The sequence below is a fragment of the Peromyscus eremicus genome, chromosome 2, assembly GCF_949786415.1.
Source record: "Peromyscus eremicus chromosome 2, PerEre_H2_v1, whole genome shotgun sequence".
Classification (NCBI taxonomy): domain Eukaryota; kingdom Metazoa; phylum Chordata; class Mammalia; order Rodentia; family Cricetidae; genus Peromyscus; species Peromyscus eremicus.
Genome location: NC_081417.1, coordinates 143,875,284 through 144,016,383, shown reverse-complemented (window position 1 = coordinate 144,016,383; position 141,100 = coordinate 143,875,284). Strand labels below are relative to the sequence as shown.

The window sequence follows — 141,100 nt, the reverse complement described above, 5'->3', positions numbered from 1 at the left end:
GTCTCTGTATTCTTAGACTTCCCTCTGCCACCAAGAGTATGTCTTTTAAAACTACATTTGATTATTTAGTCTGTTTGTGTAGTATGTGCCAGAGGACGTGGGTGGAGTCAGTTCTTTCTCCCTACCAGGTGAGTCTCTTGTAGCCCAGGATTTATTGAAACTGGGTCCATAACCTTGAGTCTCTGAACCTTCTGCCTCCATCTCCCAAGTATGGGGATGATAGATGGGTGCCACCATGTCTGGCTCATGTGATGCTGGGCATCTAACCCAGGGCTGTACTAGACAAAACTCTGCTCTCTGAGGTACCTCCTCACTCTGTTTCTTATTTATTTGTTTATTTTGTTTTGTTTTTCTCTGTGTAGTTTTGGTGCCTGTCCAGGAACTCATTCTGTAGATCAGGCTGGCCTCGAACTCACAGAGAACTGCCTGGCTCTGCCTCCTTAGTACTAGGATTAAAGGCGTGTGCCATCACCACCTGGCCATTTTTCTTATTTTTTAAAGACTTATTTATTTATGTATTTTACATATATAAGTGTTCTGTCTTTATGCACACCAAAAGAAGGAATCTGATCCCATTACAGATGGTTGTGAGTCACCATGTGGTTGCTGGAATTGAACTCAAGACCTCTGGAAGAGCAGTCAAGTGTTCTTAACTGCTGAGCCATCTCTCCAATCTTATTTATTTTTTGAGACAAGATTTCTCTGTGTAGCCCAGGCTGCCCTAGAACTCACCATTTAGCTCAGTCTGGCTTCAGACTACAGTCCATCTCAGCCTGCTGAATGCTGGGATTACAGATGTAAAATACCATGCCTGACTTCACCAAGGACATTTTATCTATCTATCTATCTATCTATCTATCTATCTATCTATCTATCTATCTATCTATCTACTTATCTATGTTCTTTGACTTTTTTTTTTTTTTTTTTTTTTTTTTTTGGTTTTTCAAGACAGGGTTTCTCTGTGTAGCTTTGCGCCTTTCCTGGAACTCACTTGGTAGTCCAGGCTAGCCTCGAACTCACAGAGATCCACCTGCCTCTGCCTCCCGAGTGCTGGGATTAAAGGCGTGCGCCACCACCGCCCGGCGTTCTTTGACATTTTTGTACATGGATATAATGACGTTTGTTTCCTTTCATACCACCATGACCACTTCTGGGGCAGCGATGAAATGACACCGTTTCACAGAGTCAATGTGAGGAACCAATGGCTGCTTTGGTCTCAGCAATCACTTTAATTCTCTCTCATCCTCCTTCCCGCTTGTGCTGAGACCCTTTGTCCCTAAAAGTCCTCCTCCTACTTTCTCAGGTCTTGTGTGTGTGAGCCACTGAGCTTAGTTAGAGTTGCTTACCTCAGCATGGATGAAAGGTTGTTTACTGGGGCCATACTACTAAAGAAAATGACATCTCTCCCCATTAGCCATTAACTATCAGAAGTACCTCAAAGTGTGGCCTCATGAGCTAATCCCTCATCCATGATGAAATGACCAAGAAAGCATTTTTTTAATTTTTATTTATTTAGGTTTTTTTTTTTTTTTTTTTTGGTATGAGTGTTCCATCTGCATGTATTCCATTATAGATGGTTGTGAGCCACCACGTGGTTGCAAACTCAGGACCTCTGGAAGAGCAGCCAATGCTCTTAACCACTGAGCCATCTCTCCAGCCCGAATTTTTCTTCTTCTTCTTTTTTTTTTTTTAGATAAAAAAAAAAAAAAAAATGTGTGGGGCTGGAGAGATGGCTCAGAGGTTTAGAGCACTGACTGCTCTTCCAGAGGTCCTGAGTTCAATTTCCAGCAACCACATGGTGGCTCACAACTATCTGTAATGAGATCTGGTGCCCTCTTCTGATATGCAGGCATGCATGCAGGCAGAACACTGTATACATAATAAATAAATAAATCTTTTAAAAAAATGTGTGTGTGTGTGTGTGTGTGTGTGCTCATGTGCACATAAGGATTTGTACAAATGTGAGTGTAGGCACCTGAGGAGTCCAGAAGAGGGCAATGGATCTCCTGGCCCAGAAGTGACAAGTGGTATTGAGGCGCTCCGTGTAGGTGCAGAAATACTACTACTGATTTTCTGCCTCAGCCTCCTAACTGATGGGGGTTACAGCTGTGAACCATTATGCCTGGTCCCCAGGAGCATTTCTTACTGGCAGTCTTCCTGATTTCTTATGGTCTAGCTCACATGGCCCCCTGTGGAGTAAATTCTCCTTGATGTCCACATACCACACCCCAGATGAAACCAGCCTTTCTCTCTAGACTCCAACGCACTTTGTACCTCTATAAAACATACGGGATGTTGCTGGCTGTGGATATTGTCCTTCGCAAATGATACAGGGTCTGGCATGCAGCAGGTACTCAGCAGTTGCTAATTGGGTTGGGTAGGGTCACCGTGCCGCTAACTTCACAGTTTTTTGATGATTTGAGACAGGGTCTTACTGTGTGTAGCTATGGCTAGCCTTGAACTCACTATATAGACCAGGCTGGTCTCAAATTTACAGAGATCTGCCTGCTTCTGCCTCCTGAATACTGGGATTAAAGGCGTGTGCCATGGGGCTATAGAGATGGCTCAGAGGTTAAGAGAATTGGCTGTCCTTCCAGAGGAATAGGGTTCAATTCCTAGTACTCATATGGCAGCTCACAACTGTCTGTAACTCCAGTTCCGGGGGATATGACACCATCACATCAATGTGCATAAAATAATAAAATCAAATAGCCAGGTGGTGGTGGTGCACACCTTTAATCCCAGCACTGGAGAGGCAGGCAGATCTCTGTGAATTCGAGGCCAGCCTGGTCTACAAAACAAGTCCCAGGACAGCCAGAGCTGTTACACAGCAAAACCCTATCTCAAAAAAAAAAAAAAAAAAAAAAAAAAAAGAAAAGAAAATTAATTAATTGATTTAATTAAATAAATTAAATAATTTTTTTAAAAAAGGCAAACGCCACTACACCCAGCACCATTTTTGTCCTGTATCTTGGTTTTGTTTGTTTATGTGTTTGTTTGACACAGCGTCTTACTCTGTACCTCTGGCTGGCCTGGAATTTCCTGTGTAGACCACGCTTACAGAGATCTGCTTGCCTATCTTCCTGAGTGCTGGGATTGAAGGTGTGTACCACCATACCCAGCTTTTTTTTTTAATTAATTAATTAATTAATTAATTAATTAATTTTGGGTGCATTGGTGTTTTGCCTGCATGTATGTCTGTGTGAGGGTTTCAGATCTTGAATTTACAGACAGTTGTGAGCTGCCACATGGTTGCTGGGAATTGAACTTGAGTCTTCTGAAAGAGAGAGCAGTCAGTGCTCTTAACTGCTGAGCCATCTTTTCAGCTCCCCATACCCAGCTTTTTTCTTTTTTTTTTTTTTTTCTTTTCTTTTTTTGAGACAGGATTTCTCTGTGTAGCCTTGGCTGTCCAGGAACTCGCTCTGTAGACCAGGGTGGCCTCGAACTCACAGAGTTACACCTGCCTCTGCCTCCCCAGTGCTGGGATAAAAGGCGTGTGCCACCGGGCGGTGGTGGCGCACGCCTTTAATCCCAGCACTCGGGAGGCAGAGCCAGCCTGGGCTACCAAGTGAGTTCCAGGAAAGGCGCAAAGCTACACAGAGAAACCCTGTCTCGAAAAACCAAAAAAAAAAAAAAGGCGTGTGCCACCACCGCCCAACTGCACCCAGTTTTTTTTTCCCCCCTGGGTTTTTGTTGTTGTGGATTTTTGTTCTGTTTTAAATTTTATTCACTATTATTATTGTGGGTATACATGATGTGTGTGCAGGGGCACGTAGAGATCAGAGTTGGTTCTCCACCCGCACCCCCATCCCCCAAAACAGGACTCTGTAGTCTTGGCTGTCCTGGAGCTCACTATATAGACCAGGCTGGCCTCAAATTCACAGAGATGTTCCTCTGTCTCCTAAGTGCTGGGATTAAAGGCTTGCGCCACCTGGCTGGTTCTCTCACCTTTATGTGGACTAGGGGGATTGAACTCAGGTGGCCAGGCTTGCACAGCAAACAACTTTACCCGATGAGCTCATGCCAGCCTTGTTTGTTCTGGTGACAGGGTCTTGCTGTATAACCCGGGTTGGCTTTGAACCCTTAGTAATCCTCCTACCTCAGCATCCCAAGCGCTGGGATCACAGGCGTGCACCACTTCACCCAAATCTGCCAGTGCCTTTCCTGAGTGCCTGGCAGAGGAGGGGATTCTGCGGGAACCTGGTGCCTGGTGCCCTCTAGATCTGATGCAGGTTCTGTTGTGTGGGAGTGGGAGTGGGTGGAGGAAACTCCTGGCTCCCGTCTCTGCCAAGCTCTCTCTTCCCTAAGAGGAAGGTTGGGCAGAGGAGGGGGAGTCCAGGTGCTGAGCACAGCAGGTGGAGCTGCAGCAGGAGTCGGGGCGTGGGTAGGAGCTGGCAGGCTGCAGCTCCACTAAGACCAGGGCTAGGCCTGCAGGACCGGGCCTCACAGCCGGTCCCCACCTGCAGTGCCCCACCTCGTCCTGGCACCCAGATTAAGTGACTTTTCAAGTTGTAAAACTGCATCTTGATTGCAAAGGGGTAGAATCCAAGCCCGGCCCTGTCTCTGCTGAGCAAGGAGAAGGGGGCGGGGTTTCTTTATTCCCCTTTGTGTTAGGCAATACTGTGCAGTCGCATGCACAGCAGAGAGGGTGAACAGAACTCATCCGTAAGGCCTGTGGGAGGTCACACTGTCCCCAACTTTTGCTTCCGCTGCAGTTCCCATCACTCCCTCTCCTTAAGTCCTGTCCCCCCCCCACCCCCTGCCTCATTTCTATCTCTCTTTCCTTCTTTCCTTCCTTCCTTCTCATTTTCAAGTCAGGGTTTCTCTGTGTAGCCTTGGTTGTCCTGGAACTCACTCTGTAGACCAGGCTGGTCTCGAACTCACAGAAATCTGCCTGAATCTGCCTCCCGAGTGCTGGGACTAAAGGCATGCACCACCATGCCCAACCCTTTAGACCCTTTTCTGATGACCCACTTCCCTCAGGATGAAATATCAACTCCTATACAGCCCTCAGAGCCCAGGGTGATCTGCTTCTTGCTTCTTCTGATTTATGTTTGTTTTGAGACAAGGGCTTCACTGCAACCCTGACTGGCCTGGAACTTGCTAGGTAGACCAGGTGGCCTAGAACTCAGCCTCTGCAATACTGTGATAAAGGTATATACCACCACATCCAGCTGCTTCATTTTTTTTTTAATGTAATTATCTTTGTTCTGTTTTTTTGTTTTGTTTTTTATCCAAGACAGGGTTTCAGCCGGTCGGTGTGGCACACGCCTTTAATCCCAGCACTCGGGAGGCAGAGCCAGGTGGATCTCTGTGAGTTTGAGGCCAGCCTGGTCTACAAAGTGAGTTCCAGGAAAGGCACAAAACTACACAGAGAAACCCTGTCTTGAAAAACCAAAAAAAAAAAAAAAAAAAAAAAAAAAGACAGGGTTTCTCTGTGTAGCCCTGGTTGTCCTGGATCTCACTCTGTAGACCAGGCTGGCCTCAGACTCACAGAGATCCACCTGCCTTTGCCTCCTGAGTGCTAGGATTAAGAGCAATGCCTGGCTGGTTTCTTGTTTTGACATAGGGTCTCTTGTAGGAAGACAAGGAATTCGGAGACATCCTGGGTTCCCAGTACTGGGATTTCAGGCATGTGATATCATAGCTGGCTCTTGTTTTTCTGAGACAGGACGATGCTATGTAGCCCAGGCTAGGCTCAAACTCATGATCCTTGGCCTCCAAGTATTGAGATTACAGCAGGCCTGTGCCTCTGTCAGACTGTGGTTAGTGCGTTCGAAACCTGCAAAAACCTTTGCCTAATCCAGGTCATGAAGGTTCTCCTAAATGTTTCCTTTTTCTTTCTCTCCTTCCCTCCTCTCTCCAGCTCTCCTTTACCTTTACCTAGGCCTTTGCACGTGCTAGGTACAGATCCTATCACCAAGGCCTTGGGGTTTTGAGATGGAATTTTGTAATCAAGCCCAGGTTGGCCTCAAACTTAGAATCCTGTCCTCACCTCCTGAGTGCTGGGACTGCAGGCATGCACCACCTTTCCCAACTCCATCTGTTGTCTTACAGCAGCCATGTCACGCTCACGCCCGTGATTCATGGTGACTTCCCATTGGTGCAGCTTGAGGGAGGGGCTGGAAATCACTCCTACCCTTCACACCTTTATTTCTTCCAAGTTGGGAGTGTACCTCCCCTTCTCTAACAAGCTTCCCTTGACCACTCCCACGCTGGATCAGGCCCCCTGACCCCACAGTCCACACACCTTTGCTTTAGAGTTCTTCTCCTAGCTGTAATTAGACATTTTTCAGTGTCTTATCTCCCCTACTACACCTCTGTAAGATCAATTCCTATGCTGGCTTTTTTTTCCCCCATGCTGACGGTGGAAGCCATATACCCAGGCCCTTATAAGTGTTTTTGAAAAAAAAAAAAAAAAAACTTTCAAAATGTTTTTTTTAATTTTTAAAATTTTTTTTCTCTGTGTGGCCCTGGCTATCCTGGAACTTACTCCATAGACCAGGCTGGCCTTGAATTCAGAGATCTGCCTGCCTCTGCCTCCTGAGTGCTGGGATTAAAGGTGTGCACCTGCTTGATTTTATTTTTATTATGTTTATTTATTTATTTGTGTTTTTTTTTGAGACAAGGTTTCTCTGTGTAATAGTCCTGGATGTTCTGGAACTCACTTTGTAGACCAGGCTGGCCTCGAACTCACGGAGATCACCTGTCTCTGCCTCCCAAGTGCTGGGATTAAAGGCATGCGCCACTGAGCCCTGCTTAATTTTATTTTTAACTTTTATTAAAAATTAAAAGGTATGTGCATTTGTATAAGTGTATGCCATGTGTGTGAGTGCCTGTGGAGGCCAGAAGAGGGTGTCAGATCTCCTGGAGCTGGAGCTACAGGCATTTGTGAGCCACCCAATATGGTGCTGGTAGCCAAATTTGGGTTCTCTGGAAGAGCAGAAAGTGCTCTCAGCCACCAAGCCAAGTCTCCAGGTCTCAGAAACACTTTTTAGGGAAAGATATGTACAGAAGAATGCACACATCCAATACACATCAACACAAATCTTGATGAATTGTCACCAAGATACCTTTCCTCATTTCCTTTGCCCAGAAACCCTTCCCTGTCCTTTCAGCTTTGACTGCTTTTTTTTGTTGTTTTTTTTGTTTTGTTTGTTTGTTTGTTTTTTGAGACAGGGTTTCTCTGTGTAGTTTTGGTGCCTGTCCTGGATCTCGCTCTGTAGACCAGGCTGGCCTCGAACTCACAGAGATCCTCCTGGCTCTGCCTCCCAAGTGCTGGGATTAAAAGCATGTGCCACCGCCACCCAGCTGTGTTGGTTTTTTAATTTGTTTTGTTTTGCTTTGAGACAGGGTCTCATATAGCCCAGGCTGACCTGGAAATGATTAGGTGGCTGAGAATGACCTTGAACTTCTGATCCTGCTGTCTCCACCTTCCAAGGGCTGGGACTGACAAGGTTTGCCACCAGGCTGGATTTATTCGATGCTGGGGATTGAACCCAGGGATTCCTGCATGCTAGACAAGCTCTCTACCAAAGAGCTACATTCCCAGCCCATATCCCAGTCCTTTTCGTTCTTGTATTCTCAATACCAGCACACAGCCAGGAATTAGTCAACTTCCACGGTTTGTTGAATGAATGAATGGGTTGGAGATACTGTTACTGCTTAGGGATCTTAATCAGTTACTTTTCTCTGCTGTTTAAAGAATTAAAAGATGGGAAATTCTGGGGCTGGAGAGATGGCTCAGGGGACCTGAGTTCAATTCCCAGCACCCACATGGCAGCTCATACCTGTCTGAAACTCCAGTTTCAGGGGACCCCGACACCCATGGCAAAAACACAAATGCACATAAAAATAAAATATATTTAAAAAAAAAAAAAGATGGGAAAATCTGCTAAACAGAGGGAAGACTACAGAAGCCAAGGTCTCTCTCCTCGGGGACTAGGCGTTTTAAGGGGGGTAGGGTGGGGGTTGGGGATGGAGTCTTCTTTTCCCCAATTGAGGGTTGGCCAGTTTGAAAAAACACAGGGAGGGTAATAGGTCTGAAAATTTGGGGTAACCATGTGCTGATCTGGCCTTGAACTTGACAGACTGGTCCACAGGCAGAGGGGCCCTACTGGTGGCCCTACTAGGCCTCTGTCTCAGGACAAGATGGTGAAGAAGGAGCCGGCCATCTTGGATATCCAGCATCTTCATTGCCTAGCTGTGCCCCTCACCCTGTCTGTCTGCCTCTCAGAGACTCAGTCTAACTTCTAGTCCCTCCATACTTAATTCATCAAAGAAGGCCACATGGAATTCAGTGTTCTTCAGTTGGAGTCCCAGCTTGGTGTGACCCCAAGGAGGTTTCCTCTGCTTTCTGGGTCTCAGTTTGTGGGAGAAGGGAGGCTGGACTAATGATCTCCTTAGGGCTTTTCCAGATGTGGCGTCTGGAGCAAGATTAACCCCTGGGGTTCGGGCCTTACACCACTGGGAGTTATTCTGGTTTCCTGCTTGAAAATGAGGCCCTGAGGGGTTTGGAAACTTGATCTATGTACAGGGTCAGAACCTGGGCCTGAGAGTCAGGAGACAGAGGATTGAGGCCCAGGTCGGCCTCTGGGTGATCCTGGCTCAGTCCCTTCCTTCCCCTTCCTGGGAACTTCACCTGGTACAGAAAGGGTGGTGGGAGGATGGCTGAGCTGGCTCCAGGCCTCTAAGCTCTAAGGTTTGGTTCCTGGGGAAGGGCAGCTTTCTGGCTCTGGGTTCAATTCTGCCAGGCCACTGGGAGCGGGGAGGGAGAGAAACACATGGTGTGATACCGCCCAGGGGAAGGGAACTCGCAGTCTGGCCAGGGACCCAGTGTTCAGCCAGGAACCAAATGGAAAATGGACCGACGGTCCAAGTGATTCTCGGTGTGGGGAGTTAAAGGGAGATGCACTGGGAAACTCCGAGTGGGAGTATAGAAGACCCCAGGGGTGGTTGTGGGGGAGACAGAAATGGCTTCCTGGGGGAGAAGATTTTTGAAATTGGCAGGGCAGTCAGTCCAGTTGTGCTTCCCAGAGATGGGAGGAGGCAGGAAGAAGGGAATTGGGTCCAGGTGACCACAGAGCAGCAGCTTGGCCTGGTATGGGAGAGGTGGGGCTCGCCTGTGGGAGCTTGGACTGCAGCCACAGCTGGGCCGGCCACAGCGGGAAAGGAGGAGGGCCTGGCCTCCACTCTGTGAAAGCGCCATCTTCTCAGGCCACAGACACAGTTACAGACTGGAGGGGCCTCTCTCTGGACAGCCCCAGGGCCCTGCCTGGCTGTCCCAGGACAAAGGTCAGAAGCAGGGTCCCCAGCCCTTCCCTAGCTCCTAACACAGGCGCCATCGAGACACCTTCAGTTTGGATGACAGACCCTTTCTGGCATTCCAAACCGGCCTCACAGAGCATGTCTGTGTCTCATTCCTCAGGCAGACCAGTGGCTGCTAGCCAGATTAGGGGCAAGTCTAACTACGATAATGGTAATGGGCACCAGAGCTGGAGTTAAAAGCTTGACTGCCAGCGTTTGACTACGTTACTTATAAACTGCGCAACCCCAGGCGAGTCTCTCAACCTTGCTGGGCCCCTGTTCCCTCATCTGAAGAGTGGGATGATAATGATATTACTTCCGGGGCACCGTGGGAGTCAGAACAGGAGCGAGGTGTGTGGTACTGCGATGTGAGACAGCTCAGTAAACAGACTTCAGAGTCACTCTAGTCTGAGCACAGGTTCCTTTATCTCCGAAACGGAGCTGGTGGTTCCTGCCTTCTGAGGCACTTGTTACTCAGAAGGACAAAGTGTTCCTTACCAGAGCACACTGGAGGCCCTTCTCCTCCGCCCCGCCTCCCTGCCCCTTGCTTTCCTCAGCACCCCCTCCTGGTGAACAGCTGCCTTTGGCTACCCCTCAGGCCCAGGAATCTACCCTGGCAGTGTGGTTTGGACTAGGGAAGGGCACGCCCACACCCTGTCAGCTGGCTCAGGGATTCCAGGATTCTTGGTATCCAGAGCTGTTTTAGAAGGGAGTGAGGATGGACTCTTTTTTTTTTTTTTTTTTTTTTTGGTTTTTTGAGACAGGGTTTCTCTGTGTAGCTTTGCACCTTTCCTGGAACTCACTTGGTAGCCCAGGCTGGCCTCGAACTCACAGAGATCGGCCTGGCTCTGCCCCCCCCCCCCCAGTGCTGGGATTAAAGGCATGCGCCACCACCACCCGGCGAGGATGGACTCTTGTTGGGCATGTGCTCCTGGCCTCTCTGAGTCTTCATTCTCGGGGGAAGAACCAGTGGAGGAGGGCTGGTGTGACCTCTTGAAGTATTGAGGACCCAGGTCCTTGATTGCCTGGATTAAAGGGTGGTACTGATTATGAATAAATCAGAAGCCAGGGTTACACAGAGAAACTCTGTCTCTAAAAACCAAAAACCAAACAAACAGAAAGCCAGGCAGTGGTGGCTCACACCTTTAATCTCAGCAGCACTTGGGAGGCAGAGACAGTAGGATCTCTGTGAGTTCGAGCCCAGCCTGGTCTACAGAGCTAGTTCTAAGACAGCCAAGGCTATACAAAGAAACCCTGTATTGGAAAACAAAAACAAAACAAAAGAATAAATCAGAGCTGAAGAGATGCTCAGATTGCTCTTCCAGAACACCCAGGTTCAATTCCCAGCACCCACATGATGGCTCACAAGCATCTGTAACTCCAGTTCCAGGGGATCCAGCTCTCTCTTCTGAACTTGTGGAATAAACCAGAATTTTTGTTTAAAAAGGTAAATGAGGAGGCTAGAAAGACGGCTCAGCAGTGAAGAACTTGGACTGCTCTTGTGGGGGACCCGAGTTCAGTTCTCAGCACCTGTGTCAAGAGGTCATAGCCTTCACGTAACTCCAGCTCCAGGGGATCTGATGCCCTCTCCTGGCCTTCATGGGTGCCTGCACTCACACATACACATACCCACACACAGACACACATAAACACACACAATTTTAAAAAAGGATATAAACTAGGCGGGGTGCCTCACACATTTAACCTTAGCACGCAGGAGCCAAAGGCAGGAGGTCTCTGTGAGTTCCGGGCCAAACTGGTCTACACAGTGGGAACCTCTCTCAAAATAAATAAATAAATAATACAATCAATACATTTTTTTAAAAAATGAGAAAGCTCAGCACTGCTCAAAGACACTCGGGAAATAGCAAGGATAACAATTATTTCCCTCTACAGCAGTCCCGGGGAGCAGATACTTCCCAGCTCATCCTGAAGATGAGGAACTGGAGACTCAGAGATCTGAAGGTTCTCACAGACGTGTATCTAAAGGCAGAGCTGAAGTTCAACACAAATGTGTCTGATTCCAGAAGAGCTGCCGGACAAGGGATAGAAATGCCAGTAGATCTTTGGGGGCCTGATTCAGGAGCCAGATCCTGGCCTAGACACTGGGTCAATCCCAGGATGATGACCAGGTCCACTCAGGGTGCGGAAGGCGAACCCCTCTCCCAACCCTCTGGTGGCATGCTACCTGTATACACTAACCTGTGGGTGCAGCCATGTCTGAGGCTCTTAGGAGCCCAAATGCATCAGCCTGGGACTGTGCCCTCCCAAGTGCTGCTAGTTTGATGAAAGGTGCTAGAAAACTTTGCCACAGGTCTTAGTGGCAGCAGCCAACCTGGGTTCAAGTCCCAGCTCTGCCACTAATAACCCTTAGGAACGAGCACAGGCACTCTGGCTTTTCTGAGCCTCAGTCTCACCTGAGCAGAGGTGACACTGAGGAGCTGGCAGGGTTTTATTTTACTTTTTAGTTTATGTGTATGGGTATTTATTCTGCATGTATGCCCACAGAGGGCAGAAAAGAGGGCATCAGATCAAACTGGGCTTTGAGACCATTGCTAGCTGCCATGTGAATGCTGGGAATGGAACCCAGGGCCTCTGAAAGGGCAGTCAGTGTTCTTAACTGCAGAGCCATTGAGTTAACTAAGATCATCACCATGGGACACATCTATAAAGTCTCCCACAAAGCAGCCGATGAGCATCAGCTATCCGTTATTCTGCTCACATAACCCCAGTTTGTTGTAGGAAGGCAGAGAGGAGAAACTCACAGAGACAGGTCAAGGAGGCTTCCTGGGGGAGAGGCATCCACGCTGGGCCTTTAGGGGTAAGTGGGGGAGAGCATTCCTGGAGACAAAGAAAATGACCTGTTTGGGTGTGGCTGGCTGCGGGGAGCAAGCAGAAAGTCCGCTGGAGGAGCCTTTGGGGTGCTTCAGGGGCCTTGTTGCTTGGACTGTGGGTGCGGAGCGGGACTCGGGCTGTTTTAGAGGGCCCATGCTAACTGTGGTGTGGAGCGTGAACCGGAAGGGAGAGGCTGGAGGTCATGCTTGGGAGGAGATCCTAGCATACTCCCGGTGGGAGCCCAGCCCCCCCACCTCTGGTTCAGCTCTGACCTCTCCTACTTCCTGCCTTCCCAAGTGTGTACTTGTTCCTCTGCCTGGAACATCTTCCCCCTCCCTTTGCCTGGCTCACTCCTGGCCCTTCAGGTCCCAGCTAAGCAGCTTGTCCTCTTGGAATGCTGCTAGACACCCTGTCTAGGTTAGGTTCTCCTCTGCACTTACAGACCCGTGGCCTTCCTGACTGGACTCTGGCCTCGGGCAGGGACCATGCACCTGCCCTTTGCTGTAGCCACAAGGTCTGCTGTGGCTCAGTGCCTGGCACCCAAGGCCCCCCGATCTGGTATCCAAGAGCCTGATGGGGACAGGTGTGATAGCGGGGAGTGCACGTGAGGAACGCTGCAGGGACAGCAGAAAGAGATGGGCTAGAGTGGACAGGAACGAGGGCTGAGGAGAAGCAAGCCAGCACAGGGGAGAAGAAAGAGCCATGATGACTCAGAGGTTTGGGTTGTCCCATCGTCCCCACCCCCACTCACTTGGATAAGCCCTGCCTTTAACCAAGATAGGAAGCATGAAAGAGGGGTTGGCAGCCGGGAGGGGAAAGAGGAGGCCAGAGGGGCGGGAGCCTGGGGCCTGGGGCCTGGCACATGCTCTCTAGAATGCTCCTGTCTGCCCACTGGTGGAACCATATCAGGACACGTCACTCTATAAAAATGTCTTCGGCATTATGGATATAGTCAGTTGGTGGCATGCTTCCCTAGCAAGCATGAAGCCCTGGGTTTGATCTCCAACACCTCGGTAAACTCAGTGTGGTGGTGTACACCTATAATTCCAACTCTCACGAGATGGAGGCAGGAGGATGAGAAGTTGAAGGTTAGCCTCAGCTACATATGCAGTTAAAGGCCAACATGGGGATACATAACACCAATGATTAATTAAGAGCTATCTTGTGCGGGGTGGTGGTGGTGCACGCCTTTAATCCCAGCACTCGGGAAGCAGAGCCAGGCGGATCTCTGTAAGTTCGAGGCCAGCCTGGGCTACAGAGTGAGTTCCAGGACAGGCTCCGTAGCTACACAGAGAAACCTTGTCTCGAAAAACCAAAAAAAAAAAAAAAAAAAAAAAAAAAAAAGAAAGAAAGAAAGAAAAAGAAAAAAAGAGAGCTATCTTGTGTTCACCAGAGAACTTGAGTTCAGTTCCCAGCACCCCCCCACATCAGGCAGTGCACAACTGAATGCAACATCAGTTCCAGGGACTCTGATACCTTTTTCTGGTCTCCTTGGGTACCCGCACAGGTGTGATACAGATACACACACACACACACACACACACACACACACACACACACACACGCTATGGGATGTTCTGTATAGCAAATGTGTTGCTCTGATTGGTTGGTAAATAAATCACTGATTGGCCAGTGGCCAGGCAGGAAGTATAGGCGGGACAAGGAGGAGAATAAAGCTGGGAAGTAGAAGGCTGAGTCAGAGAGACACTGCCAGCCGCCACCATGACAAGCTGCATGTGAAGATCCCGGTAAGCCACGAGCCATGTGGCAAGGTATAGATTTATGGAAATGTTCTTAAGCTGTAAGAACAGTTAGCAAGAAGCCTGCCACGGCCATACAGTTTGTAACCAATATAAGTCTCTGTGTTTACTTGGTTGGGTCTGAGTGGCTGTGGGACTGGCGGGTGTCAGAGATTTGTCCTGACTGTGGGCCAGGCAGGAAAACTCTAGCTACACACACACACACACACACACACACAGAGGCATGCGCACACACAAACAAAATAAAAATAAATCTCAAACAAACAAAAAACTTGCCAAGCCAGATATGGTGGCATGCACCTTTAATCCCAGCACTGAGGAGGCAGAGGCAGGTGGATCTCTGAGTTCAAGGCCAGCCTGGTCTATACTCTGTCTCAAAAAACAAAACAAAAAAAGGCCATGAGAGATGTGGTAGTACACACCTATAACTCATATCTGGGAGGCAGAGGCAAGGCAGATGTCTATAAGTTTGAGGCAAGCCTGGTCTACATAAGAAGTACTAGGCTAGCCAGGGATACATAGTGAGAAGATGTCTAAATAAATAAACAGGAGGGGCTGGAGAGAGGACTCAGAGGTTAAGAGTACTGGCTGCTCTTCCAGAGGTCCTGAGTTCAATTCCCAGCATCCACATGGTGACTCACAACCATCTGTAATGAGATCTGGCGCCCTCTTCTGGCCTGCAGGGATACACACAGACAGAACACTGTATACATAATAAATAAATAAATCAAAATAAATAAATAAGCAGGAGCACTTACTGCTCTCGGAAGAGACCCACTTCAATGCCTTCAGGCAGCTCACAACTTATTCAATCTCCTGCTACAAGGGCTCTGATGCCCTCGTCTGGCCTCTGTGGGCACCTCCATATGTGTGGTACACATAAACTCACAAAGCATACACATAAACATAGATAAATAATTTAAAAGGGGGATGTGGGGAGATGCCTCAGTTGATAAAATGCTTGCCACACCAAGGAGCAGCCAGAGTCTATAATCCCAGGGAACCGAAGACAGGAGGAGCCTTGGGGCTTGCTGGCTAGCCAGTCTAGCTGAACTGGTGAACTCCAGACTCAGTGAGAAACCCTGTATCCAAAAAGGTGCTATTAGCCGGGCGGTGGTGGCGCACGCCTTTAATCCCAGTACTCGGGAGGCAGAGCCAGGCGGATCTCTGTGAGTTCGAGGCCAGCCTGGGCTACCAAGTGAGTTCCAGGGAAGGCGCAAAGCTACACAGAGAAACCCTGTCTCGAAAAACCAAAAAACAAAACAAAAACAAAAACAAAAAACAAAAAAAAACAAAAAGGTGCTATTAGCTTCAGCAGCACACTGAACTTGGAATGATAAGGAGAAGATTAGCATGGCCCCCGGGCAAGGATGACACTAAAATTCTCTTGAAGCATTCCAAAAGGGGGAAAAAAATTATAAGGTGGAGAGTGATGGAGAAAGACACTTGAAGATTGAGTTCTGGCCTCCATGCCTGTGAATGTACACATGGGTACACATATGCATACACTCGAATACAAAACTGCCTCCTTAATATTGGCAGCCTGAACTTGGCTGACTCCCGTGAATTTGTTTTGTTTTAGGGAAAATCTCACTATATAACCCAGACTGGTCTTGAATTCATAACCCTTCTGCCCCAGCTGCTCAGGTACTGAGATTATAGGCCTGTGCCACCTTGCCAAAAAGCCCTTTTTTGGGGGGGGGGGGGTTGGTGGGAGGTTTTGAGACAGGGTTTCTCTGTAGCCCTGGGCTGTTCTGGAACTTACTCTATAGACCAGGCTGGCCTCGAACACATGGAGATCGGCCTGGTAAAAAGCTCTTGATTTGTATTTTGTTTATTTTTATGTGCATTGGTGTTTTGCCTGCGTGCATGTCTGTGTGAAGGTGATGGATCCTGGAGTTACAGACAGTTGTGAGTTGCCATGTCGGTGCTGGGAACTGAACCTGGGGTCCTCTGGTTAGTGAGTTAGTGCTCTTCACCACTGAGCCATCTCTCCAGCTCTGTATTTTTATTTAAAATGTATTCCCCTCACAAGGTTGGCAGGTTGCCTTCCTCCAGGAAAGCAGAGAACTTGCTTGCTGCATTGACCTTGTACATCTGGCAAGCTCTTTGACCCATAGTAGGATGCTCAGAAACCAGTTGTTGAAGACTTGTAGCTTAGTTAGAAGAGTGTTTGCCTACCAAGCACAAAGCCCTGAGTTCAGTCCCCAGCACCACATAAACTGGAGTGCTTGTGGACATCTTTAGTCTAGGGCCTTTAGTCTAAAGTGACTAGACCCTAGGCACTTGGGGGGTGGAGGCAAGGGGATCAGTTCAGCATCATCCCCAGCTACACATCCAGTTCAAGGACATTGTGGAATATTCGGGGACACATGAGACCCTGTTTTTTTTTTTTAAAGAAAGACGAGAGAGAGAGAGAGAGAGAGAGAGAGAGAGAGAGAGAGAGAGAGAGAGAGAGAGCACTCTGAACTCAGCCTCCAGGGTGTCAGGAGCCATGGAATGCTCTTAAGCAAGACAGTGTCAGGATTCAGCTCGTGTTTTAGAAACCTCACCCTGGTGGCTGTGTGTAAGATGGATTATGGATTGCGGAGGGAAGGCAGGCCACGAGAGGAGGGGGAACTGAGGAGCCATTGGGGGAGACAAAGACACAGCACCTGAGGCTGGGCCTGAATGCCCCCTGCCTGCGAGGCTCTGAACCCCCTCCTAGTCCTCCCCTCCACCCCCCAGGCCTGTTGTCTTGAGCAGCAGTGGGAAGGACAGGGCTGGCAAAACTGACACTCACTAATCACGGCCCTCACCCCAGAGCCGCACTGACTGTCTGGTCTCCATGGAGACACGGCAACCTCCGGCCACTTGTTAATGGCAACTCAACAAGGCTGCAGCAGTGGGGACGGGCCTGACCAGTGTGCCCAGCTCTGCACCATTCATCCCAGCTTGGGCCTCTGCAGAAGACCCCAGGGGTGCCGGAGTTGGGGCACAGGAAGGAGGTCTGGTGTCTGGGAGATGCTGCACCCCTCTGCTGCGGCCCCGCCTCCCTTGGCACTGCCAAGCAGCGAGGGCAGAGGCAGTCTCTGCCCTGGCTGACTCCTCCGCAGGGCTGCTGGGAAGCTGAGCTCATGCAGGTCACCCAGGCAAGGCCAAAGGGCTGGCGGGGGATGGTGAGGAGTCCGGAGGGGACCTGCCTGCATCCCACACACAGCAGAACGGAGGGGGATGAGCTTTTTCCTGCACCAACAACCCTCTGCTCCGCTAGCCTGAGGCAGGGGCCCAATTGGGAACCATCTGTCCAGAACCTCTTCCCAGAGCACTGTCGGCTACATCGGAAATGCCACCATTAGCAATTCGTTCCATCAGGAGGCAGCACGGCTTAGCACACAAAACACTGGCTTTGCGGTCAGGCCAGCCCAGCCTGGGTATAAAAGCCTGGCTCTGTCCCTACCATTGAGCATTGATTTCTCCATCTGTAGGATGGGGACGATAATTGTGCATGAGCATACGCGCACAGCCGGGAAATGCTGCGGATGTTTCCTGGAGACTGGGTCTCAATACCCGTGCCTTCCCCTTCACCAGCCATTCCTTTTGCCTCTTCCCTTTCTTCCCTTTCTTTCTTTTTTAAAAACTGTTTTTGAGGGGTTGGGGATTTAGCTCAGTGGTAGAGCACTTGCCTAGCAAGTGCAAGGCCCTGGGTTCGGTCCTCGGCTCTGGAAAACAAAAACAAAAACCTGTTTTTGAGACAGGGTGTGTTGCCCTGGCTGATCTTGAACTAGCTGAGAATGACCCTGAACTCCTCATTCTCTTCCTTCACTTCCCAAGTGCTGGGATCGCAGGCATGTGTTACTCCAGGCCTTCCTTTGCCACCACAGACCATCTGGGTCCTCTTCCACACTTACCAGGATGATCCCACAGATGCTCCACCCTCCCGTACTGTCCCACATTTGAGGTCCCCATAGACTGGGCTGGGTAGAGTGAGCATCGGGGACCAAAGTGGTGAAATAAACAAGCCAGGAGGAAGGGGAGAGATCTCTCGCCTCCCCCCCCCCCTTCCTTTTTCCTGCTAAGCACTCCATGGAGGTCTCTTTTCCCTCTCCTCTTCATGCTGTTGTCCATCTGTCTATCCCTCCCTCCCACAAAAAAAAGGACTGAACCCCTCCTTTATATGGGGGCCTCAGAGATGCAGATACCACCTTAGCCTCAGATGATGCAGGAGCCAGGCTCCCAGATACCAGGCATCCCACAGTTGGCTGGGGGCCTGGATACAGCCACCTCCCTACACGCTGTGGTTTTCCTTGTTCATTCCCTAGGTAATGCTACAAACTGCGAGGGTCTTGGGAACTCATCTAGTCCAATCCCTGGCAGCCATCAGGATGAAAAAACTGAGGCTCAGGGTGGCCCAGGACCCCACAGCAGCTCCATCTTGAAGCTGACAATGTGGGCCTGCTTAGGAGGTGGTTTTTGGCTCTCTGGACCCTGCTGACAGCTGTGTTCCCAGCCAGCGGGAGCTGGAATGCTGGTGGGAGGCCTGTCTGACCTTTGCACCCTGACTCTCCAGGGCAGAAGCAGGTGGCTCTGTTGGGGCCCAGGGTGAAGAGGTGGGGTAAGGGGATGGCTGTGACTGGACAGGGAGGGCATGGGATGGCGGGAAAAGATAAGAGACACAGTGTTGATTCTGATCCTATCTCAGCTCTTCGGAGCACTGGCTGGGTAAACCTTGGCTTTCTTCCTTTTTTCTTTAAAACTTTTTTTTTTTTTTAAGATTTATTTTATGTGTACAAATTTTCCCTACATGTATATCTATGAACCATGTGCATGCCTTGTGCCCGCAGAGGTTAGGAGAGAGCATGGCGTCCCTAGAGTTACAGATGATTCTGAGCTGCCCTATTAGTGCTAGGAACTGAATTCCCATCCTCTATAAGGACAGTAGGTACTCTCAATCTCTGAGTCATCTTCCCAGCATCCCCCTTTTTCCTTTTTTTTTTTTTTTTGGTTTTTCGAGACAGGGTTTCTCTGTGTAGATTTGCGCCTTTCCTGGATCTCGCTCTGTAGACCAGGCTGGCCTCGAACTCACAAAGATCCGCCTGCCTCTGCCTCCCGAGTGCTGGGATTAAAGGCGTGCGCCACCACCGCCCGGCCCCCTTTTCCTTTTTATTTGAGATAGAATGGGCCTTGAACTCATGGCAATCCTCCTGCCTCAGTCTCCAATGTCCTGGGATTACAGGCATGCCTGCTTGAACATGTTCTCTTCTTATTAATGAAATGGCATTACCAATGCAGAATGAAAAGGATTTGTCAATGGAGGCATCTGTACAAAGATAAGGAATTTTTATTTAGGGGCTGAAAGAGCTGGAGGCCACGGAGTGAGCCTGGATCTCCATCCTGTGAGTTGCCTTGGCAGAACTGGAGACATGATTTGTCCAGTCCAAACTGTGCGTTTGCTAAAGGAGGAAATGAGACCAGAGATGGGGAACAAGTTGCTCAAGGTCACACAGCCATTGTGGGACCCATGTGGGTCCAGAGCCCAAGCTGTGCACAAGGTCCCCTGCCCAGCTGCCTTGCTTGCTCATTCAGCCCCTTGGTTTTGTCTCCCCCAGCGAGTGGGCGCAGAATGGGCCCAGCTTCCTTCCTGCCGCCCTGCCCGCCGTCTGCCACGTTGGCAGCCGCCTGAAGCCTTCTCGCCCCTGCTGCTGCTGCTGCTGCTGCTGCTGCTGCTGCTGCTGCTGATGCAGCATCAGCCGAGACCAACCAGCCGAGAGTTTGCCCCGAGCAGCCAGGGCTGCCTGAGCCTGAGCTGGGGCAGGGCTGGCTGATTTTGCCAGATGGGAGGGAGCGAGGCAGCCAGTGGAGAGAGGGAACAAGAGCTGAGCCCTCTGCTCTCACCAGCCAGGGGAGGGAGGTTGAAGGCTGAGGTTGGGGGCTAGGAGGCTGGAGTATGTGACAGCTGGGGCTGTCCCCTCAGGAGCATGTACACACACACACACACACACACACACACACACACACACTCATGCCTGAAAAGGCATATTGAGGGTGAATTTATTTGCTTCAAGTGTGCAAGTTCTGCTGTGTGTACATTTATGCTGCTCAGAGACCCACTGTGTGTTTGAATAAGCACAAGGGAAAGCCGCGTGTGTCCTGAGTTTGAATTCAGGTTAAGTGCAAAGAAATGCTGTGTCTAGCAATGTGTGCCCCTCACAACCAGTATATAAGGAATCCAGGTGTACACAAAGGGGTCAGTGCATGTGCCTGACTTTATATATGCCATGTCAGGGTGTGGCAAGCCTGCCTGACACTTGTTACAGTTGACAAGAGAATAATGAGGTAATTATGAACAAGACATAGGGGGATGTCTGCACTAAGAGATGCTGTGTAGGGCTGTGGTTTGGTAATCTGTGTCTGGGAAAATACTGCGTAGCTGTGTGGGCTGGACCAAATGTCCAGGGGTAGGTAGGCATGCAGCATCTCTGTGGCTATTGATGGTGGCCTAGGGGAACATGATGTGACATATATATCTGGCTGTGTGTATGAGAGAGTAGGAGGCAGGACAGTAGTGATGGCAGCGGTGGGGGTGATGGTTGGTGGTGCTGTGCAGGGCGACGCTGCTCAGGATTTGCACTTGTTTCTCTGTACGGCGGGCCTGTGTGTGCCTGTGTGTGTGTCTCTCTATGTACTGTGTGATGGAAACCACGTGGGTCTGTGGTGAGCCGAGCTTGGAAAGGGAGGGAGTCCACGCCTGGGTTCATATTTGTCCTTGCACCCGAGGTCAGATTCGCTCCTACCTCGTGTGTGCACAGGTGGCCGCTGTGTCTGACCGTGGTGGTGTCTTTGTGTGTCTCAGGTTGCCTGAACGTGCAAAGGAGGAGGACATGGTGGGAGGATTGGAGTGTGTGCCTGTGCAGGCCCCTTTAACGTGGCAAGTCTAAGAAATGTCGGCCTTCTTGGCAGCAGATCTGGGCTTGGATCCACTGGGGGTGTCTGCAGAGAGGGGCTTAGAAGGGACGTGCTTGAGCGAGAGAGACAGGAAGGGAAGGGGGGGCAGCCCAGCTTGGGGTTTCCAGGAGGGAAAGCCAGACATTGGAACTTGTCAAGGCTGCTACCTCCTTCCCTCCCCCACCTCCTTGCTGCTGCCTCCCCTCCTGGCGCCTGAAGGCTGTTGGCAGACGGACAGACAGACAGACAGTGCACACATAGACTGGCTCCATGGCACAGAGCCCAAAGCCGAGCCCCTAAATACACAAGCCTGGATACGGAGGTCCAGAGAGAGCCGAGGAAGCGGCTGAATCTTGGAAGAGTACATGTGTTTATGTGTATTGGGGAACAGGGGGTGCTGTTGGCCTCTGGTGCTTTAACCTAAACCAGCAGGCCTGGAGGGGGGTGGCTGCTAGGGAAAGCCTCTGGGGAGGGGGCTTTTACAGCTTAAGCCAGGCTCCTCGCCCTGCCCCCTGCTTATACAACTGCTGCAGTGTCTCAGAACGCCAGCGCCTCAGGAATCACTCTCTGGCACTGTCTGTTTTACTGAAGCAGAAGAGGACTAGGGAAGGCCAGCAACTGATCCCAGGGTCATACAACAGGAGCAGCATCGGAACCCGGGGCGGCTTCTCGGAAAGGAGCCATGAAGCACGCGTGGTCCATGGGCCAGTCCGTCTTACTCTTCTCATGGTTCATTTAGTTCTTTCTCCCCCCCTCCCTGCCGCCCTCCCCCGGCCAGGTCTTCAGGTTATGACAATGACTTTGTTGTTATTGTTGTCTCAAGTGATGTGGAGGTGTCTATCTGCTATTAGTCCATCTGCTGATCACAGTGGCTGTTACACTTTCTAACAGAGAGTGTGGGCTCTGTACCAAGGTTACTAGAGGGTGGGGGTGGACTAGGGAGATGGATTCAAGAAGAGAGGGAGGAGGACAGAGGACAGAATAGAGGAGTAGGGGGCTGACCTGAGCAGCAGGCTCTCCCACTTCACCACCAGCCACCAGATCAAACTCTGTTTTGAGCATCCTGTTTGGGGGTGTCCCCTAAGTCCTCGGGACAGAAGGGTGGAATCTTAGGGCAGCATTCCAGGCATACACCTATGCTATATGCTGACCACACTTGCCACGAGAGAGGGGAGGGGCTGTGTGGGCATGTGCGGAGTAGGGGTGTGGCCTCTTGGAACCTGGTCATGGGTAGGTGTACGTGAGGTGGTGACTTTGAAAGGACTCTGCGTGCATGTGTGAGCATGTGACAAACAGGTTGGGATTGCAAAGGAGGGAGGAAGCCTTTGGGAATGTTCGTGACAGGCAAAGAATGGCTGTGTGTGTGTGTGTGTGTGTGTGTGTGTGGAGGGCTGTGAATCTTTGTTTCCGTGCTGAGCATTGTGTGTGTAGACGAGCAATTTGGAAAGCCATCTACAAGAGTGAGTGTGTGCCTGGGCCTACGTGTCTCCTGAACTGCATGAGTATATGTGAAGTGTGCAATTGTGTATGCGTAGGGTGGTGTACATGAGTCTGAGGTACACATGTGTTGCCTATGTGAGTCATTACATTTTTGTCAAGTATGTTATTTATTATTGTGTGTGTTGGGTGTGTGCCTGTGCACTGCGGACCATATGGAGGTCAGAGGATAACTTTGGGTATTGGTTCTCTCCTCCTTCCCTGGGATATGATGAGCTAGCTCAGGTATTCAGACGTTCCCAGAAGTGCTTTTACCCACTAGCCATTTTACCGGCTGCTCTATAATTCCTGACTATGGGTTATGAATGCAGTTCATACATATTTGTAGGGTACTGAATATGAAGGAGGTGTCCGCACACATGGCTCTATATATTTTGGAGGTCTGAGTCATATGTGGATACGTGGTTCTTTTCTTTTTGGAGTTCTGTGGATTCACTGTAGTGCCTTGGGCATGCTAAGCAAGCACTCTATCGATGAGCTATACCACAGCAGTTCTTTTTGTTGTTGTTTTAATGTAGGCAGGGCATGGTGGCGCACACCTTTAGTCCTAGCACTATGGGAGGCAGAGGTAGGAGGATCTCCGTGAGTATGAGGCCAGCCTGGGCTACATAGAGCAAGTTCTAGGACAACCAGGACTACATAGAGAGACCTTGTCTCAGAAACAACAACAACAAAAGTGTGTGTGTGTGTGTGTGTGTGTGTGTGTGTGTGTGTGTGCGCACTCTCGGACATCAGGGGAGGTAGTTCTCTCCTTTCACTGTGTGAGTTCTGGGGATTCAATTCAGTCACCAGACATGGTGGTCAGTCCCTTTACCTGCTGAGTCATCTCACTAGCTTCCCAGAATTCTTTGACTTCTTATTTTGAGACAGGTCTCACTAAATTGCCCAGGCTACTGGGGAACACATTCTGTAGCCTAGGCAGGCCTTCACCTTGCAGTCTTCCTGCCTCGGATTCCTGAGGAGCTGGGATTACAGCTCTGAACTGCCAGGTCAGACATATGTAGGGCTCTTTTTTTGTTTTTTTGTTTTTTTCCGAGACAGGGTTTCTCTGTGTAGTTTTGGTGCCTGTCCTGAAACTTGCCCTGTAGACCAGGCTGGCCTCGAACTCACAGATCCGCCTGGCTCTGCCTCCTGAGTGCTGGGATTAAAGGCGTGCGCCACCACTGCCTGACTTATTTTTTTTTTTTATTGTCAATCTCCCACTACCATCGACTCAGATTATGAGGACTGCAATTTTAAAGTTTCATTCAGTCTCTTGAGTGAGTAGGATAAATCGTATCCAGTTCATAGGAGGCACTGAGTATATACTTCTTGAATGGATGATGATTGAGCATGGGTTTGGCTAGGTATGAGAAATATATACCCACTGTGTGTCTGGGTGTGTAAAGTGACACTTTATTGTATGTGTCCAGACATGTGAGGTTTCTGTCATGTGTGACATGGTCACCAAATCTGTGCTCAGATGCACGTGTGTGCCTCAAAGTGGGACTGTATACCTGAGGCCGTGCCACGACGTGAGCATTGCTAGTGTTGGGGACATGGCTGTGTGTGCACAGTTCTGTGTGCATGTGCGTGGGGGCGGGAAGTCGCTGTCGGCTTCTCCCAGCCTTCAGCACTCACTCAGCTTCACCCCAGGTCGCCTGCTGCGAAATGTCAGTGGCAGAGGAGCTAAAAATATCCTCTCTCCTCCTTCTGCTCACTGCTTGGGCTGATGGGACTGTGGGGCCCCAGCCGGCCCCTTGGGCCCTGGGGGAGGAGGAACTGCTGGATGAGGGGTTGGGGCAGGGAAAGAAAGGAGGCCCTTTTCAAGGCAGTCCTCATCCTTCCCTCTTCGTTCTACGTTCCAAAGCCAGACCCCAAGTTCACCTCTTTCAGGAAGCCCTCCCGGGAGCATGTGTCTCCGTGTCTCCGTGTGTATGTGTGTGTGTGTGTGTGTGTGTGAGGTATTCCAAGCTATCCAGGAGGGAGATACAGTCCATCAGACTCCAGGCTTCTGGGGCAGGACCTTGCTTCCTCTGTCAGTCCTGGGACTTCAGAGATTAGAGTTGTGCCTCCTCATCCAGATAGGGGCCCCCAAGGGAATGATGACACTGTCTGCTCCCTCGGGCTGAGGATTAGGGGTGCAGCAGCCAACACATGAGTTCATCCAGCCCTGTTCCTGGGACTAGAACCTTCTGACTTTGAGGCAGATGTGCTGTTACAGAGAGCTTGTGGGCAAGGAGGAGTCTCAACTTTGTCCACACCACACCCTATGCTAGCACATGTTTGTGCCTTGAGTACTTGTGTGGGTGCAGGTGGGACATGTCAGGGCCTGTGGTCCTTTGGGGACCATGTCTTTTCATATGTAGGGCTCCTGGGTGTGTCTTCCTGTGTCACGGTGTCAGCCACTGTCTGTCTTGGGCACTGTGGGCAATCAGTAAACATTTGGTGGGCTGTGTTTCCGTGGGTGCTAGTGTGTGCGTGTGGATGACTCCGTATGCGGCCTTTTGTCTTTCATCACACAGACCTACAAACACTACGAGCTGTTGTGCATGTGGGAGTTGCTGGTGTTGGCGTGGGATGGCTTCTGTTTGCCTGTCTCTGGGCTTGAGTGTGTCTGCTGGATGGTCAGTGCCTTTGGTGTCAAGATATCTGCAGGCGTATCTGTGTCTGTGTCTCAATCACTTGATGACTGTGTTCCTGTATTTGTGTGTGTGTCATCATGCCTAAGGGGATTTCTGTGATGGGCTGTATTTCCCATGTCACTTTTTTTTTTGCATCTTGTTTTGTGACAGGAGCTCATGTAGTTCAGGCTGGCCTTGAATCCTCCATACAGCACAGGCTGACTATGCACTCCTGATTTTATAGCCTCCACCTCCAAAATGCCAGGATTTACAGGTATACACCACCTCTGGGCATGTGCTTGTATCACTTTGATTTGGAGAGGCTGTGACCAGGTGTCCCTGTGTATGCCGGCATTCTCTGTGGCACTGGCATGTGGTTTCCTTCTGCTTCTCTTTTCTAAAGATACATGTTTGTAAATGTGAGTGTGGGTCTGTTTTGCCTGCTTGTGTGTATGTGTACCGTGTGTGTGTGTGTGTGTGTGTGTGTGTGTGTGTTTGTGTGTGTGTATGTGTCATACGAAGGCATGCCAGAAGAGGGCGTCAGATCTCCCGGAACTGAAATTACAGGCCGTTGTGGGTTGCCACGTGGGTGCTGGGAACCAAACCTCCTGTGTCCACTGGAAGAGCATCAAGTGCTCTTCACCACCACGCCATACCTCAAGCCCCGGTTTGCTTTTCTTAATCTCTTCCTGTTCTGGGTCTAAGGCTTCAGGGTTGTGAGTGTGCCTGTACCTCTGCTCTTCCCAAAGCCTCCAGCCCTGAGATTCTTCTGCTCTTTCTCTGTGGGACTTGAGACCTGAGATGGGAGAGAAGCCAATAGGGCAGGCAGTCATGGAGCTCACAACAGGCAGGGCTGGGGTCAGGCTGCCACCAGGGCCTTGCTTCAGCTTTGCTCCAAGCCAGCGCTAAGCCAGAGCCTCGGTTACATGTAAACACCAGCTGTGTCAAGACAGCGCTGCTTCTTCTAGGTCAACAGACAGCTGTGGGGTTGCTAGGCAACCGCCTGGCTGCCCCCCCTACCCCACCGGGTTCCCCTCTCACTGCCTCTACCTGCAAAGTCTTGGCTGGCACCCCACCCCACAGGGCCTCCTGGTCACCCCCACGGCAGTTAAGAGTCAGAGCAGCTTGGGGATGGGACTCCAGCAGGAGGTGTGAATCCTTCCAGTGTGCTTTTGGGCCCAGACCTCGGCACTCTTCAGTTCCCACCTCGCCCTATTAGGAGATGGAAGACCTACCTAGCCGTGGTGGTAACCAACTACTCCCTACCCCAAAGTCACGTGCGACTTGGAGAGGAGCTAGAAGCAGGGGAAGGGTGCTCCTGTGTTGGCCGTTGACCAGGTCGCATGGGAAAACAGACCGCCGGGCCTGGGTCTCCCTTTCTTTCGCCCTGTCCTGTCTTCCCCCACGGTGGTCGCCTTATTGCCAAGGCTGACCCTCGCTTCCTGTTGCAAAGTCCGCTTGGTGCCTGCACCCGCCCAGGCAGGGAGCCCCGCAGGGCCAGGCCATCGCCCTTGGGCCTGGCTGGACCCACTGCCGGAGAGATGAGACGGTGGTGGCCCGGGACCAGGGACCCAGGATCCGTGTGGAGCGCGTGGGCCGAGGGCGCGCGCCCGAGCGGCGGCGGAAGCTGGAGGAAGGAGTGGGAGGAGAGAGCGGCCAGTGGGGGGCAGCTGTGGGGGCAGTGCCCGTGGCCGCCCATTAGTATGCGGCCGCGCTCGGCGCGCCATGGCAACCGCTCCCCCCACCGCAGCCCGGGGCGCAGCGCGCACCTCTCCTCCCACAGGTGGTGGTGGCGCGCTCGGGCGGGCACGCATGCACGCACGGGCACGCACGCTCGGGCCGCCTGGCGCCTGGGGGCGCGCCGAGGGCGCCAGGTGCGCTAGGGCCCTTGTCACCTCCTGTCACCTATGGGCGTGTCCCCAAGTACTCCAAAGTGAGCCCTGAGGGAGGAGTGTGTATCTGAGACTGTTCTGTCTGGGTCCCTGGTGGGTCCCTCCGTGTGCTTCTGTCTCTGATTGCCCTTGAGGGTTTATGCCTCGGTGTGCTTTTTCCCTCTTCTTCCCGGGTGTGTGATTTTGAGTGTGTCGAGTGAGCCTGTGTGCCTGCATCTTCTTTCTATATTTGTGTCTTTGTGCGTGTGTCTCAGTGCACATCTGTGGCTCTGGGGTTTTCTCTGTCTCTGGCTGAGGGCTTTTTATGAAGCATGTCTGTGTGAGTCGTTAATATCTGCATGTGACCCACTGTGTCTGGCATCCTTGTGTGCTTCTGGGAGGGACTGTTTAGTTTTGTACCTGTGTGTGTTCCTGTGAAAGTCCTCAGGAACCATCCTTGTACTTATAGGTCATTGTGTGTTCCTGTGAGCACGCAGAATGTGTATCCTGGAGTGTGCTTGTGTCCAGAGGCTGCTGGCTCTTGGCCCTCCTGGGCTTCGCTCCCTGCTGCCTGAGTGAGCCCACACCTGCTCTCTGAGTACTGGGCCCCTCCCCCCACCTGGCAAGGACAGGGAAGGACAGAGGCAGACATGGAGGCAGAGACTGAGACATGGAGGGGACACAGAGCCAAGTAGACTGGAGAGGTGGAGACCCAGAGTCACGTGATCAGCCTCCTAGCCCAGGACCCAGAAGAGAAACAGATGCCAAGATCCTGACATTACAGAAAGGGACACCCAGAGCCACACAGAGACCCAGAGCACCAAGTCCGGAACTACTGAAACAGAACAGAGATCAAGGATGTGGCTCCCCAGCCTCCCTCCCTTCCTCCCTCCCTCCCACTCTCCAGTTTCCAGGCCCGGCTACGCCTCCCCCACATACCAAAGCATAGCTCTCCTGGTTCCAGTGGAACCCAGACTCCTCACAGCTGTGTGTGTGTGTGTGTGTGTGTGTGTGTGTGTGTGTGTGAGAGAGAGAGAGAGAGAGAGATCTGTGGTGTTCTGGGTTGGTGCCTACCTTATGCATAGATCTTTTCTATCACCCCTCCCCACTACCCACATTTTTACAGGGTCTGGATTATGCACACCTTTACACACACACATACACCACATAGCCAGTCAGTCAAACCCAGGGGCGCACTATGAGAATGCCTCTCTTTATCACATCTGTTTGTGTGCTTTGTGACAGGGTCTTACTATGTAGCAGTGGTTGGCCTGGAGCTAGCTGTATAGACCAGGCTGGCCTCGAATCAGAGACAGATCCACCTGCCTCTGCACCACAACATCCTGTTCTTCACATCTGTACAAGGGGCAGAACACAGCCACAAGAGCAAATCTCTCATGTCCAAAGCTCTGCCAGCCAATCCTCATGGGGTTCCAAACCCCTGCCATTCACAGGAAGAGACAACACCAAATATAATGATTCCTGGGCCAGTGTCTGGGAACGCAAGAGTGAAGGATGCCCTGGACCGCTGCAGTGTACACACAGGAAAAACACCGTAGACACACATAGGAATACATGTGAAGTATGGGTGTGTGTGCACAGGTGGATGCTTGTGTAAATGCTCACTCAGTACAATAGCTAGACTAGAGACTATCAACTCTGGCTGCACACTGAGAATACTCGAGGAGCTTTAAAAAAAGAAAACCCATGCCCAGACCCCACCCCAAGTTTTGACCACCACCACCATTTTTTGTTATTTATTGAAAAACAAAAACCAGGATCTCACTCACAGTCCAGGGTGGTCTCGAACTTGGTATCATCTTGGCTCTGACCTCCTCAGTGCTAGTTTTTTTTTTTTTAAATGATTTATTTTCTTTATGTGCATTGGTGTTTTGCCTGCATGCATATCTGTGTGAGGGTGTCTGATCCCCTGGAACTGGAGTTACAGACAGCTGTGAGCTGCCACGTGGGTACTGGGAATTGAACCCAGGTCCTCTGCAAGAACAGTCAGTGCTCTTAACTGCTGAGCCTTCTCTCCAGCCCGCCTCAGTATTATGGACCAGCCCCTCCATCATGGAGCACAGGCATCAACATTTTGATGTTCTCTGGGTGGCTTCTCTCAGACGTGGTCAAGAACCACAGATCTGAGTGGGTAGATTGGAGAACTGTGATACAGGCTTGAGAGGTCCAATTAGAGCAGTTTGGGGGCCTCTTCTTTCATGCTGGAGATTGAACTCAGGGCCTTGCTTATGCTAGGCAAGCACTCTACTAATGAGTAAGACCCCAGCTGCCGGGTTTTCACTTTTAATGGTACAGTGAGTTGTAGACTCCTGAACCACTGGATTGCTCAGTTCTGGTGTCACCAGTTACTGGCTGGCCTTGGCAAATTCCGTATCTGCACTTGAGGGTTTCTTGTGTACGTGTGTCCTTACCAAGGTGTCAGAGGACAACTTGCAGGAGTCGGCTTTCCTTCTACCGTGTGGATCCTGGGGACCAAGCTTAGGCTGTCAGCCTTGGTGGTGGCAGAGGCCTTTACCCACTGAGCCATCTCCCTGGCCTGGGTTTCTTTTTTTCTTTTCCATGACCACATTACTTGGGCTGACCTCAAACTCCCTGTGCATCCAAGGACCATGCCACCACACCTTGTTTATGTGGTGTTGGCGACTGTACTAGGGTTTCACACATGCAAGGGAAACACTACGATAACCGAGATACATACCTAACCCTAACATTATTTTCAAACGGTAGTTATTGAACCCATGGCCTCGTGCATGCTCCAAGGCAAGCGCTCTCTGGCTGAGGTATATATACCCCACCCTGTACTTGAACTTCCTGTATGTAAGATGGGATACAGTTACAGTGAAACCTCAGGGCACTGTTGTGGAAACCGTGTGTATATGTGTAAAGTGCTCAAAAAAGCTGGCATGCACACACACACTCTAATTTTATCAGCTCATCAGCTGTATCTTGGCCTAAAACCTTCTACTATAGACTGGACTAACTTGTAGTTTTTTAAGTGCCCCTCCCCATGCTGTGGATCAAACCCTGGCCCGGGCATGCTAAGCACTGTGCTCTTCTATGTCCCTGTGCTGAACAGATTTGGTTTTTCATGAAGTCTGTACAAAAAAAAGCAAAGACTTAGGGTCAGTCTTCAGGCCGATCTACTTCTGCCATTTTCCATATGACCTTGGACAAGTCACTCCAGGGGCAAGTCACTGAGAACCTGTCTTGTCGCCTATAAATGACAGATCTTTTCTCAATTTCAGATTCCCTTGAAGAATGGACACCCTGGAGAAGTGTTAGCAATGGTAGCCAAGTCCAAACCACGTAGGCACCGTCTTTATTGTTTTATTTGGTGCTGGTTATTGAACGCAGGCCATCTTGTCAGGCACTCTACCCCTGAGCTATTATATTCCCAGCCCTCTTCTAACTTTGTGCATTCATGTGGGCACACATTTGCGAATGTGCCTCTAGAGGCCAGGCATCAACTTCAGGTGTCTCTCTGCAGGAGCTGTCTTGTTTTTGAGACAGGATCTCTCAGTGGCCTGGAACTCACCAAGTAGGCCTGATTGGCTGGTGAGCAAGCCCCAAGGTTGTCCCTGTCTCCATCTCCCTAGTGCTGGGATGACAAGCATGTACCACTATGCCCAGATTCCCCCCTCCCCAAATGTGTTCTGGAGATGAAACTTGGGTCTTCATGCTTATGTGGCAAGCATTTTAGACTGAGTTACTTCCCCAGCCCCTATCTGTTTATACCACGGTGTGTTTGTGGAAGCCAGAGGACAATTCATGGGAATAAGTTTCTCCTTTTACCACGTGGGTTCCAGGACTAGAACACAGGTAGTTAGGCTTGCCACCAAGCATCTCTTTACTGGTAAGTCATCCTGGCAGCACCCCACCACCTCCTTTTTTTTTTTTTTAAAGTCAGTATTGCTCAGCTGCCCATTTGGCTTTGAATTCACTTTATAGCCTAGGCCTTGAACCTCAGATCCTCCTGCCTCATCCTCCCAAGTAGCTGGGATTAAAGGCCTGCACCATCAGGCCCAGGTAGGAACCATGTAGTTTTGATGCATTCTGGAATCGGGTGTGATACCTTGGCTGTGGTGAAGCCCCAACCTCTGAAAATAGAACAAAACAGGATGACCTCCATCACTACCTCACTTACCTGGGCAGGGTCTCTTGTTGCCCTTCCCTCAGAGATTCTAGGGCTTGAAAAACTTTCCATCCCCAGAGCTAGTCTGGTCTCCGACACACACCTTGGAGCCCTCATCCCTCACTGCATAGCGGAGCCGCGGGGGCTGCTTATCTCCTCCTTCCTCACAGACACTGCTCTTTGTTGTACTGGTGATCAGGGCTTGTGTAAGCAAGGCAAGAGCTCTACCACTGAACTACACCCTCGGGACACCTTTCTCTCTTGTCCCCTCTCTTCTCTCACGGAGCACGAGGTTCTCAGCAAGCCCCTTCTCGGTGCCCTCCCTCCTCCAAGCCAAGGAGCCTCCTCTCTGCTCCGAACTCCTACTTCCTTGACGGGTCTCTCCACCCCAGTTCCTTCAGTTACAGCCTATGCCGCCTCTCACTGCCTTCCTCCCCTTGAGATCCATCCTGTGTGGAGCTGCAACCCCCCTCCACTGCATAATCCCCCCCAGCACCTCCCCCTCTGAGCCCTCAGCAACCCCCACCAGGCCTTACCCTCTAACTGAACCCTGGCTGCCAGAGATGCCAGTTCAGCCCAGCCTCCATCACCTGCCAGCTCCACCTGGCTAGACTCCCCTTTCTGCCCTCAGCAGCCACTAAACACATGCATTTTCTCTCTTCAGGCAGCAAACGGGCTTCTTTGGGGTTGGTCTAGCCCAGCAGTCCTGGGGTGATTTTGTTTTTTTGTTGGGGAGTGGGGAATTGAACCTAGGGCTCGGGCCTGCTATGCCAGCATTTTGTCACTGAACTACTCAAACCCGCCTGCTGCCCTGCCCCACAGCCCCAGGGTTTTTTGTGATTTTTGTGATGTCCAATCCCTTTCTGCCAATTTCCTCTCCACCCCAGAGTGACCTTGCCAGAACTCTTGCACTCTGCGCTCCCAAGCACATGGCCTGTCCACTGAAGTCAGGCCTACCTAGGTGGGGCTTCTGCCTCCTGCCATCCTCTCCCACCTCTGGCCTTTGTACATCTCTCTTGCTTTGGAAATCACTCATTTTTCTGTTATCACTCTAGGTGTGGCTTTTGAAAAGCTTTCTCCTTTGGAAAGTCCCTCCCTTGACCTGACCTCTCAGCAGGTCTTCCTGCTTCCTGCCCCCACTTCCAGCTCCACAGGGGACTGTCAGCTTGAGTGGTGGTGTCTCCCCACAGCAGGCAGGAAGGCTAGGCTAAGGTCTGCATCTTGAGGATGTGTGGAGGGGGCTGGGTAGCAGATGGCTTTTACATCCAGCAGAGGATGCAGTTTTCAGGGACTGTGACCTGTGAATCCTTCTGCCTCTTTCAGGCAGGGGTATCCGGAAGGCGGGGGCATGCTTGCCTCTCAGTGAGTTCTCCTGATGACCCCTGCTAGTGGCAGGAAAGCCAAGCCACATGGAACACGGCCTGGCATCACTCTGAGGGTCACTGAGGAAGAGGGACAGGGAAGTCACACTCAGCAGAGCTTCAAGGTCAAGTGGGTCACAGGAAAACATGCTCCTGAAAACCCTGAAGACCAGGCCAAAGTGGACATTGTGGAGTTAAGGAAATGGAGAGCCAGGCAGGCCATGGTCAGGGAGTAAGAAGTAATCTGGTTAGTTCTTCCGTTAACCAAAGCTGGGAGGAAACATATGGATAGCATTTAGAATTCAGGATGGAAGGAAACCTTAGGTTATACAAAAGCAGATAGGTACATCATAGTAAATGAGGGGGTGGGGGGGAGGTAGCGTAGATTCAGGACCTGGGGAGGAAGATACATCACAAGGGCTACTTCAGTTATGCAAGGAAGTCATGTACTCTAGTCCGAAGGTTTGTGTTTCAAAGACTGATATTGCTGGGTATGGTGGCACATGCCTGTAATCCCAGCATTCGGGAGGTGAAGGCAGGCAGATCTCTGAGTTCAAGGCCAGCCTGGTGTACACAGCAAGCTCCAGGACAGCTGGGGCTACATAGAGGCACTCTACCTCAATAAAATAAATTCAATATTAGCATCTTGGAAACACCATAGAAGCCAGAGACCTAGTGGCCAGGGAGACAGGACAAATGAATAGACTTGGGGTGCTGCCCTGGGACCTGGGGTGAAATGAGGGAATCTAGAGGAAGAGGATGGAGGCCAAGCTCCTAGTGAGTCTTTGGCAGCCACAGGATTTAGGATAGAAATAGGGGGAATGTTGAGTAATGGTTCTGCAGTTAAGAACACTTACTGCTCTTGCAGAGGACCTGGGTTTGAGTCCCAGCATCCAAAGGCAGGTAGGTTATAACTGTCTGTAACTCGAATTCGAGGACCCCATGCCCTTTTTTTGACCTTCAAAGGCACCAAGCACACATGCCGTGCACATACATACATGCAGCCAAAACATTCATACACATAAATAAAATAAATCCATCTTTAAAGCTCTAGAGAGTAGGGTGGAGGTGCTTAAGAGGTAGGAGAGGCACAGAGTCTGGGCGGGGGGGACACCCAGATATCAGGCAAATGGGGTAACTCAGAGGTAGGGAACACAGGAACACACTTGGTATTTCAACTCCTCTGGAGGACCAATGGCTGGAAACAAGGCCCAGCTGTGTCCCTGTCCAGTCCATCAACCCTCACATACTCTGTTTTTACAAGACACAAGTTTTTTTTTTTTTTGGTTTTTTTTTTTGCTTTTTTTCATTTCTTTTTAATACAAACTTGGATCTTTGGGTGTGTCCTGCCAACAGAAAACAACAACAACAACAGAAGATAAAACCCAAAAGAGTGAAAAAGAAAAAAAAAAGAAAAAAAAAAGCTCCCAAAAGAGGTTCTCCCTCCCCCCCCCACCATGCGAATTTGCACACCACGGGACCACAGCAGGTTTACAGAATGCAATATACAATCCACAATTTATAATAAAACAGTATATACAATAAATAGGATATTGTTCATTTTTGTCAAACAACCTGTAGATAAATTTCTCAGTGCACACTTGCAGGGGTTCTGGACACCTCGAAGCCCCGCTCGCAACCTCTTGCACACGCTCGCTCTCGCTCTCTCGCTCTCTCTCTTTTTTTTGTCTTTTTCTAAAACTGTGTTTTGTTTTTAAGTTTTGTACATTTTAAAAAGTATTTACAATTGCTGGTTTTGTGCAGAAAGGGCTCACCTTCGGCTTCTGCGTGGAGGAGATGGGCAGGGAGGGGTAGGAGGTGGGGTATGGGGCTGCAGGGGGTGCAAAGGGCAGGTGGGAGGCAGAGGGGCAGGCACTCCTGCCAGAGGACGATGTGGACGCTGGGAGGGGTCTTGGCATTGGTTTTCTGAAAGCTGCGAGGAGACACAAAAGAAGAGGCAGACGTTAGCAGCAGACAGACACTGGACTCCAAGACTGGGGGCTCAAAAGAGGCTTGGCTCAGTTCCCACCAAAATTCTGGAGAAGCTAACACTGTTCCTTCTCCAGGCAGGGCCCCCATGTGACTCTGGGACTCTGCCTTGTCTTCTTCAAGCTGTGTCCTAATTCGGGGGTACTTTTGTTCAGTCTCATGCAGTCTAGGTTAGCCTCAAACTCACTGTGTGCCAAGGCTAGCTTCAGTTCCCGATTCTCCTGCCTTAGCCTCCTGAGAACTGAAATTACAGGTGGCGTCTCCATTTGTAAACGCCCAAGATCATACCAAGAGTGAAAGATGGGCCGGAGTAGCAGGTGGATCTCTGTGAGTTCGAGGCCTATCTGGTCCACAATGAGTTCCAGGATAGCCTGAGCTACAGAGAAACCCTGCCTCAAAAAAACTCTAAACAAGAAAGAGAGAGAGAGAAAGAGAGAGAGAGAGAGAGAGAGAGAGAGAGAGAAGAGAAGAGAAGAGAAGAGAAGAGAAGAGAAGAGAAGAGAAGAGAAGAGAAGAGAAGAGAAGAGAAGAGAAGGAAAGGAAAGAAAGATCAATGAGCTGGAAGGGTGTCAGGGTCCCAAGCAGGATGTCCTGAGAGCCTAGGCTCTGGAGTTAAGAGACAGCTAAGCTCACATGCCAGTACCATCATTTAAAAATTCTGTGACTTTGGGTAGGAGCTGAAGCCTGTTTACTCATTGAAGGTTCTTTGTTAGTGTGTGTGTGTGTGTGTGTGTGTGTGTGTGAGAGAGAGAGAGAGAGGGGGGGGGGAGAGAGGGAGGGAGGGAGGGAGAGAGAGAGAGAGAGAGAGAGAGAGAGAGAGAGAGAGAGAGAGAGAGAGTGCCTCATCATAGAACTCTGGTTGGCCTTGAACTTAGGAGATCCACTTGCCTTTCCCTCCCAGGTACTAAGATTTAAAGGCGCCTGTATGGCACCTAGCTTACTTTACTCATTAGTGTGAAAGGGATACTAGAAAGCCAGACATGGTGCTCACACCCATAATTCCAACACTTTAAGAGACTAAGAGCGGGGTTGGGGATTTAGCTCAGTGGTAGAGTGCTTGCCTAGCAAGCACAAGGCCCTGGGTTCGGTCCTCAGCTCCGGAAAAAGAGAGGAAGATGTTGAGTCTGAGGTTAGCCTAGGCTGCATCCAGACTGCGGCACACCACCAAACAGAGACAGGACATATTTCATTTAGTAGAGTCTTTGCCTAACACATATGAAGCCCTGTGTTTGATTCCCAGCATGGCACAAAGCAGGTGTGGCTGTAGCCTGTCACCCTAGTGCTCATGAGGCAGAGGCAGGAGACAGGAGACCCTGTTTTAAAAACCAAGTCAGAGGAGGGCAGCAAGATCACCCTCCTAGGTTTGTTACTGGATCCAGTATTTAAGCCAGAGAAAGGGTGAACACAAACGTGTCATACATGAAAATTCATTGTCACTTTTATTATTTTCCTCGGGCCAGATGGGCTCTCTAAACCTCAGTTTCCAAATGTACTCCTGAGCTTGCTTGGTAATGCCTCTAACCTCCATGGTTGGAAAGAGGGACCAGGGCAGAGCCTCAGCTCAGCACCACACAGGTGTGGAACACTGCTTCTATTTCTTTTAAATCCACCCCTCTTCCCAGCCCTGCTCATCCATTCTGCTCCTAGGAGAGATGAGGTGATGAGGAAGTCAGCCTGGATGAAGGAATAAAGAAATCATCCAACACAATGCCATCTGTGTTTGGTGTGAACACTGCCTTCCTGAAGCCTGGAAACTCCCCAGTCCCCACGACCGCTACGGTACCTTCTCTTGCTAGACAGCTCTGATCATGTGTGTGGGATCACACGTGTGGAACTTATCTTCTCTATCCAGACCACCAGCCTGCCCGCCTCCCCACCAGACCTACAGCTCTGTTGCTGTAAGGAAAGAGATAGCCAAGACAGGGCCAGCTTAGGGCATTTCCAGAACCTTGGGCCATTAGACTGCCAGCCTCTCAGAGGGCTGGGATTCTGGCTTCCCACCGCCAAGTGTGAGACTATGTCCTCCAGAATCAGGGGTAGGGCTGAGGTGCTAACCGCCTCCTAGGTCGCCTCTGGGTGCCACCTGTCCTCCCCCACGGCACCAGGAGCCAGGCGGCGACAAAAAGCCCCGTTCCCTTTGGACTTCCTTAGCATTCCTCTCCAACAGGGCCACATTGGCATTCCGCTCAGCCTCAGCTGCTGTCTGCTGGGCAATCAGCCCCAGGGATGACTTTTGTCCTCTGGTTGGACTTGCCAGGATACCCCAGAGAGCCAGGGATACCAGGTGGGCTCCTGCAGGGAAAAGGGAGCACCCCATCTTGATGATTAGGCCAGAAGCATGAGGGAGGGTGAGGGCTGAGGGCTTGGGACACTATTAGATCTGTGCCACAGTAAGGGGTACTGGGGGGGGGGTGAGCCAGGGTGCCTGTGAGGTGGCAGATGTATCACAATTGGGGTGTTAAGCAGCAAAGGAGCAGGGGTGCTGCGGGAATGAACGTCAGCTCTCTGCAGTTAGGGTGACAAGCACGACCAATTGCAGGGATGAAGGGAAGGGACTACGGTATGTGGGGTGCCAGGTTTAGCAAGCACCAGAGAAGCCTCAGTCCAGAGGCTGGCTTCACTGCAGGTGAAGGACAGTTGCCAAGTTCTTCTGGGGAACTACTGGAGAGAGAGGGTGGGCAGCTGCAAACGACTTGGCACAGTGACAGTGATGAACCCCAGTTCTGCCTGCTCCCCTCAAAGGCCCAGGGCACACATTCTGCATAAATCCCCTTCACTCCCACCCCCACCAGCCCTTAGCCACTGCCAGTGACCCTCTGCAAGCCAGGTCTCCATGGTGATCTCAGCCCAGCAGGCGGTTCCTGCCAGAACCTTCCCATGGTGCCTGCGGCCAGGCAGCAGGAGGCTTTCTCACCCTCTGCTAAGCTACCCAGAGCACCTTACCTCCCCTCCCACCGCCCTCCCAGCTTCCGGGACTTGGCCAGCCAGGGGCTCAGGCAGAATCTGGGGGAGGGTGGTGGGTGGGGAAGAATCACAGGCTGGGGGTGTTCTTGGTGAAGGGAGAATGCTATACTGAATAGAACACAGACCTAGCTAGGCTCAGCTCTTGAAAACTGAACCAAACACTAAGGTGCCATGCAGCCCAGCTCAGGACTAGGAACAAGGCAGAGAACAGAATAGGTCTGGATCCACCTAAAAGCCTGCTGAGAGGAGAGCAAAGCAGACAGATCCTATCCCGGCAATCTCCATGCAGGTAGATGGTTGTGCCAAGGGAAGTACTGTGGGGCTCGGAAGAGGAGGAGCACTCAGTCCAGTCTGGGAAGGAAGGCTGCAGCTCTAAATTTACCACCGAGTACAGAGCTCAGCATGGCGGGATGGTGCATGTGTGTGGAATGAATGACAGCACCATGACTGATCTAAGGCTGGTCAGCATGTCAGGGTGTCCAGCTCAGCTCTCTCTCACACACCTCTAGGATGCCTCCTTAGAATGCCTTGTTGCCATAGCTACCGGTGCACTTGCTGTTCTCCACTCTGCTCTTCTGGAGCACAAACCTGTGTGTGGTACCTCTGAGCCCTGGGTTCCAGTATGCGCGCACCCGACCCCAGGACACTGACCACTTTTACTAAGGTGCAACCTTGTATGCCTCCACGAGGAATCTCAGAGTCACATTCATTCCCTGCGTCCTTACACTCTAGTGGTTTTAGCAACTGAGGTGCCAGGGACTTCAGTGGTCTTTGCCTGGGCAGAGATTCAAAGTGCTAGAGATGATACAGACACCAGGCTGCCCAGAGAGAGCCATTCTCCCTAGAAACAGAGCGTACACTCCTGCCTCCACTAAGCAACCATGATTCACATCCACTTCCTGCCAGGGTGTGTGCTCAGGCTTGACCTCCACTTCCCCCAGTCTGCCTCCAGAAGAGGATTTCAGTGTCACACAAGGGAGAAGACAGAGAGGGTGGCCCTTCCCTCTGTAGGCCTCACTTTTCCTTCTGCAAAGAGTTTGAACAGGTGATGAGAGAGATCTCTAGGTGCCCCAGACACGAGGGGTCAAAGGACAAACCAACTGCATGAAGACTAAGCTACTTCTCTGGCATTTTCAGGTTATCAGGCCTATGAGGTACCTCGATGTACAAGTTATTTCTGTGGGGCTCAAACTACACCTGATAGGCAGAAATACCACTAGGGGTTCAGTGAAGGGTCACAGGAGGTTCCCAACGGGAACCCAAGAGGCCAGGGGTGCGGGGCAGCTCCTCTACTTTTCAAAACCTGTGACTTGAACTTGGGCTCTGGGAGCCTCCTTTGCTGCCGGACACCAAGACCTACTGCACTTTCTATGGGACCACAGGGGCTTCTTACCTGTAGACACCCACCAACCTGCTGTGACTACGCCTCCCACTTCCCCTTCCATCTTGTCCCAAGAGAACAAGTCCTCACCCCCACACCCACATCTGTACACTTTTACACACATACACGGCTCTCTCCACCCTCCCTGCAGGGAATGTCCTACATAAGGACAGGCATCATCGATGACATAGACATGCAGCCAAAGTGGATGCCAAAGGCAAAGATGATGGAGTTGGTGCTCCCCAAGAGTCACTCTGTTCTGTCACTCAGTGTTTCTGTCGCTCCTAGGAGGAGTCCCACTGCGTGGAGCCCTCCCTCCGAAAGCCACCTGGTCCTGAGAGTTGATAGGGTCACTGACACGGTGCTTTTACGCACCGCTTTTAGGATTACTTCCCGAAGATTTGGGAACCTTCACTCCTCATCCTGTTCTTTTGTGGAGACAGGGTCTCTTTGTAGCCCTGGTTGGTCTGGAAATCAGAGGCCACATGCTTCTGCCTCCTGAGTGCTGGAATTGAAGGCATGCATCAACCACCATGCTCAGCTGACCTTTCTTCTCCTAGTTCTTCCAGTGTATTAGCTTGTTTTTCACACACACACACACACACACACACACACACACACACACACACAGAGCAAGATGGCTGGGGGGTGGGTGGGGAGAGCGTTAACTGCTAACCCTGATGCCCTAAGCTTGATGCCCAGAACCTACATGGTGAAAGAAGAGAAGGGACCCCTAAAAGTTGTCCTCTGACCTCCATACACTTGATGTACACGTACACACACACACCCCTGAAATACCCCCAAAATGGTGAGACACCGGAGTTGGGGAGACGATGTAAAGATGAGTGACTAGCCTAAAGGAATTGATGGGATGCTGGGGACATTCCCGGAAAGGGCTGTCAGGGATGCATAAAGAGCTGGAGATTGATTGTGCCTGGGAAGGATCACGGAACACTTCTCGAAGGAGGTGACGCCTGAGGGAGAGACTGGCAGTGACAGGTGGGAGACCACAGTGGATAGGAGAGGGCAAGCCAGGCCAGGGCAAAGCGAAGGGCACCTTCTGCAGAGACCTCTCTGATGTTCCCTCCTGACTATGCCTGCGTGTGAGGTGGGGCTGAAAAACAGGTGGGTGCCAGGACCGAAGCCTGAAGAGCTCCTGCGCCATACTGGGCCGTCAGGCTTGTACTCTGTAGACAAGAAGGCTGGAGAGGAAGGATACAATCAAAAGGTGTGAAGCATGGGGTTGCAAGAGCAGATGCGCTCTAATCAATCCATCCAATAAATATTTTAGGGGCTCCAGACATCGTGCATCTAAAAATGCTGAACGACAAGCACTCTGGTGGCCACCATGGGCAGAACGGACTGGGGCGGGAGTGGGCTGGAGACCCAGGTGGCTGAGTATGGCTCTAGCTGCTGAAGTCTCTAATTTGTTAGGATCATTTCCAGCCTCAAGGAAGTCCCTGCTGCCCTCCTTATGTAGCTCTGAAGGGCTGGCACAGAGGATCCTCCCTCCTGCTGGAGGAGTTGTGGTACCTCCCCTGGACATGGTACTCAAGTAGAGGTTGAAACAAGCCCATTAGGCCTGTGGGTCAGCGGTGTCTGGGGCACGGGATACTGGCCAGTGCAGAGTGGGCTGCCAGTTCATGTGGACTGGACACAGATTTCATCTACTTCCCCAGCCCAGGCACAGTGGTACCAAAGCTGGCAGGCACAAGACAGACCGAGCTACCCGGGCAAACGCTCTAAAGTTCTAAGGAAGGCTTCTCGGGTGCTTTGTGCCTGGGGAGAGACTACAGATTATGTGGACAGGATTCTAGCGCTTTCTGGAAGGTCCTTGGAGGAGAGCTTACTTCATCCCTGTGTCTCCACCTCTTCCCAGGAGGACTCAGTCCAGTGGCTAACACAAAGGGCACCGCGATTAGCCTGTCCCTCATTCCCCAGTTCTGTCTTGTACACAACAGGCAAGCACTCTTCACACTGAGCTCCATCTCCAGCCCCAGAGAAATCTCAAGGTTCCCAAACGCTCCAGGCCCACAGCAGAATACAAGACCCCTGTAGGAGGGCAGCAGACAAGCGGATGCAGGAGCAAAGGTCAAGCAAAGGTCAGGAACAGGGGTTGGAGATGTATGACTCACACAGCTTGAACTGGGGACCCAGAATTCAGACTGTGGGAAGGTATTCATCTACCCATCTACCAGCCACCAAATAGGTGCTTTCCTGTGGGCCAGGACAGGGCTAAGGGCTTTACGTGTCAATCCCCTTAATTCTTACAAGAGATGGAGATGACGTGACTCACCAGGTTATGTGAGTCACCAGATCACCTAGCTGGTAAGGAACGGAACCACCTTAGGGGCCTATGTGTGACCACAGACATGCACTCCTAGGCACTGCCTGCCAGTTCTGGAGCTCTGCTTTTACCAAGGATGTGGGGTGCAGGCAGAGGAGGAGCAGGGGAAGGTATGCTCATAGAGAGATGGTATTTCCAAGAAGTGGGGGCTCTGAACAAGAAGGCATGGCCTAGCCGGGCGGTGGTGGCGCACGCCTTTAATCCCAGCACTCGGGAGGCAGAGCCAGGCGGATCTCTGTGAGTTCGAGGCCAGCCTGGGCTACCAAGTGAGTTCCAGGAAAGGCGCAAAGCTACACAGAGAAACCCTGTCTCGAAAAACCAAAAAAAAAAAAAACCAAAAAAAAAAAAAGAAGGCATGGCCTAAACATGGCTGCAGGGAAGGCAAGCAAACTAGGAGGATGACCTCAGAAAAGGGAGAAAACCTGGAACTCAGAGGAAGCAGGGCAGGGCTGGCTGAGCCCTGACATGAGGCCTCTTGCTCAGAGCCAGAGGCAAGATCAAGTGACCTCTTAAGGATTCAAGACTCAGAGAGACAAAGCCCAGAGCAGCCGGGCCTGGCCCAGGCCTGGGCATGCCTGCTGACCCTGGCTGGATGGTGGCCTTGGAAACTGCCTCCTGTTCCCGTCAGGTCCCAGCTGGTGTAACCTGGGAGGACCTGTGACATTTCTCTTGGCCTCAGTTTTAGAGCCAAGAGCTAGCTAGTAGGGAGGGGGAAAGGATTAGAGATTCCTGGATATACGCGGGCCCTTCCCACCTGCTCACCTCTGGTCCCGGGGTCTGCTGTGGTTGATCTTTGGTTCAAGGGTCCCAATATGGAGCCAGTTTGTCTGGCTCTGCTTTTCATTTAAGGGACCTGAGAAGATGCCTGTATGGGCCTGAGGCCCCCTCCTTTGACCCATTCCTAACTGTGCTATCAGCTACAGCACTCGGCACACACATTCCTCGCTGTCTCCTCTGACCTTTCATCCCCCAGTTCTCACGGGGATGAAACCTGCCTCTGCCCTTGGTTCCCACTGCAGTGGCCCTCCCTAGCTCCACATCGTGTGGTCTCTTCTTTCAAGCTCAAGTGCAGCTTCTTACCACACATCCACAAAATTCATCTAAAATGCTAGACCTTCTGGATACAGGGGTACAAGCCTGTAACTCCAGCACTCAGAGGGCTGAGGCAGGAGGAAGCAAGTTCCAAGTCAGCCAGGGCTACCGCATAGCAAGACCTTGTCTCACAAAAACTACTCCTGGCCCCCCTAAAACAAAACTCAGCCCTCTAAAGAACCATAGGTTCACCTAATGTGACCATCATTTTGCAGCCGGGGAACCAGGGAGCCAAGGAGCCGGGGAGCTGGACATGCAGGGGATGAGCAGCCATGTGGCAAGCTTTGAAAACCAGGGATGGTTCCATGTTTTATAAACTACAGATTCCTGGGCAGATCTCGATTGTGACTGCTTCCTTACTTCTCCAGTGAAAGCCAAGAACATACTTGATGCTGTGAGCAGTTCCTGGGGTGGTGTCACACAAAGGGACAACACGTATGTGTACAGAGGAATGACTTCTGATGCACTCTTTGCTTCTCCCTGACTCTGGGCACCTGCCATTTCCTACCCGGTGTTTCCAGGTTCTCTGTGTGCTTGTTTTAACTTCCTGGGACAGATCCTGATCTCCACACAGGAGCCATGTCTGCTTTGTCTCCCCAGCGCCTGTCACAGAGTTAGCGGGAAAGGACTCAAGATGAGCAGCTGAACTGAATTACTGCTTCCCAGTGCCAGTGCCCGTGCCCAGCACTAACGCTGCTCACTACCTGTTGGTGAGTGAGCACGTCATTCTCTGCTTAAGCCTTCTGTGGACAATGTGACGCCCTCTACTAATTGTACTTCCTCGCCACTCTCCTCTTTGTATCCTCCGACCTTTCTCACTCTCGCCACTGGCATGAGAGGGTCGCCCTACACGGAGATGCTTGTATGCTATCCTAACTAAGGAAGGGAAACTACCCAGATCACCTCCGTCCAAGCCACCATCGTGGCTGGCTGCTCTGGTCTCCTTTCTTTCAACACTTGCCCAGTTTCCACTGTGACGCTGTCTTCAGGGCTCCCCGTCCATCTTGGAATGATTCAAATTCCTTGCGGTGTCTTACAGGATATGGTTCTGCCTGCCTGGCCCTTGCTTAGCTCGACTGCCTTCAGAGCCGAGTTCCTGCCCTCCTCAAGACTGTACACCCTGCTTGCTGCCCCTCTGCCCAGAATGGTCTTCCCCATCCAACATCTAGCCCCTGCATCTTGCTGGTAGCAACTGTAAGCTGGTCTGGGCAGCCTGTTGCAGGCTCTCACAAGCTCCTAGTGGGCCTTGCACCACCCTTCCCCATGGCTCTGACCACCAAGTGCTCTGTGCCATTCTGTGCCATTCTGTGTTCAGTGTCTTTCCCTGGTACCGGAGGCCCTCTCTAAGGATCAAGCGCCTCGTCTGTGGTGCTTCCGATGCCTGATACGTGGGGAGGGCTGCACAGATGTCTCTGGAACTGCATGTGTCCCTGCTAACTCCCAGTGCTGGGTGGGGAACAGGCTAGAATGTGGGGCTGGATGGTATCCCAGCTCCTCCCGCATTCAAGCCTCGCTGGGTGGTTCCATTATGCACTGCACTGAGCTGTGACCTGCCCAAACACCCAGCCCCCACACATTCATTTTCCACCCCAGAGTCTGGGAGGAACGGTTTTGGGATTATTTCACATTTCTGGATTATCCATGAGACATCTCCCCTCCGGTGAGAAGGATCAAGAGTTTGACATTTTAAACCCTAAGCAGCTTCTCCCTGGCCTGCTTCAGATCTGCGGCCCTGCTACTTGCAGTGAGATGCACCGGGAATGGAAGGCCATTTTAATCTTCGCTGGGCTTCATTAGGAAGGAAAAAACACTGCTCCCCTCCCCCTCAAAAAACCTGAGCCATTGCCTCTGCCATACAGACCTGTGAGAGCCCAAGAGGTTACTGAAGTCAGTTTTCTCAAACAGATGGGGAAACAGAGGCCAGGAAAGGGCATGAGCTCAACCTGTAACAGGCTGGTGTTCAACCACGGACTGGTGTTCCCAGGGGCCTCCTGGTTCTCATAATGGCTCTTTGCCACCCTCAGGCACCAGGGCAGCTGGGGTCTGGCAAAGTGGGGGGGTCATAAGTTTCCACTGACTCTACTTCAGGACCCTGAGTCACCCTGGCCTCGAATGGCCTCTCCAGAGCAGGGATGACAGACTAGTCCGCTGGGAAGCAAAACACCCAGGAGGCTTTGGGGCAGCAGGAGTGACGAGGGCTTTAGTGAAGGTGTCGGCTACTCCACTGCCAACGGCCACATCTGGCCCATTCTGCGGCCGATCTCTTGCCCTGAGTAGGTCTAGCTGTGGCTGTAGTTTGAAATAAACTGTTGTAAAAGAAGATAATACTTCTAACCCCACGATTCTCTTCAGTTATATGGCAACATTTTCCGCCTTTTATTTTCCTGAAAATACTAAAGCAGACTTCAACCACGAAGGCACAGCACCTGACGGAAATAATGGCCAAGTGTCTCCGACTACTTAATTGAACCCTGGAGAAGCATTTGGCTTGAGGAAAGGGACTGGTTTCTCTACCTGGACAGGCCCTTTGGTTACAGTTTCCTGGGGCAGAAATGGCACTGTTCTGCACATCTCGGTCTTTGTCCCCACGGGGGCCTGACCACACGAAACCAACATCAAGCCCAAGGAGAGTTTGGGCGTGGTGACACACATCTTTAATCCCAGCACTGAGGGGGCAGGGCAGGTGGCTTACCTGTGAGTGTAAGGTCAGTGAGTCCCTGTCTCAATCTTTAAGAAAGGCCTTTGAGGATAAAAGGACAAGAGAGAATCCTATGGGCCATTTTGTGAAGTTCTTGCCAAGCAAACTAACTACACCAAAGGAGCCTAGAGAACCCTGAGTGGATGACTGGCCCACTCTGTCCTTCATCCAGGGTGAGGCAAATGCCCTCCTTCATAAGAGGTAAGTGGTGTTTCTTTTTTTTTTTTTTTTTAGTTTTTCGAGACAGGGTTTCTCTGTGTAGCTTTGCGCCTTTCCTGGGACTCACTTGGTAGCCCAGGCTGGCCTCGAACTCACAGAGATCCGCCTGGCTCTGCCTCCCGAGTGCTGGGATTAAAGGCGTGCGCCACCACCGCCCGGCTGTAAGTGGTGTTTCTTACCCAGGCAAGAACGAGGGGAATGAACGCTTGGTCTTACCCAATTTATGGTTCTACCACTCCAATGATCAGGACTTCCAAATATTCTACTGGGTTCCCCACACAAGCTCCTCAGACTCTACCCACCTTCTAATCTCGAGTCCTTCCTTCCTGCTAGCCAGTCCTACCACCCTACCCCCCCCCCTCAGCAAACAGCTCTCCCCCTGACCAAGCATCCTCACTCCCCCTCCCTACCCCTCAGGTTTCTACCCTCTGTGCCCACATCCCCAGACTCACCCAGGAACAAAACCTCGTGGTCCAGTCGGCACTTCAGTTGGTACTACAGGGAGGTGACGGTGAATGTGTCCTCGGGGTGAGGTTCCGCCATGGGCCCCAGGAAGCCACTCTTAGGGCCCCCACCCAGGCCAGGATGTGCCTGTGGCATAAAGCCTGGATACCTGTAGGCAGTGTCCTGCAGGGGCAGCAGCGAGTCCCTCGGCACAGGGGACAGGGTTAAGTCACTAAGGAGCGGGCAGCCATAGCCAGCGGTGGCTGCAGCAGGGCCACGGGGTGGACCCGGCGGCCGGGCCATCTCCAGTGGCTCCTTGTCGGCCTTGGGCGTGGCCGGTGGGCTAGCCAGGTGAGGGGCACTGAGGCATACAGCCTCCGTCCTGCCCAGGAAGTCAGCCAGCAGCCCTGAACCCACCTTGCCCTCATAAGGTGGACTACGGGCGGCTGAACCTGGTGGGTACCAATAGGCTGTACCCTTGCAACTAGGGGAATCATAGTGAGGCTGGCCCAGCGGCAGGTCCCGGCAGCTCAGGTGGGCCTGGGCTGCGTGGCTCAGGCTAGCCCCTTGAAGACCATGCTTGAGGGGCTCACAGGCAGTCAGCTTTGTAGGTGGTGGCCGCAGCTCTTCCTTGAAGCCGAGCGTGGGTGAACAGGTGGGTGAGTACGCCTTCTGCAGGCCAGCATCAAACACTGTGGGTGGGTGGGCCAGCGGTGGGAAATGCTTGCCGTCAAGCTCGGGAGCACCGAGGCTGGGAGAGTCACAGTGGAAGCCTTGGCCAAAAGTGCCGTCGGAAGGTGTAGATGGATTCATGGAGTAGGGTCCCATGAAGTCACAGGGGTCTCGTTCTCCCACGCCAAAGGCTCTCGACTGGGAGGGCAGTGGTGACATGCTGCTATCTCCGCTATAGTAGTCCAGGCCAAGGTCTGGGCTGTCCTGGAACAGTGGATTAACTGGCTGTGGCTTGGGGATGAACTTGGCTTTTGCCGCTGTCCCACCTCGTTCCTTCTTGGCTGAGCAGGCCCCACTACCCCGGCCACCCCGAGGCTGCCGGGGCCCGGTGCTCCGTTTGGACGGGTAGCCAGAGGCAGTGGCCGAGGCAGATGTTGAAAAGCCCAGATGCGAGGCCTCAAACAAGTCCACCTTCTTCCGCCGTCCGCGGCCGGGCTTGGAGCTGCTCTGGAAGAGGACACTCTGGTTCCAGTTGTAACCAGGAGCAGACGAGGCTTCGTTCCAGTCCATCATGAGCTTCTCCAGGCTAGACAAGCTGGACTGGCCCTCGCTGCTCGAGGCCTCGCTGTTGGCACGCCGAAAACCGCCACCGCCCACGGGTTGATTGAACTGGGTGCTGTCGGAGGACGACTCGGAGAAGGTCTCGGACACGGCGGTCTGCTGCTTCACCTTCTGCGGCGTGTAGTTCGAGATGTCCAAGATCACGTTGGGCTCGCTGACGTGGCAGTCAAAATTGGGATTGTAGAGCTGACTAAAGGCCTCCGAGGCCCAGTCCAGGCCTCCATACCCCTGCCGGAAAGGCCACTGAGAAGACCCCACAAACTGCCGACAGTTCTCGGGTGAGGGCTGAAAGGAGGAGGAAGAGGAGGAGGCGGCAGAGGCGGCAGAAGCTGTGGTGCCCTTGGGCACCATGTAGCCACCGGGGGAGACGGTGCTGGCGCGACTGTCACAGCGCAAGGGTGTGGGGGCCGACCCGGAGAAGGGGCCCCCCTCAGAGCTGTTGAAGAAGGACGCCTTGCTGGGTGGCAGGCAGGGGCCCCCAGTAGGCGGCGGGGCGTAGCCGGCGCTGTGGGCGCTGCTGGGCGAGGCAGGAAGGCTGTTGCCGCTGCCGTAGGCAAAGCTGCAGTCTTTGCTGTTAGCACAGTCCTGGCCCGAAAAAGGCTTGGCTGGGGCAAACACGCTTTGTCCTGCCCCATAGCCACCATACTGAGGCGGGTAGGTGTTGGCAGGCGGGTGGGTTGTCGGTGAGCGGGCCACGGCTGAAGGAGGGGGAGCCAGCTTTGGGAAGGTCTCCGCTGCCCGGCAGTCTGAAGTGGCTGGGGTTATCCCGTAGCTTGCTGCCCGACCTGGTGGGAAGGTCTGGCGGGACGGCAGGACGGGCTGGAAGGAGGGGTCTGCCCCAGCTCCACTGCTGCCCACTGCCACCGGGCTAGCCTTGGCTCCCCGGCTGGGGAAGGTGGCAAGCCCCCGCTGAGCAGGCAGCCCACCGGAGGGAGGCCCCGCATAGGTGCCGGATGATGCCTTCCGGGACTCGGGGCGAGAGGCTGAGAGGGCAAAGTCCAAGAGGTCAGAGGAGTCGTCCGAGTCAAGCAGGGAGCGGAAATAGCCGGTGAAGAGGTTTTGGCGCTCCTGGCTGAGCTCCGTCTGGCCCGAGGGTGCACCCGCATAGTAGCTGCCGCGGCCTGAAGCCCCACTCTCCAGTCCAGTGGAGGCAAAAGCCCGGGCTTCAGTCCCTTGGAACCCACAGTTTCGGCCAGCTTGCCCTCCGGGGTGCCCATGGTGAGGGGCCCAGCCACCACCCTTGTCCCCAGCCCACTCGGCACCTGCCTCCCCAAAGCCTGGGCCACTGGGCCCCTGCTCTGGGAACAGAGTCCCATTCTTCCGGGACCGCCTCTTGCGTTTGGGCTTCCCAGTGACAGCATCCACCTCCCCTCGGCCCCGTTTGCGTGGATGCCCCAACTCGGTGAGACCAGGACCCACCACCCCAGTGGCCGCCACTGCTACCACCTTCTTTTTCTTGCCGATGCCCTCAAAGAAGTCACTAAAGGAACAGCGGGCTGCCTTGGCTGCGTGGCCTCCACCCCTGCCTCCAAAGCCTCCTGTTTTGCCTCCTCGCCTCCGGAAGCCCTGCACGCGATGCAGGAAGTGGGAGATGCTCTGGGTGTCTGGGGCCTGGTGCACCGACTCGGGCTCACTGGGTGTCCAGCAGCGGGGTGGCGAGCACCTCCCGGCACACTGGCTCTGGCGGTTCAGAAAGGCCAGCTTGGCAAGGACGTCAGAGTACTCGGCCTTGCTGTCGTTGGCGTCCGCCGCGTACGACGGCTGCGGAGACGCCAGCTTTTGTTTTCGCCTCCTCCGTTTCTTCACCTCTGGCATGGCCAGGGTGGCCGCTGCCACAGTAGCAGCCTCAGCAGCGACCACGGTCGGCTCTTTGGGCTTGCCAGGACCCAGCAGCAGGTTCTTAGGGGGGCGGCCACGCTTCCGCTTCAGAATGATGGGCATCTCCCCTGGCGGGAAGACCACCACCACGTTCCGGCCGTTGTTTTTCATCTTCAGCAGTGGGGTGGGCTCTGTCGACACCCGCAAGCCCAGCTCTTTGCCTTCCACACTCAGACTGCTGCTCAAGGAAGAAACTTTGTATGTGGTCTTATTCCTCCGCCCCAGTGACACAGGGATCTTGGCCATCTTCACCACCATGCGCCGCACACCCCTGCACTTGCCTTTGCGGGTGGGGATCACTGGGGTTTGAGAAGACTCGGGCTCCAGCTCGGGAACTGGGCCTGACAGAGCAGGAGGTGGTGGAGGTGGTGGCAGCGGTGGGGGCTCGGCCAGGGCAGCTGCCAGCCCTGTAGGCATGGGCAGGGCAAGTAGGCGGCCTTCAGGTCCCGAGTCTACCTTCCGCCCCCTTCCTGCTTTCCGCCGGCGACATAGGATCTTTGGCCTATCGGTGCGCCTCAAGGCGTACTTGGGGTGGCCCTCAGGCCCAGGGGGACCATGAGGTGAGCACAAGTCCAGGCGTAAGGGCTCAGCCAGTTGGCAGTGCCCCAGGGACTGCTGGGGCTCTAGACGTCGACCGGGAACATCTAGCAACTTGGGCAGGGGGTCGAGGGCCTGGGGGTCAAGGAGCTGGGACTCCAGGGAGTCAGGTAGGGTATCTAGGGCCTGCAGAGTCAGGCTCGGCAGCCCCAGAGGATCAGCAAGAGGCTGCAGGGGTGGCAGCTCCAAACCTTCCCCTAGAGGCTCGAGTGCCTGCGGGTCTAAGAAGCGGGGCTGGGGGTCCAGGAGCTGCGGTTCAGGCTGCGGCGACGGAGGCTCGAGGGCCTGAGCCTCCAGGAGCTGGGCCTCGGGACAAGTAAGGGAGGCCAGTTCACTGAGGATGTCAGCATCGGCCAGCTCAGAGTAATCAGGCCCATCGGGCTCAGGCTCTGGGGGTAGACCAGTGGCCGTAGCTGTGGCTCCAGGACCATGGCCTTGGCCAGGCTGGGGACTATCCCTGGGCTCAGGCTCAGGTTCATAGAGGGGGTGGCTGGGCCGCTCTGACTTGGCGTGAGGGGTGACACGTTCCTCGGGGCTGCGGATGCTGTTGGCCAGGCTGGGTGAGGAGAAGAAGCTATACTGCAGGTCCCCGGGCGGTGGAGCCGGTGGGCGGCTCAGTCTCAGCCCACCACAGTCCAGATGCACACCACTGTGCTGCAGGTCCTGGGACAGCCTTGTCAGGTCCTTCATGATGTCAATCAGCTGCACCACTGGACGCAGGTTCACTCGGCCGTTGTCCCAGTGGCGGAGGGAGTTGCTCTCTGGGGCCGGTGTGGGGCAGTGGGCCTGGGAGACAGGCCGGGCTGCCCGAGGGGGTAGCAGGTCGTCTCCTTTGGCAAGGACTGGTGGACGCCGGGTACTGGGGTCCCGGCGTGGGGGTGGGCGTGGGTTCTCAGAGAAGGTGTGGGTGGAAAAGGCCTTGTCAGGTGGGCTGGCAGGGGGCCGGTTGGGAAGCAAGGGCCGGGGGGTTGGGGGACCACCGGGGTAGTACTTGGGCTCTCGGAGGTAGTCAGGAGAGCTACACACGGCACTGGAAGTCACCACCAGGCCCTGGGGCTTCACACGCATCCTGACCTTGTCCTCCGAGGGCCGCCGGGCGGGGCCGGGGCTGACATGAGGGTGCGAGAAGCCGGGACCAGAACCTGCCAGGAAAGGAGAGACAGGAGGTCCTTCACTGAGCATTTTCAGTTTCCCATAGCCTATTAAGCCCCTGGACCATTCTCTATAGTTCCATTGCCCCTCTATGTTCCAGCCCCTGGCCCAAGCCCCAATGGTTTGCAGGTCTTCAATCAGGTATACACAGTAAACTCCTCATGAACCCCTTCTATAGGCTATAGGATCCGAGAGGATAGCATCCCAGTCTTGGACAAGATGACCACTCCACATAAAACTGACCCATTAGCCACGGCATCCTCCCTTCTCACCCCCATTCCCCAAGGTGCACTCACCCTCGGCTCTGCCGCTTGGGCTGTCACACTGGGTATCTCTGTGGGCAACAAGACGTGTAACAGATCTGAATTCTCCACATGATTTAGGGTCCACACTCAACCCCTGCTACTCGCACACAGCCCACCCCTCTGCAGATGCCACCCGAGGGCCCTCATGCCTGACCTGGTAAACGGAGGGCCCCCGTGCTTGGGGACTCTGCCAGTCGCTGGCCGTCAGCTGGGGACGTTGTGGAGCAACTTCGGCCTGAGCCCAGGCCTCGGGATGTGGACAGCGCCTGGAAAGGACCACCGCACCTCAGGTTTAGTGAGCACCCACTGCACGCCAGGCACTGGGCTGGAAGCTGTCCAGGCATTGCTTCATTTAATTCTTCATACCAATCCTGTGAGGTAGGGGCTATTAATAACCCCATTTTGCAGATGAAGAAATGGAGGCTCAGACATGAAGTAGTATTCATTCATTCATATGTTCATTATTTACGGAATGTCTACTTTGCACAAGGCCTGGGTAGTCAGACATTGAACAGATAATCATAAGTGACTTTATAATTAGCGGACGAAGAGCTACATAGAAAAGTGAAGGCAGTACCTAGGATCAAGGGTCCAGCAGCCACCAGGAAGCTGACAGCAAAAGCCTGTACTTGAGGGACACTTTCTCTATTACCAACCCCAGGCCGAGCACTTTAATGGATTATCTCATCTAACCTTCCTGCCACACAGAAATCAATTATTATCCTGCCCATTTTCAAAGAAGCCATCCAGGAAAGGTTCGTCTCCTGATGCGTGAAGCTCCCCCAAATCTGCAATAGCGCATGTTTATTACATTTAAAAAAATTTATTTTTATATGTTTGAGTGTTTTGCCTGCTCGTGTGTGTGTGTGTGTGTGTATCTTGTGCATGCCCTGGTACCCAGAGGTTGAGAACAGGGCATCAGATCTCCTGGAACTGGAGTTACAGATGGTTGTAAGCCACCATGTGGGTGTTGGAAACTGAACCAGGATCCTCTGCAAGAGCAGCCAATGCTTTGAACTGCCAAGCTATCTCTTCAGCTATTATTTTATTACATTTTAATTGTGTGTGTGTGTGTGTGTATGTGTGTGTGTGTGTGTGTGTGTGTGTACGTGTACATGTATGCATGGAGGTCAAAGAACAACTTGCAGAGGTCAGTTCTCTCCTTGTGGGTCCCGTGGTCTGAACTCAGGTTGTCAGCCCCCCAGCCACCTCATCACTCTCCGTCTTTCAAGACAGGGCAGTGGACAGCGGGTGCTACAGACAGGCACCACCGTGTCTGTCTCTCATGAAGTTTTTTTCCTTATTCTTTTCTAGACCCAACAAAGATGCAGGGGGAAGAACAGTGACAAGAAAGGAGTTGGGTAGAGATGCTGCACGCCGTTAACCCCAGCACTCGGGAGGCAGAGGAAGTGGTCTCTGAGTTCGAGGCCAGCCTGGTCTACAGAGCGAATTCCAGGTCAGTCAGGGCTACACAGAGAAACCCTGTCTTCAAAAACCAAAACAGAAGAAAAGAAAGAATGTAGCCCTTCGTCTGTCTCTGGCGTCCTGCCTTCCTCACAGCCTTCTGTCCGGCCCCTGCGCCCTCCGTGAGTCCTATCTATTTATTTCACCTTCATAGTATTTATTACAACTGTAATCAATTACTTGTGTGACTGGCTATTTAGTGTGTCTCCCTCGAGACTGTGGGTTCTTCAGGGGCAGGGATCACACATGTCTTGTTTACTGCTGTATCCTCTGACCCCAGAGCCTGAGCTATGGATGCTACATAAATATTTACGGAGTGACTCTGAGCTGGTCAGAGCAGAGCTGGGACTTAGACCTAGGCCTATCTGACTCCCAAAGGCGCCTGAAGACTCAGAGCTGAGCAGGAACCAGGACAGAGCAGAGTCTAGCCTCGGATCCCTGCCTATTGTTTGGTCCTGAACTAGCGCCGGATCATCAGCTTATGCTCTATGGACAGGTTGCCATATTGCCTAGTGCTGGCCCATAGGGAGAATGCAGGGCTGACTCAGGAGGAGGACACTGTGGGAAAGGTCACTCTTGTGGGCCCCTGTGGTAAGCAGCGATATGCAATCCACTGAGTTCTAAGCATCACCAGGGCAAGGCTGTCTGTTCTGCTCACTTCATCTCTCAACATCAGGAAAGGAATGTAGCCCATAGGAGTAGTGGGCAGAAAGAACTTTGCAACCGACATATACGGCCCACCGAGTCGTCACAGCAACCCAGGAGGCATGCACGGCTTATCATCCTGGAGCTGCAGAGCAAACGGGCCCAGAGTCCCTGTGAAACTCGCCTGAAGCCACCCAGCTGTTCAGAGGCAGACTTCCTCAATCTCTTAGGGCCAAAGCCTCTTTCCCATTCTCAGCTCCTGCAACAACCCTTCAGCCACTTCTGGAAAGGCTCCTTCTAGAGCTGTGGTCTAATTTAAGGCTGGGAGGAACACTGAAATTATCTAAGCCATTGGCTTCCAAGCCCTGAGCCTGGGGGAGTGGAAGAGCTGTGTAACACTCCAGATACCCAGGCCCTAGTCCAGGAGGGCCTGACTCACACATCTGAGGGACATCTGGGAAGCTGTCGTTGTAATCTGCTCCCCCAGTGGGTGCCCTGTGCTTTCATGCCATTTCACGGAAGATGAGACCGAAATGGGGAGAGCTTAGGAGTCTTCACTGCAGGCCACAAACAGTACATGAAGGACCCTTCTGCTGTATATCCAGGTCAGTGTCCATTTCTGTCCACCGTCCCAGGCCTCATCCTTCTGCCTCCACTACACCTGCTAACTCTCCCAGACCTAGCTGAGGACCTGTACCCTTTCAACTCAGCACTGCTTCTCTCCCCTACGCACACACACACACACACACACACACGCACACACACACACGCGCACACACACACACACGCGCACACACACACACGCGCGCACACACACACACGCACGCACGCACACACACACACGCACACACACACGCACACACACACGCGCGCGCACGCACACACACGCGCGCACACACACACACGCACACACACGCACACACACGCGCGCACACACACACGCGCACGCACACGCACACACACACGCGCACACACACACACACGCACACGCGCGCACACACACACGCGCACACACACGCGCACACACACACACACGCGCGCACACACACACACGCACACACACGCACACACGCACACACGCACACACACACGCGCGCACACACACACACACACACGCACGCACACACACACGCACACGCACGCACACGCACACGCACACGCACACGCACACACACACACACACACACGCACACACACACACTATAACCTGGAATTCTCTATGTCCATCATGCTGGCCTAACAGGCAGCTGTGCAACCAATAATAACCTTGAACTTGTAACCCTCCTGACCCCACCTCCTTAATGAGACCACAGGGTACACCACACACCCAGTTTTTGTGGGTGCTGGCGATTGAACCCAGGCCTCTGTGCATGGCAGGCAAACACTCTACCAATGTACCTACATTTCCAGCCCCCCTCTCCTTCTTTTTGGGAGACAAGGTTTTACTTGGGAGTTGTGGTTGGCCTAGAAATCACTATGCAGACCAAGCTGACCTCAAACTTGCAGCTATCCTCCTGCCTCTGCCAGTGCTGACAGCACTAGCATGTACCACCATGCCCGGTGAGTTTAGCTAGCACCGCTGTTTTTGAAGAGAGAACACCTTCAGAGTGTAGGCAAAGCCAGGCAAGGGCGCACGCCTTTAACCCCAGCATTCAGGAGGCAGAGGCAGGCCGATCTCTGTCAGTTCAAAGCCAGCCTGGTCTACAGAGTGAGTTCCAGGCCAGTGAGGGCTACAGAATAAGACCCTGCCTCAAAGTATGGAAGCAGCTCAGGCTCTGGAATCGCCGAGTCAGTTTCCTAGCAGTAAGCTGGACCTGGCTCTGAGATACCCACCAGCAGCCACCGCTCCTTCCTTGCTGTGGGTGTGGCTCGGCAGGCCTCCCCGCTCTAGAGGCCTCCCACTTGGGGCCCGAGGGTGTGATCTTGGCAGAAGACACAAACCTCTCCAGTGGCTGCTTCGGCTCCACCCACCCACGAAGACCTTTGGCCACATCCTCCTGACTGTCCACTGCTCTTTTGCAGCCTTCAGGATCTGAGGGAAGCAGCTGGCTCCCTTCCCCACCACACCCCAACAGGCAGCCATTCTTTTGGCCTCTTCTCAAAGGTACTACCTAGCCCAAGTCTGTGAATGAAAAGTCAAAAGGGTCCTCTGTCTGCGCGTCTGTTCCCGGGTCAGTGTCTGAGCTTGCCCACAGGGACACCAGCTGGCTAGAAGGGGGGCCCCAACCTGCAGAGCACAGTGCCGGGAAGCACCAGCCCACATCCTTGATCCCCAGCCCCACCCTCCCCCGCTGTGGCTGTGACCACCCCACCCCTTCCCCAGCCCTCCTCCCCCTCACCCACCCCTAACCTCCCCAGGGGAGCCAAGCTGCCAGCCCCAGCTCTCACTTCCGGCCTCATGACCCTCTCTCCAGCCTGCATGCACCCCCCTTCCCGTTTCCCTCGGCTGGTTTGAAGGCCCAAGGATGTCCCCGGCCTCCCAGCAGTGGGAAACACTGCTGTTCTGAAACGTTCCTCAGGACCCCTCTTCTCCACCGAGGCGCTTCTACCCAGGATCAGCCCCCTCCCTCTCAGGAACTTGGTATCACCCTCTAGGTCTTCTCTTCTTTTTAGCCTCTAGTGCCTACGCAACCTCAGAGCTTCTAGCAAGCAGATTCCAGCCCCAGGTCAGAGCGAAACAATGAACCAGTCACTTATTTTTTAAATGTGAGCACAGAGAGGCTTAGTCATGCCCTTAAGGACACACAGCCATGCCGTTCAATTTTGCTGTTGTGTAAATTTGGTTTTGTTGGGATCCTCTAGACCAAATTGCTTCACCACCCGGAGATTAAGCCTCGCTCGCCTCCCCTAACTATCTTAACTATCAGTTCTAACCTATCCTTCTCTTAGCTTTTTACCTGTCATCAAGATGCACTACCTCCCCTGACCACTAGGTGTCCCCTCGGAGCCACTGATGCCCCAAGGGGAGCTGGTCCTGCCCCGCCCCCCAGGCAACAGCTTCCCCCCACCCACCCCAGCTCAGTACAGCACTGCATACCCCACCCTACCATATCCCCAGCCACACAGAGCTCCTTTGTGCAGCCCCCGCCCACCCTCTTCCTGTCCAGAGTGGGGCACCTGGCAAGCAGGTCTGTTCCTGAACCGCCCCCTGCCAGCCCCCTGCCCTGGGTGCCAGGTGTGTGGACGCCACTGCCAGCTCTCACTGGACCGGAGGGTCACCCCACTGGCAGCCCTCCCTTCCTCCCTCCGAGGTCACCCAGGGACTGAGCTTCCCGCCCACTCCACCCCCATCCCCTCCTGCCCTTGGCCCTTCCAGACTCCTGTCCTTGTCTTTCCTTCTGTCTCCCAGAGGACTCCCTCCTCCAGTACCACTGGCACCTCCTCCCACCTCTCTCCCACCCCCGCCCACATCCCTCCCCAGAGAGAGCCAGTTCTGCCCCGCCCCTTGCTGCCGACCAGGTCGGAAGAACTCCTCCTCCTCCTGGAAAGTCACTGTTGGAAAGGAAGTGACTTCAGCAATTTGGCCACAAGGCTGGGCACTGCTGAGCCCAGCTCAGCTCAAGTCCTGCCCAGCCCACCTCCAAAGCACAATGGAAGCCATGTGCTCACGCCACCTCACCTAGCACGCACCAAACCCACCCGAGGGTATCTGAGTCTTGAGCACACACCTCTCCAGTAGCACCCTGGGTGGTAGAAACAACCTAGTAGACCCACACCTGCACAGGACCCACATCCAGTACAGTCACCACCACAGCGCACTGCATGTGAAGGGAGCTCTTAACTATGCCCCCAGCCTAGGCCACTTACATAACTCTTGGACACACAGCCTTATGCACTAAAGGCAGAGAGAGCCCTGCACACCTGCTCGCACACAAACGCAGAACCAGTGCACTTACAGCCCCACATCCTCCCATAGCCCTGCCTCCCCACCCTTCCTATCCCTGGAGGCCCAACCCCCATACAGACCTCAGGAATGCTCCTTTGGAAGTTGGGTGGGGTTCCCAGCAGGCTAAACTAAGGAGCTTCCTGGAGCCTGAGGCTTGTGTGTGTGTGTCAGTTCAGGGAGTTGCCTCTATAGGGCAGGGCAGCCCCACCTGGCCTCTGTGACTAGAAGCCTGGGTGGGCTAACCTGGGCCATGAGAAAGATGGGTCCTATCACTCCCCCGACCCCTAGCCCGCTGCAGTCACACCTGGACTACCCTCTCAGTACCTCATCTTGGCTTCCTAGCTCTGTTTCCAAAGACTCCAGTAAGGGGTGTCATGGAGGGGTGGTGGTCAGCTGAACATTTCAGGCACTCTGGTTTCCACCTCTGCCCTGAATCCTGGTCAACGTCACAACCCATTTCTCCACCCAGTTCTCTCAGGTCACCAAGGCACAGGGAAGAGTCCTCAGGCTAGAAGGCAGGATTCTAAGAGACTCACTGTCTATCCATTGCCCTATCCAAGTCTCCATTGCCCTTTCTGGATGATGGGAAGGTCGAATAAGCTGGACTTAAAGGCTTCTTGACTTAGGGGTCTCTCTCTCCTCTCTTTTTGCCTAAGCTGAGATCCCGGATACGCCGTCCCAGGCCCGCCTTGCTCACAGTTACCTGAGCAGGCTTTGCAGAGGCCTGGCTCAGCAGGAAAGCTCTGTCTCCACCAGCATCAGCTTCTCCAGGGTGGTTTCTGCAGAGGCCCGAGTGGTGCCCCTCGCCTGGGACCCTCCGCACACACTCAGCTGGGATGGCTCTGGGGTCCAGGCCGATGAGTAGACAATCAGGCAAGCTCCCATCTGCAGAAGCAAGCACAGCACGCCAAAGATAAGCACGGATGCAGGCAGAGGGCAGAAGGCTACTGAGCCAGGAGGGCCTGCTTCGTACCAGTGCAGCTCTGACTTTATCCCGCTGCAGACTGAGTACCTCCCCACCCCCTTGTAATTCTTTAAATATTTAATTCTTATATTGTGTGTGTTTTGCATGCCTGATGCCCACAGGCCAAAGAGGGGGTTGGATCCCCTGGAACTAGAGTTACAGGTGGTGGTGAGCCACTATATAGGTACTGTGAACGGAACCTAGGTCTTAGCAAGAGCAACAAGTGCTCTTAACCTGTGAGTCATCTCTCCGGCCCTGAGTCCCTGTCTCTAACAACCCCAGGCTCCTGTCTGGAAGAGGTGTCTTTGCATGTCTAGGTACTCAAATATGTGCACAAGCTGCCGACAGGAGAGACAGAGGAGGGAACCTCCCCTTGGCAAAATTCCCTCATCCAGTATCCTTTATGGTTCTCCATCTTCTCATCCCTAAAACGGGGAGGTACACCTTAGGAACGAGAGGGGGAGCGAGCTGGAGGGAGGGAGGGGGCTTGTGACTGTGCAGGTGTGGGCTGCTGTTCTGAGTGGTAGGATGCCCATTTTCATGAAGGTGCATATGCAGCTGGCATTTGCCCATCTCCCGCAGCAACTGGTTACACCTCTCGTTTTCTTAAACCATGGCCTTTCTCTCCACTCCTCTGCTTCCTGCCCATTGGCTGGGCCCCGAGGTCTGCACTGAAGCCCGGGTGTATGTGTGTGTCTAAGGAACAAGCCTCACGGAAGCTTATAGGCTCTGGTTGCCTGCTAACATGCATGTGTGAGGCCTCTGCCTGTATAAATGCACAGCTATGACTTTCAGCCATCTGAGTACATACACACACCTGTATGAGGGTTGCTCGGTCTATTCTGTCTGCCATGCCTCTCTATAGATGCCAGTGTTGGACTGTGCATGTGAGCGGGCTCAGGTGGAGCCCAGAGGCAGAGCACTTGCCTGGCATACACAAGACCCTGGGTTCCACTCCCAGCACCACAATAAATAAGTTTACACACACATGCGGGATCGTGTGTTTGATCAGTAATGACCGGTCTATCGCTGAGTCTATGCCTGTGTCTACCAGACTCAAGCGTCTTCAGTTATACTTGCTGACATGGGCACCATCTAAATTTCTATTCTGTTCAGCTCTGTGTGTGTATTTAGCTGAGCCTGTGACAGGTGTGCCCAGCTGTGAGTGTGCCTGTGTATGTACACACTGTGCCTGTCTCGCTGAATCTCACTGTGTCAGGAGCCAGAGCAGCTCCTGCCTGCCTCAGAGCTGGAGGGATGTGTTTGGCAGCAGGGTGGGGGCGGGTGGCTGATCCTCTGCTGTCCCTGCAGGTTTCCAATCTCCAGGCCTGGGACCGCAGGCACCAGTGTCACCGCGGATCAGCATCGCCCACCTTCTACCTCTGCCTTTCCTTTCTGTGGGCTTTTGGGGTCATGGTGTGATGGCGTGACTGGTCACAGTGTCCCTGTGGGTTTATTTTGCCACGGTCAGCATGTGTGTGCGGGTGTGTCTTTGCATGCGTGGATTTGTGTGACCTTACCATTGTGAGTCTGTGCACACCGTGTATTTGGGTATGTTGGTGGGTCCCTGTGTTATCCCATTATATATCTGTGCCAGCGTGACTGGGTGTCAGCATCAACACATGAGAGGGTCTACGTGCCTGTCAGCACAATGGCGCCTCAGTGTTCGTGTGGTACCTTTGTGAGGCTGTGTGTGTGCCACTGTTTGTGTGTTGTGTGTGCTGGCTCCCCTCTTCACTCCCTATCTCCTGAGTGCCTGAGTGTGCTCTCTCTCTCCTCTCCTCTCCTCTCCCTCTCCTCTCTCTCTCTCTCTCTCTCTCTCTCTCTCCTCTCTCTCTGTAGGAGCCAGACAACTCCCCAAGCCTGGATTAGGGACAATTTATCCACAGGCAGAGAAGAATTCCAACCTGCCAGAGCTTCCTTCTGATCCGCCTCCCCTTCCCTGTGGTTGGGTGGGCACAGAAATGCAGCGTAGCAGCTCCCAAGCCCTCGGGGAGCCCCCACCTCCACAGTCCCCCAGAGGCCCAGAAAGGTGGAAAAGGTGGGACTCTGGGTGGCCTGAGCCCCCCAACCCTAGTGACTGACTGGCCCCCATCCAGGACCCCATAGCTCAGCTAATCTTGGCCCTCTTCTCCTACATAGGGTAGGTGGGTGAGAGAGGAGTCTGCATGGGATCTGCCCGGCCCTCAGGGCTGAGGAGACCTAAGGAGTAGCTGCCCTCAGAGCGTCTATATCCTGATATTCTCCAGTTGATAAATGCCAGCCCCCCAACAAATAACTAGGGAACATGCAACTGAACCCATTCAGGCTGGAGAGGGGGGCTGTGTGGTGAGGGGATGTGGCAAGGGGGAGCAGGGTTGGGCTGGGACTAAGGCTCCCTTCACGGTGCTCCAGGCGCAAGGCAGAGTCACATGTTTCCTATTAGCTGCTTTGGCCTCCTTGTTCGGGGGTGTTGGCTGGGGGAGATTTGTTCTGGTTGCAGGCACCAGCAGAGACCACACAAGAGAGAGCGGGGGGGGGGGGGCATTCTCTAGCAAGCACCAGAGGCAGCAAGGAAGAGAGACAGAGAGACAAGGACAGAAGACAGAGGCTGGTCATGTGAAAGGTGAACAGAGACAGTGGGGGACGGGACAAGGAGGCAGGCTGGGCTAGGCCCCGGACACAGGACAGCAGCAGCCCAGGGAGGCAGTCTGAAGAGGATGTGGTGGACAGAGCGGGAAGACGAGGTGAGGGCCTCACAAGCAGGGATGTGGATGCCCAGGCGGGCGGCGGGCGGGCGGGGGCAGCCAGTGCCTGAGCCTCCCGCCTGCTGACCCTCCAGCCTTGGAGATAACAGACCCGAATAGTGCTGACTTGCGGTTCAGAAATCCAATATCCTCCGCGGCGCACTAATCGACTACCTGAGCCCCAGCCCGCGTGAGCTGCCCCGATTAATCCTGCGGCTCCACAGCCTTAATTAGTTTAACAGTTTCAGGGGCAGAAGAGGCAGGCAACAGGGTCCCTAGGCCTATGGGGACACAGCCCTCATGCAAACCCTGTCTAGAGCGCCACCTCCTCAGTCACACACCTGCTTAGGCCCCAGAGGCCCCTTCCCACACCATCTGAAAAACACTGGGTCCTTTCTCCTGGGGCACAGTCCCAAGGGCTGGCACTTAGGTCAGAAGGTAGGTCATGTGACACTAAGACGCCCACCTTGTACTGTGCTTACTTAGTTCCTCTGGCCAGCCTTTTGGGGGCCTTGTGATCTCTATGGGGAAGCTTCACATCACAGGGCAATATGTTGTTTAGGATGAGAGACAAACTCCTAACTCTCTGATCATCCCAACAACATGAGATAATCATACATGCCACTCCCCACAACAGCCGGAGAGACAGGTGTATGGTCACTGACAACCTCCCCTACAGGAACAACTAAGCACCTTACCTGTTGCTTACTTGAAAGTTTGAGATGGTCATATCTGACACCCCCAGATGACACAAGATGGGTGTCCAGCTATCACCCCTCACAACACTGTAACTACCACCAGGCACCTCTTACCCAAAAACAGGATGTGCAGAAAACCTATCACATACAGCGTACCACCAAAACAGCCCCCACCATGGGACAAAACCTGGTCCTTCTCTGAGTCTCCCCACCCCCACCATCTAGACACCACATACCACCTCTGCCTGCTCTGGACAGGTGACAGCCCACCCACATCCCTCCTCCAGCACTGTCGCCAGCCTGGGTGGTGCTGTCTGTCCTCTGCCTGCAGAAGCGTCACAGCTCACAGGGCATGAATGTCACCCCAGCAATGCTAGAACCGGGCACAGCCACACGTTGCCCCAGTGACAAACGCTACTGGCCCCAGGAGGAGGTGGAGGCACACAGGGCTCTGGGTGTGACCTTGCTCCCTGGACACCAGGAGGGGAGGTACTGTGGCCTCCTGCCTGGGTAACCCAGCAGCCAAGCAGCAGCGCTGAGACAAGCTGGGGAGGAAACTGCCTGGGCACCAGACAACCAGGAAATTTCACCTTCCCAAGCTCCCGTTCCATTCCTAATGAACTCAAGGAGGGAGCAGGACAGCAGCCCTGAGCCCCCTTGGCTGGGAAGGTTGTCCCTCTTCCTTATAAAGGCCCCCTCTCCAAACTTCAGGCCACAGAACTAGGGATAGGGACAAGGAGGCCAAAGTCCAGGAGCATGACTCACTTGGGGAACAGGCCCAGCCTGCTGGCCAGAGTGGTGAGGGAGGCCAGGAGCCACGAGGCCCGGGTTCAAGTCTACGCTCCTCCCAAGCCAAGCTGTGTGACCTTGGAGCAGCAGCTCAGCCTCTTTGGCTTGAGGGAGAGAGATGGGGCCAAGGAAGTGCTGGGGTCAGAAAGCAGCTCTGGGGAAGGGAGGGAGGGTGGCGGGCTCCATCTCTGCTGTTGCTTCCTTCCTCAAGGACCCTCCCTCCTCTCCTTGCATGTCAGTGCCCCATCTATAAAGCTGGCCTCAGAAGATCACACGGCACATGCAGAACGGGAAGGGAGAGGAGTAACTAAGGAGCTGGACACCCCCCTAGCTAGACCAGTGTCAGCTGAACCCTGTTTCCATTGCCTGGCTTCCCACAGGGACTGTTTCTTTATGGCAGCCTGGAGCTGTGGGGTGGGAGTGTTGAGGTGTTGGTGGATAGAGGACAGATTGCCTTAAGCTCAGACCAAGGAATCAGACAGAAGTCTGTCCTCCCCCTCACCTTTACCCTCAACCTCACTTGGACTACCTTAGAACCCTGGATTTGTGCAACAGCTCAGAGGGAGGGAATGGACCGCGCCCTATCCCCCCCCCGCTGCACCCATGACCCGCAAGAGCACCTGAGATGGCAGTGTTCAAGAGGCCCTTTACTGTATGCAAGTCCAGAGAGGGACAGACCTAGCCCGAGGTCACACAGCCGGGCTGCAGCAAAGAACTCTCTTCAGCAACATTCTCAGAGCAGAGTCCTTCTAGCCCCTGGGGGTGGCTAGAGCTAGGGGGCCCTGGGGGACTTAGCAAAAAAACGTGGTGACAGATGGCCTGCCGAGGCAGCGGCGATCTGGGCGGCTGGCAGGCATGCTCGCTCCCGCGCAGGGAAGCAGCTAATTTTAGCTGAGGCCTTGATGCCAGCTTTGTTCCCCCCACCCACCCGCCAAGGGGGCCCAGCATGCTTTGCGTGCAACCCGCCCCCCTGGCACCCCCCTACCTGACCCCCTTGGTGAGTAGTGTCCAGACCCAGGGTCCTAGGATTGTCTGCCTGACTAGGCCTCATCATACCAAGAGGCCAGGGTTGGGCCCTAGAGGCCTGGCTCACTACCCTAGGACCGATTTGCCCACGACTCAAAGCTCATTCCTTGAAGGATGACAGGAGGATGACAGAAGGATGACAGAGGCCACTGTCCAGACTGGGGCTGCCAGCTTTGAGGAGAGGTGGGCACTGCCCTCCACTCGGCAGTTAAGGAGACAGGACCCTGATTCCACCAAGACTCTGGTTCTGGGCAGCGGTGAACCTGGTGCTGGTGAGCAGGGCAGTTACTGGAGCCTTTGCTTGTTCCAGGAACTCTAAAGTGCTTTAAAGAAGTATCAGGTTTGGAAACTGAGGCATAGCCTGGGGTAACCATCATATCAGGAGAAAAGGGTCAGTGAGGCCTAGGTACCCTACAAGATGGCAGGGCTCTTGTCTGGCCTAGCGCCCGGGACTGCTCCACTTGGGCTGGCGGAAGGATGACCAAATAGGGCATGTTCAACCTCTCAAACTGCAAAGGATTCTTCATCTGGTACCCTATTTTCTGAAGACTGCTCATTTCAAGCCCAGTGGGGCTCTCAGGGCGGAGAGTCTCTACTAGAAAGGGGCATTTCTTTGGGGTGACTCTGAAGGGACACCCTCAGCTCCCTGGCCAGTGGTTACAAGGGAGATGGCCAAGTAGGAAACGGGAGGCATCTCAAAGAAATCTGCATGTTAGAGAAGCAGTGAGGACGGAAGAGGAGGGAGAGATCGAGGCAGAGAGAGGAAGATGTTGGGTGCAAGAAAAACAGCCTAAGGAGAAAAGAGGGAGGGATAGGAAACGAAGCTGGGGAGAGGTAGGGAGAGCATGCCAGGGAAAACAGCAAGAAAAAGACTCAGGAAGAGTGTGAAGAGAAGGAGGAAGAAAGAGACAAAGAGAGAGAGAGAGAGGCAGGATGATGCAGAGACAAAGACACACACAGAGGGAGAGAGATGGAGGAGCCTGCCACAGACAGGCCTAGGCACAGCAACCCAAGGAGCTGGAGACGGGGACTGACACACCCAGAGACTAGCGGAGACAGTCAAGAGGGTGAGACACACTCACAGACTGGGGTGGGAAGAAGGGGGAGACACTAAGTGATGGATAGAGTGTAGGGGGAACAGCAGGAGTAGGCAGGGGTGGAGGGAGGGGCGCACGCAGGAGGGGAGATGTCGCCAGAACTGGGGGGGACGACAGAGGACAGAAATGGAATGTGGGTCTGGGCATGAGGCTCACAGATGCATCGGCTCTGGTTTCAGCTGGGGCAGTTGGCTGCTGGGGGGGGGGGGGCAGGGCTTTGGAAGGGGGGGCTTGTTGCCATGGCGGCGGGCACGGCAGGGGCACAGTCTGCTGGCACTTGGAGCTCTGGGCATGGTAGGGGGCTGACTAAGGGGAAAAGGGGTGTGTGTGATGAAGAAGCCTCGCCCCTGCCATAAGGCTCTACCAGGAAGTTTCCAGAGAGCAACTGGAAGATGCTGGAGCGGATCAGGGCTCTTGGGCTTTACCCCACCCCAGGGGGGCACCCTTCCCCAGGTCACGTGTGCCATCCGAGGGTTCCACCTGTGTCTCAGGATGTCCCCTGGGGATCTTCCTCCTCTGTCCCCTCCAGTCTGCCTGAAGATCCCACATGCTGTTGCGGCGGCTGCTGCTTGCAGGGAAGCAAGATTGTGAATTCAGGATCTGTAATCCTAACGCAGAGCCCAGGCCTACCGGGCTCCAGTTGCCAAGGCGACGGTGGGTCAGAGGGCAGTGCAGGGCGCCCGCTCCTCCAAGTCAGAATCCCAATTGTTAAAGCCCAAGAATAAACAGCTGAAGCGGCTGTGGGGGGGCCGGGAGGGGGGGGCCGAGGTCTGCATGGGCTCAGTGTGGTGTTGTCAAGCGACATGTCACTAATTGTCTGAAGGAACGGGCTGAGGCAGCTCTTAACTGCTTCCGTGCCACCCGAGACACCTTGGCTGCTTGGCCTCATCCCTAGGGCTTCCTTCCCAGCATTCCACTAGGCCAGCCTGTGGGTGTGTGTAGGGGGAAGAGTGCTGGGCCAGCATAATCTCTGCCTCCTTTGCACCGAACCCCCACATACTCTGGCTCCCAACACTCCTCTTTGCCCAACTTGGAACCTCCCACCTGCAAGCTAAATCTTTATGTCCCCAGAACCAGTAACCCCCAATCACTGGGCTCACGACATTTCATGAAGTCCGGCATTGCTTCCCGTGGCTTGTGAATGCTCTTAGCTCCCCCAACCACCCCTTCTTGCCCTAAGTCAGAGGGTCTGGTACAGATGTGTGGAAGGCAAAGACAGACAGACCCAGTGCTCTCCTGCTCTCTGTGCAGAGGGCTGGAGTTGAACAGTCTCTCTGGTGAGGGAGGGAGGGGGCCTCCAGCTCTTCCGCCTGTAGTTCCCCCTCCCTAGTCAGTCACACTCAGAGCCAGAGGTGTGAGGAGAGCCAAGAGCCTGGCTTCTAGCTTTTCTGTTTTGCTTGCTGTGTGGCTCTGGACAGTTTTCCTTCCACATAAGCTTGTCGCCTCCTTTGTCCTTCTCGTCTGACTCTTGCCATGCCTGTAGCCCCCGTTCGGGAGTTCCCAACCCTGCTGTGAAAAGGTAAATCACAAGGAAGGGGCAGCGTCTAACACACAGTAAACTGCTTCATAGATAGCTGGGGTTGTGAGGACCTTAGCGCCTCTCCCTCTGTAAGCACAGCCAAGAGTAAAGGTAATGGGCGGGGGGGCGTTTACTGGAGGTGAGGATCGATTCTGGGAAGGTTTTCTGCAGAAAATAGTATCTGGCAAAATGTGGACAGGAACTGGAAAAATCAGAGGCCTCCAGAAGAAGTCCTGTTAGGATTTCAAAGGGGAGCCAGCCCCATGGTCTCAGGATCCCCGTTCAGCCTCTTCCGCTGCAGGAAGGGGGAAGTCTTTGAGGTCTCCCTGCTCCAAAGTCAGTCCAGCCTGCTCCAGCATCTCCTGCTGACTCCACCCACTGCGCTCCGGAACTCAGGGGAGTAGGCAAGGCTCCAGAGGATGGTGGTGGCACCCGGAGTGCCATCTCAAGGAGGGGGTGTGGAGCTTTGGGTACAACTTCAGTCCCTGACCCTCTTTCCTGGGACTTCAGAGCTAGTCTTCCTCTGCCCAGGGGGGCCTCAGAGCACCCGCACCCCTTAGATGGATACCTGTGGGCAAAGACTGAAGCCCGTGGGCTGGGATCTGGGCTTAGAAACAGGGGATCCCCCAGAGAGCCCGGCCCAGCCAGCTGGGGGCTGAAAGCGGACAAAAGACTACTTGTTCTCAAGATGCCTGCGCCTTCTCAAACATACCTACAGCCGCACTCTGGGGACAGTTACACCCACAGAGTCACACAAAGCCTGGGGTGGAAGGGGGGTTGCAGCAGCTACCCCAGAGGTCAACAATAGGAACAGCCCTAAGCTGAACCAACCCTTGCCTCACACAGAACACCTCGTCATATTCCATCCAAGTCAGTTACAGATAGCCCCACAGCCTGACTGAGAGACCCAGGCAGTCTCAAAGCCCTCCCCTTCATCCTGCCTACAGCTTCCCAACCTCTCTAGAGTTGGCTTGGCAGCTAGTGAGACTTATTATCATCGTTTTTATTTTATTTTTTTATTCTTGGTAGTGCTTGGAATTGAACCCAGGGCTTCAAGCATGTCAAGTAAGTGCCCTGCTCACATTACTTTTTACTGAGTACTTGTTCTTCCTTCCTCTGCAGACAGGTCAACATGCTTAGGTGAAAAGTTTGCTTTAGTGTCTTGAGTCTTGATCTCACCACTAAGACAGAGGCAAAGGTCCGAACCAAAGCCAGGCCTGATTTAAGAGCCCAAGTTCTTACGTGTGTTTATCTCTGCTTGCCGTCACACCGTGTTACACCCAGCACCCTACCACATACATGACCAGACAGCAGCGACATGTCTGAATGGAGGTGTAACTCTCCATCCCACACATCTCAATGCCAGTCTGGCACCAGGCGGGCAACTCTAACTCCGCGGTGTGTACGCTGGCCCTCAGAATTACAGAGGTCTAGAGCATGAATGGGAACAGAAGAGACTGACTATCTCTAACTTCTCCAGCAGGGTCACCTCTGACTCCCCTAACCCCAGGATGACAAAGCACCACACACTGGCTGGGGTGCCTGACCCCTTGGGCCTGGACCCTCCCCTAGCCCACTGTCCCTGATGAGAACAAGTCTAAACAAACTCCTTCCTGGGGATGTCAAAGCACCTTTCTGGGGGAGGTGGTGCTGTGATCCTCCAGCCTAGCTAGGGAGAAGGATCAGGTTACTCTTTCCCCGAGCTGTGCCCTGGACTCCTTGGGGTTGACCTTTCACCTCATCCAGGCCTGGACCCAAAGGGGGAGGCCAGGCCTCACCTCCTGTTAACCCTCTGCATTCCTTATTTGATTCCTGGACTCCTGCCAGGGCCTAGTAGGTCTGAAGGAGCCTAGCCAGGCATGCCAACCTTTCTCCCGCCTCCCATCCTATCGGGCTTTCCAAAGAGCCTTAGGGAAGGCACATCCCTGCCCCCTGCCCATGCTGCCCTGCTGGGATCAGATGCCTCAGCCCAGGCAGCTGAAAATGACCTGGGCTATTTTGGCTACAGTGTCATGTTGCAGCTCCCCCTTGAGCTGGCTGCTGCCCACACCTCTCCAGACCATGGCTCCCTACCCTCACTCATATCTTCCCCCATAATCACTGACTAACAGGATACAAGGGCTCTTAACTGGCCTAAGCTCTTCATGACTGAGGCCATGAGGAGCCAGTCATGGGCCTGGGCAGAGAACCAGGCTCCCTGAGCTCCCGCCCAGGTCTCTAACAGCCTGCTCTGTACCCTGGATGCCACAGCCTCTGACCCAGCCAACCTCCCCCAAGCACCGAAAGTCACATTGGAGGCTACCCATAAGTCCCTGGGCCGCTCCGCATGTCAGAAACTGTCCCTGCCATGCTCTTCTTTGTTCAGAACTGGTCTCAGGTCTGTACACCTATGGCACAGACACGTGGGCCTACCTGGAAGGTTTGCGGGTGTATGAAGTGGGAGAAAAGACAGGGAGACTGAAGCCTGGATAGGAGTGGATTCAGACGTCAGTCCCAGCTGCCCGCTTCCATTCCTATCAACCCAACTCCCTCCAGGCCTCTGCCCGTGCCCGCTCTCTGCCTTAAGCTCCAACCCTCCTGGGAAGGAATGTGACTGGTCAGGTCTGAGCTGACCAAGAGTGGTTACAAGGTGACAGACGCCCCCCCCATGCTCCCATCCCCCTACCCTAGGGGAGCTCACATACCAAGATGGGGGGCAGTTTAACCCTTTGCAGTCTGGTTTTCAAGAAGAAAAGATGGGTACTCTACTTCCTTTGACCAATGCTATATATATATATATAAAACGGCTTCATGGAGGGTAGGACGTGTTCCTGCACAACCTCCTTGTCCAATAGGATGGGGGCATCTGTCTGCCTGGCTACTCTTTATTAAGAAATCCCTCGACACCCTAAACGTTTCGTCTCATCTCCCATAATATGGGAAAACAGCCAGTGGTGCTGAGGGCCTAGAGGAGGCTTCATGAACCCCAACCTCAGGAGCCCCTAGGCGGATGGGAGAAATACAACCCTGCCCCGGGGAGTCTGGTGGGGGAGTCCAGGCACAGAGGCTGGGACAAAGAGCTGAGAGCAACAGGGGCCCTGAGCTGCCTCACAAGTGAGCGGAAGCCAACTCAGGAGAACTAGCCAGGTGGGGTCAGGCCGGGCAGGGTTCCCAGAGGCCCTTGGCCTTACACCCCTCCCCCCCCCCAGGCTCTGGAATCTCGGGGGTCAGGGCTGAGGGACAGCTCCACCCCCTGCTCCCCTCAGGCTCAGGAATTCCACCAGCAAATGTGGGGGGGGGGCCGGCTTCGGACTCTGTCCAAGTTGGCTCCCACTGGATTGGGAAAGCAGTTCCGCCCCACCCCCACCCCCACCCAAGCCCCTAAGGCTGGCCCCCAGCCCTCTTCTCTCCCCCTGCCTGGGCTGGCATGGTGTGTGCCAGGCGCTGGCAGAAAACAAACCCGCCGCCGGGGTGGGTTTGCAGGGAGCGGGGTAACCTTGACACAGTTGCAGCAGTCGCTAATGGCAGACACACACTCCGCCTGTTCTGGGGGGACTGTTGCCGTTGCTAGGAAACCGGCAGCCGCGTGAATGGAAATGGGTCAGTAAACCTGGGGAGAGATAGTGTGACACTGGAACCACTGCAGCTGCTCCAGCCCACACCGAAATCCCTCCTCTTCAATATTTATCACTCCCGCCTGGGCCCTCAGCTCCTGCCAGACCCTGCACCAGCCTGGCCCTCGGGCCCCCCCAAGGCCTGATAAGGGTAGAGGGAGAAAAAAAAAAACGATGGATGGGGTTGCTTATCCACTGTTGGGGTGGGAGGTGAGTCGCGATGGAACTGGTTCTGGAGGAGATTGAACAGGAAACAGAATCTAATCCCGTGGTGGGGAAGGGGTTAAAAGGTCAATTCACGCCTGTTCCTGACTTAGGCACCGTGGTAAAATTACTGTGAGTGAGCGGCCTAGCGGCTGCCTGTTACCTGCACAAACACTAGAAAAGGCAGACGTCCCTCCTGTCTTCACCCAGTTTGGGGGTCTCTCTCCTTCTAGGTAGGGACTAGAAGAGAACATGACCAGGATTGATTGGCAGCCTGAAAATACCAATCAATAGGCCCATACAGACAGCATCCCAAACGACCAGGGGCTGCCTACTTACCACACAGACCTCCACTGATACACCTTCCAGATAACTCACTGCTCAGGAAACCTTGACAACAACCCCACACAGGAACCCTCACAATAGAACATAGCCTGCGATTCAGAATAGTGTCCTTCAGCTCAACTCCCACCGCCAAGTAGGCAAACCTAGGCACAGGCTAAACTCTCCTACCCACGAGGCTGTCCAGCACTGACTCAAAGCCAACTCCTCTCCCGTTTTCCCTCCTTCCCACAGCCAGCCTCCTTGTCTAGAGCACACCCCAATCCACTGCCGCTGTGATGACTCTTGGGCACACATCCACAAGTTAGCAGCCCCATGCCCAGCACCCCATCCCTAGAGGCTGACTGGTCCCTGACACACACATTCCTTTCCTCTCCAAGCATGCAGCCTCACAGCCCTGCCTGACACAAGCGCTCATTCTTGAGCACAGGCCTCTCTTCAGATACCAGGAACCCTGGGAGTTAGCAACACTGCTCATTTGGGTGACATGCCCCCTCCACCCACCACGATTTCCGTCAGAATCCCTGAAGGGTGTGTTTCAGTAAGGAAGGCACTCTGGCTTTCTGGGGGGGTGGGGGATACCTTGACAGGGATCTCCCAGCCGACTTGGTTCTGTGTGCTATCTCCTAGGATACATCAGTCAACACGGGCTTGGAGCCTGTCAGAGCTAGAAGGTGCCTGAGGGAGTCACTAATCCAGCCTCTGTGTCAGGCAGAAGGGAACAGAGACTCTGAGGAGAAATCACCCGCTCAAAGTCACACAGCCTAGTGGCTGGTTGCAGCTTTTTTTCCTTCATTCAGTCCATTACTGTGAGCCCTCTACAGGTACGACAGAAACTAGCCAGATATATGCATGTTGCCTTCCAAAGGGACCTGTTTTACAACCTGCTGCCTACTCCTTAACACACGCTCCAACACTTTCTGCTTCTGCAAAACAGGCTGCCCCTGTGTGGTGGTCAGAGTGGGCTGTGCTGGACTTAGTCTAGTCATGGGGCAAGTTCCTGAACTTTGTATCCGGGATCCCAGGGCACTACCCGAGCCCCAAGAAGCTTTCTCTATTCCCTCTACCTGTCTTCAAAGCAAAAATCCCTTGAGTTCCAAGGCATCCCTGTCTTGTATTATTTAAGTAGATCTCTGCCAGGATGCCTCTAGGATGATGAATGAAGAGGTATTCAAGGGATATATAGCCATATATAATACCTGGTGGTGTTGGGGGTTAAATGCAAGCAAGGCTTTGGGCCATAAGCAAGCACCTTAAGATTCTGCTCCACCTCTGGCCTTTCCTAAGTAGTTTTTGCAGAAAGGCAAATCGGGGTTCACAGAAGTAGGCCTCAAGTTTACAGTCGAATGGCAAGTTTTTTGCTGTTGTTTTGCGGCAGGGTCTGACTGTGTAGCCCTGGCTGGCTTCAAACTTACAGAGACCCACCCGCCTCTGCCTCCCAAGTGCTAGGATTAAAGTCATGCAACATCGGGGCCTACTGAAACGAATCCTGAACCCCTTCCAGTAGCCTCGTCTTTCCCAGTGGGCAAGGAAGGCCAAGCAAACAGAAAACAGACCTGGGGAAGGTGGGGGTGGGGAGAGGGTGGGAACAACACAGGCCCAGGTGTACTTCCTGGGCTGAAGTGGAGCCTAGGGGAATTTGAATTTGAATCTGCACATCTGGCCTGGCCGTGGCCGAGTAAAGTGAGCCAGGAGCCCCAAAGGAAGAATCCCACTGACCTTAAGCCTGCCTGGGCCCTACACCTGGAGAAGCCAAGCTTTGTGTTCTGCCAGCCCCACCCCCCAGCGGAACAGTGGGAGCATCCGGAGGAGACCAGCCCCCTCCTAGGGCATCAGTTTCCAGTCCATACTTGGGGAAGGGCTTTAATGTCAAGCATCGTGGCTCCCAGCACTCTAAAGGTCTGTTGCCCCAGTGTAGAGCGAGCTGAGACCAACAACAGAAAGCGTGAGTTTAATGAATAAAATGAACACTCAATAAAGCCAATCTTTCCCTTCCCATCCTTCCCAAGAGGCACTGCTTACCTTGGGAAGCCACATTTCACAGGTCCGGTGGAGGGTAGGTGGGACTAATAATGCTTAAGGGTGGCCTCTACTCTGCTGAGCGGGACGCATGTTACTCAGGTGTGCTGACTATGGGTAGGCATCACACTAATTGCTTCACAAGTGCCAACTGCAAGCTCCACGAGGCCCAGGCCTGCCTACTATCCTCTAGTTTCTCAGAGAGAAAAGAAAACTCAGGAGTGACGAGACTTGCCCAGGGTCACTGAACGGTGCACTACAGAAGGGGGCCAGCCGGCCTGCCACCGCTGCTCTACTTTAACGGGGTGAGCTCGGTGGGGGCGGGCATTGTAACTGAACCGGGGCCTTGGGCTGGGAGTGGCCCAAACGGTTCATCCGTCTCCATCTCCAGAGCTCAACCAAACGGTGCCGGAATTAGGCAAAGTTGTGGGAAAACGATCCCTTAACACCCCCACCCACCCATCAGTGCCCAGAGTGAGCCCTGAGAGGTCACTTACCAACTCCCCTGGATTCCAGGGCTCCGGCAAAAGGGAGGCCCTCCCTCCGGGGTCCCTTTTTCTGGACTCTCTGACCTGCAAGGTTCAGAGTCGCCCCTCAAAGCAAGCTGCTGCGGGAGCTGGGGGAAACGATCCAGGATGTTTCCAGCGGTCCGCCGCCCACTGGCTCGGTAGTTGCGCGAGGAGGGGGGGGGGGCCCGAGAGAGGACGGCCTCGCCTCCCTCCTACGGAGGAAGCCCTTCGACGCCTCAGCTCGAGCAGGAGGCGCGGGCCGGCCGGCCGGCCGGAGGAACCCGCTCCCGAGTTTTCCCGCCGCTGCCCCTCGAGCTACCTGGCCGGCCCCGGTGCCTGCGCCTGCGCCCCCGCCCCCGCCCCCTCCCCAGGAGGCCGCAGGGCTTGTGACTCTTGCAGAGGTGACGGGCCGAGAGGGAAACCAGGCGGCGGGGGGAGGGGCGTCGCCTGCACCTGGCCCCTGTCCGCCGCCCAGGCCGGGAAGGGCGGGCCTGGACCCCCGCCAGCCCCGAAGGAGCGGCGGGGGAGGGGAGCCTCCTGCCTCGCCCGGGGGAGGTCCGGGAGCGGCCGGGGAAACCTCCCACACCACCGGAGCGGCGGAGACGCGTCCGGGGGTCGGGCGGCTCGGCGCCCCTTCCCGAGCTGCGCTGGGCCGGGCTCCCCCGGCCGGCCGCGCTCTCCAGCTGCAGGAAATTCCAGAAGCTCTCCATCATCCGGGCGCAGCGCGCAGCCCAGGCTGCCAAGGCTCCCCGAAGGAGAGCCACATGCCGGCCGGCCGGCCGACCGCGCGGCCCGCCCTCGCCCCCACCCTGTCCCACTCGGCCCCGCCGGCCGGCCACGTAGCCCGGCCCGCCACCCCTTCTTCCCGCGCCCCGGGGCCCCGGGGCCCCGGCGGAATGCGTGGCGGCCCCGGCTGGGGGCTATTTTGAGCGGGAAGGGGAGCGGCCCGGCCGCGGGGTTTTCGGCTTTTTCCTGGCCCCCGGCCCGCTAGCCCAGGCCCTCGGCTGCCCGCGGAGGAGGGACACGTGGAAGGGGAGAGGAGGGCAGCCTCGATCCGGCTCCGGGCTGGGGAGGGCCCCGGAGACACCCGGCCCGACTTGCTTCGCTCTGCGGGCCGAGCGACGGGATTACTAATAGCGCCTTGCACGGGCGGCGGCGGCTCCAGGGCGCCCGCTACCTGCACGCCCCTCCTCCGGTGAGCGCCGGCGGCCGGGGCACTCCCTCCCCAGCGGCGGACTCAGGCCTCACTGGATAGCGCCACCGAGCACCAGTGGCCAATCACCGGCCTCGATTTCCTTACCTGTAAGTTGGGATGAGCTATCTGGCTTTATTTGGAGGGTACCATAGTCACTTTGCTGTGCGCCTTCCCCCCGGGCAAAACACTTTTCTTTTTCTTGGGGGGTTGGGGGGAGCTTAGTTTTAACATTTATAAAGTGAGCGGGATTTAGAAGCCCCCTTTTCAGAGGAAAAGTTCCCCACACCAGAACAATGTATTTTCATACAATACATTTGCATCTAGCGCCTACTCAACGTTGGTGGCCAACGGCGTGCACACTGGCTCTGCATTATCAGAATGAATTAACTCCATTAAGGTCCCAATAAAGATACAGTGTTTTTGCTCCGGAGGAAACCGAGGCTCGCTAAGTGACCTGCCAAAGGTTAGACAATGGCCCAGCCCAAAGTCAGACAAACTGGCTTCAGAGTATGAGGTAATTACTGACCCAAGACAAACCCTAAAACACTCAGTTGCTTTTGACTAGTGGGCAGAGGAGGTACCCAATACAATCTTCCTGCTCTTTAGCACCCCATGCAGCCCTCTGAATCTATTCAACACCTACGATGGGACAGCTAGGGGGTCCCCAGGATAGTGTCTAAAAATGGGTACCCAACTATCCAACAGCCCAAAGACTGCACACTGCTCTCAAATGCTCATCTCAGACTACTAGGCCCCCGTAGTCTACTAATTTGTCAAATTCTAGACTCAACCCAGCCTCAGAGGTAAGGGGTATGGGGATGTGAAGGGAGATGACACGTTGGGGGGGGGCATCCTGTGACAGAGTCTAGAGCTGCTTCCTGCTCCCTCCACATCCCCCCCCAGCAAGGGAACACAAAGGTTGGCAGTCACATAACCCCTCCCCTCCGCCCCGGAAACCTGGCAGTTTATTTCTGTCTCCGGGTCCCCTGTTTCCATAGAGTCAGTCCAGGAAGGCTGGCAGCAGCTGGCTTAGAGGGGCAGAGCTTCTGCTCCAAGGGTCCAGCTGCCACCCTGCCCTGCCCCCCTGCCAGGCCAGACCAGACTCCAGAGTCAGAGGTGACATTGGGAAGAGCTTAGGACTGGCTCTGAGGTGATGGCAAATGTCCTGAGGGGCCTGGAACCACAACAAGAGGTTCCACCTGAGGCCAGTTCGTCAGAATTCTGAGGGAGGGAATCCTTTCTCCTCAACCCACAACCCAGGTGCTGTCTCCTGCTGGGCCAGTCTATACCAGTTCAAGCTGGTCAAGGATGTAACCTAGCACTTCAACCCTATGTATTCCAGATTATTCTGGCTCATGACTCCTGGACCTTAGTCCCAAAGGAAAGGCTGCTTCTAAATCCATGCTGCCCTATTAGCCAGTTGCCACATGTGGCTTCTGGGCATCAAGAACACTGTTAGTGTGAAGTGGGAAATACTGCTAAGTATAAAATACACAGCAGATACTTAAGTCTTACCCTAAAAGAAGGAAAATATCTCAGTAGTTTTATAATGATTATATGTTGACGATCCTATCTTTGATTTGCTGAGTTAGATAAGATACGTTATTAAATGGATTTTGCTTCTTTTTTTTTTTTTCCTTCGGTGAATGTATTAGAAGCCCCAGCACATGCCTATAATTCCAGCATGTGGGAGTCTAAGAAAGGGTCTTGAGTTTGAGATGAAGCAAGCTTGGGCTACATACATAGTGAGTTCCCAGCCTCCTTTGCCACACAGACACTTTGTCTTAAAAATTAAAAAAAGTGACTATTAGGCATGGCACACGCCTTTAATCCCCAGAACCAGCCAGAGCTGTACAGTAAGACCCTGTCTCGATAAAAAAATAAAAAAAGAGGTATTAGAAAAATTTTAATTACATACATTACTTCCTCTGCTTTATTACACCACGCTATTCCAGATCAGATGGTGCTCTGGCTTATGACCAAAACTGCCAACTGCAGATCAATATCTGTGGCTGTCGTTCACCCACTTCCCCATATCCAGACCACAGCCCTACACATAGGTCTGAATCTCAATGCCCCATGCTCCCCCACCTCAGCTTTCTGTGAATTTAGGCAAAGCCAGAGATTTTTGTTATTGTTGTATTTGGTTTGAGACAGGGATTTTTCTCTGTGTAGCCTTAGCTATCCTGGAACTCTCCCTGTAGCCCAGGCTGGTCCCGAACTCACAGAGATCCACCTGCCTCTGCCTCCCAAGTGCTGGGATTAAAGTCGTGCGCCACCACCACCCGGCAAAGTCAGAGATCTGTAACTATTTTCAGCCACTATCTAGGTGTTACCGCTGCTTCTTTTTGAGACATGACTGTATTCTGTAGCCCAGGCTGGTGTGGAACTCACTGTGTAGCCCAGGCTGGCCTCAAATTCAACATCCTCCTGCCTTGACTTCCCCGGTGCCGGGATGTGCTCACACTTGGCCCTAGTCTATTTTCTACTCACTAATTCCAGATGGTTAGATCACATTCTAAGTCAACCCGCCCGATACACCAAATCTGTTTGCTTAGAGATCACTAATATTAGTTTAAAATCTGCACACCCTTCAGAAAGAATAAGGCTTTTCACCAGGAGCTGGCAAATTACAGCCCATGGGCCAAATCCAGCCTGTTGTCTATTTCATAATTAAAGTTTGACTGGAACCTAGCCAGGTCACCTGTTTATGCAATAGCTGAGCCTACTTTCAAGGTATCCCAATGGAGAATGAATGCCTACAAAGCCTTAAAATTTTTTATTATCTGCCTCTTTACAAAAAGACCTATTCTAGACAACCAAGTTCAATTCCTCATAAATCTAGATTTCAGCCTGAGCCAGTGGCCTCGGCTGATTTCTGTCTCTTCCTGCTGTGCTTCTGATGGAGCCTGATGAGACCCTAACATGGGTCCCAAGCAGCTTGGGTTCCAGATGCTACTGTAATCTCATCCGATGGACCCCAGGCCTCTTCTCTGGAATGGAAAGACTCTCTCCATTCCGGCATTCCCCTGGAGAGTTCAAGGCCCATTGGCCCTTCTCGGTGGCCTTGGGACAGGGAGGGAGGGTAGATTCCAGAGACGGCACTGGAGGATGAGTCAAAGGGTCAGGGATAAGCCCTTCTCTGCCAGGCACTGCACATAATCAGGTCATGAAGTTAGAGTAGCCTACACACCACCCTTTCCCGGCAGACTCCAGTGCGGGTCCATTAGCAGTAGGCTCCTAGAAGGCCAGGGAGCTAGCTCTAAATGAAATCTTCATTCTCCACCCTCACCTTGGGTCACCTGATGCCTCACACCTCAGGGCTAAGCAGGCCCTTTTCCCTACCTCCAGCTCTGACTTCTTCATGGCTTTCTTTAAAAATCCTCCCAGGCCTGGCCTGTCTCTGCCGTTCTCTTCTCTCCTTGGTCTGAGAATGCTGGGCTAACCCTAATGGCCGGGTTGACAAAGTCTTTCCAGCTGTGACTCTGAGCGGTCGGTCACTCAGCCTCTCTAGGCCTCCTGAGTTTCCGCACCCACAGAACAGAACACATTCAGTGGTATGCATTTCTTATGGCTGTTGCACAGCTTTAACAAGACTGTGAGACAGAACCCTTCACGCAGCGCCCGGTGCGGTGCAGAGTGAGCACTTAGTGCCAGGTGCTGTTGGTACTTACACTGACCCTCCAGCTTAATTCAAAATTGGATTTTGTCAGGTGTATAGCCTCACAAACTGTTGACCAAACCATTCTTATATTTATCTGGAGAGAGGGTCCTGGCGCTGTCATTTTCTCAGAATGGATCCTTAGCCCCAAAAGTTAAAAATCTAAATGAGAAAACAGAGGTACATAGAAGGAAAGAAGTGGCCAGCACTAGGAAGGACCAGTGTTCAAACGTGTAAGATCTCAGGTCTCATTTCTTCTACCAATCCATCTGCCTGGCCTGACCTCATCCCTCCTCAGGATCAGCTGTGGAGGTTCCTCAGTGGGCTTCCCACCCCATCACTGTCAAGGAACCGCTTCTAAACTTCTGCCAGATATCTTTTGTTTTTATTTTGTTTTGTTTTGTTTGAGAAAGAGTTTCTCTGTGTAGCTTTGGAGCCTGTCCTAGAACTCGCTCTGTAGACCAGGCTGGCCTCGAACTCACAGAGATCCGCCTGCCTCTGTCTCCCGAGTGCTGGGATTACAGGCGTGGGCCACCACCGCCTGGCTTGTGCCAGATCTCTTACTCAGATCCCATTCTCATGACACTGTGTCTTTGCCTTGCTGCTGCTGACTTAGTCAAGGCCAAGGTCTCCAGGTTGACATTCGGTGGCCTTCACAGCCAGCTGGGGCCCACTGGTCATCTCACCCTTCCCTCTCCTCTGGTCAGTGGGCTGATTTCTTCCTTTCCAACTGTCTGAGTACCACCCACAGGCTCACTCAGGTTGGGACAGTTCCTGCCCTGCTGGCCTGTCAGCCAGTGCTTCAGGCCTAGCCGGCTGCCCCCACTCTGCCCTTGGGGTTATCCCGAGGTCCAGCCTCTCCTTGAGCAGACCGGGCTGAGGTGTACTGACCACACGGCCGGCTCCAGGAAGTAGGCCACTGCCCTAACTATGCAGCTTGGCTCCGTGTCTGGATACTGGCTTACCTTAGGTCTCACCTGTCCTCTCCACTCTTATTCTGTCCCCTGGCCGCAGGGACTCCCGGGGAGTCAAGGGCATAGCACCACCCTCAAAGTCGGGACGGAGTCTCCAAGTCTGCTTTCCCCTCTGAGTGTCAGTGTCTCTTCTGTAGATGGGCACAGCCATATCTGCACCTCACATGAGCTTCACAAAGGCTAGATTGCTTGTAGACTCTGGTGTGTGTGTGTGTGTGTGTGTGTGTGTGTGTGTGTGTGTGTAGATGTGTTCTGCTAAAGTTTGCAAAAATTCCAAATAGTCACCACAGCCTCTATCTCTAAGTTTATTTCAAATTCTCATCCATGACAAGAGAGGTGCTATGCACCCTGACTTCTGGATACTCAGGAGGCTGAGTCAGGAGGGTGGCCAGGAGTCCCTCAGCAGCTGGCCAACACAGTGAGACCTTTGTTTCCAAAAAAAATAAAAACCTACATCCAGGGCACTCTTGCAATCTTGTACTCTCTAAGCCCTACCCTGTTTGCCTGCTTGGTACTTCTAATAACCATCTAACAAACCTCTCTCTCTCTCTCTCTCTCTCTCTCTCTCTCTCTCTCTCTCTCTCTCGCGCGCGCTCTCTCGCTCTCTCTCCATGCGTATTCACACACACACACACACACACACACACACACATTTGCTCTTGTTTATTTTGGAGACAGGATCTCACTATGTAGTCAGGTTGTCCTTAAACTCATGACTCTCTTGCCTTAGCCACCCTAGGATTACAGACATACACCACCATGCCTAGCCAGCTAATAATCCATACATTCTACCTGCCTTTGTGTGAATTATTTTACTCTGTGTAAATTTGCTTGAGGGTAGAGTGTTTTGTTTTGTTTTTTAATACATCAATTCTGTTCACTGTTTTCTGTCCTAGAACAGCCTAGCACCAAATCTGCATTGTTAGTTGAGGAATGAATGAACAAGTCACGTCTGGACTATGTTCCAGCCACCATCCTGCTCACGGATTGTCTCAGCCTAGGGTCAGGTGCTTAAAAAAAACGGGGAGGAAGCAGCTTGGTTAGGCTGTGACTCCAGAGTCTACCCTGTTAATGACTGTGTTCTATTTCCTTTCCTGTGATTAGCTAAGCCTCATATTACTGTCACCCATCACATGCCCCTGAGGCCACCAGCCTCCCAACTCTTCTCCACTGGGCCACTTCCTCCCATTTCTCAGCTCTAAGTAAGCTACACTACTCATTCTCCCCTTGGGGCCAGTGCTTAGGCCCTGCCTAGAATGTCCTGGGCCCCCATCTCTTTCAGCTCACCTATCTCTCAAGACTCATGTGTGGGAGCATTCTAGCCAGGTTCCACTTTCCTTTACCTGCAGCAAGTTCAAGTTTGAGGTCAGCCTGAGCTACACAAGTCACTCCGTCTCTTTCCCTACTCTCCTTTTTCCGTGTTTGAGCATGAGCATGTCTGTGCACGCACACATGCATGCACACGCAGGCCTTGTCCTCTTCTGTCCCTTCTTTGCTATCCCTGTCCCTCTCCTGACCAGGGCGTCCTCCTTCATCTGCTGGATCAACCCCAGCCTCCAACTAGTTTGAATCTTTTTGATTAAGAAATGTAGCCCCAAGCTGGGCGGCGGCGGCGGAGGTGGCATTTGCCTTTAATCCCAGCACTCAGGAGACAGAGATGCGGATCTTTGTGAGTTCAAGACCAGTCTGGTCTACAGAGTGAGTTCCAGGAAAGGCTCCAAAAGCGACACAGAGAAACCCTGTCTCGAAAAACCAAAAAAAGAAAGGAAAAAAAAAAGAAAGAAAGAAATGTAGCCCCAAGTCGACATGGTGATACACACCTTTAATCCCAGCACTCAGGAGGCAGAGGCAAGGAAGTTTCTGTGAGTTCATAAGGCCAGCCTGGTCTACATAGTGAATTCCAGGACAGCCAGAGCTATGTAAAAAGACTTGTCTGGAAGGAAGGAAGGAAGGAAGGAAGGAAGGAAGGAAGGAAGGAAGGAAGGAAGGGGCAGCCCCACCCTACTAGCGAGCTTTTTCTTTTTCCTTATTTTTTTTTTTTGTGTGTGTGTGTGTGAGAGAGAGAGAGAGAGAGAGAGAGAGAGAGAGAGATTTTCTGATTGGCTGTATTTGAGGGATGTAACTGTACCTCTCGGAACTCATTTCCTACCTGCAAAATGAGGAGAATACATGCTCTGCCTTCTGAACACACACTTGACACTAAGCACTCAGGGAACACCAGCCCACATCATGACATTTTATTGTGTTGCTCATCTCCATCCGAAGAGCCTCAGCCTGCTCAGTTCTTCCTTTCTGAACAGCCCCCCTACACACACTTCTTTCCAGATTATGATGGAAAGAAGAAGAAGACAGCTACAGCGTTCAGTCCCTTACTATCTGTAGTGGTTGGAAACTTGTCTGGTACCCAGCAGGCTCTTTGTGTTACTCGTTAAATAAATTAACTAAATCCTCACCATACCCTATAAGGTGGGGAGAGCTACTGTTACATCCATTTTTCTGACAGTCGAGGCCAGGCACCATGAGTGGGATCTGAAGATTTGGGTTTTATTTCTGTGTATGTGTGTGTCATATGTGTGGATGCCTTCAGAGGCCAGAAGGTGGTGTTGGATCCCCTGGACCTGGTGTTATAGATGACTGTGAGCTGCCCAACACGCGGGCTGTGAACTGAACTTGGGTCCTCTGGAAAAGGAACAAGGGTTCTCGAGGACTCTTAACCCCTGAGCCATCTCTCTAGCCATATGAATGTGTCTTGAGACCAGCAGTCTGACGCCAGCACTGGGTCTGCCACAGCACCACCCCACACACACACACCCTCACCCTCCCCGGCTCTTCCTACCTACTGTGCTCGGGGGGTGGGACTCTCCGGAGTTGGAGCTGAACATCAACACTGGACACTCACTGACCTCTGTGCTTTGGAACTCAAACCCTTTGTATTTGACCTCACTGGGCCTAATAAAACCCTAAAACATCAGTCCTGTAATCACGTTCTCTTGACAAATGAGGAAACTGAGGCTCAAAGAGGAGTCAAGTAACTGCAGACACCGGATCCAAATCTAAACTCTCAACTACATCATGGCGTTTGAGATTTTTCTTTTTCTCTTACTGTCTGACACAACCCTTGAGAGCCATTCACCCACACCAACGTCATTCCTCCAGCGGGACCAGGAGCTTTCTGAGGCCAACCAATCTCCCATGGCCCCTTCCAATAGTCACCACTGTAGCAATGGGGCCATGTCCACAAAGGATCCCTAGCCAGGGACACCTGGTGCTGTGTCTGTCCGTCTGTCCATCCCCACACATATCCATCCGCCTTGATTTGTAGACTCTCTCTGCCCTTTCAAATATTTGAGTTGGTGAAGAGTCTGCCTCTTAACCTAGACAGGGGACTTCCCAAAGATACCTTTTCTCCTGTGAGTCCAGGGCTCCCATCTCTACCTTAAAGCACCATGGTGAGGTGGAGAGGTGGAGAGAACCTCGTGGTTCAAAATAAGAGATCTTGTCCCAGCATCCAAGTTCAAAAGTACCAGCTTTGTAGGACCTTGGGCAAGCTCTGTAGCTCTCCAAGCCCTGCTTCTGTGATATACCAGCCCCCCTCATCTGGGAGGTAAGTTATCAAGACTTGCCCGGGTGAATGCCTGAGACTGGCAAACTGTAACCCCTACGGATACTATGTTTTCAAGTTTAGTTAGTTTGTCAATCACTCACCCTAAGAGATTAGCAACAATATAGTTGAATGCTTACAATATAATGAGTGTAACAAAAGTACTTAAAACTTATGAAGCAGGGGCTGCAGAGATGGCTCAGGGGTTAGGAGCACTGGCTGCTCTTCCAGAGGACCCAGGTTCAATTCCCAGCACCCACATGGCAGTTCACAACTATCTGTAACTCCAGTTCCAGGAAATCTGACATCTTCACACCAATGCACATAAAATAAAGTTAAACTATTAAAAAAAACTTATGAATTGTTTATTTCTGGAATCTTCCAGTTAATAGTTTTGAACTCTTTTTTTTTTTTTTTTTGGTTTTTCGAGACAGGGTTTCTCTGTGTAGCTTTGCACCTTTCCTGGAACTCACTCGGTAGACCAGGCTGGCCTCCAACTCACAGAGATCCGCCTGGCTCTGCCTCCCGAGTGCTGGGATTAAAGGCGTGCGCCACCACCGCCCGGCTAGTTTTGAACTCTTAAGTGACCAGAGTTAACTGAAGTAAAACCGGGGGCTGGAGAGATGGTTCAGTGGTTAAGATCACTGGCTACTCTTCCAGAGGACCTAGGTTCAATTCCCAGCACCCACATGACAGCTCACAACTGTAATTCCAGTTCCAGGGGATCCAACAGCCTTACAAAGACATATATGCAGGCAAAACTCCAATGCACATAAAATAAAAATTAATTAATTAAAAAAAAAGCTGGGTGATGGTGGCACACACCTCTTATCTCAGCACTTGGGAGGCAGAGGCAGGTGGATCTCTGAGTCCAAGGCCAGTCTGGTCTAGAGTGAGTTCCAGGCCACACAGAGCCATCCTAGCTTGAAAACCCCAAAAGAGAAGTAAAACAGGCCATGGGTGGCAGTGTAAACAAGGACAACAGAGGCGGCGGCTATTGCTTGTAAAATTCTAAGTGTTTGCTAAGTAAAGCTGAGGATGTGGGAGCAGCTCAGAGGAGCAGCATGTGCTCGGTGTGGATGAGGCTCTGGGTTCGATTCTCAGCACCGGGGGGCGGGGGGGGGAGCAGCTCAGAGGAGCAGCATGTGCTCGGTGTGGATGAGGCTCTGGGTTCGATTCTCAGCACCGGGGGGGGGGGGGGGGGGTGCTTAATGAAAGTAGGAAGGCTCCGCCCTGCCATGGAAGGCCTCCTATGGTCGGCCACAGAGCGCCTCAGTTCCAAACAGGCGAGTGAAGAGCTCAGGAAAATTGAGAGGTGGCAGAAACCTTACCCTTGGGGCAGCCCCTGTGACAGGGACCTGCTCCCTAACCCCACATCCTCCCAAGCCAGTGGACCCCATTTCCTGGCCTCCTCAGACATCTGGCCTAATCCTCCCACTCTAATCTCTGAAAGGTCTCCCATTGTTAACCCTTTCCACCCAAGACAGGTTACTGCCTAAATCCAGGCCTTGCTTCTCTTAGTTGCTGGGTGACCTCAGGCAAGCCACAGCCCCTCAGAGGCTTTACCTTCTTCATACTGACCAAGGGGTAATCCTGTCCCCTCCCAGTGATAACTGAGGTCACATCCATGGATGTGTCACAGGTACTCTGCCATGCTGGTAACTTAGACCACACCAGGAGCATGTCATCCGAGCCCCAGTAGGGCAGAGAGCTGTCCCTAAAAACTGACATCCTCTTGCCTCGAACGTTCTCCAACAGTCTTGAAATGCCACCCAAAGCAAGTTCCCACTCACAACCCCCAACACTGAAACAGACAAGGGTTCCAGTCAGGCTTCTCAAGGCCCACAACCACTAGAGCCAAAGGCCTGAAGCCAATCAGGGAGAGCAAAGGCGGGAAGAGGCCTGGGGGAAGCAACAGGGGCTGTGAAGGAAACCCTGTGATGGGAAAGGTAAAGGGAGAAACCTGCTCCCCAGAGCCCTGCTCTTCTCCCACAGAGCGGCACCCGGCCAGGCCTTCTACTTCTCTGAGAGGCAAGAGGAACTAGTGGCAGCAAGTTAGAATAAGAGATTAACTCTGTTAATTAATTAAAATAAACAGCAAATTAAATACAGCAAAATTAAAATAGCACAGGAGATTCATTCTCTACTAGCCCCACCTCACAGGTGAGATGTTTAAAGGGCCCCTCACAAACCGGATCCAGGGCAGCTGAGGGGATGTGTGGCCGATCACTTGCCTCACTACAACCCCTCACACAACATAGCTCCCTGAGGGCATTCACCTGGCTCTGATACCCCAGTTGGCCTCCTGGCTCTTCACCCCCAAAGGACTCCATGAACTGTATTCCTGAACCTTGCTCCCCCATCAATGGGAGGAAGGGCCTGACACAGCCCAGGTCGGAGGTTAGACTGTGTCCTCCTGGGCACATGGCCCATATCCACTGCCACACAAGTTAGGGCAGGACGGAAGAGGGACACAGGCCCTCTCTTTTGGATCCTTTCTAGGGGTGGAGTCAGGCTTTGGAAAGACCTCTGTCTTCTGGGCTGGGCTCTAGCCTCTCTTCAGGGTGCCTAGAGTCCCTCTCTGGAGACCCCTCCCTTCATTTTCTCAGGACACTCGGGAAGAAAGCACTAACCGAGGCCCAGAATCCAAGCCAAAGACGTTCACTCCAGGTGGCTCACCCAACCCTCACATGAGGCCAGAGTCTCCTCCCACACAAGGTAACAGCTTATTTCACAGAGGAGGAAACTGAGGCCAGGGCAAGCACGTGGTGGGGCCTGAAGCTGAATCTCAGTGACCACACTTCATGTTACCATCAAACGTTCAGAGTTTGAGTGAAACCCAGCACTACACTGACCCCTCTTTCCCATAACCCTATGCTACTGCTCCATCACCTTGTGGCCTCCCCGACAATGGATGGACAACAGCCTCTTAGTTCCTGCCCTCCAGCTGTTGATGGCAGATAATGAATGGTTCCACCTGAAGCTCCTCCCCCAACCTCAGCCTGCCCAGATTCTACCCGTTTACCCGCAGCTCCATCGGCCAGCCAGGGTACCGATGCTTGCCTCCTTTAAGCAATCAGGATTGCTCTACCTCCACCCCTGCCAGAGCGCTTCCTACTATCTGCCTGATAATGTTATCCAATGGTACTGTCCACCCCAGTACCTGGCATGGTACTACTATCTGCCTGATAATGTTATCCAATGGTACTGTCCACCCCAGTACCTGGCATGGTACCCAACACTCAGTTGGGTGCTGAGTGGGTCTCATCTAACTGATGTCCTCCACCATGTCCAGCTGATACCTGACTGTAGCGGCTACTATTTACCTGCTAGCTACAAGCCCAGCACCACCTACACTGTCCCATCGTCCCATGATGGCCCTTGCTCATAGAAGCCTCACAGCCCTGGACCTGGAACTGTGCACACCGATCCTTGCCTGTACATGAATCTCCCCGTCTATGCTCATGCTTCTAGATGACCCACGAGCCTGTACTACTCAAACCTCCCAGATAAACCACCTATAATCCCAGAAGGCTGAAGCAGGATGGCAAGTTCCTGGGCTACACAATGGCTTCTGGGGATAGCCTGAATTACAGGGGGGAGACCTTGTCTCAAAACAACAAGGCCAAGTGTGGTGCCTCACACAGAGGCAGGAGGAGCTCTGTGAGTTCAAGGCCAGCCTGGTCTACCTAGTGAGTTTCAGGCCAGCCAGGACTATGCAGTGAGACCCTGTCTCAAAAACAAAACAAACAAACAATCCAAACTTTTCCAACTACATGTTTCCAGTCTAATGATCTAATCTAATCCAGATTCGGATGCTAAAGACTTCCTGTGTTGGGGCTGGAGAGATGGCTCAGCGGTTAAGAGCACTGGCTGCTCTTCCAAAGGACTCGGGTTCAATTCCCAGCACCCACTTGGCGGCTCACAACTGTCTGTAAACTCCAGTTCCAGGGGATCTGACACCTTCACACAAGTGCATATAAAGTAAAGGTTAAATAAATTACATTAAAAAACCAAAAACCTTCCTGTGTCTTCCCGTGGCTCACTGAACAAAACTCACTTCCCTGAGCAGGACAGTCTTCTACCCTCTTCGAAGTTCTCCTCTGCTCTTTAACTGTACTCCAGTCTCTCAGCACGTCAAAGTTAGATCCCCTTCAGGCTTTGTACATGCTGTTCCCTCTGGCTAGAACACCCTTCCCACAGTGTTCCTGTTGTGACGTCATACACATCCCCTGATAGCCAAGATCAAGGTTTACCTTCCAATCTAGTAGAAAGAGGGGAGCAACAAATAGCCAGGTTGGTCACAAAACTTGGAAGGAAAAAGGAGCCTATGGCTGTCTTTGTTATCAGTCTCCTGGGGCTTCACCCATAAACAATGCTCAAGCCATATGTGGTAAGGGAATGAGTGCTCCATATACACTTGTTGACTAGACAGAAAAAAAAAAAGACAAAAGAATACAAGGCCACGGTACGCGGGGCCGGAAGTGGAGGAGAGACTGAGGCTGGGAAGGCCAAGGACATAGTGAAGAGCCATGACAGATGCCATGAGGGCCAGATCTGCAGCACAGCTCCACTCAGATGCCATGAGGGCCAGATCTGCAGCACAGCTCCACTCCTGGAGTGTGAGAGGCAGAGGACGGGAAGTGAAGGGAGGCTCAGGAAGTGTGTGCGCATGCATGCGTGTGTGAGAGGTGAGGATGCATGTGTGTTGCATTTGTGAATTAACCTGTGTGTGAGAACACAAGGAAATGGGGGAGTTGACTGGACTCTGTGCGAGAAAGCCATGAAGGCTGTGGGGACTGCACTGGTGTGTAAGCGAGGAAACTGTGTATGTGTGCATACACACACACAGGACGTTGTATGTACCTGACCGAAGTTGCACATGTCTGCTGGAAGGGGGAATGACTAGAAAGACAAGGGGAGGGGGCACATGACTGAGGAGGTGAGGCTGTAAGGGGGGCTGCTGTAAGACTGTACAGGGGAAGATGGGAAGATGATGTCCCCGTGAGCGTGACCAACATAGAAGTGAAGAGGTGTCAGGGCTCTGCTGAGGGTGTGGCTGGGGTGGCTTCTCCACAGGCCTGGTGCCAGAGGTGGGGGCCAAGGGTTGGGGCTCAGGGAGCAGAAGATTCCTCAGAGCCTCTCAGGTGCCAGATCACAGTGTTCCCAAGCAGGGAGGCTGAGACAGAGGCCCAGATGTGCGTGTGCCTCCACATCTGTCCACAGCAAAACCTCTGGGCATTTATTTGTCTTTGTCTATGTCCGGGTGTGCACGCCCGTGCTTGTGTAAGCCCTGCCAGCCGTGTGTCTGCACTTGTCTTTGTCTGTCTGTATCCAGGGCCTTTGTCTGAGAGTGTGGCTGTTGGTCTATGCCTGTCTGGGTGGCAGTGTCTGGCTTTCTGTGTCTAAGTTTATCTGTGTCTATGGGGTACCATGTATCCTTGACTCTGCATGTTTAAGGGGTGGATGCAAGAGACCTCTCGGGCTGCTTGTTGGCATCTGCAGATCCGGGTGGCCTTCCTCTGGAGGACACACTATTCTGAAGCTGTGGGCCCAAAGCTCTGGTGTATCTGAGTGTGCGCTATGAGTGTGTCTCTGTGTGAGCCATGCTATGTCCTGTAGCACAGCAATGCTTCTCTGTGTTTGTGACGCTGTGGATGTGTGTGTGTCTCTACCTCTGCATGTGTGTGTCTGTGTGTGTGTGTTGGGTGTGAGGGGTTTGTCACAGACTGGTGAGCAAGTTAATCTCAGACTCCGTGACACGTGGAATAAAATCACGCTCCCATAATAGGATCATTCGTCTTCCTGTCCAAGGAGAGAACCGACTCTTCACCCTCCACCCTGGGGGAGCCAGTGGGGCCGGGGCCAGACTCCAGCCCCCACTCGGGCCCCTTCTGGCCCTTGGCACCCCTCTCTCCCTCCTCTGCTGCAACAGGCTCATGCGGCCTCCAGAGTGCCCTGATGCCCACTGTGGACTGGGCAGGGCTCCAGGACACGTGACTGGGCCTTAGAGGCCTGTCCTGGGCCCCCCAGCCCCACCCACTGCCAAGGAGGGCTCTGCCCCAGATGGGGGGGGGGTTGCAGGAAGGAATCTTTGGGCCCCTCCTCCTCCCGGAGGGGAGGGATGAGCTGCAGGCCCGGCCGGGATTTTCCATCTCTCAGCAACAAGATTCCTGGTGAGCAGGCTGCGGGGTTTGGCAGGGCGCCTGCTGGAGACCCGCCCTCACCCGCCAGGACGCCTGAGTCCCCAAGGCCCAGCAGCAACGGGTTCCCTGGGGAGCTGGGAGGGCCCCGGCACTGCAGCCTACAGTTGCCTGGGCCTGTGGGAAAGCCAGACCCCCTGCCTTCCAACCAAAGATGGCTGCCCAGCCCCCACCCCCCGGGTTAACCACCACCCTTCCTCTGGCCTCCTTGCAGCCTGCTTTCCCAGGCCAGCTACCAAGCACCGCCCTAGCCTGACCTCAGCACACACCCTGCTTTGGGTCCTAAGGCTCACCTCCAGGTCTCAGGGATGCAGGACAGGGTTGTGTTTCTCTTCTCAAGACTTGGGGGGATTCTCAGGCCAAGACTATTTATGAGGCTTGCAGCTGTGAAATCCTCTTGGTCCCAGCTCTCCTTCTGGACTGAGCTGAGCAGCACCAGCTGGGGAAACTGAGGGCATGAAGCCCTCTCTGCTCTACCCATCATAAGCCAGCTCTACCCACCCATCCAGAGGCCTCTTAATTTTGCCCATCAATGCTGCTGCGCCTCTCTCTTTCCCATGCGGGCAACGTCGTCGGAGAGGTGAGCCTCCATCGGAGTTTGGGGAAGAGAACGGGCAGGTAGGTGGGTTCTCTCAACCCCCAGCGACCTGGGATGAGCAGCTGGAAAGCTGGTTTGGTGAGAGATTAAGGTTGAAGAGGAACCAGAGACTCCAAGATTTATGAGCCTCATGCTTCTCCCTCAAATTCCCCTCCAAGTCCCCCAGTCCCAGCCTGGTCCCTCCAGGGTTGTGCTGTGGCCCCAGGCCAATGTCAAGGCCCCAACCCATCCATCAGCTGTTGCCAGGGAGTTTCCGCCCCAACGGGTACCAAAGGGAGGGGCTTAACCCACACTGGGGACTCAGATGGATGGGAGGGGGCACGGCCCTGAAAAGTCAGCCAACAACCCTGCACCCTCCCAAGAGCTGGGGGGCTCAAAACCTCCAGGGAGAAAACTAGGCGGAGGGGTGAGGCCCAAGAGGAGCTGCCTCCCAGCCCCATCGCCACTCCAAGCCCCACCTTTTCAACAGGCCCGAAAGAAGACCTGGGATCCAGAGAGGCCTACAGCTCACCAGGGTGTGTGACCTTGAGTGGCTTCTACTCTCTGAGCCCCACCACACACTACCAGAAGTGGTTCTGATAGACCAGGTAGGTATTCTCCATTCAGCTCGGGCCCCTTCAACACTAGGCCCTGCCCTCTCTCCAGTGAAAGGGAGTCAACAGAAACTGGGCCACATGGGGTGAGGTGGCCCCAGGTAACTAACTGAGAGAGACTGAGGTCACCCAAATCAGTGCTAAAAACCTAGGATTATTCTCCCTCCTATATCCATTTTGGGGATCAGTAAAAACTAAGACTCAGGGGGAGGGTCACAGTCAGGACAAGCTACGGGGACGTGAATTAATGTACGGCTGTACCACGAACCGGCTGTGTGAATCCCCACACCTTCTCTCCGTCTTGGACTTTGCATCTGTAAAATGGGGTTGTAGCCCTCGTCGGATTATTGAGTCCAGCCGAGTCAATGCGGGCAAACGCCTTGGCCCAGTGCCTGACACATAGTGACTGCTCTCCTAACTGCTTAATACCATATTCACATAAATCCAAGTGGCCAGAGGTGAAGGGAAGGAGGGATCCAGATGTGGCTGGAGGATGAAACCAACCTCCCTGAGCCAGGTTGGGACCCCCAGAGCCTCAGACCAGGAGGGCCAGCCAAATTTCCTGGAAGCCCCCCAGCTGTCTCCCCTACTCGTTAAAGGCCTCTCATTAGTGAGCCGGGGCACCTGCCCCTCCATGCGTAATAAGCCTCATTAGTAGCTTAGCCCCAAGCTCTGAGCCTAGTGTGTCTATATGTGTGCACGCGCATGAGGGTAGGGGGGCCGCAACAGGCCACCAGCCAGGAGACAGCACCCTCGCCAACCACACCCCCTGCCTGTCATCCACAGAGCCCGTCACCACCCAGCTTGTCACCTGCCTGCCTCACACCCGCACCACCTGTCACCCACCCAGGCTTGTCACCCACCCAGCCCATCACCTGCACCACCTGTCACCCACCCGGCCTGTCACTGAAGCCGCCTGACAGGCATCTGGGTGGGGGACAGGAGATGGGGAGAGAAGCCCACAGAGGTGTAGAGCTGGGGGCCCCAGAGACCCTGTGGGACCCCCACTTCTGCTCGGCATCCTGCAGTATCGCCATGGCAACCTCTCAGCCGCAACCACTTTCCCAAACATCCCCCGCCTGCCCCCCCCCCCAGGCCCTGCTCTTAGCTGAGCTGAGAAGAGCCTGAGTGACAGCAGAATGCGGTGGGAAGGAGGGGGTTCATCTGCTGGCTGGCCTTGACCATCCTTTCCGCCCTTGGACTCGGTTGCTCCATCTGCAAAATGGAGGGGCCAGAAGGTGAGGCCTTGGGAGAGCAGGCCATCCTTCTCCACCGTGGATTGGCTGAGCTGGCTGCCAGTTAGCCTGTGAAAGCCAGGAGGTGGGACAAAAAGACGGGGGCTTCTGGGCTCTTCCACACTCTTCTGCCAAGGTCCCAGCCCAGAGTGGCTAGGCCTGTGGCTCAGGCTCACACAGCAGGAAAGAAGCAGGCTAGAGGGGAGCAGAGGGGCTCTGCTACAGGACTGGTAGCTAGCGGTACCACACTGTGTGACCCAAGGTGACTAGGGGCAGGCTGGGCTCCCACCACTGAGCTGCATTATTTATGAAACTCTGAGGGGAGAGTGGAACAGCAGCTGTGACACTGGCCCTCTGGGGGCTCGTGCCACGGTGGGAGGGTGAACACAAGGTGGTCCTCAGGAAAGGACTTGGAGCCCCTGGCTCCCTTCGGGGCTGGCTGGGGCAGGGTTCAGAGGGGCAACAGCCTGCCCTCCCTCCCAACTTCGCCCCCACCCCAATTCCTCTCCACTCCTCCAGGCAGGCAGCGATAGGATTACTTCTGCATGACTGCCCGCTCCACAGGGTTCCGAGACCCTCCTGCCTGCAGCAATCTTTAAAATTCCTCCAGCCCAGCCTCTCTCCCTTTCTCCCTGCAGTGAATGCTCTGGAGTCTACCGCAGTGTACCTGCTGCTGCTGCTGCTGCTGCTGCTGCTGCTGCTGCGTTACTGCCTCCACCAGCACCACGACCAAGCCAGCGGGGGCCCAGGTCCCTTGTGCCCAAGGATAAAGATGAGCCCATCCTCAGGGTTCAGTCCCACATCCCTCAGAACCCTCTCCCCCTTGGTGCTGCTGACCCAATCCCACAGACCACAATTCCAGCTGGGGTCGGGCATACCCAGCAGTGCCAAGGCGGATGGGCACTATGTACCAACACATCTGGTAGCACTTGGAGTGCCTGCCCGGGTCTGGTGTGCCAGAACCTGGCTGCTCCATCTCAGCTATGACTCCCCTATCTCCCCAATCCCTGCTACCCACCCACCCCCAACCCGGGGGTGAACAGACAGCTTGGTCAAGCTAGTGTCTGTGGCTCCCAAGGGCACAAAGGCAGGAGACGTATCCCCTGAATTTTTTTTTTTTTTTTTTTTTTTTTTTTGGTTTTTTTGAGACAGGGTTTCTCTGTGTAGCTTTGCGCCTTTTCCTGGAACTCACTTGGTAGCCCAGGCTGGCCTCGAACTCACAGAGATCGCCTGGTTCTGCCTCCCGAGTGCTGGGATTAAAGGCGTGCGCCACCACCGCCCGGCTCCCTGAATTTTTTAAGAGCCTAATGTAGCCTGCAACCTAGGACTTGCTATGCCAGGACCTTCTTAGCTAGGCAGGGTCCTGGGGACCCCTCCCACAGCAATATAACTGCTTCCTCTTTTAGGACTTGGGGGCCAAGGAAGCCCTCTATGAGCCTTCTCTCAGCAAGAGATACCAGGAACCCTCAAGACAGAAGTGAGTTGGGGGGCTGCAATACCCAACAGCCCCCCCCCCATCTCTCCATCCCTAAAGCAGGCAGAAGCAGCTCGGGCTCTAAATCACTCCCCTCATGCTGCCCTCTGAGGCGGATTCTGTGCATCTGTAATTAGGGGGTGGAACAGATGGTGGAGATTCCGTTTAAAATCAGGCATCTACTAAAGGAACTGACTCCCAGGGAGGCCGTGCCCCACAGCCTAGATCTGTGGGGGCTCACCAAGCAGCACTCTCCCCGTCCCTTTCCCAAAGCCCTGTCCCTTCTCAGGTATGGGGGGGGGGGAATCTGGCAGGGTTGAGATGTGGGAGTAACTTCCCCTACCCGCAACATGCATGCCAGAGCCCAGGCAAAGCTAGGTACTCAAAGAGTTCTTGGCTGAGAGTCCAGGGTGACCAGGTGCCAAGTGGCTCTGCCTATTCCCAAAAGGGGCTCAACCCCCCCAAGCTTAGGCCAGAGTGTCCACCGCCCAGGATCTGGGGGGCAGCTTTGAACCAGATGTCCAGCCTCACTGTCCAGGAATGAAAGGCCCGGGGCAGTGAGGAGTGGAGATGGCGCCCCAGGCAGAGGAGGCTCTGGGAAGTGGAGGAGGCTTGGGCAGTAGACAGAGAGCAGTGCGTGTGAATAAGGCGAGGCTGTCTGGGGGTAAGGAGCTGAGTGGGGGAGGGTGTGCTGGAATGTGTGGCTGGTGGGAGTGAGGGCTGCAGAAGAAATGAAGCTGAGGCGGGGTGTGTGACAGGGTGTCATGGGGTGCCGGGGAAGCTGAAAAGCTACATGTGAGCTCAAAGGGGCGAATGGGTCAGGGCGGTGACTAGGCAAGGCTGTGCATGTTGGAGACAAGCTGAGTGTTTGGAGAGAGGTGTAGGAGTGTCCCTGTGCCTTTCCAGGGTTGAGCCTAGAATCCGAGCTAGGCTAAGTCTGGGGAGGTGCTTGGGCTCAGGCAGGGTTGCCTGTGGAAGTGTGGGAACCTATGGAAGTGGGGATGCATGCACATGCATGCTGGGGAAGGCATCAGAAGCTGTGAGGACCTTTGGAGGCATGCTAGAGGAAGCTTTGTCTGCAAGTTTGAGATAAAGGTGGACATGAGGAGCCTTGACTGTGTGTGTATATGTGTGCGTGTGTTTGGGGGGGCTTATTTGAAAAGGTGGGGATGCAGGCTGCCAGGCTTTAGCTGGGGGTAAATGCTTGTGTGAGGGGAGATGTTGGATGTGAAATCTATGTATGTGGGGAGGTATGAGGGCTGTAAGCAGGTCTTGGGTATATCTGGTGAAGTGTTGGGGTCGGAGAAGGCTCTGATGTACTTGAAAATGTGGTAGAAGCTGTGTGTGTTGGGGTGTCTAGGAGTCATAAAAATCAGGGTTTGGTTAAGTGCTGGGACTGCACTGTGTTTTGCTGAGACTGCACTGTGTTTGGAAAGATGAAGCAATGTTTCTGGACAGGTTACAGTGATCTTAACTGGGTATGGATATGGAGGTGCTGGGACTAGAGAAGGGGCTGTGGGTCTGAGAGTGTGGTAGGAGCTACTGTATTGTATAGGGAGGTTGTATCTGGGGAGGTGCCAGAGGCCTGAGAACTACATACTGGGAGGGCAAGTATGGGTCCTTGCTATCAGAGATGCTGGGGTTATAAAGCACACGTGTGGGAAGGTATCAGGATTATAACTAGGTTCCCGGGGGCTTGGGGAGGTGTTGCAGCTTACACGGATAGCTATGTGGTGTTTGTATTGGGGGGGGGGGTGTTGGCTATGTGCTTGTGAGACAGTTGGATATCAAGGAGCTGTTGGTGTTGGGTGGTTGTGTGTAGAAGTGTTGGGGCTGTGTGTTTGTAGGCATGTGTGTTTGTAGGCATGTTTACCAGTTATTTGGAGTCGTTGAGGCTGTGAGCACATACGTGGGGCACTTGTGTATTTCTGAGGCACTGAAGGAATTGCTGGGGAGCTGTATGGCGAGAGGAAGGGACTAGGCCTCTAGGAAGATGAAAGGCAGAATTCTAGCCTTTGCTCAGAGGCCCACCTGGGGACTGCCCCCCCCTAGAAACCCTCTGCTGTGGGGTACCTGTACTGCAACCACACTGTTGAGACAGGGAGGTCCATCTGTCTCCCCTCGTGCCTAGGCCCCAGGAGTAGAGCTCCCTCCTCTGTCCCTGGGGGCCAACAATGAACCTCAGCCCACCCACCTGCCTTCAGATGGTCCAAGCAGAAGCTTCCACAAGGCTGCCTGGAGGGCGTCACTATGTTTGAAGAGGTACTGGCTGGGGATGGGGAGAACTACCCAGAAACAGTCCTTATGGAGGCTCCTTTGAAAACCACGGCCGCCAGGCAAGAAGAAGCAGGAGGACAAGGGCAGGCATGTCTGTCCTTGGGCTGTCTGTGTGGGTCAGCCCCCAGCTGCAAGTCCCCCCTACCCCCCACCCCCCGGTAGTCCTTGTCATGTTTTTATGTTGATGGTCCCTATTCAGTCATCACCAAGGTCTTGAAAACCACCCATCTAAGCCAGGGCAACAGGCACTGGTACCTGTGCACACCTACTAAGTTCAGACAGACACCCACACACTTCCACGTACAATGTGCACCACTGCACCCTTTTACACGTGGCTCAGTCTCAGGCCCCTGAACCTGTACACATAGGCACACTGCATGGAGTTACTCAGCTCTGTGAAACCCAGTGTAGCTACACACATCTTGTCAAGGCAACCTAAAGTCAAGGTTTCTTTCTTTTTTTTCTTCTTCTGGTAACACTAGAGATTGAACCTGAGGTCTTGTGTATATATGGAAAATGCTCGATCACTGAGCTACAGTCCCAGCCCTCTTTAGACACCCTTATCTCATACACATGCATCCACATTGATACCTGCCAAGCAGTTATCTCGATCTCTGTGTCTCTCTCTCACACACACACCCCATCTCACAGGTGCACAGTCTTTCTCACATACTCCACGATAGACTCACGCGTGTTCATGTTTATATACACACGCGCCCTTACCAATTCTCAGGTACCTTTTTCCCACTATCCAGTCCTCCACAGCATCTTTGTGTCCGGGCTATTGCCTTGCCTTCCTCGGAGAGCTTCTACCCACTGAGTAGATCCTCTACCAGCTGGGTCTGAGTGGAGGCCCTCTCTGCTCAGGTATGACTCTCACTGTATGTGTCAGAGTCTGAGTTTGGGACACTTCCGAGACCTCACAATAGGCCTGTGTGTCACCACCTGGATAGCTAAGGAGGCACAGGCATGTTATCTGTTACATGGTAAGACACAGAGTGAATGTAAAGACGAGGCACCAAGTCATAAAATGTGTATGTACAGGTGGGAGTCCAGGGGCACATTTACACAGAGGAGACATCCTCCAGCAAGTGGGAAGCACGAAGGGACCTTTCCTGAGAGCCAAGAAAGTCACACATTTCCATGCTGGAGTAGGGGGCAGGAGAGCCCTCTCAGCAATCCCCCTTCCAACAGAAGAGCAGAGAAGAAGGAGCTCTGTAAGGCTTTGCTCGCTCTCTCCCTCTCTCTCCCTGACCTCTTTTAGCAGCTGGAAACCGAGCCGAGGGAGGAAGGAATGGAGACTTGGCTGGCTGGCCGGGGGTTTGGGGAGGGACGAGGCAGAAAACACCTTCCAGATTCTCATCAAATTCCTGTTTGTGGTTTGTAGCCTCAGTCAGTCAGTCAGTCAGTCAGTCTCTCAGTGTCTCTCTCTCCTCTCCTCTCTCTTCCCCCTCCACCCGGGTTTCCCCTTTCTTTATCTCTTCCTCTTTCTCAGTGCTCCCCATCTTTCTCTTCGCTTACCCTATCTCTGTCTCTCCTCAGCCTTTCCATGTTTCTGACTCTCCTCTCTGCCAGCACCTCTGTCTGTCCGTCTCTCCTTGTCCCAGTCCATCTGTCCGTCTCTCTCGGTCTGTCTGTGCGTGGGTGTCTCTGTCCATCTGTTCTACCATCCATCTGTCTGTTCTAGTCCTTCTAAAGGTACCCACTCGCTCTCTCAACCTCCTCTAGGTCAGCAAAGGCCTCTCCTGGCTCAGGAGGGGAGGGGGTCGAGACCTGCTGCTTCTGCCTTCAGTACCATCTGGGCTGCCCTGGGAGTTGAGGCCAGCCAGCTGCAGAGGCAGCCCCTCCCTAGGCTCCCAGGCCAAGGACCCCAGAGCAGAAACCAGAGTGAAAGCAGGGTTGTGTCCGCAGCTGAGTTCCTACATGGCTTAGCAGGGGTCTCACTTCACCCTCAAGTCACAATTCTCCCCAAAGTCGGGCCTTGTAGGAGAGGGCTCCTCAGTGCCCACCTTCCTTGTAGCCTAGCCAATGAGAGAGACACAGGGATCCTGGGAGAGGGAAAGGCTAGGCCTTGAGGGAAGGAGGGGCTGGGAGCCAGGGCTTCCTGTCAGCTGGGCAGGAGGGGCTCTTTCCCTCCTCCTTTCCAGGCAGTCTCTGGGGACCCCTCCCAACTCCAGACACTAGGGTTATACTGGCAGTTCCTGTCAGCTCCATGAAGCCATTTCTACCTCCTGTCTACCCAAAGGGACATGGGGTGGGGGGAAATCACACCAGTATCTCCCCAGAAACAAGCAGAGGACAGTTTGGGCCATATGTGGACCCTAGTCCAGTCTAGGCACTGGTCACCTTGAGAGGCACAAAACAACTTATCCACCACTCACCACTGCCAAACCAGAGGCTACCCGCCATATCCACATGCATACACAGTGTCTTAGTGCCACTGCCCGCTCACTTAGGCCCCACTGCAGTGGCACACACCCAGAGACCTGCTGCCTACCTTGCATTCCCAGCAGGCTCCAACAGTGCCCCAGCACCCAGCCATCATCTTAAGACCACACCCCCCACATTCTTCCACTCCCTCTCCCATAGCTCAGAGTTCAAGTCCCACACTTGACAGAGAAATTGAGGTGCAAGAGGAAGGGGATGGGAAGACGCGATCACCCTCCTGAGACCCTGGGGTCAGATCAGCAACGAGGCTGATCAGGAGAAGAGATGCAGAAGGGTCACACTATGGCTCCTTCCTGACCCACCTCAGGCAAAGCCCATATTGGCTGCACCCCACAGTGCCACTGGGCTGGGGCCAGGGGCTGGCTGCCTCCCTCCGCAGCTCTCCTCGCCCCTGGCTGGGCTCTCTCCCTCTCCCCCTTCAGAGCAGCCCTCCCGCCCTCTCCCTCCAAGCTCTGGCTCTCACATCCTCAGCTCTTGGAAGCCTGACTCACTGTTTCCCCTCCCTCCCTCACTCCTGGCAGAAGTGCCTCCCCCTCCCCTGAGGGGGCTCTGGCCACAAGGGTGCCTGCTCGCTCTTCTCCCCAGGCTCCAGCCCCCCTCTGTGCCGAGGAGGCCCCCTGCAGCTGATCTAGTTCTCCAGCGACAGCGACAAGACCCTGGGTTGCCACAGTATCTGTGACCCTGAGCAAGTGGCTCCCCTCTCAAGATTGGATTCCTTCTGTCATCAAGTGGGGAGGGAAGAGATCCCAACGCGTGAGACAGACACCTTAGGGGTGCTAAGGTCTCCCACTTTTATAACATGGGTGTCTCCTAGCACTGGGTACTTGCCAACCTGTGGAGTGTTCTGCCGAGCCCAGGCCCCGCCCACACATCCCAAGAACTTAGCTTGGTTCCCAGACACCTGAGAAGGACAGAGAGGAAAAGCTGCTCTGGCTGGAAGCATTAGGCCAGACCCCTGGAATCCCCCTCCCTCCCTCATCCTGTGGGATTCTTCCCACTTCTTTCCCCCACCTGTCCTCCCCACTTCCCAGAGACATTTGCGCTTATCTTTCCGCCAAAAAACAGTCCCAGCACTCAGTCATGGCAGCTAAGCCCTCAGTGGCTCCTTGAGTCTGGCTACATACAGGCGGTGGTATGTGCCTAGGCCCTCTGAGGTTCCTGGAGCTCACCACTGAGCCCTGAGATCCTGGCATTCCTTGCCTGTTTTCTCTCTCTCTCTCCTCAATGGCTATGGCCTCTATCTCCCTCTCTTCAGCAGCATGTGGCTGTCTGGGTCTCCTCCCCCACCCCACTCTCTCTCCCTGGGGGGGCCCATCTGCTGGCATTAGCAACAATATTACCCTTGCTTCAACTAGCCGTCCCCAGCTCCACCACACCTAGGCTTTGCCCCTTCTCTGTGTCCCAAGAGATCCCAGCCACCAGAGACAGAGCTTGGCTTCATCCCATAATAGTGCATCTGCTTGACCTCACCCAGCCAGAGCAGAAGGGCCAGGGCATCTGGTACACAGGCATGGCACCCCCGGTCTTAGGAGTCTGGCAGAAAATATGGAGCTTGTTCAAGCTCACACACACACACACACACACACACACACACACACTTGCACTTAAGCACAGGCACACAAGTAGACCTGGGGGTGGAGCAGGACAAGGAGGGGAAATAACCCAAATCAAGGTTTGCTAGAAGGAAAGCCCTGTCCAAGAGGGAACAGAGGCATGCTTCAGGCTGACATTCCTCTGGGGCTCTACCGGTGCACCCACCCCAACTGTCTTCTGCCAGGAACAGTCTGCCCCAAAGTCACAATCAGGTGGAACCCCCACCCCTTAACATCTTTCTGAATCCAAATCTAACCCCCCTACTGTATACCTCTATTTAACTCAGCAAGCAAGAGACATCTTCCTGCCAATATCTAAGCACATGATGGCGAGGGGGTGGGGGTGGGGGGGTTTGCCCCCCACCCCACCCCATCACCAAAGGCCCCATCAGTTGGGCTGGGGAACATATAATATAATCCTGGAAGCCTCGCACACTAAAACTGAGAAACGAAACTGTTCACCCACATTACCTGGGGGTGTCAGGGTTCCCTGACCCACAACCTTGTTCCAGACCCCCCAGCCCAAAACCATAGTAAACAGCAAACCCTCCTTCCCTCTGACAACAGATTTCTCCAAGCCCAATAGCTCTTTCCATCACTACCTCAGCCATAGATCACATTAAAAACTCACAGAGGGCAACTTAAACACATCACATTTGTTTCTCTCTATATTATTTCAAAAGTAACGGCATTAAAAATGGATTTTAGTACAGAAAATAAATATCAGCACGTGGGCCTGGAGCCCAGGCAGAGAAAAAAGCCCACCAGGGGAATGTCCCTGAGGGTTTAGGCACAACTTAGGCACTGGCCAGGGAGGTGACTGAATGGTCAGACTGCACCCTGGGGATGCCTGGGGAGGGGGCAATGTCTGCCCTACCTGGGCACCTGCTCCAATGCCAGACCAAGTGGGAGATGAGTCATTGGTTTGGGTTGATGCCCATGGACTCCCAAAGCTCAAACTCTCACTAGTCACTGCCACCTCTGAAAGGTGGGAGCTCTGGGGCCAGAAGTTCATCAGTCTCTGGGGGTTACTCCAACTATTGACACGGGGAAATGAATTCAACTTACTACCCAGTTTGATTTTCCATTACTATAAAAATAAATAGACATCTGCTCAAAGGAAGGAGATAACAAGTGGCATGCATGTGCTACCTCAAGGGTCCCTCCACAGCTGACCACCACAACCGAGCCTGCCTGCTCCTCCTGTGCAGGGAGGGGGAGGCGGACAGGCTGGTAATCTTTCACTTACAGCCCTGGCTCACACAGCCATACACACCGGGCCACACTGAACAGAACAAGTCAACAATAGAAACACCCCAAATGCTCCTGGCAGGACTCTGCCCAGGCCTGGGCTCATGCCCCTTCCCTGCCAGCGGCAACAGCAAGAGCGGACAGAATGTGGCCACCCTGACCCGGAGGCAAAGCTTGTCCTCACACCCTGAGCTCAGCCCAGGGAGCTGGGGCCAAGTCCCGCCTGACACCAACTGGTCCAGCGGGAAACGCCTGCCCAGCCAGACAGGCACAGGCCCCCCAAGGGTCCCTCCTTGTGCTCAGGGACCAGGCTGGTGCAGCCCAACCCTGCCTCCCAGGGTGACGCCTGGGCCCAAATTCAGCTGGCCCTGCCAGTCAGGCACTGATGCAGAACCGAGGGCACCAGGCTCAGCCCCTCCCAGCCCAGCCCCAGGGCCCCCAAGCTGGGAGGGAGGGGAGACTCCCCACCCCTCCACATCTGGCCCTGGCCCCTAGGGTCTGCGGTAGAGAATTCCCGCCCCCGCTTCTCTCCCTCCTCCCTGCTCTGTGCGATCTGTGCCCGCTGCCCGCCTCAGGGACAGCCCCAGCTCCCGCCTCCGGCCAGCAAGGCCCACATCCTTCCTCCCTCAGCTGGCCCCTTTGCCTGGCAGGAGGCTGGGGGGTCAGGCTGCTGGGGAACCCTCCCCCCAGCTCCCATCAGTCCTCATCCCCAGCCCCCAAACTCTGGGTAGCTGTCCCTTTTCCTGTAGAACAGGAAACAAGGTTATTTCCTAGTCTCAGAGCCAGCCCCCTGCCCCTCTGGCTCTGCCCGGGGACCCAGACCCAGCCGGGAAAGGCGCCCTCAGCCAGAAAGCGGAGATTCAGCAGCTCACCCCAGCTCCCGACCTAGGGGGCTGACAGCTGTCACTCAGCACCCCACCCCCTGGGGAAGAGGGGCCGATTCAATCAGAGCCCTAGAGGAAACGTATTGATAGGCGATTATTTATTTATTTATGCAAAAGTGAGCCGACTTTGTTCGCCAGGTAACCGGGCACGCGGCCCAACCCCTCTGGCCAGGCCGCCCCCAAATCCCTCCTCCGCCCCACACCCCCTCCGGGTCATTAGGTCCCCGCCCCTCAACTCCCTGAGCGCCAGCGGAACCTTGGGATTTGGGGGCTGGAGGGGAGGGGCTCCTCCCTCCGCAGTCTCCCCGTTTCCCAGCGCCTATCCTAAAATCCAGCCTTGTTCTCCGCTCCCACGGTCCCCCTACATCCCACCCCCCCACATTCTCAGCAAGCTGGAGAGCAAATTGCAGTTTTAAATCCAAAGGCGGAGGGAGGGGGAGGGAGGAGGGGGTGCGCGGCAGCGCTGGGCGCGCACCTCGCCCCCGAGCCGGGGGAGCCGCGGGGCGGCCAGGAAACCCGAGAACCCCCCCTCCCCGCCCCCCCTCCCCGTCCACCTCCCCCTCCCCCTTCCCGGCGCTGCCTGCCAGGCTTCGAGCCGAGCCCAGCCGAGCCGCGGGCCCCGGTGGAAACAAAGACCGATCGCACCGCGGGCACCGCAGCCACGGGGTCCGGCGGACCGGACTGGGGGCGCTGGGCCCCCCCTCAGTGCGCTGCACAAAAGAGCCCGGCCGGCCGGTCCCCAGCGGCGTCTAGAGCTGGGCAGGAGGCGCTACTTACCGGAGTGCTGGGCTGCCGGCTCCGTGGGTCCGAGCCAGGCGAGGGGTTTCGGGGGGCGTCTATCTTCCGCCAGCGGCAGCGACGCGGACGCCTGGCTGCTGGGAAGAGGAGTCGTAGAGGAGCCCTGAGCCGCCTGCCGTCGCTGACAGCATGGCTCGCGCCTCGGCTCACATTCTCCGCCGCTAACTCTGCTGGACACGGCCCCCCGCTCCCGCGGCGCCCCCCCCCCACGATCACTCCTTCTCTATCTGCGCCCCACTCGCTCCCCCAGCCGCGCACACACTCTCACAGCCCTGGACACCCCCGCCCCCAACCCCCCCAATTGCAAACCTGGGAGGGAAGGCGCCCCGCGTAGTCCTCCTGCTCCTCCTCCGCCGCCCTCCTCCCTCCCGCTCTGTCTGTCTGTCTGTCTGTTTGTCTGCCTGTCTCTATTTCTCGCTCTCTCTGCCTTTCTCTGCTCTCCGAGCTGGGTGGGAAAAGGAAATGAGGACAGAAAGCAGACGCTGGCTTTGGGTGGTGGTAGCTGGATTCCCTCTCTCCCTCCCTCCTCCCTCCTCCCCTCCCTCCTCCTGCCTTCTGCTCTCTCCGCTGCGAGCGGGGCTGAGCGCAGCCTGGCGGGTGGCTCGCTCTGCCCGCCCGCCCGCCTGTCTGTCTGTCTGGTCTGCCTCGCTCGCTCCCTCCCTCCGTCTCTCGCCCTCGCCCTGCCTGCCTGCCTGCCTCTCTCCGTCTCCACCGCCGCCGCCGCTGCCTCTGCGAGCTCGCCTTACCTTCGCTGCTCACCATCCGGAACCCCAGGGGGGAGCGCGCGCAGGGCACGCCGGGACTTGTAGTCCCCGCTCGGCCGCTCCGCGCGCTGGGCGGGCGGGGCCGCTCCCGCTGCTCCGACGGCGCGGCCCGAAGCGGACCCTGTGCCTGAGTCTCCCTGGCCGGGATGAGTCTCGGTTTATCTAGGACTGTTGATCCTCCTCAAGGGTTAGGAACATTCCCAGCGTTCCGACGCCCCTACCCCGGGCTCTGGCTGCGCCGAGGTTGCGGGTGGTAGCGCAGGGGCGGGGTCTGAGAATGGAATGAGTGGAATAGGGCATCAGAGGATGAGCCAAGAGGGCTGCGACTTTCTGGGGTGTCTCAAACACGTTGAGAGGGGCCGTGGAGAGAAGAAAAAACTGACACTCTCAATTTGGGGACGTTTTGCCTATCAGAAGAGGCTTCTGGCGAGAAAGCCGCTCTGGAAACGCCAAAGCCTCCTCCGCACTTAGTGGCCCTTCCCTTCAAACTCAGCCCTGGATTTAATTCCTCCAGCGCCTACTTTTTGTTGTCGTCCAAGGGCGACGAGGGCTCAAAAATCCTGGACAACTCATAGATACCATACCTCCTCCCGAAACAATTGTTTGTAAGCCGAATTCAACAGTTCTCCAGCTCCTGCTGCGGCGTGGGGGTTGGGTTCAGCACTTTCACCTACCTCCTCTTCAGGTCACATCTGTTCTCCAGCCCCTGGCTCAGGGCCCCCTGCCTTGTCTACCCCACAGATGGGAATGTGCGCCGCTGAGGAAGGCTTTGTTACTCCAGGGAGGTGGCTGGACAGCCCTAAAAGGAGAATTGCCGCGGCTGCCATTTAACCGAGCACCCGGGCACCACGGAGCCCTTGAGCCTCGCAACAACCCTAGAAGACCTTATTTCAGTTACAGATACAGGAGTTCTGAAGCCCAGGTGTCCCGATTAGAAAGTGGTGGTTCCAGGGTCTAGCTAAGTCCAAAGCTCACATACTTAACCCTTGGGCAGTGACAGAGAGTGACGATTCCCCATATCCCTCTTCCTGGCTGACCTTTCCGTGTGTCTGTGTACTTGGCACTTCAAGCGTTTGTTGAGGTTTGCAGGAGAAGCAGATGAATAACGCATGATCACTGCTTCGCTACATGTCTGCTGACTGGTCCTGAGCTGATCCCAACTTCGCGGCTGTGGCTGACATTCCTCTGCCCAGTATCTGCTGGCTTAGTCCATCTTGTCCCATGCCCAAAGCTTCTCTGGCAATGTCCTTATGCTTGGTCCTCCTGTTTCTCGTGTCGTCTTCAGTCTTTCAGGGTCATAGCTAGTCAACATGTATGGAAAATAGATGGGGACAACATGCTAACCACAGCACATTCTCACCACCGTCCCCGTACCCCCACTCCCCACAAGCCCTCCTATAGAAGAATTGGAATTTTCCCAGAAAACAAGTGAACAGTTCTAAAAAGTCTACCCACTGATGTGGCATCATGTGACCCACTGGGGAGACCTCTATCTAGGGGCAGCTTCTCTTACAGACAAAGTAACCCTGGGAATTGATTATGATAAGGTCAGCTATCAATAAAAGCGATAGTTACTTTAGAGGCCCTTTTGTAGTCCCAAATCCCAACCCTGAGGTTATCACAAATAGATGACATTTTTGGTGTCTTGCCATAGCTGCCCCCCTCCTCACCATCCCCCACCGCACAGTGTGGACTTTAAGAGACTGAAAGAAGCCCAGGTCCCCCAATCTTTAATTCCTCACACACCCTCACCACCCTGAGGCTCTGCTACAGGATGTGAAGACCCTTACTGTTTGACTTAAATTTAGGGAGAGGATGGGGTGGAGTACTGCAGGAGGTAGAGAGCCCCGGGAAAGATGGGACTGACTGGAGTTTGGGGAAAGCATGGAAGGAGGGAGAAAGAATGCTAGGCAGGTGGTGACAGGGCACAGAAGCTAGGTAGGGTATTCCAGGTGTGTCCCCTGCACTTCAAGCTGCGGCAGGTGTCCGCTCTGAGGACGTGGTGGTAGCCCCAAAGTGTTGCAGATTACTGGGAACAAAATGCATCAGAGTCTTCGTGGAATTTGGGGGCAGTTTTTTTTTTTAATGGAGCCTCTCCAAAGTATGTTGGGGGTTCCCCCAAACAGCACACATGAAATATTCTGTGGGATGCTGCTGCCACCTAGTGCCCAGTCTACATATCTGCTGCGTCGGTAACACAAGCTGAAAAGAACTGAGTCTCCCAAGAGTCTCCATCTCTTCTCTTTCTGGGCTCAGCTTCCTCCAACCACTTTTGTTTCAGTGGAAGAAAACCTGGTCTATTCAGTCCCCAGCAAATATGCTGAAAGTCCAGATAAAGCTGTGGGGGCCTGAGGTTTTAGAGGCCCTGTAAACTGGGACCCAGACACACCGGATCTTGCTGTTATTTGTTGTGTGTTCTTGTCAGAGGCTCAGGTTCCCCATGAGTGAAATAGAGTCAGGTTGAGACTAACATAACATATAGAAGCCAAAGTGATTTGCAAACCACACTGGGGATAGTGGTATATATCTATAATCCCAGCACAGGAGAGGTGGATGCAGGAAGATCAGAAGTTCGAGGTCATCTTCAGCTATAGAGATATGTGAAGCTGACCTGGAGTACATGAGACTCTCTCTTGGAAAAAAAAAATGCTTTGAAAAATGGCAAGGTACAGGAGAGATCATCGAGTCATAAAAAGGATGCGATAATTGACAAATCCCTGGGATTCATGGAAAGGGAAGAAAAAGTGATGCCCCCTCTCTGAGTATGGAGGTTCTGGGGCTTCTTCAGGGGAGGTCTGGATTCAAGAGAGCAATTCAGCCTAGTCCATACAAGAAGAAACTGAAAGCTAACAAGCTTTCCTGAACTTTCCTGAGCCTCTGAGCTGCAGATCTGAGAACAAGAAGCCCACTGGACTGGAGCCATTAGGTCTCTGCTTTACTCCTGCTTCGGATGGAGCAGCCAGAGGTGGGGCCCAAGAGATCAGGGAAGCAGGAAGCCCCCCTCACAGTGGAGACTCAGGCCCCCAGGCCCCCCATTAGCCCTCCTTCTGCGCCCAGCCCCCCTCCCTCCCCGGTGCAAGTCCTCCTACATTCCTCCAGGCAACAGGAAACCCCAGCTGCAGCCCAGACTTCAAACAGCTCCTCCCTCTGGGGCAGGGGGTGTGGGAGGAGAGGCCAGAGGCCACAGGGCAAAGGTCAGCTTTGTTCCTGCCAGAGGTGGTGAGGGACCTGGAGAAGACAGAGGGGGCAGGGTAGGGCCCTTGGCAGCTACACTGCATGTGTGTGAATTCCTGTGCCCGTCAGGGTGGACAAGGTCCCCGGCTCTCTCCCTGTGTCCAGGGGTAAAGGTGTGTGTCCTTGGTTTACTTTCAGTTATCTCTCAGACTGTAGGTCAGCACGATGTTGTCCCTCTGTGAGCGCTTAGCCTGGGACACCACTGATAAGTCTGTAGGTGTTATCAAGTATATCGGTATGTGGAGTTCACGGGCCTGGTCAAGGCTTCATGTCCTGTGAGTGTGACCTAGAGTGGTACTGTGTGTTCAGACTGGATATCCTCCCGTCAAATCCCTCCACACTGGTCACCAGGGTTTTCTTCTGAAAAGTGGATGTGGCCTTGTTTACCCTCACACTCAAAACTCAACGGTGGCTGAACATGCCTGTACTCTCGGGGCTCAGGAGGCTGGAGGTGAATTTGAGGCTAACCTGAACTACCGAACCAGCCTGACCTACGGTGTGAGACCCTGTTTCAAAAGCAAAACAAAGGCTGGAGAGATAACTCAGTGTTTAAGAACACTGGCTGTTCTTCCAAAGGTCCTGAGTTCAATTCCCAGAGACCACATGGCGGCTCACAACCATCTGTAATGGGATCTGATGCCCTCTTCTGGCACACAGGTATACATTCAGAGCACTCATACATAAAATATAAATTAAAAAAAAAAAAAAAAAAAGCAAAACAAAACAGGGGGCTAGAGGGATAGCTCACAGGTTTACAGCTGTTCTTTTAAGAACCAGAGTTCGATTCCCAGCACCCACCTCGCAGTCCACCTCCATCTGTGACTTGAGCTCCAGGGAGTGGCATGCCTTTGGCAACACAGACACTATGTGTCTGTGTACACACCCATTTGCACAATACACATATACACATATACACATGATAAAAAAAAAACAACAAAACAAAAAACAAAAAAACCTCTCTACTTGCTTCCTGTTGCTCCAGGGTTAGAATCCCAGCCAAGTGTATGGTTGACCAGACGCTAGCTAACTCATCATCTTCATTTTTAGGCACTAACCCCCAGCAAAGCCAAGTCCCCTCCAGTCAACCCTACCTAATGTAGGTAATGTACTTCCGGGCAGTTTTCATTTCCTACTGTCTCTAGGTTCACTTAATTCTGTCTCTTGCTTCTTTAAAAAAGAAAAAAAAAATGTTTTTAAGTGGGGTACTTTGATACAGGGTTTCAAATAGCCCAGGCTAGCCTGAAACTCACTGTGCAGCTAAGGATGATCTTGAATTCTCAATCCTCCTGCCTTGAATTCTCAATCCTCCTGCCTCCACCTCCTAAGGGATGAAATCATAGGCTTGCTGCAGCAGACTGCCCCTCCCCACTCCTTTTCTTCTCTGTCTCTTTCTTAATGAAACAAGGTCTCTCCTTATGTAGTTTACGCTCACCTCAAATTCACAATCCTCAAGGGCTAGAATGTATCACCATGTCTAGTCACTCCCACCCACCCCGCCCTTTTTACTTGCATTTCAAAAAATTTTATGTGTGTGAGTGCTTGCCTGCTGTATGTGCACCAAGTACATGCCTGGTGCCCTGGAAGTTAGAAGAGGCCATTGGATCCCCTGGAACTGGAGTAACACATGCTTGTGAGTCACCTTGTGGGTGCAAAGAATCCAAACCTGGACCTCTGCAAGAGCAGCCAGTGCTCTGAACTGCTGCGCCATCTCTCCAGCTCCAGTTCTTCGTCTTCAGTGTTTGTTTTGTTGGTGTTTTTAGACAGTCTCACTATATAGCTTATGTAGTTCCAGGTTGGCCTAGAACTCACCGAGAGCAGCCTGCCTGTGTCTCAGAGTGATGGCCTGATAGCGCTCCACCTGGCTGGCTGGGTTTGTTTTCTCGTCTCCAAGCCTATGGTAGCGGCGCACACCTTTAATCCCAGCACTCCGGAGGCAGAGGCAGGTGGGTGTCTGTGGGTTTGAGGCCAGCCTGGTCTACAGAGTGAGTTCTGGGATAGACCTACATAGTGAAAGCCTGTCTTGGAAAAAAGAAAAAGAAAAATTCCTGCCCAATTGAGTTTGGATCTTCCCCTGTTCGCCGACACACCTTAGACTATCATTTTCTCTATCTTTCCTCTGAACCCTGTTACCATTAAATTTTGTGTACCTTGAGAATGGGAATTGGAACCTGACACCCCAGCATCCCACTCAGATTAAAAAAAAAAAAAAGTTTCCTTCATTTTTTTGATGTAGTTCTCAGAGTTTCCACTAGGTGGGGGGCAAGCATCACCACGGGGCCATCCTGGCCATGTGCGTGGGGTGGGTGGGACAGAGGGAGGGAAGCACCCACAGGAGTGGACAGGGGAGTCATCCAGCTCAGTTTGGGGGCAGTGAGACTCAGGAAAGTCTCCTCAAATGTGCCCTGGACAGTGAGACTCAGGAAAGTCTCCTCAAATGTGCCCTGGACTCCCAGATGATTTCTTGATTTCCTGCTTCTCCTGTTCTGACCTGCCATCCGTACTCTGCTGGCTTCATCTACACCCTCAGCCATCTCCTACGTAGTTGTTTGTGTTTGTCCGAATAAGCCTCCCTTTGCTGTGCCTCTGGGCCTTTGCACAGGTTCTTCTTTCTGGGCCTTTGCACAGGATCACCTCACTCTGTTATTTCATCTGGCCGATTTATTTCACATACTCCGAGAAATCTCCCCAGGCATCTACACTGGCCTTGCTGCTACATGTTGAAATTGTTTGCTGTCTTGCCTCCTGGACAAGACCAGCCTAATGGAGAGAACACTAAATGAATGCAAAATAGCCCAACAGGTTGGCAGATGCCTGTAATCCCAGCTCTGGAGAAGCAGCAACAGGGGGATTTTGAGTTAAAGGCCAGCCTGGACTACATAGACCATGTCCATCTCAAAACCACCAACAACAAAGAGAACCAAACCCATCAAAAACTACAAACAAAACAGCACAAAAACGGGTGTATAGAAAATTAACAAATGGCTAGGTTGGGGCTTTTGTTTGTTTATTTATTTATTATTTTTTACTTATGTGTATATGCGTACACCTGCATGAGTTAATGTTCACATGTGAGTGCAGGTGCCAGAGGACATTGAATCCCCTGAAACTGGAGCTCCAGGCAGCTGTGGGCCTCCAGATATGGGTGCTGGGTATTGAACCCAGGACCTCTTAACCACTGAGCCATTTCTCTAGTCCCAATAGAGGGCAATCGGCAGTGTGTATTGGCGACACTCCGGGTCCATATCTACACCCATAGCCTCCCTGGGTCAGGATTAGATTTTGTCATGCAGCTCTATCAAAGGGATGTGAGAGTGGGATGCACAAGTTCAAACCGGACTCCATCGTCTTCCTGTATGACCTTGGGTGAGCGTCAGAGCCTTCTTTTTTTTTTGTAAATGCTTATAATCTCACATTGCTGCAGAGCCTCGTGCAAGGATCAAATTAGACCATGCAAATGAAACACCCCGCATCAGTCAATTAGGTGCCCTCCCCCAGCATGAACTTGGAAATAAAATTGCCCTCCTTAAGTCTTAAGCCAGTAAAATCCACACATCACGGAGGAGAAGAGCCAGGTGGGGGAGTGAATGAGGCGAGAGATGGTTTTTGTAAACGACTGAAGAGTTTTGTGAACGGTGCAAGCTGCAATCAAGGTGACCCCCCTGTAATCTCGGGGAGGCAGGGCGAGAGGATGTGATTGAAATGGCGAGAGCAGTGGGCTAATCAATTGCATTGTGCTCTATCTGGAGGGAACAGAAGGCGGTACTAAAATGGGGGTGCCGAGGAGGTTCATCCAGCTGCTCTGGAGGGAATGATGGGGAACCTGGAGACACAGGGAAGCTCTGGTCTGCTGAAGAGCAGCAAGGGGCCTGGCGAACTCCAGATGGTTCACCGCACTGCTGGGCCTTTACTGAAACCACACAGGCAGCAGGCAGAGCCCCAGGAGGCAGACAAGAATATCCTGGTTCCAGGAAAGGGTTGTGGAGGCTGAGCGCTAAATCTGGGGCCAGAGACTTGGTCTCAGCCCCTGATCCACGGCTTATGTGCTGGACACCTTCGAAAATTTGACTTAGGCAGGGCATGATGGTATATGCTTATGAGAAACCTGGCAACATAGAGAAAGTCTATCTCCAAAGTGGGTGGGGGGTATGGTTTACCTCACAGTGCCTCAGGTTATTAGAACAGCCTCCTGTTTTCCTAGGTTATGCGGGGTTGAAATGTCAGCATGCCCTTAGCAGGACATCTGGCATGGAGTTAACATTCTGTAAATGACTTGTATTCAACATTTTACGGCTTAAGAGAATTAAAAACTTGCATAGCATCCCATAGCCAGTAAGTGGTAGAGGCAGAGGTCACAGCAGGAAGTACAGCTCCAGACCTGTGTTCTTAACTGTTTACTCCATGCTACCTTCTGGCTTGTACGTCGGGCTCCTGTGAATTCGGTTGATTAGGAGACTGTGGCCTCAAGAAGCCTTGGTACCTGAGAGTTTGTCTGCAGAGCTAAGGCTACCATCCTGTGACACGCCTCTCAGCAGCCACCTGGATTCTCTCCATCCTTTGATTCCATTCAACAACCCTCAACACAGACTTGGTCACAGGGAAGTCTCAGTTAATGCCATCTTGCCCCCTTTCCTTTAGACCCCCAGCTTGGCGGGAGTTTCTAAGGAATCTTTCTGCCAATAGCTAGAGCGCGCGCGCGCGCGCGCACACACACACACACACAGAGGATACACACCCTTTTGAAAGCCCAGTGGTAATAGAGTCTGGTGAAGAGACCAAGGGCTTTGTATAAGATCAGCTCTGCCACGTACAACAAGTGATCCAGGCATATCATGTAACCCCTGGGCCTCGGTTTTCTTATCCAGTGGAACTAATCATAGAAAACAGTCTCAGCGTTAGATTACATTGGGGGAATCGAGGCAAAACACATCTGATGTTCAGCAGGCATGTTTGTTTGTTTGTTTGTTTGTTTGAGGCAGGGTCTCACTATGTATCCCTGACTGTCCTGGAATTCTCTATGTAGACTAGGCTGGCCTCAAACATGGACATCCGCTTGCTTCTGCCTCCCAGGTGCTGGGACTAAGGTGTTTTTATGTGCCCAGGGTCCTGCTCAGTGAAGGGTCCATCAGAGTCAACTCTTAGTAATTGCCTAGTACAGCAATGGCTCCAACTCCTGGACTCTTTCCTCCTCTACCCCATTAGTAAGTCAGAGGGCCAGTCTGAGTGCCTGACGAGAGAGGTGGGAATCCATAGTTCCTGCTCTCCTGGTTTCCAAATAGAGGCATTCAGCTGCCAGGTTCTCCGAGGAGGACTTAAGAGGTGGTGCCATTCTTTGCTATTGTACTTAGGAGGCAGAGGCAGGCAGATCTCTGAGTTCAAGGCCAGCCTGGTCTACAGAGCAAGCTCCAGGACAACCAGGGCTACACAGTGAACCCTGTTTTTACTCCATTTGAATCCATTTACTCTATCTGAAACCTTGTCTCAAAAAAAAAAAAAAAAAAGGTTGTTTACTATCCCTGATCCCAGCTAATAGGTCCTCCCAGTCACTATAATAAATAAAGATACTTTCAAAGGTCTCCAAAAGCTCCCTGGGGTGGGGAAGAACTCCTCCAGTGAGGTCCCATGAGCTAGGTCTCTTCCCTCCTCCCATGTCCTGTTTTTGGAGAACCTGACAGCTACAGAGGGTCTGTTGTATTCTTCTCCATGCCTCTGCTGTGGAAAACCTAAGACTGTGGTGGTCTGAATGTAGTGGGTCTCTATAATCTCACAGGGAATGGCACTATTAGAAGGTGTGGCTTTGTTGGAGGAAATTTGTCACTGTGGGGGTGGGCTTTGAGGTTTCCTATGCTCAGGATACTGCCCAGTGTCTCAGTTGACTTCCTGTTGCCTGCAAGATATAGGACTCTCAGCTACTTCTCCAGTACCACATTTGCCTACATGCCACCACTGTGAAAACAGACTAAACCTCTGAAACTGTAAGCAAGCCACCCCAATTAAATGTTTTTATTTGTAAGAGTTGTGGTCATGATGTCTCTTCACAGCAATAAAAACTTTAACTAAGCTGGGCAGTGGTGGCACATGCCTTTAATCCCAGCACTCAGGAGGCAGAGCCAGGTGGATCTCTGCGAGTTAGTCGAGGCCAGCCTGGTCTACAGAGGGAGACCCATGACAGGAATCAAAACTACACAGAGAAACCCTGTCTCGAAAAAACAAAAACAAACAAAATCCCAAAACCTAACTAAGACAATGTCCCAGTGTGCCTGTGATGGGCGGGAAATTGGCTGACATCAGGTAAGGAATTAACTGTACACAGATTCAAAGCCACATTCATCTACTTCCAATTGCCTGTTCTCTGTTTTTCTCAACTCATGGTAAACTGACCTGTGGATGATCAGTGGGACTTTGGGGTGTTCTGAAAGTCCATGCACTGGGTACCTTGAACTTAGTAGGCAAGAGGGAACTCCTTACCACCTGCCCCTCAATAGCCAAATCTATCCTGTTTACCTCCTGTGGAGTACCATCCCTCCCCAAAGATGGCTCAGGGAATTTTCATGGCTCAAAGTTCACATCATCATTGTTCTGACTTACATAATGAATAAACACATTACACAGAGAGGTGGTGAGCCTTCATCAACTCTCTCCCTCAGACCTGGGCCTGGACCAGAGCATCCAGTCTGCAGGAAGACAGTCAAGCAAAGATGTCCCCTGCTCTTGGAACCTGGAGAAATCCAAGAGAACCAAGAGCAGTAATTAAATTCTTAGGGCCTGGACTGGAGCAGGCTGACAGGAGGTAGGAAAGCAGGAATAAGAGATAAGTGAAGGAAGGGAAATACAATTTTATAAATAACTAGACAAAGTGTGAATATTTTTAGGAGATGGAAGAAAGAGGCTAACAGCATGGAGGAGCCTGGTGGGACAGGAAAAATGGTGCCTGGGGTCAGAGTGTGTGAGAGATGAGTTCCGAGCATCCATTCACTCCATCTGTAAAATGAGTGGGGTGCCCTAGATTTTTTGGGTGGGGCATAGGTAGGAAGGGAAGACAGATCACTTGGGGTCAGAGAAGGTAAGAGATGAGCGCCTAGCCTCCATTTGCCCCATCTGTAAAATGGCTTCAGAGCATCTGGCCTTCTCGGATTCCACAGGATTCCAAGTCTGGAGGGACTGGGACTTAGAGAACCCTGGGGACTGGCAAGGGCAAGAAGATACTCCCAGAGGGTCACTGATGTCCAGCCAGGCTAAGTCTGGTCTCCAGGCTGGTACTGTGGTTCTGTGGAGATAAAATAGTCTTCCAGGAAAGACTGCAGGTACTCAAAGGTGGGCCTCTCCTCCGGATCCAGACGCCAGGTCTGCTCCATGGCTTCATACAGGGATGCTGGGCAGCCTGGAGGGCACGGCATGTGGTAGCCATGCTCTACTTGTTCCAATACTTCCCGGTTGTTCATGCCTAAGAGGTGGGGCTCTGTCAGCCAGCGCAAGAGCAGGGGTGGAGAAGGCCCTTCCCCGTGACCAGACCCTCAGCCCCCAGCTCACCTGGGTAAGGAACTCGGCCCTTGGTGATCAGTTCAGTGAGCAGAATCCCAAAGGACCACACATCCGACTTGACAGTGAATCTACCAAAGAGGGCAGCCTCTGGAGCTGTCCACTTGATGGGGAACTTGGTCCCTGGAGAGATGGGGGAAGAAGGCAAGATTATGAGGTGTGTGTGTGTGGGGGGTGTCCATGAAAACTGCTAGATTAAGAGAATGAGGACTTTAGGATTAGGCATCTTGGGGGCCCTGAGCATAGAAGTCTCTGTGCACAGCAGAGAAGACCCGCTGTCCACGTAGTCAGCACCTACTGTGTGTCTAGTACAGTGCTGGGTTATGCTTCTCATGACAAGACATTAGAATGTCTCTAGCCTTTACTAAGTTCTGGGCCCAGTTTTGTTTGTCTTTGTTTGGGTTTTATGGTACTGGGAGCAAACTCAGCCTCGCTTGCCCCTAAGCACCAAGTTGTATCCACCCCACCCCACCCTCCAGGCCCCAGTATTGTTTTAGGCAATCTGCCTGCATTGTTAACACATTGAGCCCTGCCTTAGACCTCGTCTTACCAGTGAGGAAAAGAAGAGGCCGAATAAGTTCCTTGCCCAGCTCACACAACCAACAAGTGTCTGGGAGCCACACGAGGCGTTCTGGCCACAGACCTGGCAGTATTATACTCTATTGTCTTCTGTTTAAGACTTATAGAAGGGCCTGGGACTTAGTCAGTAGCTGGTAAATACTTACTGATTTACTGTTGTCTAAGTATTTTCATTTGATCAGAAATGGCAAACCACAGAAATTAGGGAACTCAAGACGCGTGGTAGCAAATGCTTGAACTGGGATAGGAACTCAGAACTACGTCTGATTTACATCAGGATGGGGGTGTCTGGGATCATCAGGGGCGGAGAAGGGTTTCTGACTAAGTGGGGTACATGGCAACCCCTTGGAGCATTTGATCTCTAGGGAGGTAGGGTGAGGCTGGTCACCTTGGCGGGGGTTGTATTCATTATCCTCTATGAGGCGAGCCAGCCCGAAGTCCGCGATCTTGCAAACTAACTGCTCCCCGACCAGGATGTTGGCGGCTCTCAGGTCTCGGTGGATGTAGTTCATGCGCTCCATGTAGGCCATGCCCTCAGCTACCTAGGAGGGGGAGGGAAGGAAGTGAGAGGCAGGAGCAACAGGGACTCACCACACCGTGATTGGACCTGAGGGGTGTGTGGGAGTCGCCTGTCGGAACCCTTCCCCCAACCCGCCCCAGCCCAGGGCACATGGGGAGACAATCAACAGCATCTTCCTGCCTCAGGCCTCATAAGGCGGGCGAGGTGCCTTGAGGTGCCGTAGTTTTAGGTGTGTGAAGGCACATGGGGTTTCTGAGAGGATAATTGGCTAAGAGGTCTGGGAGATGAAGCCTGCTGGCCTAGTTTACCTGGGCGGCCATGTCCACTAGATGGGGCAGCCTCAAGTTCTGGCCTCCTCGATCCTTTAGAAAATCCAGCAAGCTACCTAGGGAGAAGCAGCCGGAAGTCAGCAGCAGGTCCCTACTCCCAGCATGCCTTCTCTACTTTGGTCTTGCCCCTGTCCTGCTAATCTAGCCTGGCTCAGCCACCCTTCCTGCTTTCTCATCTAGATCCACCCTCTGGTTCTGTCTCCACCTCCGAACCCATGGACACGCCCCATTTAGACTCCTCCCTAGGTCCTCCCTTATCCCAGATCCTGCTCTGGTTTGCTCGCATGGATCTGTTAGTGGGCTAACCTTCAAGCAAGAGAAAACTCTGTCCCCTGTCACAGGCCCCGCCTCCTGACCTGGCCCCATCCCCACATTAGCCCTCAGAAGGATTTGTGTATCCCAGTCTCTCCCTGGAAATAATACCTACTGTTTCTAGTACCTTCACCGGTGGTGGCCCGGGCCCCACCCACCCGCACCTCCTACTCAGCTACTCACCGTGGCTCATAAACTCTGTCACAATATAAATGGGTTCCTCGGACACCACCGCGTACAGCTGCACCAGCTTGTCATGCCTCAGCAGCTTCATGATCTGTGCCTCCTCCAGGAAGGCCTTAGGAGACATGGTGCCCGGCTTCAGGGTCTTCACGGCCACCTTTGTGTTGCAGTTCCACGTGCCTGCTCAGCGGCCGCATTCTGTCAAGCCTGGCTCTCTGCCAGCCCTGCCCCTTGTCCCAGCCCCCAGCCCCGGGCTCCTGAGATCTTCCTACCCAGCCACACATCTCCAAAGCAGCCGGTGCCCAGCCTTCGTTCAAGCGTTATGGAGCTACGGTCGATCTCCCAGGCATCCTTGGCCAGGCCCAGCGTCTGGGGCTTCATGGTGGTACAGGGTGCCGTAAGCAAGTAGCACAGACCATCATTCACTTCTGGAAGAAGGGCAGATGGAAAGGGTCACAGATGGAGGCTATGATACTCACCCCTAACACAACCCAGCATCAGACCTCAAGCGTAGCTATAAATAACCAGGCCCTAGTGGAACGTGGTGGTTCATGCCTGTAATTCCAGCACTCAGTAGGTTGAGGAAGGAGGATTGTAATGAGTTCGGTGTCAGCCTAGGCTACAGTGTTAAAAAAAAATCCAAGAAACAAAAGTAGTTGGTTTACAGTTTTAAATCCTTCACAAGGCAGGATTTAAAAAACAAAAACAAAAACAAAATGTTTTTAAAGTAAAGTTTCATAGTTTAGGTCACATCGGGAGAGAAGGTAATTCAGGCCTCTGAGTAGGCAATCTTGTTGGTGCCTAAGGAAGAGGATGGCATACAGAAGGAGAGATGATCCCTGTGGGAACTTCATGGCTATTCCTAGTAGGTGGCCTCTGGCAAGGCCTTCAAGGATAAGAACTGGTTCTGGCAGGTGAAGATGGAGGTAAGGTTCTGAGGCAAAATTGTGGACATGCAGCCCATTCCTGCCATGGACCTTTCCCTGGGACAAACCAGTCACAGAAACAAGCAATGATGTTGCCTGGGCTCCAAACGTGGGTTTTAGACCTGGGTTGAGCACCGTTGCTGAATCCCACAACCAGGCCTCCATCTGGTCAGGTCCACGCTGCCTCCTGGTCAGTTCAGAATCATTGGCTTCTGCTTGTCTGTGTGTCACTCATTTCATGTGGCCACTGTCCCTGCCTGGGCAAGGGCCACGGCAGACCAGGGGACCTCTCCTTCTGCCTTGTCCCTGGCATCCAAGTAGCACCCAACAACCAGAAGTTCCCCTCAAAGTTCAGACCAGCTTCGACGGCCCGCTGCTTAGAGCAGCGGTTCTCAACCTGTGGGTCGCAACCCCTTCGGGGGAGGGGTTAAATGACCCTTTCACAGGAGTTGTGAATCAGACATTTACATTATGATTCACAACAGTAGCAAAATGACAGTTATAAAGTAGCCACGGAAATGATTTTATGATTGGGGGTCACCACAACATGAGGACCTGTATTAAAAGGTCCCAGCGTTAGGAAGGTTGAGAACCACTGGCTTAGAGCCTATGATGGTGACTGCCTAGTAAATACAACAGGGCCAGCGAGGGAGCTCAGCAGATAAAGGTGTCTGCCAGCAAGCCCATCAGCCAAGCTTGATCTCTGAGACCATATTTATGGTGGAAGGAAAGGACTGACTTCAAGTTGTCCTCTGACTTCACACAGGGGAGAGAGAGGGGAGAGAGAGAGAGAGAGAGAGAGAGAGAGAGAGAGAGAGAGAGAGAGAGAGAGAGAGAACGACAAAGTCTCCACCAAGTTTCCATAGACTGGAGCCAACAAGATGGCTCATCAGACAAGTGTCGGCAGCCAGACCTGATGATCTGTGTTTCATCTCCAGGACCCACTTGGTTGAAGAAGAGAACCAAGTTCCACAAGTTGTCCTGTGCCCTCCACACCCACTCTCTGGCATGCATGCATTCACAAACCTCTCCCCCCAAATAAATAAAACGTAAGTTGTTGGTTTTTTCTTTAAATTCCCACTGGCTTAGGTCTGGAAGAAAGGAACTGGCCCTATTGGAACATTAGGGGGCACTGCCTCTTCGTCACTGCCACTTGGGGCCTCAGTTTCCCCAGTATCCACACAGAACATGATCCTGGCCTGGAGACGTGCACACTGGGCCCAGCCAGTACTGCTTTGGGAGAGCATTTCCTCCTCTAGACGGCAGTCTCTCCATCGTGACAACACTTGGTCACGTTGAGCAGCTCACCCGTGTAGTGCCGCACCAGGTCCTGCACGGATTCGAACTGGGCCCGTGTGGTGATGTAGTAGCCGCCTGTGTCCAGCTTTCGGATCTTATAATGCTTCACGTGATCGCCTCTGTTCTGGTCCCAGTCACGGATGGACAGGGAGTAGGCACCTGTGTGGGAAGGGTCACTTAGTCCTTGGACTAACAGCAGGAAGAGGTCCCAAGGGCAATTCCCAGAGCCCACTTTAGCTCTGCCCCTTAGCCCTGACCCAAGTACTGCCCCACTGACCTTGATGGCTGATGGCGTGGAGTACCAACGTACCTTTGGTTGTCTCACTCTCCCGAATGAGAAAGGCCCCCTGAGGGTTACCAGCTGAGAGAAGTTGCCTTTCTGCATCCTTCCTACTGATCTTCCCAAAGTACCACCTGTTAGGAAAGGCAGCAGAATCAAGCACATTCTCTTCAAACCCCTGTTCATCTTCCTGGGAAGTCACAAGCCTCAGTTTCCTTACCTGAGAAATGGGCTGTTATAATTTGCATTATGGTATAAGGATCACAGAGAAGGGAAATGGAAAAGTGTCTGGTACATATAGTAGATGCCTAAAAAGACCAGGATTCTCCTCTCTACCCACTGGTATCTCTTGAATTAAAATTAAAATATAGCAAGTTCTAGGCCAGCCAGGGCTACATAGTGAGACCCTACCTTTAAAAAAAAAGTGTGTAATCCCAGCACTCGGGAGGGCACAGGCAGGCAGATATTCTAAGCCAGCCAAGGCTACATAGTGAGACCCTGTCTCAAACAATCAAATTGGTAGAACCCAGTCCTCAACGACCTTATGGTCATTGCCAGAGGGCCCTTAACTCATCTCTCTAGAACTCTTCACAAGGCACTTTACAAAGGAGGAACTCAAGGCTCAGAAGGGAACTGACTTCCCCCCCAGGCTAGCTGATGTGGACTGCCTGAAGTCCTCACCCACCCTAGCTCTTTCCCATCACACAGATGATCATCCAGACCCCTGCTCCACCCTAGCCCCGCATTCTTCCCCCCACTCATGTTTTCTGTGACTGAACTGTAGCCCCGACCCAGCTGTGCACGTACGCAGGGGTGGAATGGGGGGCTGAAGTGACCACACATGCTGTAAAAGACTCCGTGGTGACTCCGTTGTGATCTCACCTTATTTCTAAAGTGACTGGGCCACATGGATTCAATAGAAAGTTTCAAACTAAGGGAGATGGGAACATCTGGGAACGCTGGCATGGTCAGTCTCTACCTGCGTACAGGCAAACCTGGGAAGAGCCCTTGGCAAATGGTGTGCCTAGGAGGGCAGACAGCAAGGAGAAGTGATTGAAGGCCTCAGGAGCCCCCTCCACCCACAGCCACGGCATTAGTAACTTCCTTAAGGGTCCACAAAGTAAGTCAGCACCGAGGAGGAAGTCATCCTGAGTGTGACGCAGCCCGAGCTACGTAACAAGACCTGCTTCAAACTAAAAACCAAACCTCATAGCCAGGCGGTGGTGGCGCACGCCTTTAACCCCAGCACTCGCGAGGCAGAGCCAGGCGGATCTCTGTGAGTTCGAGGCCAGCCTGGGCTACAGAGTGAGTTCCAGGACAGGATCCAAAGCTACACAGAGAAACCCTGTCTCAAAAAACAAAGCAAAAACCAAACTTTAATAGGCTGAGCACTCTTTTTGTGGTAGACATGGACCCTGCACATAAATGTGCCCACTAATAGTGTTCGGAGGGAGGTGCCATGTTGAAACTCCTAAGACAGATGAGAAAACTAAACTAACTACTTAGTGGTTGAGCAACCTGCCCGAGGCCATAATGTGACTCCAAAACTCAAGTTGTCTACTCTAGGCCTGTGCTCTTAATCAAGACGTGCTTTGAGCACGTTAGACATTAGCATGCTGCTCAAGCTATGGACACAGCATGTACCCTAACCCCTGGACCTTGGCCTCATTACCCCTCCTTCCTTCATGCTTCCTGACACCCTCTCCACAATGGCCTCATCCCACTTATGCTCTGGACTTGCCCATGTCCCTCTGCTCAAGAAGCCCCACATCACCCCATGAACAACCCCCTAAAACCGTCCATCTGTCAAACTCTAAACACACATACCTTCTTCCTTCCTAGGGGGAAGCTCTGAGGCCATGTTGTTGTTGTGTTTTAAAGATTTATTTATGAACCGGGAGGTGGTGGCGCACGCCTTTAATCCCAGCACAGTTGAATTACTGTGTGTGTACAGGCATGTGAGTGCAAGTGTCCATAGAGGCCAGAAGGGGGCATCAGAATCCCTAGAACTGGAGTTAATGAGGGTTGTGAGTCATCATGTGGGTGCTAGGAATCGAACCCTGGTCTTCTGGAAGAGTAGCAGGTGCTCTTAACTGCTGAACCATCGCTATCACCCCCTACTTTTTTTTTTTTAACAAAAAATGTATTGTGTTTTATGTATGTATTTTGTGTGTGCATATGCATGTGCACATGTATGCATAAATGCTATAACAAAGGAATGAAAGTCAGAGGAAAATCTGTGCACTCTGGCTTTTTCCTTTCACCCTGTGGGTTCTGGAGATCAAACTCAGGTTGTCAGCAAGGGCTTTTACCTGCTAAAGCATCTTCTGCACGTTTGGCCCTGACTTCTCACCTTGCCTTCACTTAGACCCACATTGTTCCCTCTTGGGTCAATTCTTCCTCCTCTTCTTTTTTTTTTTTTTTTTTTTTTTTTTGTTTTGTTTTGTTTTGTTTTTCAAGACAGGGTTTCTCTGTGTAGCTTTGCACCTTTCCTGGAACTCACTCTGTAGTCCAGGCTGGCCTCAAACTCACAGAGATCTGCCTGCCTCTGCCTCCCAAGTGCTGGGATTAAAGGCGTGCGCCACCAACACCCGGCTTCTTCCTCCTTCCTGGACTCTGCTGTCAGGGCTGCTTTTACTCCCCATGAGACAAGATTCCTTATGAAGGTCATCCCATTGCCAAGAATGAGGGTGGCCTCAGACAGCCCTCTCCTGTTTTCAGGAATTTTCCCTCCAGTCCTGAATGTTCTGCATTGGCCTGGCCTGATTTTCTCACTTCTCCAGGGGCTCTTTCTTCTCCAAGGGGTCACCCCCAGAGCCGGATCCTAGGACCTCTCTATGCCTCTCTCTCTCTCTCTCTCTCTCTCTCTCTCTCTCTCTCTCTCTCTCCTTCCCCTCATCCTACTGAGCAGCTTTAATTGTCTACTCAGGTGAGTCCCAGTTCCACCAGCACAGGTCTGCCATCTGCCAGGGCTACAGACAAGTGACGGTCTCGGTGACAATTAGGAGCAGGTGCCCCTTCCTCTGGGATACTGTAGTGGCATGGTCAGACACATCTCACGCACAGCACAGCCTGGTCTAGCTTCTGGCAGCTTCTGCCACCCCTATGGAACCCACCTGCATCTCTACCTGCACCTGTGCCCCCCACTCCCCGTTTTAGCAGCTGGCACCACACTTCACTTGCTTCTTCAAAAGATACTGGATCATCCCCAAATTCCTCTCACTCCCCACAGTCCAACTACAAACCGACCTCCAAGTTCTGAGGACTCCCATCCTGGTTTTGGATTGGGTTTTTTTGGAGATAGAGTCTCAAGTAGCCCAGGCTATCCTCAAATTCACTACAAATGCTGGGATTACAGGCATGTGCCACCATGCACAGCCTAGTTCTTCAAAGTCTCTTCCGTCATTTTTTTTCACAAGTGTATGGGACACATCCCAAGCACAGCTTTTTTTTTGGGGGGGGGGATGGGGGAGAAGACTGAAGATGGAATCTGGGGCCTTACACATGTTAAGCTACACTCCAGCACCTCTCTGTCAACTTAATAAAACTAACTGTAAGTATTGTTCCCTTGCAAGCCTTTTTCATACTAAATATGTACTCTGCCACTGAACTGTACCTCCAGTTCTACCAGCTTTTTTTTAGACTTAATTTAACTTTATGTGTATGAGTATTTTGCCTGCATGGATGTCCATGCACCACATATATGCCTGGTGCCTGCAGAGGCCAAAAGAGGGTGTCAGGTCTCCTGGTACAGTTGTAAGTCACCGTGTGGATGCTGGAAATTGAATCTAGGTCCAGTGCTCTTAACTGCTGAGCCGTCTCTCCAATCCTGTTTTGCTTTGTTTTTGTGGGTTATTTGTTTTGTTTGAGACAGAATCTCATTTCTTACAGGCTGGCCTCAAACTTACTACATCAAGGATGACCTTGAACTTCTGATTCTCCTGACTTTATTCCCAAAGTCTGGGGTTATAGACAAGTGCCCTCGTGGTTGACTTTTGGTATGGTGCTGGAAAATCAGATCCAAGGCCTCATGCCTGCTAGACAAACACTCCAAACACTCTACCAAGTGAGCTTCATACATCCCCAGTGCCCCAGTTCCACTTTTTAGGTTCTAAAAAAACCTATTATTATAATGTTATTATTATGTGTATGTGTGTGTATGTCTGTGTGAGTATTTGCTGGGCATGCACTCATGAGTGAGTGAGTGTGTGTGTGTGTGTGTGTGTGTGTGTGTGTGTGTCTAGATCCCCTAGAGTTCTAGTTATCAATGGTTGTGAGCTGCCTGTCTTGGGTGCTGGGGACCAAACTCCAGACCCTGGAAGGACAGTAAGCACCGTTGGCCACGGGGCCATCTCTCTAGTTTCTGCCCCTTATAGGTTTGAAAATTCATGGGTAGGCATCCCTGGGCATACCTCCTACTCTCAGAAGTTCTTTGACTTTTCCTTTAAATCTACACTCTCTCTGCTAAAATAGATAGATAGATAGACAGACAGACAGACAGGTCTGATTTTTGACATGATGTCACTGTTACAGATAGGCAAGGTGTATACTGGGTGGCACATGGTGTGTGTCTAGCTGGGTTCACACACCAGCTCCACACCTTACCAGCTATGAAAACTTGAGCAGGATATTCATTCTCTCTATACCTCAACTTCCCCATTTTTTTTTTTTTTTAATTGAGACAAAGTCTCACTATGTAGCTGGCCTGGAACTCACTGTGTAATCTAGGCTAACCTCAAACTCAGAGAGATCCACCTGCCTCTCCCTCCCACGTGCTAGGATTAAAGATGTGCATCTCCACACCTGGCCAGCTTCCTCATTTGTAAAATAAACAATAGCGTTTCTTACTTGATCACACAGAAACCCTTCAGTTACAGAACACAGCACCTGCTGTCCGGCGTTATCTACGGTTACCATAATCATTGACATCTTCCGCTTTTTTTTTTTTTTTTTTTTTTTTTTGTGGGTTTTCAAGACAGGGTTTCTCTAGTAGCCCTGGCTGTCCTGGTCCCTGAAACTCACTTTGTAGACCAGGCTAGCCTAGAACTCACAGAGATCCTGCCTCTGTCTCCCAAGTGCGGGGATTAAAGGCCTGCGGCACCACAGCTGGCTGTCATCTTCTTTTGGCTCTACAATAACCTTATAACATTGTAAATGAGGAGACAGGCTCAGAGCGAGGCAGGCATTTCCTGAGAGATGGCCTTGGAAGCTAGACGCTAGCATTTTCTCTACAGGGCTGGCCCAACCCCACTCACTCACTCTTCAGCCTGGATGGAATCCACAGGGGCCACGTAGTTGCTGGGAATGTAGCCAGTGTGTCCGGAGCTCAGCGACCGAGCCTCCCACCAGTCCCCTTCACTGTAGACACAGAACACGGGTAGTCAGCAGGGGTCCAGGCAGAGCCACCTCAGCTGCAGAGTGGCTCTGCCACTCCTCACCTCCGACCCCTCCCCGCTCAGAGAGCGTTAGTCTGCCCGTCCTCCACCCACTGCAGCTGCCCTAGCTGTTCTCACCCGAAAAAGGACTGTTCGAGGATTCCTAGGCTTCTTCCTCTGGTTCCTCCCTTGAGCGGCCACAGTGGAGCTGACCAGATTCCCTCCCTACTGGGAACTCCCCATGGCTACAGATTTCCTTCCGGATAAAATTCAGGCTTTCCAACAGAGCTTTGAAGGCCTCTGGATTCTGACCTGCCTACGCCTCCAACTTCTGCTTTCTCTTCTAAACTGTATTCCTCCTCCTCTCCCTCCTCCTCCTCCTCTTCACTGGGAATCAAATCTAAAGTCTCACCCTACAGTCGGGGACACGGTCAAAGGGGTGACGCACGGTGAACAATGCTTTGGGGACTGTGAAGAGAGGCTCCAGGAAAAAAGGCAGAGGGCCTGTTACCTCAGGTGCATTTTGTTCCTGGATTGTTCTTGGACGTGATTTCATTCCTCCTTTGACAAATATTTATGTGTTCCCACACTCTGTCCCCGAGCCACACTTCCAGCCCTGCTGCTCACCCTCCCTCCTTCCCTCCCTCCTGTCCTTTCTTCCTTCCTTCCCTTTTTTCTGGCTGTCCTGGAACTTGCTCTGGAGACCAGGCTGCCCTCGAACTCAAAGATTCATCTGCCTCTGCCTCCCTAGTGCTGGGATTAAAGGCGTGTGCCAAAATCGCCCAGCCTCTTTTTTTTTTAAAGTTAGTTTTTGCATGTATTTAGTGTGTGGAGGCCAAAAGACAACTTACAGGAGCCAATTTTCTCCTTCTACCATGTGGGGGGGTCAAACTCCCAAGGTCAGGCTTGGTGGCAGGCACCTCTTACCAGCTGAGTTACCCTCCCGGCCTTGAACCTCCTTCATTATGATTTACACGTGCAACCACTTGGTGCGTTCTAGAAATAACCGTTAAGTCTTTTTCCCTCTCCCTCACATCTTCCTTCATTGTCTACTTATTTTTCTAGTCTCCGTTTAAAAATCTCCAGGAAGCCTTCCTTATTTTATTTATTTATTTTTTTAGATTTATTTATTTATTATGTATACAATGTTCTGTCTGCACATATCCCCGCAGGCCAGAAGAGGGCACCAGATCTCATTACAGATGGTTGTGAGCCACCATGTGGTTGCTGGGAATTGAACTCAGGACCTTTGAAGAGCAAGCAGTGCTCTTAACCTCTGAGCCATCTCTCCAGCCCCAGGAAGCCTTCCTTAATCACTACTACCCTGGGGACCAAGTTCAGTGTTCTGCTTGTATCCCAAGCCCTTCACCTTCCCTCTCCCTGCACGGTAGGGAGCAATCAGTGTTTTCTTTGTTATTGTCATTTGTTTGCAGTGCTTTAGATGGAACCCAAGGCCCATAGGCAAGGCCAGTCCTCTACTGTGAGTTACACTCCAGCCCTCATCCAGGACTTTTATTGGCATGTATATGTGTGTCCCCCCCCCCCCCCAAGCTGGAGCTTTCTGGACAGGGGTCAGAGGTTACTACTCCTCTCTGGAACTTGCTCCCAGCCCAGGCTACACCCTCAGCTAGGCAGCCCAGTCACTTACAGCCCAGGCCACGCCCCCCTAGGCAGCCCTGTCACTTATAGCCCAGTCACGCCCCTAGGCAGCCCAGTCACTTACAGCCCAGGCCACGCCCTCCCCTAGGCAGTCCACTTGGAGCCCAGGCCACGCCCCCCAGGCAGTTCAGTCGCTTACAGCCCAGGCCACGCCCTCAGCTAGGTAGTTCAATCACTTACGTATTGTTCAGGATGTGGAACTTCTCGCCTTTGGTGAAGGTAAGGTCATCCCTTGTCCTGGCCTCATAGTCATACAGGGCGACGAACGTGGTCACTCCAGTCCCTGCGGAGTCAGAGCTGCTCAGCAGAGTAGGACATAGAGTAGGGAACCAAGGGGGCTGCGCCCGTGGAATCCAGTTCCCCAACCAGGCACTGGACAGGACCTCCCCATCATCATAGTGTCTAGCTTCCCAAAGGAGTTTCAGGGACTAGTGGGATTTCTGATTTGGGCTTCACAGCTTGCCCCATTAGGTCCAGGAAAAATAACCTCATCACCCTAGAAAGTTCCTATGTTGCTCTTTCTTCCTCTTCCCCATCAAGAGGATGTCTTGGGGCTGGAGAGATGGCTCAGAGGTTAAGAGCAATGACTGCTCTTACAGAGATCCTGAGTTCAATTCCCAGCACCCACATGGTGGCTCACAACCATCTGTAATGAGAGCTGGCGCCCTCTTCTGTGTACATAATAAATAAATAAATCTTAAAAAAAAAATGTCTCACCTTCTGAAGTGATACTTAAGAAGATAGAAGCCTGTGTGTGTGTGTGTGTTGCTTTTGAAACAGAGCCCCTGAAACTCATGATGATCCTGCCTCAGTCTTCCAAATGGAAGGGTTCTCTTTGCTACTTGCAATTAACACTGGGAACAGAAAAAGACCCAAACTGGGCTCCTGACTTAGCTGCTATGAACTAGAAAATAGGGCTGCTGAGGGGCTGGAGAGATGGCTCAGAGGTTAAGAGCACTGCTTGTTCTTCCAGAGGTCCTGAGTTCAATTCCCAGCAACCACATGGTGGCTCACAACCATCTGTAATGAGATCTGGTGCCCTCTTCTGGCCTGCAGGGATGTGTGCAGACAGAACATTGTATACATAGTAAATAAATAAATCTTTAAAAAAAAAAAAAAAAAAAGAAAATAGGGCTGCATCTCCTATTCATTCTAGAGGTTTCTAAGGACAAGTCGGAATCTCAGCTTCCCTTAGTTTTTCCCAGAACCCAGGCTGCAGCTGTCTCCAGCCCTAGAGACCCACCTGAGATGCTCCTCATGTTGCCAACATTAAGGAAAGCTGGGCTGGTGGGCTGAGGAGAGAAGTTCTGCAACCGGCCGTGGCCTTGAGTGGGGTCAGGATAATAGCGTTCTTCAGCCCCTTGGTTCCTGAAGTCACCTTCCATGCCAACATCCTCCTTGGATGCAGGCTCTAACTTCTTGCAGAACACACAGCCCATTCCAGGTGCCCTGCTGTAGGATGGGGACAGGTCTCATTCAGGGTGGTCTGGCATGCACAAACATTTGCACAAATTGGGGTCTTCCTGAGTAAGGTCCACCTTTGGTCTGCCTCCTAGTCTTTCTTAAATTCCCCCCCTCCCTCCTCCCCGAGACAGGATTTCTCTGTGTAGCTTTGGTGCCTGTCCTGGATCTCGCTCTGTAGACCAAGCTGGCCTTGAACTCACAGAGGTCCACCTGCCTCTGCCTCCCGAGTGTTGGGATTAGAGGCATGTGCCACCACTGCCCGGCCAGTCTTTCTTAAATTTGTATTTAATTTATATGCATTGGTGTTTTGCCTGCATGTATGTCTGTGTGAGAGTGTCAGATCTTGGAGTTACCAACAGTTGTGAGCTGGGAATTGAACTCAGGTCCTCTGGAAGAGCAGCCAGTGCTCTTAACCCCTGAGCCATGTCTCCAGTCTCTGGCAGGGCTCAGTTTATGCACTTTTGACTCCTGTTGCTTTGATGCATTCTATCTGTGACTCCTTTATGGTGTTTCTTCTCCCCTCAGTGTCTTTGTGTGTCTCTAAACATGTGTTTGTGGGGTGTGTATGCAGTTCCTGGGGAATGTCTCTGTGTGGAGAAGAATGTGCTGATGCTGATCTTGGGACGTAGCTCAGTTGATAGAGTGCTTGCCTAGCATGCATGGAGCCTTGGGTTCAATTCCCAGTGCTGCATACACTCACCGAGCACTTAGGAGATAGAAGCAGAAAGACCAGAAATTCAAGGCCATTTTTAGCTACATATCAAGTGTCAGGTGAGCCTGGAATACATGGGAGCTCATCTCAAAAAACATAATGTGCAAAAAACAAACAAACAAAAACAAAACAAAACAAAACAAAACAAAACAAAAAAAAACACATAATGTGACCGGGCAGTGGTGGCACACGCCTTTAGCTCTCGGAAGGCAGAGGCAGGCGGATCTCCGTGAGTTCAAGGCCAGCCTGGTCTACAAAGTGAGATCCAGGACATCCACGGCAGTTATGAAGAGAAATCCTGTCTTTAAAAACTAAAAAATAAAATAAAAATGTGTTCATGTCTGTACATGTATTTGGCTATGTGTATGCGTGTCTATGAGTTTGGTAGGCAAGTGATTATGTGTGCATCTGTATGTGTGTGAGTCTGTGTCCATGCAGGTCTGTGTAACTATGACTGTACAAAGCTCTGTGTGAAAGTATCTGTGCTTCTCTCTTTCTCTCTAGTGTGTGTGTGTGTTTTGTGATACAGATCTGTAAAGCAGCACATGTTTGTGAACGTGTGAGGGCATTGAGCCTGCACCTGGAGATTCCCTGCAGAGGGGGATCAAGGCCATTTCCTGTCATGAGTCCAGCCTCCAGCCTCTCAAGCTGCCTCATTCTGGCTCCTCTATCCGTTTCCTAGCAACAGGGCCCTTGCAGGAGGAGGGGGCTGTGAGGCAGGCATTGTGGGGCCCAGGAAAGCGACCCCACCCTGTTCCCTGACCCTGAAAGCCTCGGCATACTTCGCACCCTACTCACCCCACAGGCCCCTAGTCCTGGGTCAATAGGACTGATGCATGGTCCCTGGAAGGTGCAGGAACCCTGAGGGTGAGACAGAAGAGCATGAAAGATGAAGAAGACCTTGCCAGGGTTTCTGCCAGCCAGCTGCCCAGATCCTACCCACTTCAGGAAGCCAGAAGCCTGAGCTCTGTCCCACCATGACCTCTCCCTTTGTTTTCTCTCCCACCACTCCTGGAACACTTGCATATCCATCCCCACAGAGGACACACTGCCTGTGCCAGCTCTTGCACTCAGTCCCACCTGAGGCGTGGCGAAAACACACACACACACACACACACACACACACACACACACACATCTGTGCACAGTCCTACAGCACCACAGCATCCTTGAGGGAGTGTCCTTGCCAGTATCACTGCACACCATCACACTCTCGAATGAGCTCTGGTGCACAATAACACACACACACACACATCCGTACCCATACATGTGTGTATATGTGCACACCCATGTATGCACATGTCTGTCTGGATGCTTCACACACTCGCACCATCACAGCTGTATCCAAACCCATCTTTCAAACTGGAGTACTATCAAATCGTGCTTGGCTCACAGGACCTCAGTTATGGTCTCCTAAAAATAAACTTTCCCTAGAACCCTGCCTCTGCCCTCAGCCTGGGCAAATCCCAGCAGACCTATGTCCATCTGGTCACAGCATGAAAGTGACAGTTATCCACAGAGCATCATCAGGGAGAGGTCCCAGTCAAAGGCTGAGACCACCACAGTCTCTTGAAGAGCTCCTGGAACAAGCCAAACTCTCCTCAGTGGCTCTGTCCTCTGAGCAACTCCACAGGAAGGTCATTGAGCAAGGGGTCCTCAACCCACCCCATCCCCCACCTCACCCACGGCCAAAAATCTCCACCATTGCGACACTCAGAGAGGAACTGCCTGGGGAGAACGCTGGTTTCCTAAGATGTGACACAGCTTTGTTGTAAGGTGGGGCCAGCCTGAGGAGAGCCAGGCTTCTCTCCTGGGTCCTGAAGATCACAGTTCCCATCCAGTTCTCCCCATGTGTCGTCTTCTCCTCCAGTTAGGTAGAACACTCACCTCTTCCAGGAAGCCTTCCTTCCTGGATCTAATAGGTCTGGTTGCTGGTGTCTGGTTCAGTCACCTGAGAGTCCTAAACCACCTCCTGCCTCCTCTCATCCTTCACCAAAACCATTCTCCCATGTGTGTGGAGGTGAAGGGGTAACATGTACGCGGTGAGCTGTGAGGCAAGCTGTGTCGAGAGGCCTGTCCAAACACAGCTTCTGTTCACTCAGCTTTACTGAGATCTTCACCTCAGGATGCCCCGACCCAGGGAGTGAGGGACCAGTATTTCTGAGAGGGCCCAGCATTCCAGGCTGGTTCAGGTATGGGAGGGAGGGAAGGAGGGGGATAGATGTGGAGGGGAGAGGCTCCCCGCCCCCCACAACCTAGCTGAAGGGTTTTCAAGAAGAGGAGAGGAGAGAGAGGGTAATATGAAAGCAAGGCCTATAGCTAAGAGTGAAGTTCCTCTCACAGAAACAGAAAGACAGCTGAGAGTGAAGTTCCTCTTACAGAAACAGAAAGACGGTGCCACAAACCTATACCGAGCCACACGAGATTTATAACACAGTCTCAGACATATGTACGTATCTTCTCAGCAACACACAGGTCATACAGACTCCAAGTTCATTTGAACTCATCTCCAGACACACGCATCACATCTGTGATTGTATCACACTCACAAACAGCAACCTACAGCCTCATCCATTGTCCATGTGTTCATGTGTGCACACACACCACATGTGTGTACACACACACCATGTAGCCTCTCCACAAGAAAATACAAAATTATACCCTTACTGTGTGTCTACCACTGCTTTAAAGACTTGGCCTGTACCGCCTCATTTTACTCTCACAAACCCAGTTTTAAATATTATTATTAGCCGGGCGGTGGTGGCGCACGCCTTTAATCCCAGCACTCGGGAGGCAGAGCCAGGCGGATCTCTGTGAGTTCGAGGCCAGCCTGGGCTACCAAGGGAGTTCCAGGAAAGGTGCAAAGCTACACAGAGAAACCCTGTCTCGAAAAACCAAAAAAAAAAAATATATATATATATATATATATATATTATTATTATTTTTAAAGATTTATTTATTTATTGTGTATACAGCATATGTGACTGCAGGCCAGAAGAGGGCACCAGATCTCATTACAGGTGGTTGTGAGGCACCATGTGGTTGCTGGGAATTGAACTCAGGACCTCTGGAAGAGCAGTCGGTGCTCTTAACCTCTGAGCCATCTCTCCAGCCCCCTATTATTATTATTGATGGAGCAACTGAGGCATGGAGATGCTTAGATATTTGCCTGAGGTCACACACATGAGACTAGAACCTGAACCACCTGCGGGCATTGCTTGTCACCATTCCTGAAATCCTGTGTAAGCACACACACTGCCTGGGTAGGACTGGCTGGGATAAACACTGCACTCCCCTGGAGCCGCAGCCCTACAGAGCGGCTCCCCTCTGGGATACAAACTTACACAGCCCAGGGGTCCTCAGTTGGGACTATGTTGCCACTTGCAATATACCCAAGAGCCTATTGCTGGGGCATATCGGCCCCCAAGGGAACTCCTACATCTGCCCGCCCGTGAGGGAGGAGGGTTCAAACAGAATCTCTATGGGCGTGAGTCCTGGCAGGGTTGGCAGTGTACCCAGAAGGCAGAATTGGACAGCCCTCAGGGCTCTGTCACCCCCAGATTTTGAGGGGACTGTGGTCCTGTGTGGACCTGGCTTTCTGGTGTGAGCATACCGAAGGGCTCAGGCGTGGTGACAGAGGCTGTGTTCCAGACCCCGTGTAGGGAAGAACCACACTGAACGTGACCCTGTGTACCAGTAGAAAGATGAGTAGGGAGAGACTGAGAGAAACACAGACAGAGAAAGACCCTGGGCAGCTAGGGAGATGTGAAGAGACAGACAGTGTGGTGTGCTCATAAACTGATTTTCAAGGTAGGGGGCAGAGACGGATAACAACAACAACATTAACAAAAATCCCAAGCCCTGATCTGTAGCATTTGCTAATTTCCATGGTGTAAATATTCCCACTGTGGCTGATTTAAAGCTCCTGGAGCAACTTCCTGATGACTCGGCCGGAGAAGGGATGCAGAGAATGAGTTCCCCTGAGTCAGCAACAGGGAGCCAACACATTGCTACCAGAGAGAACCTGAGACAGAGACAAAGAGACAGAAATGCCAGGTAAAGTATTCCAGAAGACCAGCGTAGTAGTGTACCCACCATAATCCTAGCATTCAAGACGATGAGGCAGGAAGACTGCAGGCTGATGTAGGCTAATTAGCAGGACTTTGTGCCCTCACATCAAGGGCTGAGGATGTAGAGTGCTTGCCTAGCATGCATAAGGCCCTGGGTTCCCGAATTTGATCTCTAGTAGCAGAGAGAGAGAGAGAGAGAGAGAGAGAGAGAGAGAGAGAGAGAAGCATTGAGGCCATAGCTTAGCATGCCTGAGGCCGTAAACTCAAGCCCCAACACTGAAGAGGGATAGAAGGATTGGGGAAGACAAGGGAGATGGTTCAGTTAGCTAAAGTGCTTGCCACACAAGCTGAGGATTTGGGTTCAGTCCTTAGCACCCATGTAAAAGCTGGTGGTGTGTAGCTAAAATCTCAGTGTGGGCAAGTGACATGGTCCCTGGGACTCAATGGCCAGTTAATCCAGTGCTAGGTTTAGTGGGAGATCCTGTCTCAAAAAAAAAAAAAAAAAAAGGGGGAGGGGCCTGGAGAGATGGTTAAGAGCACTGGCTACTTTTCTAGAGACCTGGGTTCAGTTCCCACCAACCATATGGTGGCTCATGACTGTCTGTAACTCCAGTTCCAGGGGATCCAACATCTTCTTCTGGCTTCCATTGGTACCAGGCACACACAGGTTGCACAAACATCCATGCAAGACCAAACCCCCATACACATACTGTATTTTCAGCACTTTTAAAAATGGTTTATTTATTTTTAAATATGCATTGGTGTTTTGCCTGCATGTATCTCTGTGTGAGGCTGTCAAATCTCCTGGAACTGGAGTTACAGACCCTTGTGAGCTGCCATATGGATGGTGGGAATTGAACCCAAGTCCTCTAGAAAAATAGTCAGTGCTCTTAACCGATGAGCAATCTCTCTAGCCCAATATACTATAAATTTTTCTGAATTAAAAAAAAAAAATTTAAGCTGGGAAGTAGTGGCCCATGCCTTTATTCCCAACACTTGGGAGGCAGAGGCAGGTGGATCTCTGTGAGTTCGAATCCAGCCTGGTCTACAGAGTGAGTTCAAGGACAGCCAAGGCTACACAGAGAAACTCTGTCTCGACAAACCAAAACAAACAAGCAAGCAAATAGATTTAAATAGAAATGGGGAGCAATGTAAAAAGACCTAAGTATTGCCCACCGGCCTTCACATGCATGTACAGACACACTCATACTCATACGTGACATGCACACACATACACCAAAGAAGAAGAAATAGAGAAAGAAATGAAGTAACAGAGACAAAGGCAGAGGTGGAGAGAGCCAGAGACAGGAAGAGGAAGTGGTTCTGTCCACTGAAACCCTGACATGACAACAGCCAGAGGCCGCTCCTCTGCCTCCGCGCTTTCATGCCCAGCGCCAACTCCTTAGGGAGTCATTGGACTCTCCGGAAGTCTGGGTGGCAGTAACATTAGTGAAAATGTGCTAATTTATTAAACATTTACAGTGACTGGCTGGCATCTTGCCAAGACATTTCTACACATGCTCTCTTTAGTGACCTCCTGAGGCAGCTTTTCTTTTTAACCCTTATTGGATTAGGACACTGAGGGACAGCGATGTTGAGTAACTTGGGAAGTGAGACAATACCGACCAGTTTGGCCACCTTGGGTACTGTTCTACTGCAATCTCTGAAGGAGCATGGACACATACCTCTTTGAATGCCCACTGTGTGCCAGCCCTTATAATACATGTCTAAATCCTAGTCACAGCACAGCTCCAAAGTGATCTGTTCTCTCTCCCCTTCCTTCTTGGTTTTATACTTGTGTATTGGGGTGTGTGTGTGTGTGTGTGTGTGTAGGTCAGAGAACAACTTGTGGGAATCTGTTCTCTCCTTTCACCATATGTGTTCCATGGATCAAACTGAGATTGTCAAGCTTGTCAGCATTAACTTCTGAGCCATCTTGGATGAGAGACAACACATCTCCCTGGCCCTCTTGTCTCTCTTTCCTAGTTTCCTTTGGCTGCCTGTTAACATCAGAAACAGAGCAGTAGGAGAAGTGGCTGCCAGCATTCTGGGCAAGTCAGGGGCCTCAGTTTGTTTATGAATAAGGGAGTTAACTTTGTTCTGGTGCTAGGATTTGAACCCAGGACCTTGTACACATCAGTCGCACACTCTATCACTAAGCTGAACTCCGGCCCCAAGTAAGTCTGGTTGAAAGGAATCAATTCAAGAGCCCTATCAAGGTTGGAGGTTATGGGTATCACAACTAAGGTCTAAGCCTGAACCACAATGCTGCCCGCTTCAATATCTGCCCCTCTGTGGTAAGCGATTCTTTCTCTCTCCATCTCTTATCTTTTCCCTCTTCCCTCCCTTCCTGCCTCCCTCCCTCGCTCCCTCCAAGGCATACAGGACCCCTCTGTATAACCTTCCCCTTGAACCTGTGATCTTTCTGCCACAGGGCTGGGATTGAGGGCTCTGGCCCCAGCTCTGTTCTTTAGCCGGCTGTAGCCTTGGATGAAAAAAGACAACACATCTGAGCATCCATTTTCTCACCTGCTCCCTCTGTGCAGAGCAGCTGTGAGGATTTCACAGGACGAGGCTCTAGCCCAGTGTACAGTGGCCAATTGAGGCTGAGAATCGTGGCAGCAGAGAAGCCCCAGGGACACTTGGTCTACCTGCCTCTTGCACAGACCAGAAAAGCAACTTCCCTGAGGTCGCACAGGCCAACTGGAGATTCAAATGACTGTGAAATCCAGTCCATAGTTCTGTTCCTGGCATTGTGGCTGGGTTCTTCAAAGCACAGGCAGGACCATGCTGTCCCTGGCTGGTAAATGTCATTATTCCCACATGGCCAATGGCCAACTAAACCTGTCTTATGGCAGCTGAACACCCAACAGGAAGCCTACCTCCCACACATTTGTGTTCCTGGACACAAGAGGCCCAAGCTTCTCATCCTTTCCCAAGGGTCATATTTCCTGAAACCATGTCAAGGTGATGATGTAGACTTGGGACTCTACAAACTCCTCCAAGTATGAAGGAGAACCAGAGACAGGTTTCGGTTCCAGTTGTGTCCCTGTGTGAGGACTGGCTGGAGACACTGGACAAGCCAGCTCACCTCTTTGAGAGTAGACCGCTCTCTCCCTGTTGTTCCTGGTGGTGAGATGCTGCCAGGTCCCTGAGCCACATAGTAGGGATTTTCATTCCTTTTAGTCCCTTTGCAAAGATCCCTCTGAGGTGGGGGGAGGTGGACAGAGATGCGGGGCTGGCCTGGACCCAGAAGAAAGAGAAGTTCCCAGAGACGGTGGGAGGGATGAGCAAGCAGAGTAAACCCTGAGGACTTCACCAAAAAGGAACTAAGACTTTGGGCAGTGGCAGGAAACCACCATCCTGCAAGAGTTCCGGTTTCTTCTCAGAGCTTGGGCTAGGGACAGACCTGGGCTGAAGGGGCAAATACAAGTGTATGGTGTGCAGGCTCTGCCATGCCCCACCGGCCTCAGAGCCCTGACTAAAGACTCTCGTGCTCCCCGACAGTCCTCCCAGACAGTCCTCCCACTAAGCACTGATACCCTACTAGGTCCTCAACTTCTCACTAACTTCCTATCATTTTACACCATCCTTTCCTGAGACCTACATCTGGTCCAGTCCCAGCATGTCAGATGCTAGACATGCCACATCTCTGTACTGTCCCAGCTCTTCCCCTCCCGTGGTTCTTAGGACATCAACTCAGTTTTCCCCACTTGTGAAAGTGGTTCTATCTGGCTGGGCACAGCAGTATGAATCTTTAATCCCAGCATTCAGGAGGCAGAGGCAGGTGGATCTTTGTGAGTTCAAGACCATCCTGGTTTACATAATGAGTTCCAGGCCAGCCAGAGTTACATAGTGAGACGCTGTCTTAGACAGAAAGAGAGAGAGAGAGAGAGAGAGAGAGAGAGAGAGAGAGAGAGAGAGAGAGGCAGGCCTGACGTGGTGGCCCAAGCATTTAATCTCAGCACTTAGGAGGCAGAGGCAGGTGGGCCTCTGTGAGCTCAAGGCCATATAGTGAGATTCCATTTAAAAAAAAAAAAGGAACGCCAGACAGTGGTGGTCCAGGCCTTTAATCCCAGCACTCAGGAGGCAGAGACAGGCGGATCTCTGTGAGTTCGAGGCCAGCCTAGTCTACAGAGCAAGATCTAGGAAAGGCACAAAGCTACACAGAGAAACCCTGTCTCGAACCACCCCCCCCCAAAAAAAAAGAAAGAAAGAAAAAAGAGAAAAAAAAGAAAAAGTGGTTCCACATATCTCAGGAAATTACCCATCAGCCTCTAAAACAAGAATCTTTGAGTTACCTAGCCTGGGACTTGAAGTTCCAGCCAAGAGTGGGAGCTAGAGACTGAGTATAAATTCCAGTGTGCTCAGATGGGAAGCCCCCCTTGGTCCTGTGAGCGGAATGGGGGCAGCCTGCCCCTCTTACACTGTGGGCCAGCCTAATGTGCTGTGTGGAAGGGACTTGGGCTCCTCCTTCCTTCTTCAGCTCTGTAGTGGGTACCTAGCCTGCCAGGACTGGTCACTCTCCTTGTCACTTCAGCCTCAGGGGGCTGCAGGAAAGACCTAGAATAACCACAAGTAAGCACCCAGGCTTGAACACATTCACTTCAAGCCCACTGAGGCGGGGGCACTCTCTCAGCCTCGTTCACACTGCAGCCATGAGCCCCACCGCATTCTCTCTCTCTGTCTCTCTCTTTCTCTCTCTCTCTCTCTCTCTCTCTCTCTCTCTCTCTCTCTCTCGTCCACATAAGCTTAACTAAGAATGACTGTAGACTCAGGCCTCAGCTTGGCCACCTCCTTCTGTCATTTCTAGGTGCCCTGGACTTCTGCCCCCTCCTGCTAACCTGATCTGTCCACTTTCCCATTACAGGATACTCATATTTCCCACTGAAAGATACTCATAGCATCAAGTTCTAGACTACAACACGCTTGTAAAGTGGCCATCTGGTGTGGAGAGTGGGGTACAGATCTGAGCCCTGCGGGCCTCCTCCCTCCACAGATTCAGAGACATTTAGTAGGTGCCAACTGTGTGCTGGTACCAAAGACCCTGTAAGTGAAGCTTTCTGGTCCTTTTTTTTTTTTTTTTTTTTTTTTTGGTTTTTCAACACATGATTTCTCTGTGTAACCTTGGCTGTCCTGGAACTTGCTTTGTAGCTGGCCTCGAACTCACAGAGATCCATCTGCCTCTGTCTCCCCAGTGCTGGTATTAAAGGCGGTGCCACCACCATCCGGCAGCCCTCCATGTTTTGAGAAGGCAAAGAACTCACTATGCAGAGCAGGCTGGCCTGGACCTCATAAAGATTCACCTGTCTCCTCTCCTCCTTCTCCCCTCCCCCTCCCCCATCCCCTCCCCTCCCCTCTACTTCCCTCCTCTTCAGTCTCCGCTCTCCCCCCCCCCCCCCGCCCCCCACCTCGTCTTTCTTCTGCTTATGCAGCTCTGGCTGGCCTCAAGCTATCGACAATCTTCCTACCTTGCTTTTCTGAGTGCTGAGATTATTATAGGCATGTGCCACTAGGCATAGATTCGGCATGGGGGAGGGCTAGTTTCTCCCCAAAGTTCCAATGCGGGAAACAAGAATCCAGAGACGCCTCCTAACTGTCCTGTGGTCTACATAGCAATTAAGGGTCCATTCTTGTCAAGGGCCCAGGTGTCTGAGACAGCAAATCCCTGAACACCAAGCGGCACCCTCTCACTCTCTTGTGCAACACACCCGGACCAAGGACTAAAAATGGGGACGAAGGCAGGGACCGAAGGTGGCTGCCAGCCATGAGCCCGCAGCGGCCCAGGGCCAACTGGCCTCACTGCCCTGTGTTACCATGGAAACAGCCCCTGCGGGCATTTGCGGTCAAAAGCAGGATTTCCGTCGGGGCTGCCAGCAATTCCCGGATCCCGACATGGACGCAGACCCAGACCGCCACCGCGGATAGGGAGAGCCACCCAGGGAGGTCTGTCGGTGCCCAGGGTGAGGACTTCCCCAGGAAACCCGGACCCACGCCTCCAGCGCCTGGAAGGAATCCCCAGGGCATCAGAGACTTGCCCCCCCCCCTCCCCTAGCGATGCAGCAAGAAGTCCTGGGGGCTGCAGACGCTCTTCTTCCCTCGACCTCTGCGGAATCCAGACAGCGGTCCTCTGAGACCCAGAACTGTACTCTGGACTCCGCGTTCTGCAGAAATCACCCTTTGACCCCCTTCTCGGGAACTCGGGAACTGAACACCAGATTCCCCTCAGGATCCCCTCCTGATCCTTCCAGTATCCCCACCTACAACTACTCCCCATTTTCTTACCCTCCAAGCCTCTCAGTACTCTCCCCAGACCCCTTTGGGGAGCCCACAGCGCCTTCCCGCGCCTCTTTCAGCCCTTTCCAAATTCTATCAATTTCACACCATAAGTTCCCTCCATTTCCCGCTTGAGGCTTTTTGGGGGAACTTTTGGCCTGCCTTCCCCATCCTCCCTCAGCCTTCTCCCCAGGTTTTATCAGTCTTTGTCAAGTTTCCTCAGTTTTTCTCCTTAATTCTTTTTCTGGGTGGAGGCCCTGCTCTCAACTTGCTCTGCTCTCAAAGTTCAGGTTTACCTCCAAATCTTCCCTCCAGGGTGAGGGCGGGCGGAGGGCGGGGAAACACCTGCCCTTCCAGCCCCCACCTGGTTTGGCCGCCTACCTGGTCCCAGGGGAGCCAGCTGCTGACGACCGATCTGGGGCGAGCCAACCCTAGCTTACAGCAGCCAGGAGAGATGATGTAGGGGAGGCGTGGGGTACTGCCCGCTTCTGTCCCTACCACCTACTCTGGGCAGGGAGGAGGAAGCAGTTCGGACTTCTCTTATTTTGGTGGCTGCGGAGGAGGAGGCGGCGGCAGGAGAATTCACAGTCACGCCTCAGCCCCAAGCCAGCTGCCCAAAGCCGGGAGGGGCCCCCAGATCCAAGGTCCGCTGGATCCCACTTCCCGCCTTTCAAGGTTACCTCGGATGGGCTCTCACGGCCCTGTCCCTGCACCCAGTTCCTTCCCAAAGGTCTCCTCCGAGGGACAATGATCCTCACCCTCAGAGGCACCTGCTCCTTCAGTCACTAGAGTGGGACACAGAGAGATTTGGGCCCTCGCTGAGGCTCCTGGTCCCCACTCATCTTCCAGGTGGGAAAACCCAGAGCCAGGCCATGACAGTCTGGCCCAAGTTCACAGAGTCTCTTACCCTTACACTGCTGCCACCAGATCTACCGTGGATCTGTCACCTGTCACCGTACTCTGCTACCCCATCTTTAGGGACTGGGTACAGGGTGGTGGCGATCGGGACCTTGCCTTTGGGTAACTGTTTTTCAGAGAATCAGCTCCCATCAGGCCACAGCCATACAGAAGTTTTAGAAAAAACTAGGAGAGTCCTTAATCATAGTGTCTCTTAGGGGTCCCTTCCTAAACCCTCCCCAACTTGATGTCCCTCACCCTGCCTCCCCAGTATTACCTCTTCAGTCATAAACCAAGGTCCAGGGAAACCCCCCTGTCTGGGGAGAGAGAGATGGAAGGGGTTGGAAATCTATGTTCAGATGGGTGTGGGGGCTACATTGATTGTCAGCAATGACATGATAACCAGTTTTAGAATCAACCACTAGGACATATTATGCATCAGGTGTGTTTCTATGTGTAGGAAGGGGTGGGGGTGGGGGCTGTGTGTGAGCAAGTAGAAGTTCGGGAGTATCACAGTGTAACCAGTGACAGCAAGTGATAGATGCAGATAAGAATGCTTCTCTCGCTGGGGCGTGGGTGGTGGCCAGCCTGGTCTACAAAATGAGCTGTAGGATAACCAGATCTACACAGAGTAACCCTGTATTGATTGTCTGGGGGGGGGGGGGAGAAAGCTTCTCTCTTATGAAAATATGAGGTGGGGGGAGGAGGAAGAAGGGAAAAGAGCTAGTGGAGGTTCAGGGACTTTGGGATGGTGGCTTCATCCTGCCTGGGTAGCGTTGCCACCATTATAGAACACCATCTGAGTTGGCCTTGGCCATTGGTCCATGCGCTCAATTAACAAGTAAATGTTTTTCATGGCCCATGGGATTCCAGCCACAGGGAGCCCAGACACAAAATGGATGGTCACACCAGCCGCACTCCAGCTTCTCAAGAGGAGTGCTTGAACCCTGTGGGTTGGAGGCCAGCCAGAGCAAAGCAGTTATTCTCTACCTCAGAGGGGGGTGAGAAGAGAGAGTGGGGGGGGGGCAGGGGAGTCAGGACCGGGGAAGGCAGAGGATAGGGGGGAAGGGAAGAGAAGAAGACAGGAGAGGAGAGGAGAGGAGAGGAGAGAAAGAGAGGGAAGACTGGGAAGGGAGATAAAGAGAAGGGAGAGGGGAGAAAGGGGAGGAAGAGACAGGAGGGAGAAGAGAGACAGAGGGCGAGGGAGGGAATAAGGGAGAAAGAGAGAGACACACACTGATCTTAGGGGACATCTTCCAACTATCAAGATTATTCTGTAATTCTTCCAAATCCAGCTCCCAGGTGTCCTTAGGGGCCTTGCCTGATGTTCACGCCTTCTCAGCAGAGCACTCATAACTCTTGCCTGGAGCACTCTTCCTTCTTCAGGTCTGGATCTGGCTCCTTCCGGTTGGTTACCGTGTGTGCTCCCTCCTCAGAGAAGCCTTCCTGACACAGACTTCCGGCCCATGCTGCCTGGTAGACAGACTCTGTCTTCTTCGATCTGTCTTCCTTGGACAAGTTGTCCTTGCTCCTGTACCTCATTTCTTCATTTGTAAAACAAGAGCCATGGTGGACCCCACTTCACAGAAGCCAGGGGCGAAATCCGGGAGCTGTCACACCAAGTGCTCGCCATGTGATAAATGCCGTGTTTGTTACCATTCATTCACTTATTCCTTCCATCAAACTTCAAATTTCGGAGCTGCCCCTTGGCACTGGGCTGCTTGCTGGGGCTCTGGTAGGGATTCTACCACAGTCTTGTATCACAGATACAAAGCTCAGGTCCAAGAAGCCACAGGATGCGTCTCTTTTTGTTTTGGTTTTCTTTTTCTTTTCTTTTCTTCTTTTTTTTTTTTTTTTTTTTTGAGATAGGGTTTCTCTTTGTAGTTTTGGTGCCTATCCTGGATCTTGCTCTGAAGACCAGGCTGGCCTCGAACTCACAGAGATCCGCCTGACTCTGTCTCCCAAGTGCTAGGATTAAAGGCGTGTGCTGCCGCCGCCGCCGCCGCCGCCACCACCACCACCACCACCACCACCACCACCACCCAGTTCAGGATGAGTCTCTTGAGGTTGCTACTTCTCCCCCCAAGTCTGATTTCCTCATTGCCCTATGTTCATGTTCCTTTAACAATTCCAAAAGCTGATACCAAAAGCAAAAGTCAAAGCCAGCCCGCCTACCCCCTGTCCTCCATCTCCTGTAGCCACTTCCGTGTTCAGCCAGCTTGGGATCTCTTGTCCTTGGTCCTGTAGTACTCTTGGCAAAGTCCCAAAGACCCAGTGCTTGCCTTGAAGCCCAGCCTACAATGATCCAAACTCCCACCTTCCCTGAGGAGAAAGGGAAACCACAAGACCAGGGCCATGACTGCATGACCTCAGGAGGAAGCTACCTGGGCCTGGCTAGAGACATACTATAAAAGGACTCTCACTAGCCGGTCGTTGGTGGTGCATGCCTTTAATCCCAGCACTCAGGAGGCAGAGCCAGGCGGATCTCTGTGAGTTCGAGGTCAGCCTGGGCTACCAAGTGAGTTCCAGGAAAGGCACAAAGCTACACAGAGAAACCCTGTCTCGAAAAACCAAAAAAAAAAAGGACTCTCACCACACTTAACCTTCTGGGGACTCAGACCTTCTGCAATCCCTTCTCCTGCACCAACCATCCCTCCCTGTCACAGACTTACCTTCTCAGACTAGAAACATGTTCTAGAATCTGCTTCCAAAACCTAAAGAAGTCGTGTGTGTGTGTGTGTGTGTGTGTGTGTGTGTGTGTGTGTGTGTGTATGTATATGCACCAATGTGCAAATGTGTATGTATGTGTGTGGAGGTCAGAGGGCAACATAAGAGAGTCATGTCTCTACTTCCACCATATGGGTTCCAGGGATTGGACTTGGATTGTCAGGCTTGGCATCAAATGCCTTTACCTGCTGAGCCACCTCTTGGGTCCCTGCTTACTTATTTGTGGCACGGGAGGGGGTGTGAGTATGGAGATCAAAGGGCAACTCTTCGTTGTTGTTGTTTTTCAAGACAGGGTTTCTCTGTGTAGTTTTGGTGCCTGTCCTGGAACTCACTCTGTAGACCAGGCTGGCCTCGAACTCACAGAGATCCACCTGCCTCTGCCTCCCAAGTGCTGGGATTAAAGATGTGTACCACCACCTCCTAGCAGAGGGCAACTTTTAAGAGTTGCTTCTGTACTTCTAGCATGGGGTACCTGAGATGGGACTCAGATTGTCAAACCTGGCAGCAAGTGCCACACCACAGTCATCTCAATGGCCCGTACTCTGACTTTTTATGTGTTATTTGATTGAGGAACCATGATCCATTTTTTTTTATGGAAGAGGAAATGTTCTTTGGAGAAAAATACCATCTAGGTATGAGCCCAGGGCAGGGCAGTGGCTGTCAAAAGAAGGGGCTGTAGCATGAACCATACCTGGAGACTCCATATCTGGAGACTGCTCAGTCTCCAGAATGTTCTTTGTTAAGAAGAAATGGGAGAGAAAAGAATAAAAGAGCTGAGTGGTGGTGGTACATGCCTTTAATCTCAGCATTAGGGAGGCAGAGGTAGTCAGATCTCTGTGAGTTCAAGGCCAGCCTGGTCGACAGAGCTAGTTCCAGGACAGCCAGGGCCTCACAGAGCAACCCTGTTTCGAAAAAATAAATAAATAAAAAAGGAAAAGAACAAATAAACACACAAAAAGACTTGCCAATGATGCCGTCTTAGTCATCTTGGACTGTAACAAACAACACAGAGTACATACCTTAA

At 52.8% G+C, this 141,100-nt stretch overlaps 2 protein-coding genes, 1 long non-coding RNA gene and 1 other non-coding gene across 4 annotated transcripts; 1 reads left to right on the top strand and 3 right to left on the bottom strand.

The window, feature by feature from the left end:
• Nucleotides 1-15,201: 15,201 nt before the first annotated feature.
• Nucleotides 15,202-15,308, top strand: LOC131905383 (U6 spliceosomal RNA). The gene has a single exon (XR_009377907.1). It is a non-coding gene; the product is annotated as a U6 spliceosomal RNA (small nuclear RNA).
• An 18,501-nt stretch (nucleotides 15,309-33,809) lies between these two features.
• Nucleotides 33,810-50,349, bottom strand: Ahdc1 (AT-hook DNA binding motif containing 1). Its single transcript, XM_059255112.1, has 2 exons — nucleotides 45,453-50,349; nucleotides 33,810-34,243 (listed from the first exon to the last, which is right to left on the bottom strand). Exon 1 carries the CDS (start codon nucleotides 50,278-50,280, stop codon nucleotides 45,496-45,498), a length of 4,785 nt encoding a protein of 1,594 aa, XP_059111095.1. The 5' UTR covers nucleotides 50,281-50,349; the 3' UTR covers nucleotides 33,810-34,243; nucleotides 45,453-45,495.
• Nucleotides 50,350-50,658: 309 nt separating this feature from the next.
• LOC131904134 (uncharacterized) lies at nucleotides 50,659-101,645 on the bottom strand. Its single transcript, XR_009377681.1, has 5 exons — nucleotides 101,244-101,645; nucleotides 100,914-101,008; nucleotides 57,368-57,549; nucleotides 50,824-50,935; nucleotides 50,659-50,698 (listed from the first exon to the last, which is right to left on the bottom strand). It is a non-coding gene; the product is annotated as an uncharacterized LOC131904134 (long non-coding RNA).
• An 8,803-nt stretch (nucleotides 101,646-110,448) lies between these two features.
• Nucleotides 110,449-127,016, bottom strand: Fgr (FGR proto-oncogene, Src family tyrosine kinase). The gene is made up of 12 exons (XM_059256158.1): nucleotides 126,905-127,016; nucleotides 125,174-125,382; nucleotides 124,111-124,213; nucleotides 122,156-122,254; nucleotides 116,927-117,030; nucleotides 116,626-116,775; nucleotides 114,664-114,819; nucleotides 114,392-114,571; nucleotides 113,876-113,952; nucleotides 113,436-113,589; nucleotides 112,460-112,591; nucleotides 110,449-112,373 (listed from the first exon to the last, which is right to left on the bottom strand). The coding sequence occupies exons 2-12, from the start codon at nucleotides 125,367-125,369 to the stop codon at nucleotides 112,165-112,167; spliced, it is 1,560 nt and encodes a 519-aa protein (XP_059112141.1). The 5' UTR covers nucleotides 125,370-125,382; nucleotides 126,905-127,016; the 3' UTR covers nucleotides 110,449-112,164.
• Between the last annotated feature and the right edge of the window lie 14,084 nt (nucleotides 127,017-141,100).

What these genes read in the sequence shown, in the direction of transcription:
- Ahdc1 (XM_059255112.1), bottom strand. Translation starts at nt 50,280, where the DNA reads ATGCGTGTGAAGCCCCAGGGCCTGGTGGTGACTTCCAGTGCCGTGTGT.
- Fgr (XM_059256158.1), bottom strand. Translation starts at nt 125,369, where the DNA reads ATGGGCTGTGTGTTCTGCAAGAAGTTAGAGCCTGCATCCAAGGAGGAT. An exon ending in TTCCACATCCTGAACAATAC is followed by an intron (nt 122,255 to 124,110) that starts GTAAGTGATTGA and finishes CTGTGTCTACAG; the next exon opens with TGAAGGGGACTGGTGGGAGG. An exon ending in TGAATACAACCCCCGCCAAG is followed by an intron (nt 112,592 to 113,435) that starts GTGACCAGCCTC and finishes CCATCTCTCCAG; the next exon opens with GGACCAAGTTCCCCATCAAG.